The sequence below is a fragment of the Oreochromis aureus genome, linkage group 17, assembly GCF_013358895.1.
Source record: "Oreochromis aureus strain Israel breed Guangdong linkage group 17, ZZ_aureus, whole genome shotgun sequence".
In the NCBI taxonomy this organism is placed as follows: Eukaryota; Metazoa; Chordata; class Actinopteri; order Cichliformes; family Cichlidae; genus Oreochromis; species Oreochromis aureus.
Window position 1 is genome coordinate 26,138,074 of NC_052958.1, and position 143,307 is coordinate 26,281,380.

General features: G+C 40.0%; 7 protein-coding genes and 1 long non-coding RNA gene across 9 annotated transcripts; 5 read left to right on the forward strand and 3 right to left on the reverse strand.

The window, feature by feature from the left end:
• Positions 1 to 5,095: 5,095 nt before the first annotated feature.
• On the reverse strand, positions 5,096 to 7,807 carry LOC120433947. Its single transcript, XR_005608857.1, has 4 exons — positions 7,377 to 7,807; positions 5,829 to 5,882; positions 5,416 to 5,733; positions 5,096 to 5,302 (listed from the first exon to the last, which is right to left on the reverse strand). It is a non-coding gene; the product is annotated as an uncharacterized LOC120433947 (long non-coding RNA).
• A 2,194-nt stretch (positions 7,808 to 10,001) lies between these two features.
• On the reverse strand, positions 10,002 to 12,673 carry LOC116325084 (urokinase plasminogen activator surface receptor-like). Its single transcript, XM_031745894.2, has 5 exons — positions 12,573 to 12,673; positions 12,197 to 12,298; positions 11,945 to 12,112; positions 11,678 to 11,794; positions 10,002 to 10,729 (listed from the first exon to the last, which is right to left on the reverse strand). Exons 1-5 carry the CDS (start codon positions 12,622 to 12,624, stop codon positions 10,527 to 10,529), a joined length of 642 nt encoding a protein of 213 aa, XP_031601754.1. The 5' UTR covers positions 12,625 to 12,673; the 3' UTR covers positions 10,002 to 10,526.
• Positions 12,674 to 33,902: 21,229 nt separating this feature from the next.
• Positions 33,903 to 37,679, forward strand: c17h8orf82 (chromosome 17 C8orf82 homolog). Its single transcript, XM_039601112.1, has 3 exons — positions 33,903 to 34,240; positions 34,333 to 34,381; positions 36,439 to 37,679. The coding sequence occupies exons 1-3, from the start codon at positions 34,076 to 34,078 to the stop codon at positions 36,924 to 36,926; spliced, it is 702 nt and encodes a 233-aa protein (XP_039457046.1). The 5' UTR covers positions 33,903 to 34,075; the 3' UTR covers positions 36,927 to 37,679.
• A 2,884-nt stretch (positions 37,680 to 40,563) lies between these two features.
• naprt (nicotinate phosphoribosyltransferase) lies at positions 40,564 to 49,610 on the forward strand. The gene is made up of 13 exons (XM_031754892.2): positions 40,564 to 41,157; positions 42,273 to 42,400; positions 42,488 to 42,570; positions 42,897 to 43,027; positions 43,445 to 43,560; positions 44,802 to 44,998; positions 46,316 to 46,456; positions 46,594 to 46,678; positions 46,779 to 46,859; positions 46,950 to 47,052; positions 47,410 to 47,567; positions 47,876 to 47,983; positions 48,121 to 49,610. The coding sequence occupies exons 1-13, from the start codon at positions 40,902 to 40,904 to the stop codon at positions 48,205 to 48,207; spliced, it is 1,674 nt and encodes a 557-aa protein (XP_031610752.1). The 5' UTR covers positions 40,564 to 40,901; the 3' UTR covers positions 48,208 to 49,610.
• Positions 49,611 to 51,332: 1,722 nt separating this feature from the next.
• On the forward strand, positions 51,333 to 93,136 carry LOC116332045 (1-phosphatidylinositol 4,5-bisphosphate phosphodiesterase gamma-1-like). The gene is made up of 32 exons (XM_031754902.2): positions 51,333 to 53,564; positions 64,406 to 64,555; positions 65,305 to 65,398; positions 69,918 to 69,965; positions 70,806 to 70,890; positions 71,039 to 71,119; positions 73,292 to 73,326; positions 73,704 to 73,776; positions 73,866 to 73,961; positions 74,247 to 74,365; positions 74,970 to 75,055; positions 75,216 to 75,336; positions 75,453 to 75,621; positions 77,682 to 77,801; positions 77,910 to 78,017; positions 78,112 to 78,296; positions 78,959 to 79,159; positions 79,403 to 79,522; positions 79,653 to 79,836; positions 80,776 to 80,853; positions 81,490 to 81,593; positions 81,674 to 81,770; positions 81,858 to 81,924; positions 83,419 to 83,585; positions 86,312 to 86,408; positions 86,494 to 86,718; positions 87,701 to 87,846; positions 88,383 to 88,497; positions 88,598 to 88,759; positions 88,892 to 88,980; positions 89,490 to 89,674; positions 89,802 to 93,136. The coding sequence occupies exons 1-32, from the start codon at positions 53,294 to 53,296 to the stop codon at positions 89,860 to 89,862; spliced, it is 3,939 nt and encodes a 1,312-aa protein (XP_031610762.1). The 5' UTR covers positions 51,333 to 53,293; the 3' UTR covers positions 89,863 to 93,136.
• A 1,286-nt stretch (positions 93,137 to 94,422) lies between these two features.
• Positions 94,423 to 103,194, forward strand: LOC116331960 (alanine aminotransferase 2-like). The gene is made up of 11 exons (XM_031754800.2): positions 94,423 to 94,475; positions 97,385 to 97,474; positions 97,808 to 97,916; positions 98,032 to 98,162; positions 99,216 to 99,459; positions 99,819 to 99,898; positions 99,988 to 100,124; positions 101,452 to 101,626; positions 101,704 to 101,859; positions 102,143 to 102,252; positions 102,348 to 103,194. Exons 1-11 carry the CDS (start codon positions 94,431 to 94,433, stop codon positions 102,451 to 102,453), a joined length of 1,383 nt encoding a protein of 460 aa, XP_031610660.2. The 5' UTR covers positions 94,423 to 94,430; the 3' UTR covers positions 102,454 to 103,194.
• A 5,470-nt stretch (positions 103,195 to 108,664) lies between these two features.
• Positions 108,665 to 112,433, reverse strand: LOC120433944. Its single transcript, XM_039601107.1, has 5 exons — positions 112,250 to 112,433; positions 110,888 to 111,902; positions 110,473 to 110,625; positions 110,236 to 110,325; positions 108,665 to 109,375 (listed from the first exon to the last, which is right to left on the reverse strand). Exons 2-5 carry the CDS (start codon positions 111,884 to 111,886, stop codon positions 109,067 to 109,069), a joined length of 1,551 nt encoding a protein of 516 aa, XP_039457041.1. The 5' UTR covers positions 111,887 to 111,902; positions 112,250 to 112,433; the 3' UTR covers positions 108,665 to 109,066.
• Positions 112,434 to 112,838: 405 nt separating this feature from the next.
• Positions 112,839 to 120,332, forward strand: LOC116329382 (alanine aminotransferase 2-like). Of its 2 annotated transcripts, XM_039601108.1 has the most exons (11): positions 112,839 to 113,032; positions 113,480 to 113,569; positions 113,653 to 113,761; positions 113,850 to 113,986; positions 114,945 to 115,188; positions 115,421 to 115,500; positions 116,147 to 116,283; positions 116,768 to 116,930; positions 117,513 to 117,668; positions 118,246 to 118,358; positions 119,756 to 120,324. In XM_039601108.1, the coding sequence occupies exons 1-11, from the start codon at positions 112,934 to 112,936 to the stop codon at positions 119,841 to 119,843; spliced, it is 1,416 nt and encodes a 471-aa protein (XP_039457042.1). In that variant the 5' UTR covers positions 112,839 to 112,933; the 3' UTR covers positions 119,844 to 120,324. The 2 variants fall into 2 exon arrangements, with proteins under 2 accessions (XP_039457042.1, XP_031607244.2); XM_031751384.2 differs by lacking the exon at positions 113,480 to 113,569 and having other exon boundaries at positions 119,756 to 120,332.
• Positions 120,333 to 143,307: the final 22,975 nt, after the last annotated feature.

Genomic DNA, 143,307 nt, shown 5'->3' on the forward strand with positions numbered 1-143,307 from the left:
TCTGGGAGCGTCATTATTCGTAAGGAAAGTCACGGTGTCCCCCGCTGTGCGCGTAGGTCACGCATCCGTCTATTTTGTACTTTGAGTCTAAAACCTGCAGATCAAGATGGCGCCAGTGTGTACGGCAGGCCGTCCTCGTCTCTGTTGTCGATCTTTTTTCCTTGATATTTGTTTATTATTTGTTATCTTTCTGGCACTATGCCCCCCAGATGGTTATGCATTAATCACCTATGACCGGGATACTCTGTTAAATCTTCGTTTCCCTCCCTATGCTGGGTTGGATCAAGGTTGGAATTTGGGAGACGCTACCTTTCCACGTATCATCTCTTCCACTGGTTCATACGGTCCCCCTCTCTGCTCCCCGCCTAAGAAGCGCTATAGGAAGCGGGGCAAACGGAGTGGGTTTCGTGTTCGCTTAAAGGCTTACCTTAAAGTATCAGCTGCTGCTAATTCCCTCACCACCGCAGGGATTATACGACTTCCATCCGCTCGGGATCCAACACCCTTCAGGCTGCTCAACCATCGCTGGATCTGTCCGGTCGGTAAACAAGCCTGTCCGGTTTCTCCGGTAATCTCTTTGCCTGTTCGTGTTTGGATTGGGTCCACTAGTGATGGTGTACGGCACAGGCATCTAAGCCAGCTAAGACGTACTTCCGGCAGAGATAAGATGCCGATCTCTCGGATGGCTTTATTAAACGTAAGATCGCTGATGAATAAAACCTTCATCTTAAATGACCTCTTCCTCACCTCTCGACTTGATGCTCTGTTATTGACTGAAACTTGGATTCGTCCTGGTGAGTCCTTTTCCTTTGCAGAGCTACTACCACCGGACTGTGTATTCTTCAGTTCACCGAGGCCCTCGGGAAGAGGTGGAGGCGTGGCCTCCGTTTTTAAAAACAAACTTAAAGTTCGGCAGCTGCCTCTCCTACCTACTCTAGTTTCGAGGTCCAACTATTGGAGCTTGCCGGACCTCCGGCGACTTTATGTGCTGTGATTTATCGACCACCTAAATACAATAGGTCTTTTATTTGTGAATTTGCTGACTTCTTAGGTTCTTTTTTATTGAGTTATGATCAAGCTCTTATCACTGGTGATTTTAACATACATATTTGTTGTGCGGATGACCCCCTAGCCAAGGATTTTCTTGCCCTAATTGACTCTTTTAATCTTACACAGTGGGTCAGGGAACCAACTCATCTTAAAGGCCATACTTTGGATTTGGTCCTCTCATATGCACTGGATATTTCTACTATGGACATTGATAATGCTGGTATTTCTGACCATTTTTGGTCATGTTTGATGTTGAGCTACGTGCAATTGACTTAAATTCTAAAGGCTGTCATCGCCCTGTGCACGTATCATTAATTCTGAGACTATGGCTAACTTCATTACGACCTTCTTAAACTTTGCCCTTTCTGATCCAGACTTCACTGACTTAAACTGTTACACACCTCCATTGGTTGATGATTTTGCCAATGCTATGCTATCCACCAGTTGTGCCATCTTAGATATTGTGGCCCTAAAAGATGAAACGTCCCAGAACTTCTCATCAACCATGGCTAAATGACACTATACGAGCTTTACGTCGTGTCTGCCGTCAATCCGAAAGGAGGTGGAAAAAAGATAGGCTTCAAATATCCTATGACATTCTTTGTAGGAGCCGCTTTCTCTACCAGAACTCCATAAAGGCAGCTAAAGCAGCTTTCCTATCAGACATTATTGAGACTAATAGCCACAACCCCGAATGTTATTCAAAATTTTTAATTCAGTGATAAATCCCTGTCCGGACTCTTTGAGTTCGGCCTCTCAGGCTCTCTGTGAACAATTTCTTAATCATTTTAGTGGGAAAGTTTTATTACTGAAGGCTTCACACTCTCACTCTCTTGTGCTGAATCCCGTTCCGGCTTTAGGATGCATGTCCACCTTTTCTCACTTTGAGCTGCTATCACTCCCCACTCTTAAGGGAATAATTGAAAAACTGAGAAACTCGAATTCTGTGCATGATATCCTTCCATCCCGAATTATCAAGGAAGGTTTTGAGGAAATTGGGCCTTGCATTTTATTCTTAATGAATTTATCATTGTTTGTGGGCTGTGTCCCGACTGCTTTTAAACATGCGGTAGTGCACCCCGTTCTTAAAAAAAGTAATTTTGATCAGAAAGACCCTGCCAATTATAGGCCAATTTCGAAGCTTCCGTTTTTATCAAAAATTTTAGAGAAAGCCGTCTTTCTCCAAATACAGGCTTATTTAGTTGCAAATAATATCACAGACAAATACCAGTCTGGTTTTAAGCCTCACCATAGCACTGAAACGGCCCTGCTAAGAGTCTATAATGATCTTCTTATATTTGCTGACTCTGGTCGCCCTGCCGTTTTAGTTTTACTGGATCTGTCTTCAGCCTTTGACATGGTTGATCATAATATACTCTTGATGAGGCTAGAGCATGTTGTAGGCATCAAGGGTTCTGCCCTTAATTGGTTCAATTCTTACCTCACTGACAGATCCTACTCTGTTGTGATAGGAGGATACTCTTCCTCTGTTGCCCCTCTCTGCTGTGGTGTGCCCCAGGGTCTGTCTTGGGCCCTTTATTATTCTCTTTGTATATGCTACCCTTGGGCTCCATATTTGAAAAATACAATATTTCCTATCACTTTTACGCTGATGACATTCAAATCTACTGTCAACTGACTGATGATTTGTCAGCATCACTGAACTCTCTGTATGATTGCCTGAGTGAGGTTAAAGATTGGCTGTCAGAAAATTCTCTTGTTTTAAATGAGAAAAAAACTGAAGTTATGTTGTTCGACAGCCATATTCCTCGAGACCAGCTTGTTGCCCTGCTGGGGCCCCTAGCTAACTCTCTCTCTGACTCTATGCGTAACCTGGGTGTTTATTTGGATAGCTCCTTTAAGCTCGATAAGCAAGTATCATCTGTAGTTAAATCTGGTTTTTTTTCAACTGCGCCAGATTTCTAAAGCTAAGCATTATATACCACATAGGGACCTGGAAAAACTTATCCACGCTTTTGTGACCTCCAGGTTAGATTATTGTAATTCCCTCTACTGTGGTCTCCCAGCCTTCTCTCTTGAAGGCTGCAACTCGTTCAGAATGCTGCGGCTCGCCTTCTTACTGGAACTAGGAAGTTTGACCCTATTACTCCAGCTCTTGTCGATCTACACTGGTTACCAATCAAATATCGTATTGAGTTTAAAATCTTGTTACTCACGTTTAAAATCCTGAATAACACTGCACCCAGCTACCTCACTGATCTCCTTAATTTGCACACCCCTTGTCGTGCATTAAGATCATCAGATCAATTACTTCTGGCCCAACCTAAGCTTAGACTGAAGACCAGAGGCGATCGTGCCTTTGCTTCAGCTGCACCCAAACTTTGGAATAGCCTCCCTGCTTCTATTCGAGCCTTGGATTCTGTCCAATCCTTTAAATCAAGATTAAAAGCAAATCTGTTTGACTTGGCTTTCCTGACCAGTTAACACCCTTTTAATCTTTTAAATTTTAATCTGTTAAATCTTTTATTAGATTTTATTAAATTTATTATTATTTTTTATTAATTTTACTGCTGTTTTTGTCTTAGCAGATTTTGTATTTACCTAAATCTCCTGGTCTGTTAGTGCCTCTATCCTGTCTGTGCTAGTGCCTGATTTGTACCCTGTTATTGATTTATGTTGACTCTACATGTTACTGTGAAGCACTTTGGTGTGCCTTCGGGTTTTTAAATGTGCTATATAAATAAAATTGTATTGTATTGTATTGTATCCGCTCTCATGCAAGCCAATGCATTGTATCCCATCTCCCGGATTAATGTAAAAACATTTTCAATACCCCAGAATTCGTGGATATCACATCATGAGAATCTGTTTCTGGGTTCACTGCCCCAGTATCTTGTCATAGGCATGGTTAACCATGAGGCTTTTACAGGTCGATATGATTTATGCCCTTTCAATTTCCAGCATAACAATTTAGAGTTTTTGGCTTTGTGTCATGAGAGTAAACAAATACCAGCCAAAGCGTTTCAACCCAATTTTGCTGAGAATCACTCCATCAGAGTTTTACAGCCTGTACACTGCTACCGGGAGGAACCTGAAAGATCTGTCCTTGTGCATTGACAGACAGGAATTTGAACAAGGATATACTCTGTTTGTGTTCAATATGAATCTGTCAGATGACAGCCAGGCCTTGTCACCGATAATAAATGGCAACTTGAGACTTGAAATGCGCTTCAGAGTGCCGCTGCCTCACACAACCACACTGATCGTTTATGCATGTTATGATTCCATTCTCGAGATCAATTCCGAATTGAGTATATCGTCTGGAGGCGGGAAATTCAAAATTTCTCTAATTTCAACGTTATTAAATTTATTTCTAACAATTATAGACGGTTGTGGTGAATTGCTGGCGCAACTCTGCTCTGGATTACCGCCTTGTTGAAAGAAATGATCACGATCATTGTTTGCGGAGCTATGGTTAAGCGGCTCGTTAGCAGACACATTGTTTGGGGAAAAGACTAACGATTGTTGGTGATTAGACTCATTGAAACGGCTTAACGACTGTAGGGGTGGGCTGTGGTTGAGTGGCTCGTTAGTAGATGAATGAACATTGTTTGGGGAAAAGACTAGCGATTGTTGGCTATGAGAATCATTGAAACGATTTTCATTTAACCTGTTTATTTGACTCAATAACTCTAGCGGTATTTGAACCTCATCCTGTATTTCTGCCAAGGCTGCTAAAGCCTAATTAAGCGCTATAAACGGATCGGATGAGGAAATGTTTTGTGTCAGACTCAGTTGAGAATGAACCGCGTCTGACTCTGTTTGGATCTCACTATGCTCCACACCCAAACTTTGAGAGTTATTTTGCAAGACACTTTCACTAGACGCTAATCGGGCTAGAGCTAAATTAAGCATTTCTACAGGGTCATTATTATTGTTGTTGATCACATCAGGTTGCTCACTGCTTTGTGGAGGTGTATTCTGTTAATGAACAGTATTTTGATTTAACCTAGCTAACGCTATTTCTAAAGCAAGAAATGGCTCTGTAATATCATGTTCCTGGTTAACCAGTTTTATTGAGTGACAAGAATATGTAAAAAAAAACACCGTTGTTTGAAAAACAAAGGAAAAAAAAAGCTTTTTTATATGATGAGCGGAATTAATTCAGCGACGAGACATACTGCTCGAAGAGCGATAGAAGCGAGCTGATGCCGTCTGCGCCTTGTCCTTGTGGTCCTTATCCTTGTGGTCCTGCCGGTCGTCCTGTTCCTCCTGAGATGCTTAAGTAGACCTAACAGTTTGAGGGTTGAAACAAACAGTTAGTTATGTTAAATACAAAAGGATAGTTTTTATAAAATGAGAAAAAAAAGAAATAAATAAAAAAGTGAGAACTTAGAGACTGACCGTGTTTCGCTGCGAATTTCGTCTGCCTGAAGCGCTGCTCTGGAGGACCAACCGCGGAGAGCAAATCTTGCCTCTCTCAGGCGGACAGACGAATATTTTTCCCCGAGGGTCACGGGAAAGAAGAAGCGCCGGTGGGTTTGGAGCTGTGGCCGGAAGAAGCGGGACAACCTAGCATTGAGAACAGCTCATGCCTTTCCCAATCGGAAAGACGAATATTCTTCCCTGAGGGTCGCTGGTATGGGGGCGTGATGGGCTGGAGCACTGGTGAAGAAGAACTCGGAGTCCTCGGGAAGAGAGAGTTATCCAAATCCGAGATGTCTAAAAAAAGTTTGATAAAATGAAAAGAGGGTTAATGTTATTTTTTCTTGTACAATTAGCTGTTAAGACGGAGAACAAGAATGAAACAAACCTACCAATTTGATCGAGAGAATCACTGAGAGTAGAGGTGAGCACGCTTATTTCAGAGTCTAAAAAGAAATAACAACAAGTATTAGAAACAGGCAAAACAGTAAAAATGTAAGCATAATATGAACAAGAGTAAGAAAATGGGGTACCTGATGAGGCCATGATTGCTGCTAGAGTATAGTGTACTAAAGTACTTTTAGCTCCGAATGTTAAAGTAGAGCTTATATATATATTTTTTAAAGTGTATTCCAAGTGTTACAAACCCTATTTTGCATGGTTTTTGAAGATGAAAGGTTTGACAGAATGGTTAAAAGGAAAGTGCAAAAAATGTAGTTAGACAGGAAGATTAACACTTACCGATTGATATGCACATAAGGAAAGAGGCGCCGGGGGAAGCGGGGCGAAGTTAGACACGCCTCGGAGGCGGAGTTGGTCTCCAGCGCAAATTTCGAAACGAGGTAAGCAGCATTCGGGAGCTGAGCCGGGGAGTAGGACAATCGCTTTTTCTCTGTGCGCTGGCTCGGTGCGAATAAGAGCGAAGGGAGAACTTAGACTTTGAGCTGAATTTGAGGAAGGGGGATCGTTTGAAGAAAAAAGACTAAGGGTTTTTTCAGGAGTTTTCCCCTGTTTTCGAATATACTAAGGTTTTTGGGTATAGAGGGTTCCCTAAGTTATTCTAGGGATTTTTTTTGTTGTTGTGCGTATTTGGCTAAAATACGGAGGGTTTTTTCAGGAGCTTATTTTTGCCTAAGGGTTGAGTTGGAGCCGCGAGAGTTTTATCGAGTTATTCTAGGGTTTTTGTTGTTGTTGTTGTTGTGCGTTTTTTGGAGAAAGACGGAGGGTTTTTCAGGAGGTTTTTGGTGGGAGCCGCGGTGCGCTTATGTTTGGGGTAGTTTTTCAGGGATCGCGAGCGTTTGTGACTCGGACTTTGATTCTCATTTTCTTTGTTCGGATTAAACAAATGCAAATAAATTGAAATAAAGTTTTCCAACGGGGCATGCAACCTGTATCTCCCGCCATACTGAACGTTCCAAAAGCACAAGTTTAACTAAGCACTTTTACTCTGGTTTAACACATTTTCACACAAATAAGCACGGACCCAGAGACACAAGCACGGGCCCAGACACAGGCGCGGGCCTAGAGACACAAGCACGGGCCCAGACACAGGCGCGCACGAGCGCGCACAGACACACAAGTGCGGGGGCGCGCACGCGCGCACACACGCGCTGACCCACCACCAGATGGCGTTTTTTAACCATAAAAAAGTAAAAACTTTTTAATGGCTTAAAAATAAAAGAATGCTATTTGATATAAAAACTTTATTTTTTAATAATCAAATAATTTATTTTTGGAAACTCAATGAGCAATGAACTACCATATTTTTGGATGAATATCATAATTTTATTAATATCATATTTTTATGAATATCATATTTTTATTACTTCCTTTATTACTTCCTGAGCTCGTGAATAATTTATCGTGGCCACAAATCACTCAGTTTGACATAAGGGGTATAATATCCCTCCTTTGCAGACATCGAGAAAAGCTACACATACCTTGGAATCCCACAGGTAAATGGGGACCCATGAAGAGGCTGCTAGGAAAGCCACAACAATGAAATAACTACAGAGAATAGGGCCTGAGGGGTCAGCTATCCGTGCAGATCCGTCTCCCTTCTCTATTTACTGTGGAGAGCAGAGCAGCGGCTTAAAGGACATCCTCGCCGTACCTGGGTCCATCATGTCCTCCAGAGGCGTGAGCAGTTTGGTGAGTTTCACCATTTGCTCCAGGAGCTGTGCCTGGATGACGGCAGGTTTTAGCGGTACCACCGTCTTTCCCTTGCCCAGTTTGAGGACCTGCTGTCCCGCGTTGGTCCAAGCATCGCCCACCTAGACACCAACTACAGGGGCTCAATCCCACCTGCAGAGCGCCTGTCCATCTGCATGCGGTTAGTAAAAGTGTTTAATACGGTAGTCCTTTATTGATACCTGTGCTAATATATGCTAAACTATCGTTTATACACTGCTAACATGGCTGTGGTATGTTATCAGTGAATGCTGTCAGTGTTTACTGATAGCAAACTGTGGTATGGAGACGACTGTTTATAATATTTGTAATTATACTCGAAAGGTCTCATCAAGTTCTGATTTAATTCGATTTATGCTGTTATCAGTGTTAGCAATGATAGCATGGCTGTGGTGTCTATCAATGTATGCTCTCGGTGTTTGCTGATATCAAACTGTGGTATGAGGACCACTGTTGGTAATCTTTGTAGTGATACTCACTCCTTTTTTTTTTTTTATTTAGACCTGGTTTAATTCTGGTATAGTTGAATATTTGTATGTAATCCCCGCAGCTGTCAGACTCTATGACAGGGGTCACCAGCCTTTCTTAAAACTGAGAGCTAGATAAAATTGTGAACAGTTTGGTTCATCTTTAGTTATATGGTTCTATCTAGCATATTCTATCTTGATAAGCTATGTCTTATCACAGGTTAATTTTTCAAAAATATTAACAATGATTTAAGCAAGGAAAGGCCTACATGTCAACATACAACTCTTTATTTCTATTAATGTCTTTCTTCATTCCTACCTGATTGACATGTCTAGGAATTATGAGTGATTGGCTCACTGTAGGGGTAAAAGTTGCTACCAATCAAATTGTGATATGGTAAAGTTAAAACAAAACACAACTGACTGTTTTATATTATATCTAATATATATCATGTAATTATCCTTATAATTACAAAATGTTTTATGTAAGATTTATGTTTTGTAATTTAAATCTGACATCACAAAAGTATTTTGGAATTTGAATAATGTATTTTGTAACTGCAGTACACATAATACTCATTTTGAACAATTTTGTCCAGGTTCCTTGCCACCGGGGGCTCCTTCAGGACCATCGCGTTCAGTTTCAGAGTCGGTGTGTCCACGGTGTGCCAGATCACCCCCCAGATAGCGACGGCCATCTGGGACTGTCTAGTGGACGACTTCATGGCTGTGCCTTCACCTGGAGACTGGCGGTCCATCACAGAGGGATTCCAGGAACGCTGGAACTTCCCTCTCTGCTGTGGAGCTCTGGATGGGAAGCACGTCCAGACAAAGGCCCCTCGTATATATCACATAGGAGACACACACATTGATATACACTAAATATTTATTTCATTTCTTTTTTTGTGGTGCCCAAATTTATGCACCTGCTTGATTTTGTTTAAACAATTATTGCACACTTTTTGTAAATCCAGTAAACTTCTTTTCACTTCTCAAATATCAATGTGTGAGTATCACTACAAAGATTAACCCACAGTGGTCCTCATACCACATAAGACACCACAGCCATGCTATCATTGCAAACACTGATAACAGCATAAATCGAATTAAATTGGGACTTGATGAGACCTTTCGAGCATCACACCACAGTTTGCTATCAGTAAACAACGACGGCATTCACTGACAGCATAGCACATCCATGTTAGCAGTGTATAAACAGATAGCTTAGCATATATTAGCACAGGTATCAATAAAGGACTACCGTATTAAACACTTTTACTAACCGCAGGCAGATAGACAGGCGCTCTGCAGGTGGGATTGAGCCCCTGTAGTTGGTGTCTTGGCGGGCGATGCTGATACCGACGCGGGACAGCAGGTCCTCAAACTGGGCGAGTGAAAGACGGTGGTACCGCTGAAAGCGGCCGTCGTCCAGGCGCAGCTCCTGGAGCAAATGGTGAAACTCACCAAACTGCTCACGCCTCTGGAGGACCTGATGGACCCAGGTACGGCGAGGACGTCCTTTACGCCGCTGCTCTGCTCTCCACAGTAAATATAGAAGGGAGACTCTCTCTTCAAGTGCTAGATCGACAGCTGCCATCTTGCAAAGATACCGTCTGGCACAACTTCCTCCCACATTCCTCCCACATTTCGGGTTCACGCACATTAAAATTGCATATTTTGACGCGTGATTGATTCGCATTGGACACGCGTTGAGGTGCGAATGTGCACGCGGCAAATTAGGGGTGTCTGGCGCGTTTTTGTTCGCGTCTATCACGTTCAGTGTGAACACACCGTTACTCATAGCTCTTAAAGCTAAGTTTGTGCCATTACTTTAACAGCCAGTTACAGTACGGTTTGGAGGATATGTCAAGGCACACTGTCATTACCAAACACAGACAGGACACCATGTAAATGTTTATTGTTTTTATTTCCTCCTTTTATATTGTATTTTGTTTGGCTTAAGTATGACCACCAGCATGACATGAAAAAAACAAAACAATAAATAAAATTCATATCCATTTCAAACTGATTTTTTTTCTTGTTTTTATTCATTCATTTTTCCTTTTTATGCATTTTATTATTTTATTATTTAGTCTTCATTATTTTCAGAAATTGATACTATTTTTCCTGCTACAAGAATTGCTCCAGTTCCACATTTCACACAAGCCTTTAAAACGCTTAATTCTCTTGATAATTAAAATAAAAAAGAAAATATGAAGAAAGTTTGATATATATTGAGTAAATATTGGTATGTATGCAGATTTTTTTTAATTTGTCTTATATTGATGCCTTTTTATTAAATCTCAGCTTCAGACAGACTCCAGCCTCTTTTATCTAAATTTGGATTTCGTAAGCCCAATCAGGTCTTGAAAAAGGTGTTTTTTCTGAGCCTTTCTGATGCTTCAAAGGTGTTTCATGCCTTTTTATTTTGCTCTAATAGATAATATAGATGAGTCCAAATAGAAGATAGATGAATGTTGTTGTTGTTGTTAGAGCAGTATTACACAAATTGTTATCACAACAGCTGACGTTCCCAAGATTCAAGACAGGGAGACTTGACAGGTTGGACACTGCTGTACAGATGTTTTCAGACATGCAGCCCTTGACTGGAACTGAAGTGCTGATACCTGATGGCACTGTAGATACAAATCATCATTTCAGAATTTAATCTTTATAGAAATTACTTTTTGCCATTTTGCTAAATCAAGAAGAAAGTATTTAAAGATGCTTTAAGCAAAAACCCTCTACAGTAGGTAGGTAATCACAACATTAACCAGCAGGGTGTGTTTTACCAGCTCCCTTATTTCATCAAGAGACTTAGCCTTTTTCCAGGCCAACAAACATTTTTTAATGGGTTGTATTGGCTCAGCACACGATCTTGTGGTACAAATTGGTATTCCATTAAAGTAAAAACACTTGAACAGAACACAGATATTTTTGGACATAAAATCACATGTTGTTTTTACACCCGCTAGTGAAAGCTTTATTTAAATTTCCAAGGTTTTCAACAATTTAAAACATATATTTACAATAAATTCTTTAAAAAAATCTGTTTCAAAATTCTCAAGATGTCCAGATAATGTTTTTCCCTTGTTGCCACTCTTCTAATCCATCTGTTCTATTTGTCATCTCCTGGGAACTTTTTTTTTTTTTACTGATTTTAATTAGAATACAAGTTGACTTTTGCCTGTGTAATACCACTGCTGTGTTTTTATTCTAGTATTAGTGTCAGAAATTGACATTTGTCTTACCTCAGTGAGAGAATAATACCTTACACACCAAAATCTGCTCACTATTTCAAAAAAGTTTCTCACAAAATTCTTGTTCAGTGACAGCAAATTCAGCTGATAAAGCAACTGCTAGATATTTAAGGGATTTTTCAATTTTTTAACAAAAATATTTCAATGAGGCTAATTGTAAAAACATTGCTGAGAGGGAGTATGGTATAGATTATTTTAATTTTCATTAATTATAAAACTTTTTTTTTCGTTGATGTTTCATTTTTCAAATTACAAAAATACAAAATTGTATGAAATATTTCAAGGAAGCAAAACAGGTTTGAAGAGAAGATTTGGTAAACTTACCAAATGCTTGAAAGCAGCGATTCTCTACTCCACTACACTTCACTGTAGAGTTACACTGAGTGGAGCCGGGGTCACATGAAAAACACTTCAGATTGTTCTCGCTCTGATCTGCAGGGACTGAAATAGGAAAGAAAGACAAAATCTTGCTCAAAAACAGAAAACATTACAGTGACTCAGATTTAACAGACCACATCAAGAAGATGGCAGGATTCCATCTGTTATTCAGCTTGTGTTTTCTTTTCATATAGAAACTCTAACTGTACTTGCCAGGCAAAATATTTAAGTTGCAGTCGTTTTTGTTGCAGCATTCAACAGATGCAGCTGCACTCAAAATACCCAGGTTTGCTGAATATGTCTGAGAGCCTAAGACTGGACACGCGAAGTCTGGTGCACAACCCCTGATGATTTGTGGTACCTTAATTCCAGATGATGTCACTGCAGAATCAAAGTGGAGTTTGTTAACATTGATGTAACCTCCCAGTACATGTAAAAAAGTAAAAGATGGAATAAAGAAGAGACCTAGAATAGAAGCTGTCACGCAGGCCTTCTCTATAGTGCACATAACTGGGTTTGTAGTTAAACATGTCACATCTTTGCAGGTTAAACACTGAAGGGCTCCCGCTGTGAAGAAAAAAAGTGAAATTGTGATCACATTTTCATTCACATTCATGAGGATAGCTGGGTTTCACTTTATTGCTTGAAATGCTTTAACGGGTCTTATAATATACAACATACAATAATGGTGAGCAAAAAAAACTCTTTACATAGTGTTTTCAAGCATGATTTGACGTTAGATCCAGTTAATAATTAGTCAGGATAACATTTATATTCCCTTTTAAAAAAATTTACAAACCTTACATGTTTGAAATCTAAATTTAAGAACAAGATGATGTACCTGTTCTGCAGATTGCGCAGAAGAGAGTCAGGGAAAGAATCAGCTTCATCATAATGTGAAGATTTGTTTTCCCAGATAGTGACACTACACATAAATGTATCCATTTATATACTCTACAGAGACTGAAAAACAAAGACAGACATCAGTTTCCCATAAGCTCCTCCTTCAAAAAAGAAAAAAGATTACAGATAAGCCGATGAGGCAGTTTGGCCTACAGTGTTACTGCTACAGTAAGAGATATGACTGGAATTTAATTATTATTATTATCCAGAATGAAGATTAGTTAGTGGTTGTATTGATTAGTGGTTGTAATATTTGTATATTGTTATATGAAAAGTTCTTCAATGTTCTTGCCATTCAATAATTTATATTTAAATATGGATGGTTGTTCTATTTTTACATCTTAGGAAAAAAACAGATGATATTGTGTGATAATAAATGTTTTTCTCCAAAAATGAGTGCTGTAAAACCTCAAAATTGCACTTTCCCTGCTCTCTGAAACATCATTAAAGATAAATCATACATTTATTATTTATTTACTCAGAGAAAATTCATTTAATCAAAGAGGCTGTTTATACATGTTAAACGGATGTGTGATTAAAAATGTATTGTATTGTAGAAAAAGTGTTTCTACAAACATGACACATTAGAAGTCATAGTATGTAAAAGTTAGACACTTGCTTCAGCTGCTGAGACTATTTTTTATTTATCACTAGCACAAACATTTGCTTGCTCTTCTTCAGAAATCCTTCAGATTGTCTTGTTCCAAATGCCACAAATACCTGCTTAGGCTCCAACCACAGCCTCACACCCAGAAAAATACAGCAGGTGTTTTAGAAACAGTTTCTTTGGAACGTCTTTGTTCCGGCATTTTGTCAGTTTTTGTCATTTTGTTAGTTTAAAGCTGGATAAACAACTTACATACATGCAACCTCCACAGTCACTCTTGTTGAGGTTTCACTAATGCTTGAGAGAGTCTTTGCAGTGGAAGAGACAGATTCACTGTGTTCATAAAACCAACTCCAACAATATTTTGAAACAGATTTGCAAAACATCATTTTTTAAGATAGTTATAGTCAAGAAATAATACAAAGACTTTTTCATGTCATGGCTCATGTCCCCCAAAATAGTTTAGATTATGCCACAAATGTGATTTCACAACATGTTATTTGCACATGTATATATATATATGGCCTGTAAATGGTAAATGGCCTGTATTTGTATAGCGCTTTACTAGTCCCTAAGGATCCCAAAGCGCTTTACACATATATATTGCATGTATATAACCCTCTCTGTTGTTTGGCATCAAAATTGCTGCTTTGCCACTCTCTAAACAACGGTAAATACAGCTTTTAATTTTATGTAGCCCCTGACCTGAATGTTTCTGTTAAGTGAAAACTGCAACCACCTTCCACTAATTTTCCAGCTCAGTGGTGGTAATAACAAGTAGCTGTGCATTATATTCCACTGAATTATTGCTTTGCTATTTTTGTTAGTTGGTTGGTTAGGTATTTAAAACTCATGACCACAGCAAAAGTAGAAATTCAGAACCAGGTATTTAGTTCAATTCAATTTTATTAATATAGCACTGAATAACAGCAACAGTTACCTTAAGTTTGGTTATATTGTATGCTAAAGACCCTACAATACACGTTTAAGATCCCACCTCTCCATTCCTTTAGTTATATACTTTTAAATCCCACATCTACCCCGCTATATTTGACTTTTTGTGTGTTCTGTCTTTAATCATAGACTTGAAACACAGGTATCACTATTTAAATGTTTCACTAATGCAGCTGCATTCATAATCCTGAACATAAAACAGGAAATCTTTCGTAGTGTTGCATTTTACTAATCTCATTTAAATAACATATACTGTATGTAGGACAGTTCCTGGTTCAAATGAAACCTGAGACGTGAAAGGCCATACAGGACAAAAGAAAGAAAGGAGTTGTGAGACACAAGCTCTGTTGACTGCTGATATTTTGTTACTGAATCAAAAGTGCAAACAGAAGAAGACCTTGTGGTTCATGAGAAGGCCCTCAGCATGTTAAAATGCCTGCTGTACTGGATTCCAAAAACATATCGCACCCTATAATAACACAATGGATGTTTTGAAGACGATGTCTGGAAACTTGTTTGTTCTAGCATTTCAACACTTTTTATTTAGAGCCAGTTTAACAAGTTTCATACATATAAGTCAAGATCCAGTTACTTTCTGCTGTGGTTCTAATGATTTCAATTGTGCATTCAGGGAGCACTTGCAGTCCAACAACAGATAGGTCTTATATATAAACGATGAAGTAATCATTTCCAAAAGTATTTTATGGAGAATGTTATCCACACTGTAAAATATAACTTGTTGTTTCAACTTAAAAATATCAGGTACAGGGCTGCCTTAAAATTTTAAGTTAAGTCAAGAAATAGAGTTTGTTCTTATAACACAACCAATTGTTATCTTAATGAAAAATCACATGTTGTCTAAACTTTCGTCTTAGTTTAGTTGACTGAGATTTGTTAGTCAGTTCAACTCCTTTAATTGTCATCTTTACTTGGGAAAACCCTTTCAGCTAAATTAAAATAATCTATTGTTTAAACTCTTGTCCTAGTTCAGTTGACTTGGGTTTTTTAGTTAATTCAAATACTTTAGTAGTTCTTTTAACTTAGGAATCTATTTTAGCTTAACTAACATAATTTGATAGCTAAGTTGATTTAAGTTTATTAATTAACTGAGCTCCTTAAGGTAGCTGAGTGAACTTGTAAATCAGTTTCATTTTAATTATCAGAGTTGATTGACTGGATGTAAAGAAAAATGTGTATTAAACATCTTAAGTTTTTTTTTGTTTTTTAAGCTTTCTAACATCCATTTCAGCAAAACTACCTGTTAAGTTTATCTTAGATCTCAGGTTTAAATATCTACATTCCTTTAAATTAATTTTTTGTTGTTTACAGAAAAAAAAATAAAAACCCACAGATTCCATTAAAGTCTATCTGATCATTTCATACAAGTATAGTACATAAGTTTGTTTTAAGAACATGACAAGACAATTACTCATGAGCGCCCAACATTCACCATTTATTGTGCCATCTTAGTCATCTGAGAAACAGAAAAATCAGTGACGTAGCTCATCAGGCTCACAATCCATCAAAACTCAAAGGCTGCTCCCTGTGAAACAATAAATTTGAACTTGGTCTTGAGCCCAGTTTGGGTGAAGATTAAATTCTGACCAATACTCTAGGAGCAGTAGTGATTCTTGTGAAGTAACAACATAAAGTCTGCATTAATGTAATGTATCAACGGGACACTTGCTATTTTAGAAAAGTTATTCTTTACATTTGCAAAATTTTTAAACTTCATTGTGCTCATTCACACCTGTTAGCATAAAACGTGAAATATTAAAATAGTACAAAACCTTTGATAAGTGACAGTAAAGATCAGTTTATAACAACTAAGACATCAAACTCTTGTATTTGTCTTCGTTTACAATTGCAACAAATTCCACAGAACCAATATCTCTGAAAATGAGTGCATGCTTCTGAAACATTTGATAATATGAATATTTCAGAAACATCAGTTTGAGTCTGCTCAATTGCAAAACAAAGGAAAAACTACTGACTTGCATGAGATAAGCATCTGCAGAGTCCACCATTATATTGTTGTTCACATAAGTTTCTTAAACCATGAACAAATGAGTAATTGTCTAATCTGGAATGTAAAGTGTAGTCATTTAGTGACATACAAAAGTGAGAATGAGAACTTGCAAGAATAAAAAAACAAACAGTAAAATAAAAACTGTCCTTAACACTAAGGCAATTGTATGCTGTGAGCATACAATTACAGTTCTGCATGGCTTTCTGCAAGAGTCTGTTTCTTAGACCACGCACTGCCTTCCACCAATGTTCATTAGGATGTTCTGAATGGCTTCAAAGATGTCCTTAAGTTCCTTTGGATAGTGTATGTTGAGGGCAAAAAGAAGGCCCATCAGCATGGAAATGGCACTTGAGACATCCCTCAGATTAGACAGGATTACTGCCGCCTCAAGGACAACCAACACATCGATGATGTCTTCTTCTTTCACCATCGCAATGCCAACTTTCATCCTCTTAGAAAACGTGTCTTCAATACCTGTCGGCTATAAAAGGGTTCAAAGACAAAAAAAAAAAAAAAAAAATTACACAATTACAATTACACAATATCCCTTGTGCTTAACAATTCATGTTTTTCCAAAGAAGAGCCATACTGATGCGTTGGATGATGGTGATTGGCTTTGGGTAACACTTATTAGTTGTTAAAGTTTTTTCAGAATGAGATATGCACCCCCATGTTACAAATCCATTTCTTGCTTTAAACAAAGACCATGTTCATAAATAACTGAGCATGTCTTCAATTGCAGAATTCAAACAAAATTTTCAATTTAAATGGTAAATGGCCTGTATTTGTATAGCGCTTTACTAGTCCCTAAGGACTCCAAAGTGCTTTACACATTCAGTCATTCACACACATGGGTGGATGACTGAATCGTGACTCAAGAGTTGACAGTTCGTCTTATAATCGGAAGGTTGCGGTTCGAGCCCGGCTCCGACAGTTTCAGTCGTTGTGTCCTTGGGCAAGACACTTCACCTGTTGCCTACTGGTGGTGGTCAGAGGGCCTGGTGGTGCCAGTGTCCGCAGCCTCGCCTCTGTCAGTGCGCCCAGGGCGGCTGTGGCTACAATGTAGCTTGCCATCACCAGTGTGTGAATTTAAATCTACTTATGCTAAATATTGGCTGTGCTCTAAACCAAATCTGGCTGAGAATACATGAAATGTGCAAACTGCAGCTACACTACAGGATCAGATTATGGCTCCATAGACAATGCTTCTTTAATCAGTTTATTGATTAAAGTTTATTTTTCCCCCTATATTAACAGCATGAAAAAAGAGCATATAGACATGGCTGAACAGGTTGCATAATTGGCACTGAATATCAACATCCACCTTTACCCAGCTGCCCAATGACTCTCGGCCAGTAACCTTTAATTGCTTACCCAGTCTACACAGTCTCTTTTCCAGGGTCCAGGACATTTCACCAAAGTATTGCCCCCACAGCTGTAGCAGCCACTGCAGGCCCTTAAATATCCTAATATCTCTGCCATTACAATATACAATGTGAGAAATCAAACGTAAAGCTGAAGTGAACAGTACAGGAGCGAAATGTCAAAGACCCTGGTGAAGACATGAATAAACACAAGACACTAATAATATCAATGCTAGCTTGCCAGTTAGTTACTCTGAAACCCAGACCAAATCCAGTGTCAAAGATCTTGTAATAATACATTTGGTGAGGAAAAAGTACACATGTTATCATGTGGCATCTATTGTTTCATAGATGCCACATGTTTCATTAAAATCCACTGTGGTGCTGTCATTATTAAATTTACTAAAAGAAACAATGCTAACCTTCACAGTCTTGAAAGTGTGTGAGGGATCTTCCTTTAGAAAATTAGGTCCTCTGTCCTCTTCCTTTGTGTAGGGCTCTGGTCAAAGAAGTCAAAAACAAAACCAAAACATTTTTTAAACAGTGTTTATAAAGCATGTAGACAGCTCCAAATTCACAGCTTTTTGATGCATAATTCCATCAATATATGATTGTCATTGGAGATTTTGAATCAGGCTTATCAGGACATTCAAGTAGAATATGATATCCAACCTACCACCAATATACATAGATTCTGTAAAAGTTACCACACTAAATGTCCAGTTGTGAAATATGATGACAGACTTTACTTATCAGCTTTCTTTCAATGAGTTCATCAGTTGAACTGGATAACCTAAAACTTAAACAAAGGATTAGATTTCGCAGTTGAACACTTACATCATCACCGAAGCATCTTATGAGCCTAGTTAGCCCTCCTATGCCGCTCTTGATTTTCTACAGCTCCACGAACCTCTCCATAATGGTCAAGCACAGCAAAAGGAACCCTTTCAGGTCAACAGATGTAAGACGGGCAAATTCTGCTTCAACCTGAGCAATAGAAGAAGAGGGGTGGAGAGTACAGGCAGAATAAAAAAGATTCTTTGAGACCCAAATTTAAGCAAACAGTCATCTGAGACCCATTAGAGAAAACACAAACACACAAAAGCAAACAAACAAAAGATGCACTTTACCTGCAGTTCAGCAAACAAGGAAGTTCACAGAACAATAAGCTCTGTCTCGAAATCTTTTAAAGTAGAATGATTGTGAAAATGACTTATGTGATGTAAAACTTTAGTAAACGTGCGATTAAAAAGAACACTGAGTAAAAGGACAAGTAACAATTTCCTTATTCCTCAGACATTTACCTTGTGAGCAATACTGTTTTAGTCCAACTGCCTCATTAAAGTTACACAACAGGCTTTTTACATTAAAGCCAGCAAGTCCATTACATACTCCCTTTTAGATCTGAAATACTGTGCACATTCTGTGTATATGTAGTGGACAGCAATTTACCCAAAAGAGCGCAAAGTTTGCAAGTCCACCTCATTTAAATGACAAAGACAGATGTGATCATCTAGACCTGTGAAAATAAATTAATGACAAACTTGCAGTTATGGATGTTATTACAACCACAAGAACCTAAACAGTCTGCTCCATTGCTTTTGTTAATGAATCATTTGTTGGTAACACGTCTGAATATTTAGTTTATGCCACCTGCATGTGATCATCAATAGTGCCATATTACTTCTTAAGAAGTACCCTGACACTACAATCTTTATATCATTTGTTCTACAGAGCTATTAAGTTACAATATAATCTGTGGTGTTTCCAGTATGACAAAATGCACAAATTGTAACTTACCATTTGACTCCACTGACAAAAATAAATCCCCAGCATCAAGTTTGGCTTCACACACCTAAAATAAGTAAAATAAAAATATATGTTATAATTATATTGTTTTCGCCATTTATTCATGTTTGCTAATTTTCTGACATATAAACAATATTAGTTTTGTTACAATACAGGGAATGCAGTTTAATTAAAAGGTAAATTATGCAAAAAAAAAAAAAAAAAAAAACTTCTGCAGTATACCATGCCAAAACTCAGTGTCTCTGATGCCAATTATTTTATCACTACAGCTCTTTTAGTATGGAAACTCACACAATCTAGTCATACTAGTCACAAGAGTTCAAAAATAAGTTAAAATAGTGAGCTGTTGTTAAGCATAAAGCATTTCAGGGTAACAAATAACTGCACAATAGAATTAAAGCAACAAAAAAACACACTGGAGGACTATCTGATAAAAACTAATATAATGCTGGTTTGTAGACCATATTTTGTCTCAGTCCTCAGTGCACTCTTGCAGCTTAGCATGCAGCAGTTAATAACAACTTAAGTGATTACATAGGGGTAAACAGATGACAACAAGCATCGGAGTCCTGCCAAAAGTTCTTTTGAACCCAGTCAGTTATTGGAAATATTGCCAAAATGAACTTCCACCAAAATACAACAGCCTGTGAACTTGAAAGAAATTTACAAGTACAGAGACAATATGAAATAAGCTTTATTAATTAGCTGAGTTAGCTTGCTAATATCGCAACAGTGGTTGAGTGCAAAACCTTAAAGCTAGCGGCACAATACTTGTGATTTGGTCAGTGCCACATTAAACCCATAAAAAGGCCATGTGTCAGTTTATTAGGTCAAGTTTGGTCATGACACACAAGCTGGACCTTGTCGGCTAAAGTTACATTAGCTAAAGCAAACATTTCGGTAAAAGAGAAAACCCACGTCATGCCATAAATTCAAAACATGTTCCAACTTTTGTAGCTCTCTTTCCTTATAGTTATAACCAATGTTACTCACCTTGAAAGCATATTCCAAAGAAGACGATTAGAAAACGTCCAAGTAAAGTGAGCATGTCGTTAACTGCCAATTCCCCATGATGCACCTCGGTAGCAGTCACGTGAGGCAGTTTTGAATCCTGCTGTGCTCAACTTACCCACATTGTCAAGTTCACATAAGTTTCTGATTTAGCTGGACATGAGTTTTCAAGTTAGGTTTTTTTGGTGTAATTGGGACGTTTTTAACTTGTAATTCTATGTTATAACAACAACTTCAGTCATCTATCGTCAAACTGATATAGAATAATATGTTGAAATAACAAACATCTAGAATTACATTTTACAGTGCAGGAGCTGTAACAGATGTACAGATAGAATAGAAATAATAGACGGATGCTTCATGTTTCATGTTGGATTGTGGCTCTGACATTCATTAATCCTCCACCTCCCTATTTCCATTGCTTGAAGAGAGATGATGTGTTTTAAGGAGCCAAGGTACTTGTAACTGTTGAATCTCCTGATCAGCCTTCTAGGAACTCCACCCCGTCAGTCCAGATCGCCTTCCCTCTCTTTTCACTCTTTGCCCATATGGAAAAGAAATAGAAAAAACTTATAAAAGACTTGCATCAGATGTGGCCTACTTCATGTAGTGAATCATATAAGGCTTATATGATTTACTCATGAAAGTGGCCACTTTCTCATTACTTTCATATATTGTTTTAGTAAATATCCAAAACATACAAGTTTCATTTACATAATTTTTCAAGGGACCTTATATCTGTTTTCACTCTTGTTTGCTTTTCATACAAGTTTCACACAAGACAGATACAAACTTTATAAGATTTATATATATCTTTTCCATATGGTAGGCGTTTTTGTGTCTCTGTCATTACAGGAAAAAGAGCAGATATGAGATCGGACGTGAACGGAGAGAAGACTCGAAGGGAGACAGCAGGACAGCCACATTGCTTCCAGAAGAAGATAGTAATAATAAAATGCGTTATTGTTGGGGTATAAAACTGTATGGCCTGATCCAGGGTCATCCTCTTTGTGAAGACATCTGTTTTCACATAGAGGTCCAGCAACTTGTCATTTCAACAGCTGAAGCAAATTAAATCTTTTTAAAAGACAGATATTTCAGATAAAAAAAGTTGACTTGACTTTTGGAAAAACCGGACAGGACATTTCAAAGCCCACAGTTACTCCCTTTCATTGTTGTCCTTTTGCAGATGTTCTAAAATATTAGAGAGGAAACAGGTGTTTTAAAATTATAATCTAAAATTAAAATGTCTAGCAAAAACAGCTGCAAGAAACAAAAAACGGACTTCATGTAGAAAAACTTTTTTTTTGTATGTAGGTCAGTTTTTGTTTCAAATCAGACATGACACATTAGAAGTCATAATACACAAAGGTAAGGGAGGAGTTGCAAAGAAAAATAGATAAGGTGTGTCAACTGCTGATATTTGTTTTTACAAACAGCTAGCTCTTCATGAGAAGTCTCTCAGTTTACCTTGTTCCAAATACCTGTTGCTTTGGGTTCCAACCACAAATCCCACACCCAAAAGAAATGGCAGGTGTCTTAGAAACAGTATCTTTGGAAGTTGTTTGTTCTGGCACTTTATCAGTTTTTGTTCAAAGCTGAATAAACAACTTAGATACATAAGTGAATGTACAGCCAACCTCCTGCTGTGATTTAAATGGATGGCATTTGGGGACTGTTTGACTTCACGATTGCTGCTTTGCCATTCTGTAAAGCAAGGGTGTCAAACTCCAGGCCTTGAGGGCCGGTGTCCTGTAGGTTTTAGATGTCAACCTGGGTCAGCACACCTGAATCACATGATTAATTCATTACCAGGCCGCTGGAGAACTTCAAGACATGTTGAGGAGGTAATTTAGCAATTTGAATCATCTGTGTTGGATCAAGGCCTGGAGTTGCCTAGTCCTGGCTTAGACCCTTTGCAGATGTAATTGAATTGTTAGAGGTTGAGGTGTCTCTCCTAAAATGATAGTGTTTGAAGAATGCAGCTAAAAGACTAAGAATTAGTAACTCCTCAAAAGCAAATGTTTGTACTATGATGAATTCAGAACTACCAGGATTCCCACATAACTGATAAATTCTTGATCTTTGAGTCATTTGGGTTTAAAGTACCATCAGATGTTTTTTTCTCAAACTCTGCATCATCACAAAACAACTTGGTGCATGATCGGAAACTACAGTGCTATCATTGTTTACTCTCTTACATAGAGTTCCAAAGCTATAGAAATACCAAATTAAAAATGGTGTTCTGACGTGTTTTAATGTTGTATTTGCATGATCCTCAACATAAACCAGGAATATATGGACAACATTTGACTATCTTATGTATATATATATATATATATATATATATATATATATATATATATATAAAACACCCAGCACGCCCCTGCGGGCGGTTTATCCTTCAAGCTCGGGTCCTCTACCAGAGGCCTGGGAGCTTGAGGGTCCCTCTTGCAGTATCTTAGCTGTTCCCAGGACTGCGCTCTTCTGGACAGAGATCTCCGATGTTGTTCCCGGGATCTGCTGGAGCCACTCGCCTAGCTTGGGAGTCACCGCACCTAGTGCTCCGATTACCACGGGGACCACCGTTACCTTCACCCTCCACATCCTCTCGAGCTCTTCTCTGAGCCCTTGGTATTTCTCCAGCTTCTCGTGTTCCTTCTTCCTGATATTGCTGTCATTCGGAACCGCTACATCGATCACTACAGCCGTCTTCTTCTGTTTGTCTACCACCACTATGTCCGGTTGGTTAGCCACCACCATTTTGTCCGTCTGCATCTGGAAGTCCCACAGGATCTTAGCTCGGTCATTCTCCATCACCCTTGGGGGCATCTCCCATTTTGACCTCGGGACTTCCAGGTTATACTCGGCACAGATGTTCCTGTACACTATGCCGGCCACTTGGTTATGGCGCTCCATGTATGCCTTGCCTGCTAGCATCTTGCACCCTGCTGTTATGTGCTGGATTGTCTCAGGGGCATCTTTACACAGCCTGCACCTGGGGTCTTGCCTGGTGTGATAGACCCCAGCCTCTATGGATCTTGTACTCAGAGCTTGTTCTTGTGCTGCCATGATTAGTGCCTCTGTGCTGTCTTTCAGTCCAGCTTTGTCCAGCCACTGGTAGGATTTCTGTATATCAGCCACCTCCTCTATCTGCCGGTGGTACATACCGTGCAGGGGCCTGTCCTTCCATGATGGTTCCTCGCCTTCCTCCTCTTTCTTGGGTTTCTGCTGCCTGAGGTATTCACTGAGCACACTGTCAGTTGGGGCCATCTTCGTGATGTATTCGTGGATGTTTCTTGTCTCATCCTGGACTGTGGTGCTGACACTCACCAGTCCCCGCCCCCCTTCCTTCCGCTTAGCGTACAACCTCAGTGTGCTAGACTTGGGGTGAAACCCTCCATGCATGGTAAGGAGCTTTCTTGTCTTGATGTCAGTGGCTTCTATCTCCTCCTTTGGCCAGCCTATTACCCCAGCAGGGTACCTGATCACGGGCAGGGCGAGGTGTTGATGGCCCGGATCTTGTTCTTACCGTTCAGCTGACTCCTCAGGACTTGCCTGACCCTCTGCAGGTACTTGGTGGTTGCAGCTTTCCTAGCGACCTCTTCATGGTTCCCATTCGCCTGTGGGATCCCCAGGTACTTGTAACTGTCCTCTATGTCTGCAATGTTGCCTTCTGGTAGTTCAATCCCCTCAGTTCTGACTACCTTCCCTCTCTTTGTATGTATATATATATATATATATATATATATATATATATATGTATATATATATGTATATATATATATGTAAAAAAAACACCCAGCACGCCCCTGCGGGCGGTTTATCCTTCAAGCTCGGGTCCTCTACCAGAGGCCCGGGAGCTTGAGGGTCCCTGCGCAGTATCTTAGCTGTTCCCAGGACTGCGCTCTTCTGGACAGAGATCTCCGATGTTGTTCCCGGGATCTGCTGGAGCCACTCGCCTAGCTTGGGAGTCACCGCACCTAGTGCTCCGATTACCACGGGACCACCGTCACCTTCACCCTCCACATCCTCTCGAGCTCTTCTCTGAGCCCTTGGTATTTCTCCAGCTTCTCGTGTTCCTTCTTCCTGATATTGCTGTCATTCGAACCGCTACATCGATCACTACAGCCGTCTTCTTCTGTTTGTCTACCACCACTATGTCCGGTTGGTTAGCCACCACCATTTTGTCCGTCTGCATCTGGAAGTCCCACAGGATCTTAGCTCGGTCATTCTCCATCACCCTTGGGGCATCTCCCATTTTGACCTCGGGACTTCCAGGTTATACTCGGCACAGATGTTCCTGTACACTATGCCGGCCACTTGGTTATGGCGCTCCATGTATGCCTTGCCTGCTAGCATCTTGCACCCTGCTGTTATGTGCTGGATTGTCTCTGGGGCATCTTTACACAGCCTGCACCTGGGGTCTTGCCTGGTGTGATAGACCCCAGCCTCTATGGATCTTGTACTCAGAGCTTGTTCTTGTGCTGCCATGATTAGTGCCTCTGTGCTGTCTTTCAGTCCAGCTTTGTCCAGCCACTGGTAGGATTTCTGTATATCAGCCACCTCCTCTATCTGCCGGTGGTACATACCGTGCAGGGGCCTGTCCTTCCATGATGGTTCCTCGCCTTCCTCCTCTTTCTTGGGTTTCTGCTGCCTGAGGTATTCACTGAGCACACTGTCAGTTGGGGCCATCTTCGTGATGTATTCGTGGATGTTTCTTGTCTCATCCTGGACTGTGGTGCTGACACTCACCAGTCCCGGCCCCCTTCCTTCCGCTTAGCATACAGCCTCAGGGTGCTGGACTTGGGGTGAAACCCTCCATGCATGGTAAGGAGCTTTCTTGTCTTTATGTCAGTGGCTTCTATCTCCTCCTTTGGCCAGCCTATTACCCCAGCAGGGTACCTGATCACGGGCAGGGCGAGGTGTTGATGGCCCGGATCTTGTTCTTACCGTTCAGCTGACTCCTCAGGACTTGCCTGACCCTCTGCAGGTACTTGGTGGTTGCAGCTTTCCTAGCGCCCTCTTCATGGTTCCCATTCGCTTGCGGGATCCCCAGGTACTTGTAACTGTCCTCTATGTCTGCAATGTTGCCTTCTGGTAGTTCAATCCCCTCAGTTCTGACTACCTTCCCTCTTTTTGTTACCATCCGACTACACTTCTCCAGTCCGAACGACATTCCAATGTCATTGCTGTATAGCCTGGTAGTGTGTATCAATGAATCGATGTCTCGTTCACTCTTGGCATACAGCTTGATGTCATCCATGTACAGGAGGTGGCTGACAACCGCTCCGTTTCGTAGTCGGTATCCGTAGCCAGTCTTGTTAATGATCTCACTGAGGGGGTTCAGGCCTATGCAGAACAGCAGTGGGGACAGAGCATCTCCTTGGTAAATCCCGCACTTGATGGTGACTTGTGCTATGGGCTTGGAGTTGGCCTCTAGTGTTGTACGCCACATCCCCATTGAGTTCCTGATGAAGGCTCTTAGGGTCCTGTTGATCTTGTACAATTCTAGGCATTCCAGTATCCAGCTGTGGGGCATTGAGTCATAGGCCTTCTTGTAATCAATCCAGGCAGTGCACAGGTTGGTCAGTCTGGTCTTGCAGTCTCGTATATATATATATATATATATATATATATATATATATATATATATATATATAAAAAATATATAAAACAAAGTCATTGTAGGTAACTTACACTAAACTAAAAATTTAAATTAGATCTGAAAAAATATTTTAGTTAACTACAATAAAAATATAAAACTAAACTAACCAAAGTGATTTTGTGAACTTGCAGAATTTACTAAAATAAAGTAGAAAAATAGAGGAAATATTAGTTTTAGTTCCTGTTAGTTTGGTCAAAATGTTATTACAACTTGCCTGATTTATCATTTAATGAGACTCTGGATGTCTAAAAGACTGTAAATTAACTGCTTTCAAAAGCTTTTGCGTTTCTATAGCAACATTTGTGCTGGTTTTTCAAAACTGTGCCCCTGACACATGCCAGCCATATAATAATAATGAAAAAGTCTAAAACCAACAATGAAACTAAATAAATAAAGTAAAACTAAACATTAACATTGTTAGTAAAACTAACAACTCTGGTATGTAGGACGGTTTTTCATCCAAGTCAAACAACACATAATAGGATGTAATTACAAAGTTAACCACTGCAAACAGAAAAAAGCTTTATGAGAAGTTCAGTCTAAATGCTGGAAATGCCAACTACAATAAGATAAGATAAGATAAGATGGCCTTTATTAGTCCCACAGGTGGGAAATTTGTTTTGTTACAGCAAAAGTGCAAAGTTATGTAGCAGAAATTAGAAAACACTGGAATGCAATAAAATAAAATAAAATAAAATAAAATACTATGTACAATAGAATAAAATAGAATAGAATAATATATACAATAGAATAAAATAGAAATACAAATACTATATACAACTGAGTAGGAAAATACAAAAACACAACTTCGGCAGAAGAAGAATTGCACATATAGCAGTCTTATTGCACATGTGTGGGTTTGTGTGTTTGATCAGCTGCAAAAGTCTTTATTGTAGAGTCTGACAGCAGTGGGGAGGAAAGACCTGCGAAATCTCTCCGTCCCACACCGTGGGTGCCGCAGTCTCCCACTGAAGGAGCTGCTCAGTGCCTTCACAGTCTCATGCATGGGGTGGGAGATATTGTCCATCAGGGATGACAGCTTAGCCACCATTCTCCTGTCACTCACCACCTCCACTGGGTCCAGAGGGCCTCCCAGAACAGAGCTGGCCCTTCGGATCAGCCTGTTCAGTCTCTTCCTGTCCCCAGCAGAGATGCTGCCGCCCCATAAAAGGTGCATTCAGGGAGAAAAAGAAAGCAGACATCTATTCTCTAAATAGGAAACAAGAAGCACTCCAAGAGCGCCAACCTCCACCATGCAATTCACTCTCAGTGCATTATTTACTTTTAAATGGAATATTGTATTTTGTGTGTAGTTTTTTTTAGTCTTTTTAAATAAAATTTAAGAAATTTATAGTGCAGTAAAAACAAGTGCAAAGTGCCAGCTGTTGTTATTTGCTATGTTGAAACCCATTTCAAAATACTTAAATACAAAAAAGTACTCACCAAATGAAGTATATTATGTGGCTATACTTTGTGTGTAGCATTCATTTCATTGTCTGGTAAAATTCATTGAAATGTTTACTGAAAAACATCAAATGAAAAAAGCTAATAATCACAAGTGTATGATAATAAAGATGTCTCCATTTAATTTATATTGTTGTTAGGTTATGCTTCATCTATCTGTCTATTCCTCCTCTCTGCTCTGCTGATGTACAGTAACAATGTTAATTTTCCAAATCTGTTGCTAATAAGGGTTATCTTATCTTATTATCACTTTGACATTCATATCAATCTTCTGAACTTAAAGAATAGGCCAAAGGTCAAATGTGACATGATGTTTAAAATCATTATACAATCATTTCTATATGTTGACAAACTTGTAAGAATCATTGTTTCCACATTGTGGGGCTTTTCCGATCAATAATTCATTAAGTTTACCTTGAAGACTTTGTTAGATGTGAGCCCAATTTTACTGGATATTTAATTTGACCCCACTCTACAATGCAACACACCTTTTTTCAGAAAACCTTTTGAGCAATCGTTTTTATAGACAGAATGACATGCACGTATGCAAAATCTCAAATAAAAACCCTTTTTCTTTTAAAATTTCACCAGGAGTTATTATTATGACTGGGAAGCCTTGTTTAATACAGGAGCATATAATTACTTTAAGACCTATCCTAACAACTGGCGGGGCATCACGTTGCTGTCGGTACCCGGGAAAGTGTTTTGCCTCGCTCTTTTGAATCGGCTACAACACACAGTGAACGAACGATTGCGAGAAGAGCAGGCTGGGTTTCGGAGTGGCCGGTCATGCGTCGAGCAAATCTTCACCCTCCGCATGATCATTGAACAAACATTGGAATACCAAAGGAAGATTTCTATTAATTTCATTGACTTCGAGAAGGCTTTTGACAGCGTCCACCGGCCGACTCTATGGGCTATCCTACACCACTATGGAGTCCCTCACTCAGCAGTTTGTAGATGCCTTTCGTTGTCTCTACTCCAACTCCCGTTGCTGCGTGCAGACGGATGACGGCTGCACAGATTTCTTCAAGATCAATACTGGCGTCCGACAAGGATGCGTGCTATCCCCTTTCCTCTTCCTGTTGGTAATTGACTTCATCATGCGACGATCAGTTGACCAAGCTGGCATCGGTGTGCCCTGGCACGAAGCACGTAATCTCACTGACTTGGACTTCGCAGATGACATCGCCCTGCTGGGCTCGACTCAGGAAGACCTCCAAAAGTTGACCGCGGCCCTACAGAGGGAGGCGACGAAAGTTGGATTAAGAATCAGCGCTAAAAAAAACAAGGTACTCCGAGTTGGCTATGCACGTGCCCGCATTCCTGTCATGATCAACCAACAACGTGCTGAAGAGGTGGAGAATTTTACATATCTTGGCAGCATCATCTCGAATGACGGGGTCTCTGATCGGGATGTCGACGCCAGAGTAGGGAAGGCAGTTGGTGTCCTGCGACGTCTCTAACCTATTTGGAACTCGACCTCCCTGAATGTTAGGGTCAAGATCAGACTACTGAACTCTATCGTCTTCCCTACTGCACTTTACGCTAGTGAAACCTGGTGCTCAACAAGTGCAATTATTCAACACCTGAACGTGCTTCAACAACGTGGCCTGCGGCGAATCCTGAGAATTTCCTACCGGGACCGAATAACAAATGAGGAAGTCCTACGAAGAGCAGGCACCCGCCCATTAGCCGATGTTGTTGCAGAAAGGCGCTTCCGCTTTGCGGGCCATATTTTACGCCTACCCCCTCATCGCCCAGCTAAGATTGCCATGACATGGCGTCCACGCACTGGCAAGCAAAAGCAAGGCCGACCAAAGAGCACATGGTGTTGAACATTCATGGACGATCTGAGAACTGTCGACATTGCCTGGGACGAAGCTGAAGCAGTCGCTGCTGACCGACATCGATGGAAATCACTAGCTGCCCGATGCGCCGCCCGTAAAAAAGATTTTATGACCCGCCGGGCAGCGTCCGGGAAACCAAAAAAAAGACCTATCCTATAATGGTTTTATATATGATTTTCTGAATGATAAACAGATCCTAGAAATATTTCAGTGTGGATTTCGGGTGAACCACAGCACAGAGACCGCTCTCCTAAAGGTTTTAAATGATCTTAGATGTAACTGGGACTCCCAAAAGCTCTCAGTCCTGGTGCTACTGGATCTAAGCGCAGCCTTTGATACAGTAGACCACGCTATACTTTTAAACAGACTGAAACACATGGTGGGCCTCTCTGGTGCTGTACACAACTGGTTCACTTCCTATCTCTCAGACAGAACTTTTATGGTGTGTATGGATACATGCTCCTCTAAGATCCATAAAATGACATGTGGTGTGCCTCAAGGGTCGGTTTTAGGCCCTGTACTTTTTAATTTGTATATGCTCCCTCTTGGCGGCGTCATCAGGAGGCATGGAGTGAACTTCCACAGTTACGCTGATGATACTCAGCTGTATATCTCCGTGTCTCCTGACGACACCAGACCAATGGATGCCCTTTTTAACTGTATTCTAGATATAAAATCTTGGATGGCAGAAAACTTGTTACAGCTTAACCAGGACAAGACTGAAGTTTTAATCATCGGTCCTGAGGCTCAGAGAGAGAAACTCTTGTCTAAATTACAGGCATTTTCACTATGCCCTTCACTACAAGTGAAAAACCTGGGTGTTATTCTTGACTCTGAGCTTGGTTTTATCCCACATATTAAACACGTAACCAAAATTGGATTTTATCATCTAAAAAATATAGCCAGAGTCCGCCCTATTCTCTCTCGGGCCAACACGGAGATGCTGATGCATGCTTTTATTACCAGCCGCATTGATTACTGTAATGCCCTGCTCTCTGGTCTCCCCAAAAAGAATATTTCACCTTTGCAACTTTTGCAAAACTCTGCAGCTCGTGTGCTGACGAACACCAGAGGGCGGGCCCACATTACACTGGTTTTACAATCGCTGCATTGGCTCCCCGTGTGTTTCAGGATCGATTTTAAAGTTCTTTTATTGGTTTTTAAATGTCTTAATGGTCTTGGGCCTTCTTATCTTTCAGATCTGCTTTTACCATATGAACCCTCGCGGACCCTGAGGTCCTCTGGTACTGGCCTTTTGATTGTCCCTAAAGTCAGGACACATACTCACGGAGAGACAGCTTTTCAGTGGTTCGGTCCTCGACTGTGGAACAGCCTGCCGGAGGAGCTCAGGGCCGCAGAGAACGTTCATGTTTTTAAAAACAGGCTCAAGACCCACCTTTTTAATTTAGCTTTTAACTAACGTTTATTTATTTTATGCTTATTTATTCTATCCTGTTATTCTATTTATATTAATTTAGTTTTATCTAATATTTATTGGTTGTATTCTTATTCATTTTTTATCTTCTTACTCTGTTTATACTTATATTTATATTGTATCCCACTCTTATTTATTTTATCTTTTTATCCTGTTTATATTCTTATTAGGTCATATCTCCAGTGTTTCCTCGGAGGGGGCTCTTTGCCTCCCTCCTGCTGCGTGCCCAGCCTGGAGGCTGCGGTCTGTGACCGGCTCCCGGTGCAGACAGCTCCCTGTGATAGTGTTTCCTCACTTGGCTAGTGCGTACCCAGCCCAATTTTACTCTTTAAGTGTGTGTGTGTGTGTGTGTGTGTGTGTGTGTGTGTGTGTGTGTGTGTGTGTGGGAGGAGGGGGGTGGGATGTGTATCCATGACCTTTCTGTTGAGAGTGTGGGGAATGAGTGGGAGGGTGGGGTAGGGTGGGGTGGGCTGGGCTGGGCTGTTTTTAACCATGTAAAGCACTTTGTGCTACAGTTTGTTTTTTTTGTATGAAAAGTGCTTTATAAATAAAGATTGATTGATTGATTGATTGAATGGTACCGGCAGCCACAGCAAACATGCCATTTCAGAGCCTGTTATGTCACCAACTCTGTTTGATTTTTGGGGGGTTTCTATCCTAATGATATATTTAGATTTCGAACCCCTGTCCATCACTTTGGTCTTTGTGCACATTTTGACTTAGCACCTCGAGGCAGCTGTTGTTGTGATTTCATGCTATATGAATTGAATTGAATTGAGTTTGCATGTTCTCCCTGTGTTTGCATGGGTTCTATCCAGGTACTCAAACTTCCTCCAACAGTCCAAAGACGTGCAGTTAGTGGGGTTAGGTTAACAGGTTACCAGCGACCTTTCCCTGGTGTGGCTGGGATAAGCTGCAGCTCCCCAGTGACCCGGGATAAGAGAACTGATGGATAAATCAAACTGAACTTGTAGACTTAAAGTGCAGGTGTCCGTAATAAAATTAAAACGTTTTATGCAGCTGCTCTCACTAATGATCCTGAACATTGAGCAGGAAGAACTTTATATGTATTTTATTTTATTACAAGGTGCTCTATGTGGGGCAGTTTTGGGTTCAAATCAAACACAATTCTTACCTTTAATATGCAAACGTAAGAAAGGAAGAGGAATGGAGGAGGGTTGCAAGGGGAAAAAAGGAAGCTTGTACTTCATGAGAAATCCTTCATCTCGTAGTCCAGATGCCCAAAATACCTGTTTCTTGCTACACTGGGTTCCAACTACAAACTTAAAAACAAGTTCTTGAGGACTTGTTTGTTTTGACATTTTATCTGTTTTTTGTTGTTGTTGTTTTTGAAGATGGTTTAAAAAGTTTGGTACATAATTAAAGATAAAGGCAGTATTCAGTGATTCTTTGTCATCCAACAAACAAATGCAAGAATGCTATCATTAGCAACCAAAACTACACCCTGGAAGAACTCTTGAGTTGTTGATGTGTATCTGGGATCTAATCCAGACAGATCAGAGCTCCTCTTCTACCAGTCTTCTGCTGCTGCAGGCTGAGTTCCTCTTCTGTCTCCAAAGTGCAACAGCTAAAAATAAATACATGAACAGTACAATGAGACTGATGCACTGCAAATGTACTGGCTTTATCTAAATCCAACTTCCTAGAGGATGCATTTAAATAAACCTGATCAGTCTTTCTTAAACAGTTAATATACTATGAGCTAACACTGTAACAGAAACAATGCATACTCTGTCGTTATGAAGTTAGTACCAGCTAATGCAACCAGTCACTGTCAGACATGTAACATCCATATACATTTGTGGTACAGTCGGTATTTTGTTCTTTCCTGTGCTTGTTCTATGCTGTACACCTGGCTTCTTGTAATTGCTATGGTTATATCTTCTCAAACATCTTCACATTTAGCTGATGTGAGAGATTTTACATGATGTTCAATATGAACCAGCAGAATCAGACATTGCAGAACCGGGTGCTGTACATTTAGCACTGAAAGAAGTCTGGCAATGTGGAATGGCGTGAGTTTCAAAGTAAAACTCAAATTTCAACTCAAACATTTTTTTTTATCTAGTTTTTTTTTTTTTTTTTTTTTTTGTTAAGAGTTGTGCAGCTGTCGAGTAGGGGAACAAATACAAAATTTTGTTTGAATGGTTTTGAATTTCCTTTTTAACCAAAATAAAAAGCCTTCAAAACTTAGTTTATCTTGCAAAGCTTTTGAAATTACATTTCAAAATTTTCACAGATAGTAACACAGACACTTTCCCCTGTCTCAGATGCTCAGCTGTTGCTCTTAGACAAGTGGACATTTCTCTCATTGTTTCCAAGAAAAAAATTGTTTTAATTTAATCTGCAATTGATTAAAGCGATACTGTGTATATCCACCTTAAAAAATCCAACTGACTTAAAAAACAATAAAGTCTGACTGACTGATAATAAAGACCAAATAGTATTAGATAAAACTGAAAGAATAAGAACAAAAGAATAATAATTGCAAAAAACAAAACAAACAAACAAACAAACAAACTGAAGAATAATGAAAATGATGAACTTGTAGTAATCATAACTAATTTTTTAAATATATCTTCCATTCACTTCACTTCATTCCTGATCCGTACGCAACACATGGATTTTCTCAGTTTGGATATGTCTGTGTTTATGCCTACTGACTTATTGTTGGGGGGCGGTCCTTTACTGCAGGTGTAAACTTTGCATGTGACAAATAAAGGCTTCATCCACCTATCATGTCCTTGGAGCATGGGGTTGGACTTCACAACTGCAACAGAAAAATTGCAAACCGACAAGTCAAAGACATCTGATTTCTTTCTTTTTTTTTTTTTTTAAGATGACCTGATTCTTATCAAAAAAAGTCTTATTTCTGTTTAATTACATTTTTAGATACGGTCCAGGAAAATAACAACACAGGTATTTAATATGCAAAGATTACACTTCGAATTCTATTATTCTTTTCTAATTTCTCTCATGAAATGTACGCGTGTTAAATCTGCACTGCAAACGCGTGCATGATATCATCCACTAGGTGGCAGCAGAAGAAAATGACCACATTGCACCACTTAAACACTTCCGGGTAACGTTTGTTCGATTGTAAACACTTGGGGGTTTAATCTGAGTTGTGTAAGGTGTACAAATAGCAGAAACACATAGGCTGTCGTTTGTGAAACACCACATTTTCGGTTCCCGTGTTTAATACGGAGCATATTTACCCTGCTCGGTTATGTTGTTCCTCCGGACCGCGGCTTTCAGCGCCAGAGGTCTGGCCTCTCTGCGCCGCGGGGCAGCCGGCTTAACCGCCTCCAGAGCGACCGCTACGTACGTCCAGGGCCAAAGCCCCACACCACGCATCCGAGAATACTTCTACTATATCGACCATCAAGGACAGGTAAGAAAGTGAACTAGCACTTCAAGAAGCAAACATCCAGAGTCTCCCTTTAGCATTAAACAGCATGTTAACTTTCATTCCTCTACTTGCAGCTTTTCCTCGATGATACCAAAGTGAAAAACTTTGTCACCTGCTTTAAAGGTAAACAAGAAACATTCAGCACAGACTTATTATTTGTGTTGACATTAAGAAATGACAGCGTTACAGTACACAGCAAAACTCTTGAGTGGGCCCTCATTTCTTTATAATTGAAAATGGGCAATGTATGCAACGATTTATTAAAACATCCAAACATACATGGAAATACAGTTTAAGGCATAAACAGTTTGTATAATTCCAACGAGCTTGGAACCTCTCTTGGATTTTGGCAGCCTTTTGTTCTCTTCCCGCACTGCTTCAGTAATTCTGAGGTCCAGGCTCAGGGAAGATAGTGTTCTGTTCTTCCGTCCCATTTGGTACATAGTGCCGACAATTTGAGCCCAAAATGTAAAGTTTGGGTTCATCACTCCATACGACCAGTTGCCACTGATTTTTCAGTCTAGTTCTTGTGTAATAGTCACATCCCTTTTTCCCGTCCTTAAGAATGGCTTCTTGACATCCACCCTTCTATTAAGACAGTTTCTGATGAGGCTTCAGTGAACAATAGATGGATCAGGTGCCAGGCCAGGTCCCTCTCTCTGGTCCTGTGCCTGGTGCTGTTTTTTTTCTCCCCCTGTTACTTAAAGGTACAGCGTGTAAAATGTCACCACTATATGTTGGTAGATTGCATTTGACTGAATTCTGTTTTCTTACCCCTCCCAAATCACTTGTATTATCGTAGCTATAGTGACTTCTGTAGAACAAACAACTCTGGCCAGCGTTAATCTGTAGTAAGAGCAGGCAGTCAGTCCACTGTTTAGCTCAATCATCAGCATTCTGAGTGTCCACATCTGTTTATTCTGGAGGATGCTGCAAAACTTTAGGAATGGAGTCTGATACAAATCAATGAATCGCTTAAGCTCACGCCTGTCCAATGACATGATGAGTTTATGAGGATGTCCTGAATTTTTCTGTTGGTTAGCGGTGCTGTTTTACCAGTGTTAGCTGCTGTCAGCCAGCATTAATGAAACTTTCTTTGAAGTGGATCAAACCTTGCGGTGAACCCCAGGAGAACTGACGGCTCTGACGGCATCCCATGAGATGTTGTTAAACAACTGGCAGGGATCCTCACCATGCTGTTCAACCTCTCCCTGACTCATGCCACCATTCCCACCTGTCTGCCTTAGCCATCATTCCCATCCTCCAAAAGACTGGAATAGACAGCCTCAATGACTACAGACCCATAGCCCTTACATCTGTAGCCATGAAGTGTTTCAAGCAGAAGGCCCAACAGCAGCTGCTGGTCTACCACTCCTCAGTGGAGATCGAGACCTTCTACTGCCTGGGTGTTTGGTACGCAGGGGCCACTACTGATCACAGGAAGTCCCACACCTCCAGACTCATGAACAGCTTCTTCCCTGGGACATTTAGACTGTTCTCATTGTTCTCTATCCTATAATGGATAATGGATTGTTCTCCCACACCCCACCCCTGGCCACCAACCTCACTAATCTGAGCCATGGTCTGAGTAAACCTCACCAGTCATGCCACTCACAAGAATGATGCACGTGATAATGTACTGCTTCCAAGCATGTTCTCCAGTGTGTGCCTATATTTACTTTTTGATTGTATATATTTCTCCTGTTTGTTATTTATTCCTTCTGTCTTACTGTTATACATGTACAAATGTTAAATGGTTATATGGAAATACTTCAGAAAATAAGTGCTTGAGACCACTTATACCAGGTATTTCAGTTAATTATAAAAATGTCTGGATTCTTGGATGCAAGGAGCCAGGCTAAAGAAATGAGAGGTAACTTGTGACATTTCACAGTACCGTACATTGATTCTTAAATTGCGCCCAGCTTGACTATATTGTAGTGTTGTACGTTAAACTGTACATTTAAATTGTGTTACACTGAGATGATAAATTGTGACATTTAATTATGGATTTAATATCACATTCTTATGTTATAATAAAAAATATTGTATACAAACTGTAGTGCAGTGTTCATATACAGCTGAATTATTTTATTTTCAAGTAAACTGCATTAATACCACTTGTGAGACCATTACTGATGCCCTCATTTTTTATTTATTTATGTTTTTTTTGTTACCAGATAAGGAATTCCTAGTCTTCTTCTTCACTCGTCTGCGCATGAATCATAGTGGTCGTTACGAGGATGACTTCCCCTTCCTGTCCCTGTGCGGCAGGGAGAGGAATTTCCTGCGCTGCGATGACCGACCTGTGGTCTTCACCCACCTGCTGCAGAGCCCCACTGGACCGCAGGGCGAGCAGGAGCTGCTATCATACTGTGGCGGTGCAGAGAAACTCTCCGTCCCGTTCCGCCCTGAGGCGCTGTACATGCATCCTGTCAGCGGGCGAGTTTACCACCCCTGCTCAGAGGTCTCAGGTGGGGTCGGTCTGGTCAGGTCGGCTCTGGCAATTGAACTCAGCCCCTTCTTTGTGTATACACAGGAGCGAGATCAGTCAGGACAGCCTACATACTTTGTGTGGGCAGGACAGAAGCACGCACTGACCAATGAGCTTGCAGGATACTTCCCTGTAGCTGAGCAGGGCAATGGACACCAGGGAGAAGTGGGATAATTTGGTAATGATTCCAGACTGAATTTAAAATCTTCTTAGTGATGGGATGTGTAAATGAGAATCACTAATGACTAATAGTTCCACCATTTTTTTGGCTTGCAAACAAAGAAATGGCTTCTTTTGTCTCCTTGTTTGAGGCTGTGGCCCACTAAAGGTGTCACATTTGAATTCTGTTTATGGGTCTGAAATGATGAAATTATCCAGAAGGTCAAAAGAGTACAGCGGTGTAATGTTTAGCACTGTTGCATGGCAGCAAGAAGGTACCTAGTTCAAATCCAGGCTGGGGCTTTTCTGTGGGCTGTTTGCTCTGTTGTGGTCTTCCTGTGCCTGCGTGGGTTTCCTCCAGGCTTTCCTCCTCTTGCTTTCTCCCACAGTCCTAAGATATGCAGATTTTAGGAAGGATATTATTTATACTTCTGTTCAGAAATCTATTAATTAAGTTGTTCTCCAGAGGAAGCTTGAAAAGAAATCCGAGTTGTTGTATCACAAAAGAATGTGGTGTAAAACTGAGGTTGTTTTAACAGTTGTATATATCATATTATAGTTACAGTTTTTGCAAATTTAGGTGCAATTCCTTTTAAAGAAAGATTCAGATGTAGTCTCACTTTTAAAAGTTGAAACTTGATACAAATTCATTCACCATGTTGAATGCAAAGTCTAAGAGTATTCATTTGAACACTGTAAAATCACAAGCAGTGTGAACTGAAGTGTGCTTTGGAAATATTTTGGAATTAAACTAATAACATATTCCAAGGTTTAGTTTTCAGTTTATTTTTGTCACATTTCTAAAATTTTAAAATGCTTCTTACACACAAACCTATTTATGATTTGGTAGTTATGGAGAGGGCATTGTTTAACGCAGGGGTCCCCAATCCCAGTCCACGAGGGCCGGTGTCCCTGCAGGTTTTAAATCTCACCCTGGGTCAACACACCTGAATCACATGATTACTTCATTACCAGGCCTCTGGAGAACTTCAAGACATGTTGAAAAGGTGATTTATCCATTTAAATCAGCTGTGATGGATCAAGGACACATCTGAAACCTGCAGGGACACCGGCCCTCGTGGACTGGGATTGGGGACCCCTGGTTTAACGTATAGTTTACCTCAGTAATATGGTGGTTTTTACAAAGATGTCACTGTTTCATTAGTCATACTCCTCCATGCTGCCACATAGATAACTGTTTGGAAAATCTGAGGATCATAATGAAGGAAATTCTTCTTTTCTCATTTGAATCATGCAGGCAGCACGGTGATGTGGTGGTTAGCACAGCTGCCTCACAGTAATCCTCACAAATCTGTCATCATGTTCTCTCAGGATACTGTGGCTTCCTCCCAATGTCCAAAGACATGCAGTTACTGGGGTTAGGTTAACTAATGATTCTACATTGCCCATGCATGTGAATATGAGTTTGAATAGTCTGTCCCTCTGTGTTAGCTTTCTGACAGGTGACATGTTCAGGGTGTACCCTGCCTCTTCCCCTGTGGCAGCTGGGATAGGCTCCTGCTGCAAGCTGCTGAGGTCCTGTGGCTGCTCAAGCCCAAATCATTAACCCTCCACCACTGTGCTGTGTATTACAACTAAACTTCTCCACTTTGCCCTTATCTAAGACATTGTTCCAAAAGTCTTGTGATTTGTTCAGGTGCAGCTCTGCAAATCTAAGCCATACTATCCTGTTCTTTTTAGAGAGAAGAGACTTTCTCCTGGCAACCTTCCAAACAAGAAATGCTTGTTCTATCTTTTTAATTTAAATTCTGTTGTCATAATGGTTAACATTTAAAATCCACATGCCTGTGGCTTTATGGTTTTTTTTTTTTCCGTTTTCTCTAAGCATTGAGCAGTCTGACCTTAGAGTAAATTTGTGTGATGTTCACTTCTGGGAAGACTGTGGGAGTTTGTTAAAACAGCCCCTGCTGTGACTGGCCCTCTCAATTACCTATGGAAGCACTAAGGATGTGTAAGTTTTCCATAGGACTGCATGGAGTCCCGAGAAGACTTTTTCACATGACTCTAGATCAGGGGTCGGCAACCCGCGGCTCTTTAGTCCTTATTTTGCAGCTCCGGGTGGTTTGGGAAAATAGAAGAAGTATTTCGCTGAAGTGCATTTTATTTGTGTTTAGTTCTTTTTTTTTAACTTGTAGTTCTAAATTGGAAGATTATTGTGACTTTGAAATATAAAAATAAAATTATATCTTATTATTTTTTTCATCGCTCAAAATAAGCGTCACACTCGCGGAAGCCGGTGTACCCGCCGAAACGCCGTGCATTTATCGAGACTTTCAACCCCAGATAGGCCAATTATGGATCTTCGGATCCACGTTATGTCGGCAGCTGTTCTCAATCGTGAACTATGTTAAAAACAAACACCGCTCACGCCTCACAGATGACAGCTTACAGTCCTGCGTAAAGATGAAAGCCTCGATTTGCAGATGCTGTGCGCCGAGGTTTGGGACCAGAAGTCTCATTGTAAACATATCACGGCAGATCCGACGATGTTTCCATGGACATGCTTTTCAGCATCTCTTTATTGACCACTTTTCACACACGGTTGTTGTACGCATACAGCCGCCTGTAGCTTTTCAGCTCACAGCCCGACAACACAACAGCAGAGAGAGCACAGACTTTAAGGGGGCGAGGCGCGATTGCGGGTGCCGCTCAGGTGCGTCCGACTCCCATTCAGCTGCACTGCAGACCACGCCCCGCCACACACATTAACAAGGTAAAATAGATATTTAGGCAGAATTTTGCAAATATCTTTTTTTTTTTTTTTTTTAGCAGCATAGTGCTTTTTTTCCAATTACTTTTTAAAAGTCAGGTCAAGGCTCCAAAAGTCTTGACCTGAAAAGGGTGGCGGCTCACAACAGTTTTTGTTTGCTACATGGATCATTTTAGTTCAGCTGGGTGTCTTTCATTTTGTTATATTTCTTTAAGAGTTCAAAATGTGTTAATTACATAAATAAAATGTAATTTTCTCTGTAGCACTTCATGGATTACATAAGCAACACACCTTAGTTGCTCTGTGGATTCTTTTAAAAAGCAGTTAAACCTTTCTGTTCAAACAAGCCTTTTGTTGATCGTATTTTATATTCTTTACATTATTTACATTTGATCTTTTACATTGTGTATAATGTCTATCGATTGTATTGTTTATTTTAATATTTGTGTACAGCGCTTTGTGACTGCCTGTCTGTGAAAAGCGCTTAATAAATAAACTTTACTTACTTACTTTAGATGTTTGCACAAAGCACAAAGGTAAAAAAACACTATATACAGTGTTATCTTCATTTTAGATTTCAAAAAGTATTTGCGGCTCCCAGTGTTTTCTTTTGCGTGGAAACCGGGTCCAAGTGGCTCTTTGGGTGTTAAAGGTTGCAGACCCCTGCTCTAGATCATTGCGAGATTTAATTTCAGCTTGACATAATGGCCTGCAGAGAAAAAACTAAGACCAGTCATTACTAGATTGTTCATAACTATGCATCTGACAAATAAAGAATCTTGAATAAGGTTAAAACCGGAGGCTGTTTGCTGACATTTTGGAATAAATTTAGTCACAAATGAGAAATCAATACGTAAGATATTCCTACATTTTCGGGGCTCATTATCTATAAATAAAGACTGATTTTGTGGTTGCAATACATACATAGATGGTGAGTTTTTACATTGCGTGCTGAAGGATCTCGCTCCTTCACAGCAGGTGGCCACATGGAAGCGATTCTTTGAAAGTGAATCCAGTTTTCATGATCCAAAATTGCGTTAGGTTAAGCGCATGACTCGTGACACGGGCTGACACTAATAGGAATCAGTAGACCATAAATGTGTTCGCCAACAAAGAGACTAACTGAAAAGTCTGAGGTGCAACAACGTGAGCCGTGGCTGTATTTCCCAGCTGCCCCGCTCTGTCTCTGCCTCAGGGGGTAAAGGAGTCGGTGGGAGAACTGCAAGTCCCAGAGGTCTCGGCATCAGGGCTGGGAGAACATGGCAGCGCCGTCCGCCAGCAGCAGCACGTGCAGCGGGGTTATGGAGCGGTCTATTCGGGAGCGGGTTCCCCCGCTGCTCACCGACTTGTACCAGTTCACCATGGCGTACGCGTACTGGCGGGCCGGTCGCCACGAGGAGCACGCCGTGTTCGAGCTTTTCTTCAGGGACAATCCGTTCGGCGGAGGCTTCTCGCTGTTCGCCGGGGTGCACGACTGCCTGCTGTTCCTGCGCAGCTTTCGCTTCGCAGACGAAGGTGAGGAAATCAATTAACTACATGTTAGTGTCACTGACTACAAACTGGACATAAACGCTAAATTAAATAATAAAAGTCACGTTATTAATCCGCTGACGGTGACTTTTCTCTCCCGCGGAGCTCTGGTAGGCTTACAGAACTGGTTGCGCAATACTACTTATTTCTTAAGAACTTGAAAAGAGAAAGTAGCTGGACTTGTGTAAACTTCAAAAACTTAAAGAAGCCCAAGAAGCAACTGGACTTCTTTAAGTTCGTAAAGTCCAGTTTCCCCAAAGCCGTTAAGAATGCCACCATTTGTAACGTAGTAATCGTGTTACTATTTGTTCCACCAGTAGCAGCTTTGCTACTCCAGGACCGATTTAACTGCAAAAGGCACACAGGGGCGCTGCAACCTTGCTTTTATGTAGGAATATAAGCAAATCATCTGTAGCCCACTGCACATCTGCCTCAGACTGACGGCGAGGTGTTAGCGCTCTATCTGTATGAGAGTGTCAGCGGTCAGTCCGAGTGGGACCACTGTTGATTTGGGATACACAGATATGCCAGTCCAGCATCAGTATCAGATAGCATGACAGCATTAGATGTTGCTCCCTATGCCAGTAACTAATGTTAATGTGCTGCCCTCGCTTTGATTTGGGACTGTTTTAATGTTTGAAGATGAGGTTTGCACAGTAGTACACAGCAGAGGAGCTCTGTTTCACACTGCCTTCCAAGGGGTGGACCTATGATGTTTCTTCTATTCATGTGTTGGAACGTGTACTTCAGTAAAAACAGGAAATGTATTTTCTCTACCACAAAAGCATGGTCTAAAGTAGCACAAAATCCTCAGTTAAGTACAACCACCGATTTCTGTGCAATACTTGAATTAATGCACTTTTTTAAACTTTAGCAGCTGCACAGGACCGCTGTGCCACGCTTGTGTGGCTTGCCTCCACAGCTACGCAACAAACATGTTTAGTCTAACCTTCATTACAGTCGCACCACTGATTTACAGGAAACTATGGGATTTTGTTCTGTTCCTGTGAGTGTGGGTGTGTGAGACAGGAGGACAAATAGAGAAGTGAGTCAGGAGAGTGTTACAGGGTTGTGTTAACATTTTGTGTTCATGGATCCAGATGTGGAGTTCCTGCGCTCTGTCATGCCTCCGGACACTGACCCTGCCTTCTTCCAGTTTCTGCGATGCCTCGACTGTTCGGGTGTAACGCTCCATTCCGTCCCCGAAGGCACTGTGGTCTTTGCCAGGGTGAGCTATGAGTCTTTAAGGTTAAACTGAGGTTCAAAGGTCACAGTCTGAGGGACTAACTAGTGCTGCATGTCATCACATCTGCAGGTGCCTCTCATGGAAGTGGCTGGTCCACTGCCTGTGGTACAACTACTGGAGACAAGTCTATTGTGTCTTGTCAACTATGCCAGGTAATACATAGAGTCATATTTCTGTTTTTCCTGGAAAAGTAACGTCCCGATTATTTTCTCATGTTGTGCCATCTTTAAAGCTACCCCGTTCACCCCGAGAACCTTTGGAAATATATTACTGAAGGATTCTATTTTATATTCAAAAGATTCAAGAGAAACTAAAGAAGTCTATCAGACTTTTGGGGAAATATAAATAAGCTTATTTGCAATATTTTGTTTGTTGCCTTCATGCAATATAAATGTCATATACTGTAGCTTCATTGAAGCAAAGCTAAATGTATACAATGGACCTCTGCTTCAATGTCCTGTCTCTTCTCTGTTGTCAGTCTGGTCTGCACTAATGCTGCCCGTTTCCGTCTGGCGGCAGGCCCCAAGAGGAAGCTGCTGGAGATGGGCCTCAGGAGGGCTCAGGGTCCAGACGGAGGACTCACCGCCTCCCGATACACACACATCGGAGGTGAATGCTGTGTGATTACTTTGTTTTGATCCTTGGCACTTTTGTGGATTTGTCACTTAAAGGCTTCTTTCCTATATTTCTTTAAAAATGCCAATATCAAAAATCAGAAATGTGATTTTTGATGTTGGCATCCCATCCAACAAAACTCATGAAGAGGACGCCTGTCTAATGAGAGGATACAAGCATCTATCTGTAACCTTTGAAGGAATGTAGCGATCTGGACTTCATTTCCGTGCTGTCTTACACAGCGTGTCTGCAGGATTTACTGAAATTCCCAAAGAACATTACTACATGACATCAAATGAACAAAAACCAGCATGTTTTGTGTTGAAAGAATGAAATGGAATTGAAATGTGGAAATGATTTTCTTCTGTTCTGCATTCACACAGAGACTTTAAGCTTTATTCCATCTTTCAGGGTTTGATCTTACCAGTAATGTTCAGGCTGGTTTCCTGTTTGGAATCCCAGTTGCAGGGACCATGGCACACTCATACGTAACTTCCTTTACCTCCCTGGAGGAAGTGTGGCCGCAAGTGAGTATGCACGCTCTGTCGTTATGTCATCTGAATGGAACCATACCATTCAGATAATTGCGCTACACATCTTATGTGTTTATACTGGCAAACCAGAACATGACTTCCATTTTACACTCAGCATCTTTGTAAAGATCAGCTGTGACATGTTCCACGACTCATTAATGCAAATATCTTATGAGCCAATCACATGGCAGCAATGCATTTAGTCAAAATGATGTGCCATAGTTCAAAGTGAGCATCAGAACAGGAAGGAAAGTCGATTTAAGTGAATTAAAAGATGACTGTTCTGAAGGCAAAAAGACGACTCAACCCAGAACTAGCAAAGTCTACCAAAAAAAGTGGTCTGGGAGTTTATGTAAGGTAAAGGTGATGTAATAGTAGAGAGAGTACAAGAATCAGACCTCTCGGTGACAGTGGGGAGGAAGCACTTCCTCTTAACTTGATGAGATCATAGAACAAACGTTAACAAAAGACACAAGAGGCCCCCCAGGTGTGGGGGCCTACCTCCCCTTACCACACTCCCTGCCGGTGCCTGATGCCCTCGTGCGTTGGTGGTTCCCGGTGTCTGGGCGCTCAGGTATGTACTGGCTCACTTCCGGTGGCTGCTTGACAAGGCCTGGCGCCTATGACTCGGTGGGGCCCCTTCTAGGGGGCGGGGCACCCTCAGACCTCAGGCCTCTGGGCCCGGGGTTCAGTCCGCTCTGGCGCGGCTGGCTGCTGGCAGAGCCTGCAGGCACGTCACTGCAGCCCCCTGTGGCTTCAGCACTCCTCAGCTCTCCTCAGTTCTTTCCAGGAGGGTGGAAAATAAATTAAATGAGTAATAATAAAGATCAATAAAGTGGACTGATATGGCAAAACCATAATGACCCACTTGGAAAAATAAATCTGTTGAGCATCTTTCTTGGCCCTCAGACAATAATTCTGATTGCTGATGTACCAAACGGGACAGGCGAAAAAACCCCAAAAAACAGAAACTACCGGAGAGAGCTGACAAAAATGAACGACGTGCACCAGTGGCGTATAAACACCACAGTCCCCAGCCACCTGAGTTAATACCACATTCAAAAGATTCAGCTCCCATTTGAACCCTAATTACAAAAGTAGAGAGGGTATCAGTCTCCTGAGGGCTGGTTTGACAGGAGAGGCACACGTTAGGCTCTCCTTCTGTTGTAATTTGGTAACTGAAATGCTCTATTGCATTTAACAAACTCTTAAATATCTTGTTTGTGTCTTTACAGACGCTTTCGGCGGTGAACGGGGACCACAATCTAGTCGATATCATTTCTTTAACAAAAGGCTGGCTGAGTCGTGTGTGTGAACTTCTGGGAGCAGAGCCTGGGAAGATCCATGAGGGAGAGCTGGCTGCTTTCTTGTCTTATGCCATCGCCTATCCTCAGAACTTCCTCCCAGTGATTGACAGCTACAGTGTTGGCTGGTACCTCCTGCCTTACATTGAATTTTTAAAGTTTCCACTGCATATATGAGATAAGGCTGACGAATTGGCAGTTTGGCTAATGAAAGCCAGAAAACTAAGAAGCTATAAAAACTAAAGGAACACTTTTTAATCAGAATAAAGCATCTAGTCACTGAAATTTCTGGGATTAGAGTTAAAATAATGACACAAGCCCCAAAACAAAGGTGGAGGCCACTGATATTTTCCCCTCATCTTTTCTGACTGATTTATTCATTGGTTTTGCATTTGGCCACGGTCAGCGTCACTACTTTTAGCATGAGGTGATACCTGGACTCTACTGATGTTGCAGAGGTAATCTAACTCCACGTCAGCCTACCACAAGGTAGGCTGGGTCTTCCAGCGAAGTTTCAAGTGCATGGAGGAGATTCCAGGAGACAGGCGGTTGCTCTAGGAGAGGTGGACTGGGCAGTAAAAGGTCTTTAACCCATCAGCAGGACCTGTATCTGCTCTTTTGTGCAATAAGGAACAGGAGGAGTGATGCCAGAGTCCTATGAAATGACCTTCAACAAAGTGGTATGAATGTCTCTGAGCTAACAATCACAAACAGACTTCACAAGAGTGGCCCTAGTGCCTGATGACCTTGGAGCCCAATTAGCATTTTCCATAGAATATTAGAACTGGCAGGTCCACCACTGGTGCCCTGTGATTTTCACATTTGAGAGCAGGTTCAGCCTGAGCGCATGTGACTGATGTGTCTGGAGAAGCTGTGGAGAATGTTATGTAAAATCATTAAACATGACTGGTTTGGTAGTGGGTCATTGATGGTCAGGGGAGGCATATCCATGGAAGGACACAGACTTGTACAGGCTAGGCAATGGCACCCTGACTTACATTAGGTTTCAGGAAGAAATCCTTGGACCATTGTCAGTCCCTTTGCTGGTACAGTGGATCCTGGGTTCCTCCTGGTGCAAGACAATGCCCAGTTTCATGTGATGAGAGTATGCAGTCAGCTCCTGGAGGATGAAGGAATTGATACCACTGATTGGCCCTCCGTACTCATCTGATCCAAATCAAACAGAACACCTTTGGGACATCACATTTAGGTCCATGCAGGACCAGGATGATTTTTAGCTGTTGAATCATTTTATTCAGTATCAATTCATTTGATCTTGAGCAGTAAAAGTGTTATTTGTAATTATGGGGAAAATTTGCCATAAAAGCTTCTAGCTCATAAAAGCCTTCTCTTTTCTCCATTCCCTAGGTTTGTTTCCATTAAACAAAGCTAAACACAAAGCAGTTCAATGATCTCATCTATTCTGTGTGTAAATATAATTTCAGTAGCGGCCTGTTGAACTTCTGTGCTGTGGCACTGGTACTGTGTGAGCTGGGCTACAGGCCTGTGGGGGTTCGTCTTGACAGCGGGGACCTTTGCAAGCAGTCCCTTGATGTGCGCCGTGTCTTCAGGCTCTGCAGCGAGCAGTGAGTAAGGTGTCCTCCCGTCTGTCTTTAAACTTACAGTGAGATGTGTTCTGACTCCTCCAGACATCTGTGGCTCATGTGTGATTTTGTGTTGTTGCTTTTTGATTCTTCTCTCATTGTTCATTTCATCTCTGCAGCTTCTCCATTCCTGCTTTTGATTCCCTGATCATTGTTGGGACTAATAACATCTCAGAAGAGAGCTTGGCTGAACTCAACAGTAAGGTAAATTGAGTGGCCATGCAGAGTAAGTCACATTTTGTGACTTGTAAAAGCGACTCCCTGCAAGACTTTTTCATGTCATCTTGATGTGTCATTGTCTTAGGAGAACGAGATCAGTGTAGTTGGTGTTGGAACACATCTGGTGACTTGCACAAAACAACCCTCCCTAGGCTGTGTTTATAAGGTAATTTAATGAGAAGTCACACTTACTAGCCTCTCTCCTCTCCTGCCATGTTAATACCTGTATGGTTTTGTTTGTTCCTCTGTTCATTAGCTGGTGGAGGTGAGAGGAAGACCCAGAATGAAGGTCAGTGAGGACCCAGAAAAGAGCACTGTTCCTGGGAGGAAAGCTGTCTACCGGCTAATAGATGCTGAAGGTGAGAATTATTGAGTACTACCTGCTGCAGCGGAGCTTCTTTCTCTGTGTGGCACAACAACAGGAACGCCACAAAATACTTGTTATAAATGATCACAGAGACAGGTCCGTGAATGGCAATATGATCCTCCCTTCAGGCAGAAGAGCTGTCACACAGTCATAGTGTATAAGCTGCAGTGGAATAACAGTCTGATCCTACTCCTTTCTGTGTTTTTTGTCAAGGTGACGTGTGCCATGTTCTGTTTTGTTGTTCTTAACAAAGTTTTTTTTATTTTAAACTGTCTGATCTGTTTATTTAAGTGTGTATGAATATGTTCCTGTAAATCTATAATTGGTTTCTGTCCTTTGTCCTCTGCAGGTCATCCATTTCTAGATGTGGTATGTCTGGCGGTGGAGTCTCCTCCAGAGGCGGGACTCCCACTGAGCTGTTACCCCCTGGGATGTAACCACACCGCCCTCTCAGTCACTCCTGCTCGGGTCACCTGTCTGCGTCAGGAAGTGTTTAGTAAAGGACAGGTGAGGATGGGCCGCTCTCTCAAACATTAGCAGACAGCTTATGAAGAATTGTGGGATAATTACACTGAAGACATACTTTTTTTAACCTTTGTATCTTAAAGATTTTCTATTTAGATTTTTAATCAGTGACTAAGAAGTTTACAAAGAACACCAAACGTATGTAATATAACAGCAAAAAAGTACTTTCTTTAAAAACTATTTAAAAAAAAAAAAAAAAAAAAATCACACTTCATGTACTAAACAGTACCAAACAAGCCACTATAGTGTGTGGGAGCTTTGCCTTTATGAGTGTCTCCAACATTTTCTAGGTCACACAGCCTTTGTGCAGCGCTGCAGAAACTAGAGCAAAGGTCCAGAGCTCCCTCCAGACTCTGCACCCTCGGCACAAGAGACTGCAGAAGCCGGATTCCTACACAGTAAGTCTCAGTACAAGCTGTACTGAATGCAACAGTACAGACCAACTTAGTCCTTCACTAAGATGCAGAAATTAACTCTCAGATTGCCTTAAAGTGAAAATGTCTTTACCTATGCCTGTGGCTTTCTCTTCCACTAGGTGGCACTCTCCCAGAAACTCCACAACATGGTCAAAGAGATCCAAAAAGGAAGCAGCAACAACACCAACTTTCTTTTAGCCAACTAAAGAGAATCAGGTGTTTCCTAAATTGCCTCACAGAAGTTCTTTTATTTATAGAGCATGGTCTGAATGAACCCTTACAGTGGGGACACTCTCCAAATACTGGAAATAACAGCCGTTGTGTCGCCTGGGTTAGTCAGATGTAACGAATGTTTTAAAAGAAGGATTAAAATAAAGGTGTTTAGTGCAAAGACAGACCATCAGGGTTAGACAGACTTTTAGACATATCCTTACAGTTATGTTTTCTACATTTGGAAATTTTCAACAATAAACGTCCAACAAATCTAAAAACAGGAGCCGCACTGTTAAATGAAGACATGAAAGTGCAGAAATAATCATATTCTCTGAACCAGACTTTGCTGCCTTGTTGCAGGTGAATAACATTAAGTTCATGTTAAGGTCGTCTGCTGAAGAAAGACGTGGTTGGAAACTAGAAAAAAATAGAAAGCTGCCCGTGCATTAAATTTTTTTTTCTTCATATGAATATTATTCTAAACTTGGGACTAAGACTCAGGTTAGTGGATTTTTAAAATAAATCTGTACCTCAGACCCTTTGATCATGCTTTTGAAAAAGTGGCAGTAATTACAGGTTGATATTTTAGTTCATGTCAAAGATTATGATTTTGTTTGACAGTTTATAAGCTAAGGAAGTTTGAAGTATTTGTGGTTTCTTATCCATAACACTTATCACAGTAATCAACATTTTTATGTAGGTGAGACTAGACAGGATGGAGACACGGTTTTAAGGCACTGAGGAATATTGACATTTCAGGTTTAGGTTCATGACACTGTCGTCTTTTCACTTTAGTCTAGAGAAAATCTCCAGATTATAGATCAAGTTTTCTTTGTCTACATGATATTAATGTAAAATGATTCATATGTAATATGTAAAACACACACTTTTCATATTTAATTGTAAAATTCCAGAATTCTTGCAATGCAAAAAGTAAGTTATCTTCATATGGGTGGTGGGGGTCTTTAAAATTCTTACTGATAACTTGTATTTAACAATAAAATGTCATCTTCAATAACAAAGGCTGTTTTCTGTGAGCGAGAAATCCCCACTTCAGTTGTATTTACATCCTTGAACTTTCATGTTATATTACTGCATATTATAACACTTTTTTTTCTTTTTTAAACCAACAAGTGTATTGATTGTCATTGAGTGCTTGATTTATGGAACAGTTGTACCTAATGTGTTTTTTTCTGGGCTCCTAATATGAAAATAAAATGACACAACAATTAGGTTTTTATCAAATATTTGCATTTATGTTTTGAAAAGGTATGCTCAAGATAAACATAAAAATGTAACAAAAAAGTTGTAAATAAAAAATAATATTCTTTGTTAGTAATAAACAAGCCCAGTTTCGTGGTGATATGTTAGTAATAAAAACCTATTCACAACTAAAGTCTCTCCTTATCATCCAATGGAATGACTCAGTAAAAGATAAATGGCTGCTTGTGTGAAATTCACAGAGAAAAAAAACAGTTCTAAAGCTGTGTATAAGTCCTTGGACTCACCTGTAACTTATTTCTTTCAGCTGTTCTGACAGTATCTGTGTTTCTGTCCAGTGATGGTAAAGAAACGGGTAATCAAAGACTGCAGCTGTTTCCAAGTGTTCTTCTCATTTACCTACAATCCAAACGTATGCCACTAAAACAGTATTAAATGTGCCATGATAACAATAAATTCATTTCAACATATTTTTTTTTTTTTGCAGTTTATTGTTTCTTTGCAGGATTCATTTTAAGTTTGAAAAGAAGCAGCAGAGTAAAGATGGAGACAGTGTAATGGTGCTGCTCTTAGTGTAGATGTAAGATTTAACCTTTAGGTGATTAACTGAATGCTCACCATTCCTCTTTACTCTGCTTCAATCTGAAACCTGTTGGCTGCAATTCTCTACATCCCACCCCCCAAGCCTCTTTTTCTTACTGCTGCAGGACATGTGAGAAGAGTTCTCTTGAATTCTGATTGGCTGCCTGCTGACCAGTGGTAGTGGAACTGGAGATACACCCAGTGGACATATGGAGCTGATTAAACACAGAGAGGCAGTGATATCATCCATGACTGTCTCAGCGGTGGATCAGTCCACACTCTTTTACAGCCTCAGGGAGTCCCGCTAATGCACATTACTGAACTTTAGTCTATTTCACTACATAAATAATGGTCAGTAGTGTCAGTAGAGTTATTCCTTTAGTTACGGGGATCAGAAGGCACAAATCCTCTATCCAAAATTCCATGACACTACTTTTGAGCCATCCCTAATTTCTTTATATTTTGCTGGGAAAATAGAAAATAGGTGATTTGTTGAAATGTACAAACATGGAAATGCAGTATATAAGGCAAAAACAGAGTTTGTTCTGTTCTATAGTTTAAAAGTCTGTACGGCATGACCACCTTTACTCTTCGGCAAGCTCTCTTGCTCTCTATAAGTAGTTTTCAGGAATAGTTCTCCAGGCTTCTTGCAAGACATTCAAGCTCTTCTTTGGATGTTGGCTGCCTTTTGTTCTGTTCTCTGCCAAGATGATCCCACACTGCTTCAATAATGTTGAGGTCTGGTCTCTGCTGAGGCCAGTCCATGACTGATAGCGTCATAGATAAAACACTGCTTTTGGATCATTGTCATGATGAAAAACTTTCTATTTTTGTGTTCATGATGCCATCAATTTTGATGTTCCCCAACACCACTGGCTGAAGTGCAATTCAAACCCACCTTGTTTGTGCAAAGATACGACTTAATGCCTGTCAAACAGTCTTTTCTTTAGCAATTTGTCAATTTGTTTTTGTAAAGAAATGGAAACAAAGTACCGGTATGTGTTTTTGCCTCTGGCTGCTGGTAACAAAGTGTCTAAAGGTAAAATTTTAAATTGTTTCTTTGCTAAGTTTTCTGTTTCCTGTAGACAACACACTGGTACACTGCTTTTTATGATTGGCTGATAGGTCAGTGGTAAGTGACTTAAAAAACAAAAGTGGCGATGTGCATGGACGGGACTGAAAACGAGTGAAAAAAAAAAGTTTGAAAGACCTTCAGAAACCCTGGTGAGCTATGGCTCAGGACCACTTTAAAAGTTAGAAGAATGTATATTTTATTTTAAGAAAAATAAATGACAGGTGGCTCAAGACTTCTGCAAAGTACTATACATAATAAAAGTGCAAAAGTTACTAAAGTTTTGCATTGCGCAGTAAGATGAGAGTCAATTTATTATCCTGTTAGGTCCACATATATTTGGACCTCTTCTTCTCTATTTTCCCTATCCTTCTGTTAATTCTCTCCCAACCTCTCTTTCCTTCTTCTTTCTCTTTCTCATCCCCCAGTCCTGTCCGTTCTGGCTGTAATTACTTAAAATAAAATAATAATATTCAAATAAAAAAAATAATAAAAAATCCTGATAAAATTCTAATAAACTATGACAATCAAGTGGACCAGTATAGCAAAAGGTCCACTTGGCAAAATCAATCTAACCAGTATTCTTTTCATTTTAAGGACATAAATTACTATATTTGGAAAGAAGGGGGCATATTAAATAGCACACGTAATTTGCAAAGCGCATCCATAAAATAAGAGCAAGATGCAGACATACATATTGGCTAATTAGTGCTAGGTAATGGCACTACAATTTCGCCCGCCAGAATTAAAGCCCAAACTTAATGAATGGTCTGTTGTACACTGCAAACATATTGGTCAGATAACCCAGCAAAATGCTCCCAAACATGCACCCCTTATTAACAGTATTAGTTTAAAACGAATATATTTATAATGTCCAAGAAATCTAAATTTCAGCTACGACAGAAAAACAAACCAAATCAAACAAAAAGAACAACCTCTAGCGACCTCACCAGTCGCGTAAAACCTTTGATTTACTGCTACTGGCTGACACGTCAGTGACCTTTGTAATTTGAACCGCACTTAACCTCCTGACATGCCCAGATCCCCGCTGAGTCCACTGTGCATTCGCTGCAGAAAACGCTTTCACCTGCAGATCTCGTGGAGGCCGGCAGAGGTCGCTCTGTTCTCTGGCTTCTCTCCCTCTCTGGCTGTCCCTGCGACTCTCCCTCTACTCCCCTCATCTTCCCTCAGATACTGTACAGCAGGCAAAAAAAAAAAAAAAAGTCGGATCAAGCTTTTCCGGTCTGCTAGCACTAATTTCCTCTCAAGACCTCTGGCGTTGAAGCTGAGGATACGCACAGATCCAGAGACAGAGAGCGACATCCTGGGGAAGGAGCAGCAAGGAGGACCTAGTGAAATTAACGGCACAGCCTCGCAGCCGTCTCGAAGGGTTTTCTACCACGGGTGAGTGGATCCTGCGCGCTGGGAGAGGAGGAACAGAGAAGGAGAGGGGAGCAGAATGCTTCGGCAGATGGGAGCGCTCCCGAGTCTCGTCGCGCCCGCTCCGTGCTCTCCCATCCGCGCGTCTCTCCGTCTCCGTGAAGCCGCCACATAGCGGCCGCCGCTGCCCGTCCTCCTCTCCGCCGCCCCTCCGGGTATTTGCCCGGCTCGTTATTACATAACCCAGCGTCTCTGTCGCCACCCCTGACTTGATTCTCTCAAAGCCGGCGGTGAGGGGATCCACGTCTTGTTTACCGGCCCAGCGAGAGCAGCGAGCGCCTGCAGCAGCAGCAGCAGCAGGCGACGAGGCGTCCAAGCAGGATTTAAAGCCGGATCATCACGCTGTCTTGGACTGAAGGACTAGCAGGGTGGAAACCTGAGTCTGGCGGTGATGAGAACTCACCCCGAGTGGATTTCTCTGGTGTGCTGCCAGAAGCATCTGGAAAGGATAACACAGGAATACACTCCCCCCTCCAGAGTACCAGAGGATAGTTCACATCTCAGACGGTTCGGTGTTTGAGCTCTGCAGCTGCTGACTGATGTGTTTTAGATTGTGCTTTATTGGGGAATAGTTTTATCCACTCTGGCTGCCCCAACTGACACAGTTCATAACCAGATTTCCTCCTGACCCCAGTGGGCTTGAACATGTTGAATACCCCTAGTCCTTGATGCTTGCAGATGGTGACTGAGGGATAAGCATCCTATTCGAGAAATCACAACAGATTAGCAATCCAGCAAGGTTTACTTTTAGCGATGCAGTGAAGATGTGTGCAGCCAGATTCAGTGGCTGCCTCAATGGCTGTGCTGAGGAGGCCCCCAGTAGTGTTGCAGGGGCTGCTGGTTCAGTCATGGTCTCCAGGATGCTGGACTGGTCTGAGGCAGGTGCCCGCATCCTCCACAGCCTGGAAATGGGCACAGTGATGACCATCTTCTATCAGAAAAAGTCTCAGCGCCCTGAGAGGAGAACGTTCCAGATAAGGCAGGACACGAGGCAGATAGTGTGGAGCAGAAACCCAGACAAAATAGAAGGAGAGAGTAAGTATAAAATTGGGGATGGATTTCTGGGCTTCCCCGGCCTGTGAAATGTTTAAAGTCAGTAATTCATGTTGGAAAGTCAAACAGTTCTTCTAAACTAGCAGCAGTGAAGCAGTTGTGCTTTTAAGGCTTTCAATGCTAATCCAGTGTTTGTGTCTGCCGAGTTTAAACCAGCCCGCAAAACATACATGTTTAAACCATGTAAACATCCGTCTCACATGTATAACATGCAGAAGTTTGGTTGAGTCAAACAAAGAGTCAACCTGGTTGAGCCTTTCCATCTTGGAGCTGTTCTGAAACAAGACCACAGATTCAGACAGCAGCGCTCCATATAAAACAACCTGAAGAACCAATCCCATAAACATATAGGTTTGGTCAACATCACAGGTGTCGAACTCCAGTCCTCGAAGGCGGCTGTCCTGAAACTTTTCCATGTGTCCGTGCTGCAACACACGTGGATAAAATTAGTAGATCATTATCAGAACTCTATGGAACTTGACTGCATGCCACTGTGAGGTGGCAATTCAGCCATTTGATTCATGTTACAGCAGCTCAGGAATGAATGAATATGGTGCAATAAAAGTACTTTTAGAAGTTAAAACTTAAATTTATTTAAACTTACTTGCACAAGGTTAGGGGTTGCCACCTTGGCCTGCAGTCAAGTCTTACCAATGACCTAATTTTATTCAGATTTGTGCAGCAGGGACACATTTCAAAGTTTCAGGACACCGACCCTCGAGGACTGGAGTTGGACACATGGTCAGAGCTGCTGATCAAAGCGCATGTAACACATTATTAGACATCTGAGTATGATGTTATTTATGCAGACTCTTTCAGCTCATTGTGAAACTCTCTACTGCTGTTTTGGTACCATTGTGCTTGATTCTCTCCTCTGCTCGCTGTTTTCTGTGTGGTTTAGGTTGATACCTGGCTTTTTTTGTGAGGCAGTAAATGAGAATTTTGTTTTTAAAATCACCATCACTTCATCAAAAAGTGATTTTTATTAAAAAAAAAATCCAATATTCTGATGTTCCTGTTCAGTCTTTACCTGAAAAATCTTCAAAATAGATTTTATGCTCTGTATAAAAATGGTTAGAAACAGTCTCTGATAGATGCAGTGCCAACACTAGACAGCAGATTTTCCTTCGTCAGTTACATTAAAGGCTGAAATGAAAGGTAGTGAACAATACAGTTTTCTCCAGGCGTTAATCTGCTGAACATGGCTAACTAGCATAAGCAACATGAGCACTTGGCTAATTAGCCTATCAATATATAATTCACATTATCAGACTTATTTCCTGACCCCTGTTTCGTTTCTTTATTTACAATCATTCCATTACAAACTGTAGTCTTAATAAAAATGTTAAACAGTTAAACTTTCCAAATCTGTATAAAGCGTGCTCACATGCTCCTAGTATGTGTATGTTCATACGCTCCCTAACCTGCTGCACTTATACAAGATTTCTGTATCCTGTTATTAAATAATGAGAGCTCAACAGCAGGGGCAGTGGATCATGTGTTTGATGACCTGAAGCTGAGGCAGCAGCACAGGAAGGCCTTCTGTCTTGAACCGTCACACCCATGTTCACAGACCTACAACTACAACGATACATCTGCGGATGTGACAAAGTAGCTCCCTTGACAAAGTTACGATTCACACAAATGAATGTTAATGGCTTTGTTTACGCTATATTTATGAGTTAAATGAAGGAGAATAATAGATCCCATAGAATTTCTTACACTTTTTTACCACCTCACACAGTACAGCCTCTGTCTGAGTGCTCACTGCTGATCCGTACAGAGAGAATACCTTATTCTGAGAGCAAGGTATAATTGCATGATGTGCTACTGTGTGTATTTTTTGGGGGGTGGGGGCTATAAAAGTGGGTAAATCTAGAGAAAATAGTTGATATAGAGATATGTAGTTGGAAACACTGCTGTAAATAAGGGCTGCCAGGCATACAGAGAATTCTCTTTATTGAAAAAAAGAGAATCTATGTCTATTATTAAAAAAGAATATATACAAAAAACAAATATGCAAATACATATGCAAAATAACTACAGCTAGTAAAATAACAAAAATTGGGTGTCTGGCTTTATAGCAGAGATTTGATTGATTTGAAATATTTGTGCTTAGAACTCTTTTAGCTATTGAGAATAACACATTCATGCAGTATATGACAGCACTGTTTTCCACGAATCACATGCACAGATTCTGTATCAGAAGATGTTGAAGTATCAGCCAACGATTAGGTGTCAGAGAGAAACGTGCTGACAAGCAGAGAAACAGAACACCACAGTCTGCTTCCTCGGCTCTGTGTTCACGCTTTTAAGAAGCGATTACCAACTATAGACTGTATGTAAAAGATGGATATGGACACCTTCATGTTGGTCACTGGGCTGCAAAGTTTTTTAAAGCCTCAAGCTGAGCATTTTTGCAGGGGCCATTGTCAATAGAGACCTGTCCTAAACCACTCTCTGCTTTAATGTCCTAAACAGTGTGAAATCCACTCCTTGAAAACACCACCTTTAAAGGGTTACATCTTTTAAATCCATCCATCCTTCCATTTTTTAAAATACAGTATACCAGCTGTGACCCTTTAAGTTACAGTTTATTGGCATATTTGTAATTTTTATCTGTTATGGCAGCAGGATAAAGGATAACAGTACAGTCAAGTGCCTAGTGAGGGCCTTATACTGAGACAGTGCAAATTTACAAAAATTACACGTTTTGTTGCTTTTATGTTAGCCAGTCTCAGTTTCTTTGTCCATAAGTACACTATGGATAAAGAAAGTGAGGTTTTACAAACCAAATGGCACAAATATTTACCCACAGCGTGTGTTTGTGTGTACAGCACTTTCTTTATCCACAGTGCGCTTGTGGGCAAAGAAACTTTGACTGCCTAAAATAAAACCAACTTCAAAGTAAATGTAGGAAAAACTGGCTTTGAAGGTTTAGACAATCTGTTTAATCAAATTTCTTCTGATTCAAAACTAAATTTGTCCAGTTTTACACTCTAATTCAGATTCCTTATAAAGGCTTTGTATTTAACTATTTTAAGAGTGTTTTAGAGCTTTAAAGTTTGATTTCTCATGTAACTCATGGCTCAGTAGCTGACCTTTTTTGGGGGTTTTGAGCTATGAGATTCCCTCTGTAGTCACTGGATGAAAACCAGACCTTCTGATGTGGTTGAAAGCTCAGGAAAAAGGCATTGTTTTGCTGGTGATGCAAAAAGCTCTGAAAGCTGGATGCTGCTTAAGCTTGGAGGAAAAACAATATATAGTTAACTGATCCTTTGAAAAACCATGTTTCAGGGGATTTCGTTCTAAGTGTTGCTGTAAAGTGACATTTTGCTGTGGCAGGCTGTTCCCCACAGTGTCGGAATGTCTCCCATCCCGTCACTGTGACAGGGCCCTCAGAGGACAGACAGATCACGACCCTGTGACCTCTGTTTCCTCCAAGTCAGCCTGCCTGTCACTCTCAGCACACATGCTGCTGCATCTTTGGCCAGCTTTAGCTTTTCTGCCGGCTGCCCAACCTCCTGACTGACTGACTGGCGAGTTGTGGGCTTAGATGACTGAGGCAGCCTATTGGAGTGGAGTCAAGTGGCAGTGGTAAACTTAAAGCAGGCGGCTGTCGTTGGGCTGTTGATTCGTCCTGTCTGGGGTGTGGACGCTATTGTCTGCGTCCTGGATTTTGTAGCCCGGGGGTGGATTTGTTACAGATTCTGTTAGCACTGAGAAAACTTATGGTATTCACAACTGGCATGATAGAGTTTCCTTCTGTCTGCCATGTGTTATTTTAACTCCAGCAACTCTTCAGAGGCAATGCAGCACCCTGACAACCAAGAAAACTGAGGTTTAAAATAGGTGTCAGGTGTTGTATTTTGATCCAAGCCATGATTTTTTTAAACCAAACCAAGTAGATCATATATACAAATATATATACAGTATTCTGTACGTCTTGGACAAACGAATTTCTGTGAAAAATTGGAAATTGATGCAGCGATTTATTGAAAGCTATCCAAACATAAATGGATATATAATCTACAAGGGAACAAGAGAATGGTTCAGGACAGCCTGATCTCTCTATGGCAAGCTTTCTTGTAATTTCTATAAGTGTTCTTCATGAGTAGCTCTGCAGGCTTCTTAAGCTCTTCTTTGGATGGTGGCTGCCGTTTCTGCTGTTCTTTGTCAAGATGATCCCACAGCACTTCAATAAAGTTCAGGTCTGGACTCTGGGGAGGCCAGTCCATGACCAATAATGTTCCATTGTGTTTTTGTATATAGGTATGCTTTTACTGCATGTGTTTGGGATCATTGTCATGCTGGAAAATGGGGCTGCTGCCAATCAGACATTTTCCATGAAAAGCAGCCCTAAAGCATGACATACATTTGAAATTAGGATTCACTACAGGATCTGTTGCCACTGATGTTTATTAAAGTTATTGTGTAATTTGGCTTAAGAATGGCTAAATAATAAGATATATTCTGTTATTTGCTTCGTGAGGGTTTCGATCATTGTCTGTTGTGTGACCAGCAGAATGAAATTATTGTAACCACAGACTGTAAGTAAAAGATGGTTCCTGGACTTCTCTGCATTTCATTTTTCACAATCAGATGCTGCCACTTGCTCTGCAGATGATGTCCAGTAGGTGAAGAATGAAGACTTTATTAATACTGTTTAGTTATCTGCAGTCGCTCCTCCACTCTCCTCCCCCAATCTTTCTCTGAATGCTCAGAGGCTGATTTAACCTTAATTGTAAACCTTGCAAAAAACAGCACCTTGGCTAATGAAGGGAAAAACATTCAAGTGTGAGCATGTACAAAATCACAGAGAACGCCTACACTGTCCAATCACACTAAGTCTACACATTCCCACAACAATGAAAACACCACTTTTACACAAAAACACAAAAAACCTCCCACTGGACAAACCAGTAGATTCTAGGAATTCAGCAGGTCTCTTTGACCTTAGCTCCCACGGCTCTTACTCTCAGCTATCCATGTTTATCCCTCCTCCTCTCGCCTCTCCATTTTCTTCCCCCAGCTGTCCGTTCTCATTTTCCTGCCCCCACACATTCACCTAAACACCCTTCTCATTTCCAGATTTTCTCTGACCTCCCACATTATTTTCTCGCTCTGCTTTCTTTCACTTTCTTTTTGCAGTTACAAGCTCATTTATCTCACGCTTAGACCATCATGCTTACGGAACTGACATCTTTTCTTTCGTCTCCTCTCACCTTCCCCTTCTCTCCTGCTTTTCTTTCCTTTGTTTTCGTTGCTTTTTTCCTACTGTTTGCTCAGCTATGTACACACGTGCATGCTTGGATTCAATGTTTTTTGTCTGAGATGAGCACTTTGGCAAACAGTGGAGGTATTAAATCTTGAGGCATAGGAAGTGTGGGGTTATCAAGGAGTGTCTCACTTCCTGCCTCAGATTGAAGGGCCGAAAACAAAAGGCCTGGCGTCATCTACAGGAAGCAGAGACATGGTCCACAAATGAGGAGTTGGATGTTTGAGATACTCAGGGTGATTTGAATCAACAAGGAACCGTATTGTTCTTGATTAAGGTTAGCCAGAGCTCAGTTTATCTGAAATGTGCATATGTAAGATCACTATGCTGAAAAATATAAGATTGCTCTCAGAGGTGTCGATTGTCCTCCCATCTTTAAATTTTTTCTTTAGCTCCATTAAGCTGGGACCATACAGAGTACAGAAAAGTAGCTTCAGAATCTGAAAAATGAAGTCTGCATTCTTTATAATGGCCAGCAGGGGGCAACTCCTCTGGTCACTAAAAGAAGGTTGTAAATAAGTATGTGGAAAAATGTCCCCTTTCTTATTTGATCTGTGATCTCAGTAAATGTTTTCCTTCTAAATTATTGTCTCCATTAGAGTGAAAAACGAGGATAGAGCCAGGCATTATTCAGTTCTTAGCAGTTAATCGAATTTTAATTTTAGGTATGATTTTGGCTTTTAGTATTTATGAAAAAAAAAGTAGTACTATCAGCATTAATCCAGCTAAAATGACGTTAACGCCATAACCGCATTAACGCGACAAATCTCCGTTAGCAAGTTAGCACAGATCGCTGCATGGCGCTAACGCGTTTACAAGCTAACCACGCTAATGCATTGACATCGTGCAGTCCCACCCATGGGACAATCCGCACTAACTCGCTAACGGAGATTTGCAGCGTTAATGCGGTTATGGCGTTAATGTCATTTTAACGAGATTAATGCTGACAGCACTAAAAAAAGGATAAATTGCATTTTTGTATTCATTTTTACTATCAAGCTCTCATTTTCTCTCCTCTAGCATGCACATTTTCCCTTACAGCAATCCACTTTCTCCCCTCCTTCAAAGCCAACTCAAAATTTAGTTCAGCTACATTATTTGGTTGACAAGATCGGTCTAAACGAAGTAAAAGGTGTAAAAGGTTTTGACAAGTGAACCTGCCCATGGTAGGTGCTTTTGTGTACAGATCACCAAAGGTGTTTCACCTCACCAGTCCTGGAGCACAGTGTTGGTTGGTTTCAGACTCTCCATCGCTCCCTGCATGGCTACCACGCATGGCTACCCGCATGGCTACCACGCATGTCTCTTTCTGAGGATGCTACATAATTACCAGTAGATCCCTACCTCTTTATACATGGGCCTAAATTATTGTCTATTGTACGCAGTTTGCCAGTCTTTCAGTATCTACATTTATATCTAAATGAAAACTAAAAAGTAAAGAAGAGAGAAGAGAAATATCCTTTAGTTGTGTTGCATAGTTTGTCCATCAGAGGGCACTATATCAGTCAGGCTGTGATGACCAGTTATATGAATTTGAAGTGCCTGAATCCAGTTCTGCAGCTGTGTTGGTCTGGGAGTTGGGAACACTGGACACTTAAAGACTGCTGAGTTTAACTGGCTGATTATTAGATTCTGCCATGATTTGGGTTGTGACTTTCTCTTTTGGTGAGATTGGTTTATGGCCAAGCAAGAGGGCATCTAATATCTGTCTTTCACATTTCTTAAAACAATTTTCACTCACTGCCCAAGGTTCATTAGACTCCTTTTTGAAGAGAATTGTTGGCACAGCATACAACTTTAGCGATTAATTGTAGAGAACACTGCTATAACTTTTAGAAGTTGTCTTCATCCACAGCCTTTCCCACTCATTTCTCCTCCTCTTATTAACAGTAAACATCTGTGAATTACAGTAAAAAATGGAGATCAGAGCCAAAAGTGGGGCAGCGTGGCCTTTTTGATGCTTTGTATAACTACAGCAAGTGCAAGAGATCACATCATCGACCCAGAGTGCATTGCTCATGCACTGTAATGACAGCTTCCATAAGTCATAATATGTATTAAAGTGGGATTTTCAATTATTTTTTAAATATTTAAATTCCAAATTTGTAATCTCCATTAAATTTAACTTCATTTTGCCTTGTCTAGCTGGGCTGTACATCTTTGTTTGGATGCCAGCTGAGTTCATCGATAATGAAAGCTTAGAAGTTTTGTGCAACAGTAATACTATTAGTCCATGTTACGGTTATGTCATATCAAGCTTTCAATGAGGAGTCCTTCTAACTGTTCATTTAGTGCTTGTCTAACCTGAACACCTTCCTCCCTTCAGTTCAAATTCTTTGACTTGCTGTAAACTATTTGTTCCAACTGGCAGGAAATGATGTCACTAGCTGTACCAGGAGAAATTTGTTTCACTGGAAGTCCACCGCAGCTATCAGTGGTGTGTGGTTTTAGACAGCTATGCACGAAGTGGCTTTTAGGAGAGTTTGTTCAGCCAGCGCTCGTCTAGCACTGAGTACTGACAGCAAACCAGAAAACTTTTTAAGCTGCTCTCATGATAAAACAAGTGATTATATCTCTTCTTATAATGAAGGTTTACCTTGTATTTTCTTTCTGTGAGGCTTTGACATTACCTCACACTCCTACATACTAAATGTGCAATTGGCCCTTTGGATACTTCCCCTCATGTCTCCCTACTTATTCTTTAAACTTTACATTGGATTGCAGAGCTTGTGTGTCTTTATCACAGCTATGTTTACAGCTCAGGCCCGGATTAAAGACTGTAATATGTGTGATATCTATCAGTCTCTGCATACTGCGGAGTGGGAAAGGCTGGGTGTGTGCCACCATAGTCATGGTGAGCGAAGTGTGACGTTTGGTGAGCTGAGCGCCTGTTTGCCTTATTGTCCGGCATCCAAACTAAATGGCAGGAAATAATAACGAGAGCGAGCAGAGGAAAACAAATAGGAGGTTTTTGAGGTATTTCTAAAATTAGTTTGGGAAGAAAGTGACTCAGCTTAGACTGTGAAGCACTTTGTATAGCTTCATGACTGATGCATATAGTGAGGCATTTTTGTTTTTTACATGTCTAGTTTGAGGGATATAAAAAAGGCCATGGTCTAAAAAGGCAAAGTTTTATGATGCATGAGACAAACAAAAATAAAATTAGACTTAAAAAAAGTAAAAGGTTTTGGCGTTGGGCTCTGACTGGGTCTTTTCTTTTTCAGCCAATCTGTTGCAGACTTGCTGCTGTGTTTGGGATCACTTGATAGTTGGTATGCGGTGTTTGTGCTTGTATGCTTTGTGCATTATGTGCATTATGCATTATGGCCAAACATTTCCACATTTGTCTCTTTTCTTGTCAGAAGTCTTGTGGTTCATTCAGGTGTACCTTTGAAACCTTAAGCTCTGCTTCTATGTGCTTTTTAGAGGTTTTTCTTGGTCCTCATTTGTGTGAAGGCTTTCTTTTTCACATGACTGTACATGATCATGAAGACCACTATTAAGAGTTACCAAGCAAACATTAGCTGTGTTTGCTCTTGGTTTAGTTTAAGTGCAGCACCAGGTTAGTATTTCCAAGTTCAAACAATCTGGATCTTGTTTTTAAGTTTCACCATGATTTTCACTTTGAGACAGTCAAAAGGATGTATGAATCATTTATGTTTATAATGGTGTTTTTTTACATCAAAGTTATTATTTCCATGTACTGAAACCAAGCAGGTCTTCTCTGGTTAAGAAATTGCTGCTTCCAGTGCTGGACCCCATCTCAATGAAGTACGGCCACATTTCCATCTGAGGAAAGTGGCTTTCTCTTAATCTCATGCCAAACGTGCTCCGTGTCATCTCCACATGCAGGAGGCTCAGATAGGAACCAGATTTCTGTTTGATTCCAGATTATTTACAACCTGCTGAGGATGGCCTTGGCTTGATAAAGACCCGGAACACTGTTCTTTCCCCTGCTGTGTGTTCCCTGTTGTGTATCCCATGCAGTGGACATTTTGGACAGATAACTTTTTCCTGGTGGGATTTCTTTTGATGCCAAATGGGAAAAAAGCTGTTGGGCTTCTGCTTGATTCCTGTTTTTATTCGGAAGAAGCTCCTCTGTGGTGGAAAAATCACATCCAGGCTTATAAAAGTCACATTCAGTTCAAGTGTGTGTGTGCTACAGTGGGTCTCTCTGTGGTCTGTGAATGGCAGAGCATTTTTGAGACTATGTTTATGTGTGTTTGCACAAGACATCTGCTATGTCAGTAAGCTGGGGTTTTCTTTGTGGGTGTGTCAACTGCTGCCAGTGTCAAAGCAGAGGCCGGAGTTTACATCATATTCGGCGGTCTGTCACCCGACTCCATAAGCCTACCAGTGGAGCTTTCACTGACTGAGCCACAAGTGCGTATTACATCTATGAAAGCCTTTATATGATACAGGAAATAAGCCAACGGTTAGATTGAATGTAAATCTTCATCATATACACAAAACTGCTTGACATGTGCTATAATTGGAGAAATAAAAAGGACTTATTTATACTAACTTTATGTTATGAAAGAAGACTGCAGTGCCTACAATATGCCCTACTGGTGTAATAGTTACAGAATAGGACTGTGTGCTTACCCTGACGTTGAATTGGCATGTTTGCTTCAGAATCCCAGAAGAAGTTCCAACCATCAGAATGAAAGTAAAGTTTTCTCATGTTTGGTTTTGTAATTCTAACCAAAGTTTATCTCTATTTATGTTGTTTTCGTGGTCACCATCTGGCTACTTGCACAGAGACTACAGGTACAAATTGGTTTTATAGCAGGCAGAATCTTTTTTGTCCAGATGCTTAAGACTGAGACCTATCCCAGCTGTCATAGGGCGAGAAACAGAGTACACCCTGGATTCTTGAAATATCGTTGAGCATCCTCAGTACATTTTAATTTAGTTAATAAAATAAATTAAGTAAATTTAGTGGCTTAAAGCCATGATTATAAAAATGGGCCTATTTTATTTTTCTGTTTCAATGAGTTCAGAATATTTCTAAGTAATCCCCGTGATCCAAACATTTAGCTCTAAACTCGCATTTTGAGACATTTTTCTTTCTTCTCTTTGCTCTGTGATGTCATTGAGAACAGATAGACCTAATATGGTCATCTCAGGCACACAGCTCTGGCTCTGAGTACAGAAGCCCCACCCACCTGTTATTCAAAACTTCTGTTTCAAAGGAGAAGCCAATCAGAAGAGAGACTGAAAGTATAATCTCACACTGTTAATAATGCAGAACTACTAAAGTAGAGTCTAAAAATAAAAATACATTAGAGAATCTTTTCCCCTAATAAGGTGGAAGGAAAGCGTAAACATCGGTGTGTTTGCAGACATTCTGCAGACAGCAGAAATGTTAGTGTGTGTTTTTGGGCTCTCACACACAAACACTGAGCATTTGTTCAGCTCTTCAGCAGCAGATTTCTGTGTGTTTGGCAGGGAAATGAACAACGTGCCACAGTGTGATTTATGGTTGTTCATATTTGCATTCATGCAACACAATCCTTCCTTCCTCTCTCTCTCCCGCCTACAGTCGACATACGGGAGATCCGGGAGCTGCGGTTGGGGAAGGGCTCCCGTGATTTTGAGCGCTACCCAGAGGAGGCTCGTAAGCTGGACTCCACCCACTGCTTTATAGTGCTGTACGGCCTGGAGTTTCGCCTCCGGACCCTCAGTGTAGCTGGTCAGTGTGTGTGTGTATATAAGCTACTGTCTGTGTATGTGTACTGATGATTCCCAAAGTGTTTTCACAGCTACTGTTTGTTTTTTCTCACAGTCATGTCTGCTGCTCAACTAGAATTCACATCACATCACATAACATATTTTCTGTTACTCATTTTCTCAACTTTAATTATCTTAAACAATCCGTTTAGCACTGCTGCTTATTTAATTACTGTCAAAATGCCACATTTTGACACAATCTAACAATGTGCTTGGTTTCTCTATCATGATGTTAAGGCTCTAGTGCAAACATATGTTGGTGGGCCCCTGGTGTTCACTGTCATAGCCTACAGTATCATTGTTTACCCAGAAACCATATAAGCAAAGCTTAGTTACGTAATCAACTTAAAATCACATCTTAAAATTTGATTTTCAGATCAACAAAAATAGAACAACCATGTTTTATATTGTACTGTAACTTTACAATGAATCATATAGACCTCAGTTATAATAAGTAAACCTGGAACCTACGTGGGTTTAAAACTACTGGTTTCCAGATGAAGATGTAAATCTTTAAAAGAACAATTTTGGGCGAAAATGATCTCATATTTGTGTGTATGTGTGAGTGTTTTTAATAGTTTTTGATACACAGATTATATTTGTTAAGAGGATCCTTTTTACTGTTGGGTATGGTCTTTTATTTCTGGGGGGAATTCAAGACAACAATAAAACGACTACTTTTTTGCTTGCTCTGTGACTTTGTGTTTGTAGCCTTCAGTGAGGAGGAAGTCAACATGTGGATCACTGGACTCAACTGGCTAATGATGGACACGCAGAGGGCACCGGCACCACAACAGATTGACAGGTTTGTGTGTTTGTGTTTGAGAGAGCTGTAAACCTGAGGGTTCATATACACAAATGGATACGCTCCTATATCAACACCCAAATCATTCCTGTCCATCATCTTAAAGGACAGTTTGTGCTGGGAATGTTGAGGAACAACAAAGAGCCTCTCAGATTTATTACAGTTGGTCGTCTGATCACATCAGTGTAGCTTTGTACCAGAATGACAAGTATCACAAGAAACCTGTGGCTAACATCAGAAGAAACTCTGGATGAAAATCTGCATTATGAGTAATAATAAGAGCAGATCCCCGGAAGGGACCGGTCCGGTCTGGGGGATCTTGAGGATCAGGACTGTCCGGCCTTTGGTTAGCCATTCCGGGTGTCTCTCGTCGACTAGCAGCTGGTTCATTTGTACTGCCAGAAACTTGTGGAGTGCAGTCAGCTTCTTCAGCCAGTAGGTGTGAACCATGTCGGGGACTGGTGCTGTCCAATTCTTCATACTGAAGACCCTTTCTTGGATATCTGCCACTGTGATGGTTACTGGACCCTGTTTAGGGAGGTTGCTGTGGTCTGCCCTCAGATCCACTAGCCCCTGAGCATTGCCATTATGGGTTGCGTCATTCTCCCATAAGCTCTTTCAGTATTGCTCCGTCTCAAGCCTTGGGGGTGTTGTTCTCATAAATTCACATTAACTACTTACATCCAGGGTTTAGCTATAACCTCATAGATTTGAAACTGAAAGTTAGAAATTCCTCCGCAAATAGTGATCTAGTTGCTGCAGGATGGTGATATAGACACTCTGCAGCTTTGCTTTACATAGAAATATGTCGAGTGTCCTGATTATATTTAATAATAATAATGGATTGCATTTATATAGCGCTTTTCAAGGCACCCAAAGTGCTTTACAATTCCACTATTCATTCACTCACTGGTGGAGGCAAGCTACAGTTGTAGCCACAGCTGCCCTGGGGCAGACTGACGGAAGCAAGGCTGCCATATCGCACCATCGGCCCCTCTGGCCATCACCAGTAGGCGGTAGGTGAAGTGTCTTGCCCAAGGACACAACGACCGACAGTGTCCGAGCCAGGGCTCGAACCGGCAACCGTCTGATTACAAGATGAACTCCCAACTCTTTGAGCCACGATCGCCCTGAATATTTGATGTAAAAAAAGTTTATAAGAATCATTTTATATATTTTTCCATAGTATTACATTTGAATTTAACAGTTCAATCTTTCAAATAACGGACAAATATTTATGAAATTATGATACATTTGTGAATGTATTTTAACAATCTAAATATGCATATGTACAGACAGATACATTTAAAAAACAAGAAAATTATGTTTTATTACATTTACAGTGATTTTATGTTATTTTACATTTGAAATGTGAAATCACAGTCTATTTATGTAAATTTAATGATATTCTAGAAAAACAGTACAAAACTGTAAAATACACAGTACAATACTTTTATATTACAATTTTTTTTTACAGTGTAGTGTTTTGTGACAAACCAGTAATATAGGTATATTCTAACCTGCTCATTTTTTATTGTGTTAATATAAGATTATATGTGTAGGAAACTTAACTTGTAGTCTCTTGTGTTAGTAGTATTTATATGACAACCTATTAAAAAATTTTTTGGCTTTCTGATTTCACTCCAGTTGATGTCAGTTCGACGTAATGGATGTGTACGAAGTCAATAAAGGAGCAAGTATGCTCTCTTTCCTTCCCTGGAAAAGGAGTTTGGCTGGTTGATTATCTATAACTCATTTAATCAGATTGATTAGTTAAAAAGAAGTTAACCCCACTCAGAGTTATTATGAAGAGGGAAGTTTTCTAAAGAAGGCTGTAAACATGCTTTTAAATGCAGTAAAGTAGATTGGCCAGCTGGGTTCAGCAGATGCTACAGGTTAACAAGTAGCTTTTCTTTAGTCAAAACCTAAACATGAACTCTTAAACTTTTTCTCTAATGCCCCATTTCAACAGCCCAATGGGCCAAGCCCCATACCCCACATCTTGTATCGATTATTAAAAATGAAAAAAAGATCTATGTTGAATTTCACTTAAATAGGGGTGAAGATAATCAGTGCAGTAACAACAGGAAATTCTAATTTTCTTTGGGAAAAAAACAGGAAACTGTTAAACAAAAACTAAACAAAATGAACAGGAAAATCATACACCCCCCTCCCGCTCTCTTCCCCAAAATTAAAACTAAAAAAAAAAAAAAAAAAGCTTTTCAGTGCCTCACCTGCAATGTCTCTGCATCTCACGTTACCTATACATTCACATCATGTGGTAATCATTTCTTTAATTCTTGTTGTAGTGGACAGCAAGAAAGAGGTGCAAATGCACAGCAGCCACTCTCCATTATGGATGAGAAGCAATGCATAACTTAGGGCTTTTTGGCAATACAGTGTGTAGAAGGCAAAACAAGACACACATATGTGTGTATGTGATTTTGGTCGACACAAAGAGTCTTCAGATCCTGAGGCTTCTGTTTTTCTGTGAACTTGCAATTGGATTCAGGTCAGGTGATTGGCTGTGTCATTCTAGCTGCTTTATTTTCTTTCTCTGAAATAAATTGAGAGTTTTCTTCTTGGCTGTGAGTTTGGGATCATTGTCCTGCTGAAACTTCCATCCCTGTTTTATCTTCATCATCCTGATAGATGGACCCTGGTTTTTCACAAGAATGTCTCAGTAAATTTTCCATTCAGTCTTCTAGCTCTGCACAAGTGGTCCTTGGCTCTGGGGAAACTCTTCTGATAATTCTTTTCAGTTCTCTGTCTGAAATCTTGTGGGAAGCATCTGGTCGTGGTTTGCTTACGGTGAAATGATTATGGATCCAACACTGCTCACTGGAACCTTGAGTAGTTCAGAAATTTTTCTATAACTAATACTAACAGTATATTTTGCAACAATAACTTTGCAAAGGTCTTGAGAGAACTCATTGGTTTTACCCATCATGAGATGTTTCTTTTGTGACACCTTGGTAATGAGACACCTTTTTATGGGTCATCAGTTGGGCCTGAAAAAGCTGATTTTAATTTGCACTAAGTGGCAGATGCTAGATTTCAGCTGGTGTCCCATGCCTTTTTGCACCTCCCTTTCTTTAATACTTATTTTCCTCGCTGTGTATACATGCGGAAATTGGGTGGTTTTTAATATGAAACATTAAATTGGACAATGCTCCCCACAACCACCAAAACAGGAGGCCATTTGGTGCCAAAAGTACAAAATTGAAGTAATGGAAACCATTAAAACTGTCTATATTTGTGATAAAGTGACATCTGGGTATATCAAAGGAGTGGTGACCTGGACAGAAACGGAATTGTGAGTCAGCGGCGAGGAGAAATATTTGTTTTGGGATGAAAATATTTGCTCCAGACAAATGTGCGGAGGCAGTTTTTTGGCTTATGTGGTGAAAGCAGAGGAACAGAGAGGTGTTGTATGGCAGAAAGACAGTTTTGTTGTCTACATAGAGAGCACAGTTTATGTTTGGAAATGGTCGTAGGGAATGAAATGGATAATTTTATCTATTTATGAAGTTGTGTAAACTGTTTAAGGAGAAGAACCATTGGCTGAATACTTAAAATACACGCAGGCATTATGACAAAAGTCAACTTCAATGTCTTTGAAAGTTTAATAGTTAAGCAAAAAGGGAAACTTTGTATAACATTGGTAATGTGTGTCTTCATGTGTTTTAACACTGGAACACTAATTAGATTGGCTTTGTAATGTTACAGTATGTTGTAAGTAGCACTAATATTGAAGGCATTAAAAGTGAAACTTTTTCATTCCAAATATAAATGATGATCTTTTTAAAAGAAAGAAAAAGAAGGATACTCTTAATAAAAGACAATAAAAATATCCTACTGGAATGACTGGGCACTATGACTGGCAATGTTTTTCATGGAAATTGTGCAAATTTTCACTGTATGTTGTTATTTATTTCTATTTCTATTCCATTTTATTTATCTAGCACCAAATCACAACAGCAGCTGCCTCAAGGCACTTTATAATGTGAGGTAAAGACCCTATAATAATATAGAGAAAACATCAACAATCAGGCGCAAGCACTTGGCGATAGTGGGAAGGAAAAACTCCCTTTTAACAGAAAGAAAGCTCCACCAGAACCAGGCTCAGGGAGGGGCGGCCATCGGCAGCAATCCCAAGTTGTTAGGAAATGAGCATACAATGGATAATGTTCCTTCCTCACACTAAGAATAACCAAAATCTACAACATGGACTTAGTGTTTTAGTTAGTATGACCAAAAATGATGCACTGGGCACATTATCATCAGGAAAGTGTTTATTAGTTTTACCTAAAATAGCATGACTTCTTTTCAGAGCACAGTCCGTCAGAATACTTGTTCTGCTTCTATGTTAAAAGTTAAAACAAAGTCTGAAAATATTCAGTGCTTTCCTTTAACTTCAGTGTTTTAGCACAGTATCCAGAAGTTGTGTATGTTAGATTTTAATGCTTTTAAAAGTTCCTTTCTCTCTCATATTAATTTACCCTCTCTCCCTCTGTAGGTGGCTGAGGAAACAGTTTGAAGTCATGGACAGGAGCCACGAGGGCAGGTGAGTGACTTAGAGGCCTTCAGCACCCAGTCTAACTTTCAGAGCAGCCTATGACGGATGCTCATTAGTGGGTGCCGCAGCAGGTGGAATGACGGTGAAACCATATTCAGATCTCATCAAAGAGACTCTGCCAGGGACCTGCCCATACACCTCCATGCTCCGAGGCATATATCACGCAGACTCCTTTAAATCCAGGCTTCTGTTTGGGTGGAAGCTGCTCCAGGACAAACAGCCTGCCACCCCCTGATAAGGAGGAGGAAGTGATGTGATGCGATGCCGGGAGAGGGCAACTTCCTGTCTCCTATGAAAATAGTAACAGTAGCTAGACAGAAAGAGGTGGGCGGTGGCAGGTCTGAGACCAGTAGTGATAGCGGTCATTGAACCCAAAAGATCCCAAGAGCACTGACCTAGATTTTTTTCACTCTACCTGCTTTTCTAGCTTCCTTCTGCAATCTCTTATTGATTTCTGAGGTTGCATATGTTTTTTTCTTAATCTCTAAGTGATTATCCATGTGCGATTTGTCTATGAAAAAAAAATCAACGTGAAAGACATCAGCGGCTCCACAAAAGCTCACGGAGTCTGCTAATACACTGTTTTATCAAATCATGTATTTCTATTTTTGACCATCAGTTTAAAAACTGTTAAGGCATTGTTAAGTTTAGTTAACATTGAGGATAAATGTTTTCACATTGGAAAGCGCCCAACTTTTCATGTAACTGTATGATATTTGCCACCAGGTGACTCACTCTGAACAAACTAGATGATTTTTTCATGTGCTGAGTTTAGATTCACTGCACTTGAATAAGGTTTTTCTTTCTTTTCTTTTGTTCCCTTCCCAGCATTACAGTGAAGGATGTGAAAGCTCTGCTGCCTCAGGTCAACTACCGAGTGCCCAACATGCGCTTTCTCAAAGACAAGCTACAGGTTAGAGTGAAACATAAGTCTGAGGATCATTTTAATGTTTGACTGCCTGCAGCTTCTTTGCCTTTTTGAATTTGCTCTCCTGCATGTTCTGACTTGACCACAGCACTGTTTGGTGCCACTGTAACTCACACCAAACCCATTTACACAGGAGGTGGAGGCCAGGAGCGACCTGTCATACCCCAACTTTGCACAGCTCTACAGAACACTGATGTTTGATGCACAGAGGAGTGTGAGTGTCAGATATAAAGCTACATACATTTGCAGAGCACTGGAGGAAGTATTAAAATCTTATACTTAATAAGTATTATCATCAGGATGGAAAAGACAGTAAAGAAGTTTTTTCTTAAGTCACTATTATAAACCATATACTAAATTTTATGCAAGGAAAGTTTTACTGTTCGAGTGGTTTCAGGGGGTGGGGGGAGTGGGGGGTACACTTTGCCACACCAGAATGTGAAATAAGCCAGCGAGCTTGAGCTTGAGCTCAGCCTTAACTAAAGATATGCTGAGTGTATATGGAACTCATTATTGGAGTTTGGATTTCATTAAATGTATATGATGAGATATAGTAGGTTGTTCACCAGCTAAAATGTCTCATGTCCTCTGGAGGATTCATTTTGACGTTAGGAACTGTAGTTCAATATCAGCAACTAGCGCTATAAACTAAGCATGCTACGTCCTGTGACGTTGTTACCAACAATTTTCACTTTGATTAGAAATAAGCTTACTGAGACTCAGTTGCCTTTTTTAGGATGTCATTACATGTTGTTAGTGCTTCATAGCTACGGGGTGTTGTACAGCATGACCCAAAGTGGCAACTGATGAAAAACTTTCAAGAACCTTTTTTTTTGTTGTTGACTTAGCAAGCATAGACAGTATAAAGGAAATGGAGCTGCCATGATGTCAACCATCAGTTTATGAAGTAACTTTTGAATCCTCAAGATGAACGTTTTCGCTGGCTTCATCTTGGTTGCAATAAACTTGACATGAAAGGCAGGTCTGACTGAATCTGAAACCCACACTCATTGGCAAATGATGCCACTAACAACTCTTTAGGCAGTTAGCTTGCTGTTTCCCACGGGTCCTCCATTTTGAAACATAGCATGACCATGATGTACAAAATAGGCTTCTTTTTTTATTTAGTATATCCCAAAATGAGTAACTGAGCTCACAATTTACTATGGTCAACACATAAAGTTGTTTTTTCCCAGACTTCTATGTTATGTTAAGGAGCTAGCAAAGTGTCTGTGTTAGCATGCAACGAGCACACATTGGTTTTGATACCTAAAACCAAACAGAGGAATCCTGTTCAGGCCATTTTATTCAGGAAAGCGTTTCTTTAGACCCATGTTAGGCAACTTATTTATTACCATATCATGCAGCACGATTTTAGTTGTTTTACATTCTTCAGTTCTCTAAAGCTCTGGCTAATACAACAACAATGTAACATAATTGTTTTCAAAACATTTGTAGACAAAATTAAAGAGGTAAGGATGAGAGTGTTAGGTAGGGTTGCCAACTGTCCCGTTTTAGCCTGGACATGCCATATAATAAGCAAAATGAGTTTGTTCCTTATTAATGTCCCCGGATGCTTGTGTCCAGTCACAACCCACATTGATTACCTATCAGGCACACCACATGTGAGGAGTAACACGTGATTCGTAAAAATAAGGTGCCGTAGCATAATAAACTGGGTAATTGAAGCCTGTATTTACAGTATTTTATTTGAATATTTTTTTTCTTTTTTGCTTATTTTTCAAAGAAAATGACCATGTGACTTCTGTTATGATTTACTTTATTTTTCTTTATTGTTTTATAAAAGGCATTGAAACGGATTACCAACATTTTACTGCATTTTTATTATAAGAATATGGACATAAAGTACATATTAGACTTTGCCCAGCTGACTGTGCATTGTGCTTCTGGCGCACCAGTGTCCCTATTTGATAGTTAAAAAGTTGGCAACCCTATGATTGGGACATGGGCAGAGAAGCGATGGGGATATATTGGTCAAAAGATGTTAACCATTGAGCTTCCAGGCAGGAAGGCAAGAAGAAGAGAAGATTCATGAATGTAGTGAAGGAGGACATGCAGAGGATTTGTGTGACAGAAGAGTTTGCAAAGTATAGGGTGAGCTGATCCACTGTGGCAACCCCTGAGGGTGTAGCTCAAGGAAGAAACAACAGCAATATTTTATATGTTTATACAGTATTATATTTATCTGTTGATTATTGCACTTAAATATCACTTAGCAAAAAGTTTCAGTAGCTCAGAATTCTGCTGAGTAAACACACCAGTACTGATACTTCCTCTTCTGCTCTCATGCACGCTTTGCTCACTTTGTCCTTTACTGCTCCCTCCCACCTGTCCATCACCTGGTTCCTTCCCTTTTGTTCTTCAGATTATTGAGCAGCTGGAGCTCTCCTTCCCTCTGCGGTGAGTCCCTCCACCTCTTCATCCTCAGTGTCTAGTCCTTCATCCTCACATCCCCTGCTATCCTACTCCTCCTCCAGTTTTCTCAGTTTATCAGGAAAGTCTTGCATTTCAAATAGCTTTTTTATATGATTTGTCACATTAATGGAATTTAATAATTGTTTTGGATGTCCAAAAAAGTGAAATGTTTTCTTAAAGTTATGTATGTGATGGGGCGGTGGTTTAACTAGATTTGGCAAACGTAAAAAAAAAAAAAAAAGAAATGTATCACAATGAAATTATCTGTCACTGAAATTCTTGGTGTATCATGCCTGCTTTCTCATTCAATAGTACTTTCATACGTCTGCCATCTAATATCTTGTAAATCACTGTCTTTTCAGAAATGTTGACAGACCAGAGCTTTGTCAAATCTCCCTCTATGACTTTCAAAAGTTTTTACAGATGGACCAGAAGGTACAGTAAAAATTTAATGCCCATCAGCACACAGAAAAAGCTTCCCAAAACTGCTTTGCACTTACTTTTCTTTATCCGGCTCGTCTCAGGAGTCCTGGGCGTCAGATCTGGGTCGTGTCAGGGAGTTTCTTATGGGCTACATGAGGGGGGCACCACAGCCTGAGCCGATGCTACAACTGGATGAGGTGACACACTAAAAAAGCACAAAAAGTTAACCTCTCAACAATCCACCAGGTCATTGACAACCTTGTTGTACGGCTGCTTTTGTTATAGAATCATACGTGAAAAGTCAATGCTGGTGTTCCAAATGACCAAAGGAAAATGCTACATTACTGAAGTGAAACCCTAACCTGAGATGAAATGCCATTGGCCTGATGGATGTTCTCAATAAACTTGAGCATACAGTCAAATCACATTGTTTTCCTGACAATTAGATCTTTTTGCTGTTTTTTGTTTTTGTTTTTTTTTAGTTCCTGACCTTCCTGTACTCTAAAGAGAATTCTGTGTGTGACCCTCGTCTTTCACCCGTAGTTCCTGATGACATGAAAAGGCCATTGTCTCAGTACTGGATCTCATCTTCGCACAACACGTAGGTCTCACGGGAAATCTTTCAAGTGCACAAATATTCATAATTCAAAGTTTTTTCAGGGAAATCACAAATAAGAACGTGTTTTAATCTAAACACAGATGACACTTTAAAAAGTTCAGTGATAAACTACCAACTTTATTATTATAGAGGGCACGTCATTAGAGACTGAGTTTGCAGATAGTAATTTTATTCTGCTTGCTAATATTTTTAGGATTTTTATACATTTTTTGAATGTTCCAATGCAGAAGTGAAAGGGATATTGCTGTTCTTTGACATCTAATAATCAAAAATGTTGAGGTAAAGAAATTGAAAATCATCAAACAAAATCCTACAGGACGTACAGAGATATTTAAAATCCTCACATTTGCTGGTAACTGCTGAAAACAACTCGATTCGATATTTCTGTGGAGATTTAAAAACTGGAATCTGTTTTGTTTGGGGTTTTTTTTGGCTTCCTAGTTGCATTGAGGGGTAGTGCTGGAGGTTGCTAGTATTTTTTTCTTTTTAAATATCATTACAGTATATTTTTACTTGCTACAGTATTGGTTATTCTATAACCACCGCTGCTGTAACAAGGTTGTTTTCCACATTCATGCTTTTTCAGGTACCTGACAGGTGACCAGTTTTCCAGTGAATCATCTCTAGAAGCCTACGCTCGCTGTCTGAGGATGGGCTGCCGCTGCATTGAACGTAAGCGAGATGTTTTTTAAACTCACTGGTGAACTACTCCTTCCTGCAGTTTATTACATACATAGTGCTGTTCCACAAGCTTTGGGTTACCCATTACAGGCTTCATTTCAGGGTCTAAAATCTTAACTATATGTTTGATTTTTTTTATTTCTAATCTAAGTGGACTGCTGGGATGGACCTGATGACCTGCCAATCATCTACCACGGCCACACCTTAACTTCCAAGATCAAATTCCTGGATGTGCTGCATACCATCAAAGAACATGCCTTTGTTACATCTGAGTGAGTACATGATTGTGTTCATTTACTGAGCAATACTGCTAAAATAGCAGTTTAAAGTAGCGACTGAATCACCATTCAGCGTTAGAGCTCTTCTACCTACTGTTGTGTCTTGGCAGGTATCCTGTGATCTTATCCATCGAGGACCACTGCAGTGTGGTCCAGCAGAGGAACATGGCCACACACTTCAAGAAAGTTTTTGGAGATCTGCTGCTCACCAAACCGGTTGACAATAATGCAGAGGAGCTTCCTTCGCCCTACCAGCTCCGCAGGAAGATCCTCATCAAAGTATATACTCAACACCTCAACACCGAACAGATTTTTCATTTTAAATTGAAGTAAATATCACACAGTGATGTTTGTCAGGTGGTAACAATGTGTGCAGAGATGTGAGTTAATTCAGAACAATGGAGGAGGTGTAGATAATGGAAGAATAAAACTATTTTAAAAGCAGCCTTAAAAATAGGTTAAAAGCTGTATTGCCATCAACTCTGTATATATCTGGTCAAAAGTTTCATCATATCCTGAAAATTTACACCACATGTTCACCAGAATACTTGACTATTCCACAGAGTGGTAGATAGAGTAGCTGACAGTAATTACGATGCTGCCCTCAGTTCTCTGTCATCAGCCCCAAAGCACAGCGTCCCACCCTGTCTATGACCAGCCAATCCTTCCTGATTATAGGCTAGAAATGCACGCAAGCACAATTAGTCTGCCTATAGTTAAGACAAAGAGTTACTTTTGGCCATTTGATAAACAAAAATCTCTTTGAAGTTTAAGTTAATGAAATGCCACCTACAAAAAAAACGTGTTAAATCAAAATTATTTTCCTTTGGTGAAATGTCAAAAAATAGTTTTATATTTATACAGTGGTGTGAAAAGGTGTTATTGCACCCTTTCTTTTTTCCTATTTTGTTGTATGTTTGTCACACTTAAATGTTTCAGATCATCAAACAAAATGTAAATATTAGACAAAGATAACACAAGTAAACACAGCATGCAGTTTCTAAGGTTTTTATTGTTAAGGGGCAAACCTTAATAATCGCCCTGTGTGAAAAAGTGATTGCTGTGAAAGCTGTGGGACTCCAGTGAACCATAGTGAGAGCCATTATCCACAGATGGTGAAAACATGGAATAGAGGTGAACTTTCCGAGGAGTGGCCGACCGACCAAAATTAGCCTAAGGGCGTAGCGACGACTCGTCCAAGAGCTCACAAAAGACCCCAGAAAACAACATCCAAAGAGCTGCAGGACTCACTTGCCTCAGTTAAGGTCAGTGTTCACCATAAGAAAGAGACTGGGCAAAAAGCAACATAAAGGCTCTGTGGACTGATGAGACAAAAGTTAAACTTTTTGGAAGGTGTGTGCCTCATTACATCTGGTGTAAAAGTAACAGGAACATCATAATAACAGTGTGATGGTCTGGGGCAGGTCAGGACCTGGAAGACTTGCTGTCTGCCAAAACATCCTGAAGGAGAAAGTCCAGCCATCTGTTTGTGACCTCAAGCTGAAGCACACTTCAGGTCTGCAGCAGGACAATGATCCAAAATACACCAGCAAGTCCAATTCTGAATAACTTAAGAAAAGCAAAATGAAGACTAATCCGACTGAGATGCTGTGGCATGACCTTAAAAAGGTGGTTCATGCTGGATAACCCTCCAATGTGGCAGAATTACCACATTACCCCCCCCCCCAACAATAAACCTCTTCATTTAGAAACTACATTTTGTGTTTACTTGTGTTATCTTTGTCTAATATTTAAATTTGTTTTATCTGAAACATTTAAGTGTGACAAACAAACAAAAAAAGGAAATCAGGAAGGGGACAAACACTTTTTCAAAAAAATTGTATTATTTCTTGTCTTTGTTCTTCCAACATCCCTAGTACCAAGTATCACATATCAACCATCACTGGCATACACCCCACCTAGGCAAGATATATTTTTTTCCACACAACTTGCCATAATTTAAAAAGAGAAAGAGGTTTCTGATTATGACAAGAAACTCAAGAAAAACTGCTTTGGGCATGAGTGCGGCAATATAGTACACTGTTTTGATTCGTATGTGTAGATTTTTCTTCCCCTTGATTTTACTGAAAAATGGCTTGTATGTCATGGCATGGTGGCCAGTTCTTTGACATAATTTCGGGCCGTGTTGAAATCGCAAAAATGCAAACATTGACAGTTGCAGTCCCTAAATGGCGATGACTGGCAGTGAGATCACTGTTTACCTTGAGCTGTCAATTAACATTTCAGATTCCACATTAATGGAAAATACATCTGGTTGAGATTTTCCTGTGACAGTAAACCTGTGGGGCTCAGCATCTTTCTTTCTTCCTCTGTCCCAGCACAAGAAGCTGGTGGAAGGAACCCTGTATGAAGAGGTGACGTCAGCCAGCTACTCTGAAAACGACATCAGTAACTCCCTAAAGAACGGCATCCTTTACCTCGAAGACCCCATTGACCATGTGAGTTTGTGTAAGCTTGGCTAAGTGATTATGAAGAAAATATACTTTTACCTCTAACTCTAGCTATACTGATTATTGTGTATCTAAAATGTGTGTATCCATTTGCAGACATGGACGCCACATTATTTTGTCCTGACCAGTAATAAGATTTACTACTCTGAGGAGACATCTCATTATCAGACAGCTGATGAAGAGGAGGATGATGAAGGAAAGGAGGTAGAAAAGTGGCACATAGCAACATATGACAAAACTTGGTGATTTCGCAACCAACTTTGGTATTACACCCTCATATGTCTGTGTAATTGGTCAGGAGTGCAACAACAATGAGCAGCACTGTGCAGAGCGCTGGTTTCATGGGAAGCTGGGTGGAGGACGCGATGGCCGTCAGGTGGCTGAGAAACTCCTGCAGGAGTACTGCGAGGGCGGGGCCAAAGACGGCACCTTCCTGGTCCGGGAGAGTGAGACGTTTGTTGGAGACTACACCCTCTCCTTCTGGTCCGTGTGTTTTCTGTCATAAAATAGCTGATAAATTAGCAACACAATCTGATGCAGAGAAAGAAAAAAAACAACATTTGTAAAATAGTTTGCCATTTCATGATCAGACATCTCAAATTTAAATGATCTCCAAAACCCCCTCTCCAGGAATTTCAGAAAAGGTTTCTAATTATCTTGAAAGTTGGTATAAGAGCTTCCTTTACCACACCAAATCCATTGAAGCTGAGCAGTAAGCAGCATCCTTTAAAACACGGAGGTGATTCTATTTTCCAATAAAATGAATCTCGGGCTTGTAGCGATCATACCTTTCCTTGGAGCTTGTCTTGGGTTGGACAGTAATGATTTTCTCCCATCCAACCCTGGGAGAGACAGTGCCAAATATTTGGTTTAGTCATAGAATAATGGAGCCTGTGCAAGACATTAAATTGAATCAATCTGTACGTGGAATTAACAGAACAGCTTTGAAAACTAGACAGACTTTAAAAAAAAACGTTAGCAAATAAGGAATCTAAATGTTTAGAAGTTGGCTACAAGAAGAATAAATCATAGACAGTTCAGGGACCCACATACGATAAAACTCTGACCGGAGAAGATGGGACTTGATTTGAAGTTGAGAGAAGGAACCAAATCACAGTACTAATGCAATCTTATTCGCCCTTCAGGCGCTCTGGTCGGGTCCAGCACTGCAGGATCCATTCACGTCAGGAGTCTGGCTCCACCCGCTTCTACCTGACTGATAACCTGGTGTTTGACAGCCTCTACCGGCTCATCTGCCACTATAGAGACACGCCGCTCCGCTGCAACGAGTTTGAGATGAGGCTGGGAAACCCTGTACCTCAGCCGAATGCACACGAAAGCAGAGAGTGAGTAACTGACATCTTAATATAATAAAGTAGAGGATAAATGTATTGATACTTTAGTGTAAAAATACATTACAAGTTAAAGTCGTGCATTAAAAATGTCCTGTAATGTAAGCAAAATGATGCTAGAATAGAGGAAAAAATATGAATCTTTATTATTGATGCCTTTAATATTTATTGTATTTTATAGACTGCAGGTACATAATTTGTTACATAATTTGTACATAATAGTTTGTTGTTGTTCAGGTGGTACCACTCCAACCTGTCCCGTGTTCAGGCTGAACACATGCTGATGCGTGTGCCCAGAGACGGAGCTTTCCTGGTTCGAAAACGTAGCGAACACAACTCCTACGCCATCTCCTTCAGGTAGAACTCGACACACAGTAAAGGACAAAAACACGAGTTCTGGTCTCTGCTCAGTTCATTCTAAAAGCCAGCATAAAAATGTCATTTATTTTTGTCTAGAACTCTTTTTTTCTTCTTTGCATGTGTGTAGGGCAGAGGGTAAGATCAAACACTGCCGTATCCAGCAAGAAGGCCGTCTCTTCATGTTGGGTAGCTCGGCAGAGTTTGAGAGTCTGGTGGATCTGGTGAGCTACTATGAGAAACATCCTCTGTATCGTAAAATGAGGCTCCGCTACCCCATCAATGAAGATACTCTAGACCGGATGGGCACCACGGTTGGTCAAGACACAGCTCACTTCAATGCATAACCTTGTTGTAGAGTATTGTGTAAAAGTCTTAAGCACCCCCTCATTTGTTTTTATTTTCCCTCCAGGGAGACAGAATTTAATGAAATTTTCCAGTTTGGGCAATGGCTGCTTTTTCACTCGTTTTCAGTCCAGTCCTTGTACTGGACCATTTTCAGAGGAGTGTTTTGATTGTTTGTTGAGCCATTCAACACTGACCTGTGAATTATTCAAACATAAAAATGCATCTAACTCAAGGCATGAACCTGTGTTGTTACACATAACAGACAACTTGGCAAAGAACGAATTTTACATTTTATCGTTTGGCACTTTGTTACTAGCAGCTGGTTGCAAAGACACATCATTTGTTCACATTTCACTGGTTGAATCACGAAAAATGCACAGTGAAAAATCACACATATGCCAAATTACAGAAGAGCTGGACTGAAAATCAGTGGCAACAATTTTTATACACTATTGAATTTCAGCCAGTGGGGATGGGGATCTTAATAGAATTGATGGAATTATGTAGAAAAGTACCATCAGATTTTGATCAGTCATGCAATAGCATCTGGAAAGCACCTGAATGGCAGCAGGTGCTCATACTAAATATTCATTTTTATGCTTGTTAAAATTGTACAAACTCGGTTTTTGCATGATACTACTACTACTCATCAGGAAATGCTACACAACTAAGTGAATTTCCATTTGTTGTTTAGTCTATGTCTGAAAATAGCAAAGAAAAAGGCAGAGCTTCTTGTCTGTATTTCCTGTTAAACATGCACACTGTTCCAATGGTGGATGCTTCTATTAAACATGGCCAAAGTCAAATACTGATGTTAGTGCATGTTGAATGAATTTAAAATCAGTCAGGAGTAAGAAAACAAAAACAAAAATGGTGGCTGAAAACTTGATTATTTATTTTTCCAGGAGCTTGACTATGGCGCACTGTATGAGGTTCGCACTCCTCATTTCTATGTGGAGGCTAATAAGATGCCCACAGCACGGGTGAGTGTGACTGGAAACACATGGCCTATGGCCCTAAAGTTTAACGGGTTTATTTATGGATTATCACATATTATCATATTCTTTAGTAAATGATTAGTAGTTTTAATTGCCTTGTTTTGTATGGAAACATTGTCTAATAGCCATTGGCAGTAAAAGGCAGCTCTCTGCAGTAGCAGCTCAAGTACAAAGTACAGGAAATGTTTGTTTTCAGTCAGGTATTAGGAGTCCAATGTCCTTCTTGAGGGGCTAACAGTAAAACTACTGGCAACAAAGAAGAGAGTGAGGTTTGTGCTTTTGAAGGCTTGAACCAAAAAGAGAGACTGTTTATTTAAAAAGAGAAAAGCTGTGACTGAAAGAAACAAACGAAGAAAGGACAGAAGGAAAGAACCAGCGGTGTTTTTAAGAGTGGATCAGTTTTAAAAACTGTAATTAACTTTGGCGCCATCAAGCGGCTGCATCTAAAACACAATGTGGCATAAATGCTGCAATGAACTCAGTGAAAGAAACACATTTGATGCTTCTTATCGTTTTAATTTACGTTTCAAACCTCCGTGGCATTAGTTATGTCTCAAAGTGCGTTCTCATTTCTCTAAAACTGTGTTTTCTTAATCGCATGTTTCTCCCGACATGTTTTAGTGTACGGTCAAAGCTCTGTATGACTATCGAGCTCAGAGAGAAGACGAGCTATGTTTCCCCAAACAAGCACTCATCCTGAATGTGGATAAGCAGGAGGGCGGCTGGTGAGTGACCCTCAGGTGTACATGTACCTTCTTCTGTGTTTTGTATACCTTCCTGCCGTTGATATGCGACCTGCCTTTAGGTGGAGAGGTGACTATGGAGGAAAGAAGCAGCTGTGGTTCCCTGCAAACTATGTAGAGGAGGTCCCTAGTTCCCCCACCAGAGAAATGGATGAAGCAGTGAGCTCTGATTCACTCACTACTTTCAAATGAGCTTCCAGCTTTCACTGTGCATTATTCTAACAAATGTTTATTCTTTTGTGTCAGTCCACAGAGAACAGTCCTCTGGGAACTTTCCTCAAAGGCTTCATAGATGTACCAACCTGCCACGTGGGTTAGTAGATAAACGTTCTTATACATTATAGTTTTATCAGGTATATTAAATAATTACTGCAGGAAGGGACTAGTTCCTGCTCAAAATGATGCTGAAATTTAACCTTGATGCACAAGATCAGTCCACAACTAGGATCACCGACTGTTTACCAGAAAAATTCATTGGTTTTACATGTCATATTAAAAAAATATTATTTTAAAGAAAACAATTTCTTAAATGCAAAAGAAAAGAAATAATAAGTAAAGTAGTGTCAAATAAAAAATTCTTGGAATGCTTTCCAACATTAGTAGGAGGCAAAAAAAGGACTCTGACAGTATTGTATCTCCTGAGTGAGGTAATTGTGTTTTTTGTGTGAAATACATACATCTTGTAAACCCCAAGCCCTGATTTAAAGCTGGATAGCTGCTGTCAACCTTTAGCTACCAAATTGAAAGATGGTTTCAGACTAAGTTAACAGTTGATCTGATTCAGTGTTTTTGTTGAAAAATTGGGCGTTACTTTTTATTCATACCCATGCCTTGATACATTTCTACTGCAGGTGTATTTTTAGTCACAAATGTGGGTGAAGCGGTCACACTTACACGGTGACAACTGAGCGCTACAGAGTTATATTAGTATTGAAGTATTAAAGTAAAAACATTAGCATCACAGATTTTTTTAATGCTCGTTTTAGATTGCTCTGTGGAAGTCCTGTTCTCACTCCTTGCAGTTTTCCATTGGCAGGTTTGCCCCTGATGTTACTTCCACATGTCTCAACTTTCATGTGGAAATCCTTAATGGTGAGAGCTGGATGCAAAGAGCAGTGTTCAAAGAGCCCAGTGTCCATTCAAAGCCTGAAAGTGGCCTATCGGCTCGGGGAAGAGGCTTGTTGTCTCCGTCAGGCAGTCTTTTTACCCTGGATGGCCTTTCTTAAACAACCCCACAACACATAACTCTTTGAATAAAGATTTTTCACTCACTGCCTGCCCCGCTCGTCACATTTGTATCCTTGAGACTTCATCATCTTCACCAACATGAATTTTAAGTTCAAGATCTCTGTGTGTTTATCGTGCGTCACAGAAGCAAGAAAACAGAGCAATGTAAAAAAAAAAAAAAAAACGCATCATGGGTAGCGTAGATGCAAAAGATGATGAACTTGAAGGTGAGATTGGCCGAAATTAAATTAGTTAGGGTTTTAGATTTGTATAGATTCATTAATGGAAAGTAAAGCTCTGGGCTCTTACCTAGGGATAATACTGCTTTCCACATGTAGATGATACTCGGGTCAAAATTCAAAACCAGGAAGTCCGGCCAGTTGTTTTAGGGCTGAAGAAGCCGCTTGGATGAGCGGTAAAATGTTTTCATAAACCTAAAGAAGTCCAGTTGCCTTCTTTTCCAGCTCTCAAGACTATCATGACCTGGATGAATGAGAAACTACACAGGCATATTTATCCAATTCTAACTTTTTCCCTCACTTTTTTCTCGTTCCACTTGTACCTCCTTTAATCTCTGCAGTGGTGCATAAAGACGGAAAGAATTCCCGGGCCTTTGTGTTCACTATCCACTCCCAACACCTCTCTTCTCATCCGGTCCAGACTCTGGACGTAGCAGCTGACAGTCTGGAAGATCTCACCGGCTGGGTCAGCAAGATTAGAGAGGCTGCACAGAATGCTGATGCACGAGTGAGTGCAACTCCGCACACATACACGGATGAGTGAAAGCACATCTGTTAGAGTTTTTGCTACTTGAATAATTAGACCACAGATCGTCAGGACTTCACTTAATGACTTCCCTTGCTTACTTGAAAGCGTGACAGAACCTCGACTACGCTTCAACTCACAACTAAATTTTGTAAATAGCACTATTTATGACTATATATATGATATATGTGGCTTTTCTAGAACAATTAAGTATGAATGTTTTTCAGATGTTTGTGTAAAATGATTTGTTTTATCTTTATGCTTGATTTAACTGGATGTTTGCAGTGTTTGTCAAACTGACTTATGGTTACTTTCTTGATCATAAAGCAGGAAACTACATATAAAAAGTTTTAGATATTAGGAAATGTTCACATCTCTAAGGGGAGTCTGCATTTATGGGTCCGAGCCCGTGGTGAACTTAGCAGTTTTGTCTAGCTGACTATCTAATTTTGTGGGTGACAAACTGAAAGATTAATGGGTTGGGGAGTTATGTTGAGCTTAAATTCACAGATTTCTGTGCTATGAAGGGGGCTCTCTCTTTACCTGGTAAAAGCACTTTAGTCACTTGCTGAGGACATCATCGGCTTCTGAGAATGTTATAGTCAGATTTCACTTTAAAATTGTCTGCAAGCACCACATTTTCATGTCTTCTTTAATACGTTACAGCAGGGGTAGGGAACTTCAGGCCTCAGGGGCCGGTGTCCTGCAGGTTTTAGATCTCACCCTGGGTCAACACACCTGAATCAAATGATTAGTTCATTACCAGGCCTCTGGAGAACTACAAGACATGTTGAAGAGGTAATTTATCCATTTAAATCGGCTGTGTTGGATCAGGGACACATCTAAAACCTGCAGGACACCGGCTCTCGAGGCCTGGAATTCCCTACCCGTGCGCTATGGTGTAGTGTCAAACTTGGACACGCCCTCAGTCTGCTGCCCCAGCAAATCACAGCATAGATGGGTGATGTTAAAGGTATTTAGTCGTCTCTGAAGATAGACAGTTTCTTCTTGTAGAAGTCCACTTTAGGAGAAGGAACATTGAGGTTCTGTAATCCTTGGTTGTCTCCATACAGAGCCTGGGAACGGAAATAGGGATCACTGGTGTTGTTGTCCTCATGCCCACAACCAGTTCCTAGGTCTTTACCTCATTAAGCTGCAGATGGTTGTGCTTTGCTGCATTTTTCTTCACCAGCCTAAAGTCTTTGGGGTGAAGAGAAAGGGAGATAGGACAGGAGATGTGTCTCCTGTGTTTTGTGATCAGCAACACATAAGTCTGTGAGAAACACATAAACTGTGGGAATCACTTTGTTGACTCTCACATGCCAACTCTCCAATTCTTCGACTCCACTGCTGCTGGCTGGCCTTAAACCAGTGATGGTCTTCAGACCTCCATCATGTTGTTTTGCTGAGGTTTCCACTCCAGCTTCCTCCTGTATTTGTCCTTGGCCTCCCTGTCTTATGCCTTCAGTTCATTTTGAACTTCTCTCACTGCCTCCCTGTTGGCAGACCTCAAAGCTCTCTTTTTCCTGTTGAGCAGTGCTTTGATGTCCTTTGTTACCCATGGCTTGTTGTTTGGATAACACTTCACAGTCTCTGTTGCAATTATGGAGTCAGTGTACAAATTTATGTAGTCTGTGGTTAATTCTGTGAGCCCATCGATATCCTCCTACAGATTGCTTGGCAATTAGTCACCTCAAAACAGCCCTGGAGAGCCACAAAAGCATCCGCTGATTATTTCCCCACCGTCCTTGTGGTCATAGGCTATCTCTTGACTAGAGGGGCATTGCACAGGGTGATGTGAACCAGACTAAGTGTGTGGAGGGGGAGAGGATCAGGTTTGGAGCAGATCTATTGTCCTGTCATCTTTCACCTGGGTGAAGGTGGTTAATGCGGTGTCAAAGGTGTTGTCGTTAAATTCTCAAGCGATAGCAATAAATGCACTTGGATGTTTTGTCTGTAACTGGGCTACGGCAGAGTGGATGGTGTTAGATGCAGAAGTGGGGCTGGTACACAGAGGAAGGTATTCACAGCATTAATAATGCTGTAGTTTTTTTTATAGATCTCTTGCAGCTATGCTTCTGATAATTTGTCTCCTTGGAGTAGGTGATAGTAGGTGAAGGCACACGAAACCTGAAGCAGAAAACCTGACTTAACAGTTGATAAGCTGATAAGCACCGTCACAATATTTCTAACTGGGGATTTAGGTTCAACATGGCAGTAGAGAAAGCACTGCCATGTTGAACATGCTTCATATCCCCTCAAGATGCTTGAATCTGTTTCCCAGTCCACTGTTTACATCGCAGAATGATACATGGGGAACTTAGCTGGAAGTTGCTGTCAGTTTAAGTTGATATGAGAGTTGTAGGTGGGTTCATTCCAAATGGGATTCCTAGAAGCTGCTGAAGCATGTTTTCGTAATCAAACTGCTACACCACCAGCAATAATCTCAGCTACAGTGTGAATGTACAAAGTTTTCTACGGGACATCCTTGTCAAATAGTGAAACTCCAAACTTGACAGTTTCCTTATACTCTGTCAGATAGATGCTGTTATAATGTTGGTTGTTTATAGAAAATATGGCTAATGTTCTCACAAGATGATACCATGTTGTTGTTTTCATGTTGTGAAAACCATTTGCAGAAGAAAATGTGACAGATATGTTTAAGAAATGTTCATATTTGTATGGTTGTCTCATCTCCATGGTAACAGATGCAGGAGGAGAAACAGATGGAGAGGAGGAAGAAGATTGCAGTGGAGCTGTCTGACCTCGTGGTCTACTGCAGACCTGTCCCCTTCAATGAGGACAGTAAGGACCATACCATTTCATTTCTTTTACCATTGTAAACTGTTGCTCTATCCATCTCATGTCTCACTTTCTGTTTAATTTACAGAGATTGGGACGGAGCGAGCATGTTACCGGGATATGTCCTCCTTCCCGGAGACGAAGGCAGAGAAGTTTGCGACCCGTGGCCGAGGGAAACGCTTTCTGCAGTACAACCGTCGTCAGCTTTCCAGGATTTATCCCAGAGGACAGAGGCTGGACTCCTCCAACTATGACCCTCTACCTATGTGGCTCTGCGGCTCCCAGCTGGTTGCACTCAATTTCCAGACCCCAGGTCAGTGTGTGGATGCATTACTGTAGAGAGCCTTTCTGTCCACACAGTGAGTCCAAGACAGCATGGGTTGATGGCAAGTTGTCAGATTTTCCTCATCTCAGACACTAATTCATGTCTGTTCTCAGAGAAAGCCTCCTCCCAGTGGAGGAGGCCCCGGGGCAGACCCACCTCACCTGGGAGGTGCTCAGGAGGCATCCTCGTCAGATGCCTGAACCACCTCAACTGGCTCCTTTCATTGTGGAGGAGCAGAGGCTCTACTCTGAGCCCCTCCTGGAGGGCTGTACTTCTCACCCTATCTCTAAGAGAGAGGCCAGCCACTCTTCGGAGGAAGCTCTTTTCCGCCACTTGTATCCACAGTCTTGTTCTTTTGGTCACTACCCACAGCTCGTAACCATAGGTGAGGGTGGAGATGTAGATTGACTGGTAAATCGAGAGCTTTGCTTTTATACTCAGATCTCTCTTCACCACGACAGACCGTTACAGCATCCGCATCACTGCAGCCGCAGCACCAATCTGTCTGTGGATCTCCCGCTCACTTCTACCATTACTGGTGACCTGTCACCCTGGATACTTAAACTCCTCCACTCGGGGCAGGAACTCGTGCCTGATCTGGAGTGGACACTCCACCTTTTCCAGCTGAGTACCATGGCCTCAGATTTGGAGGTGCTGACTCTTATTCCCACTGCTTTGCACTCGGCTGACGCTTGCCCTCGGGCACGCTCCCGGGCCTGGCTCCTGGCTCCAGAGCAAGTTATCCCTAACAAATTCCTAACAAATTTGACTCTAATATAGAGCAGTGGCCACCAGGGGGAGGCATTGAAACAGTGTAACATCTGGCTTACTTTAACAGAAAAGCTCATATTTGCCTCTAAGAACAACAGGCTGCAGTCTGTCCACATACTCAACCTGTGATGGTTCAGTAATCAATTAGTGATGCTAAATACGATTTTACACTCATTCTTTAAAACCTGTCTGTTTGTAGATAAACCCATGCAGCTGAACCAAGCTTTGTTCATGCTCGGAGGTGGCAGCGGCTATGTTCCCCAGCCTGACATCATGAGGGATGACACGTTTGACCCTTTCGACAAGGACACATTGCACGTGGAGCCAATCACCATCCAATTACAGGTCAGATTAACTAAGCAGGATAGAGGGAGTTTGATTGTACAGCTAACAATAAGTCAGTCTTGAGAGAAAGCAAAGGAGCAGTTCACATTGTCCAGGCATGCTCCTTTCTAGGTGAGAACAAGCTTAAAACTACACTTTTATTGTTCTTTGACCCATAATGAAAGTTAATGGAAGAAACTGACAATGGCTAGAGTTAGAAAGGCCACAAAGTCATACTCAGCCACAGTTTTGGTAGATCAGGTTATACAGAAGGTGGTATTTTTGCTCTCCCTTTTTTCGATGGGGAGTGAAAAAATATCATATGAAGTCAATTATCTAACAATATGATCATTTTGAGCTATCTGATCTGCAAGTTTGCTGGGAAATATTAAACAAAACCTAATTTTTGTAATCTTATGAAATAGTGTATTGATGGGATTTCAGACTGCTCAGGAGCCAATTTCAGCTGATTTCTAAACAATACAGACCGATTTTACTTTGTCTATAAGTGTCCGATTTTCCCACTTTCTTGCTTATTCTTGCTCTGTGTTTCCCAGGTGCTGGGTGCTCGCCATCTGCCTAAGAATGGCCGGAGCATTGTCTGTCCCTTTGTAGAGTTGGAAATCTGTGGAGCCGACTATGACAGCTACAAGTGCAAGACAGATGTTGTAGGTAAGACAGCTGCTGCATAGCAGCAATGAAAATGCAACATTTCAGCAGTTTATGTGGACTCACTGCAGTGTTAACCCTCTGCTTTTCTCTACCCTCCCAGCTGATAATGGTCTGAACCCTGTGTGGGTGCAGAAGCAGTTTGTGTTCGATATCCACAACCCCACCTTCGCCTTTCTGCGCTTCACTGTCTACGAGGAGGACATGTTCAGCGATCCCAACTTCCTGGCACAGGCAACCTACCCAGTCCGTCTGCTCAAAACAGGTGAGTGCGCAAATGTCTCCAGAATACAAACTTATACGTTATTTATTTTTGTATTTTTTAGTTTGCAATGTTTCTGGAAATATTTCTTAATCTTAATTTACATTGAATTGGTTTAATTTTCTGTTTTACCAGGCTACAGGAGTGTACCTCTAAAGAACAGCTACAGTGAGGAGCTCGAGCTAGCGTCCCTTCTGGTTCACATAGAAATCGTCAATGCAAAGGTTTGGACTACTTTATCTCTGCAACAAACAGGACATCTGAATAAGAGTACTCTGCAGGCATGAGGGAAGATTTTTGGTTTCCATTTGTAGTTCAAAGTTTTGTTGATGTGGAATCTACAGACTTAACGCCTGACTTTCACCGCTGTGAGATACATAGCCACAAATAACATCGTGTTAGCAAATAGCGTTCACTATGCACAGTCATATTTGATCATTTCTGGATCTGCAGTTAGCAGCACTGCTGTTAGTTGAAGCTGAACACTGCCATCTGAACGTGAAAATTCCAGCGTGAAATAACCTTTTTGTACACATCTTCATCATTATTTCCACAAAACAAATATCACACAGCCTCTTTTTTCAACTAGGCACGAAAAGTCACAAATTCACGAATCATTAAAAATTTTCAAAAATTTTGATTCATTGCAAATCCACATTTATCAAATCCCACTGTTAAGTATTAAGTTGTGAAATACAGCTGTTGCATTCTCTATCCACCTTGTGGTTACAAGGAGGAAGACGATGAGAACTTGTACACGTCCATCCAGCGGTTGCGAGATCGAACCAGCGAGCTGTCCAACCAGGTTTCTCTCCTGGAGAGGTCGGGCTCAGCAGACCTGAGCTATCAGCAAAGTCTGGAGGAGCTCCGAGCCGCTCAGGACCAGCTGAGTGAGCTGGTGGAGGCTCGCAACCGCAGGTTAGTCCCTCAGCTGTGGCTCCTGCAAGCTTTAATTTAACGTCTCCAAATTGCACCTGTATCTGCTACATCTGCTGTCTGTCTGTCTTCCACTAATCTGTCACTGTTTTTCTTGCTGCTCTTTCAGGCTGATGGAGAAGAAGAGAAGGGAGAAGCTGAGACAACAGGTGATAGCAAAGCGCAGCTAATCCTCCAGAGAGCGCTAAACTCCAACACAAACTGTGCCTGATAGGTTGTGCTGTGACAGCCTGAATAGAACGGGCCCTGCTCCAGGAAGCATACTCAATAAACTGTTAGTCTGATAAACTCTTAGTTTATTAACTCTGATATCAGAAGCTCAAAGTTTTCAGTTTCAGAACAGCTCATAACTGTTTCCTTTCTCTACTCATACGCATGAGTAGAGAAAGGAAACACTCATCCCTGTAGATCAGATACCACAATGCAACAAGTGAATGTGAACATGTGCCAGTGCTGACTATGACATTTATCAGGAGGGGGGAAAAAAGAGTCATTTTAATTTGCTTGGACCACTCTGTTATCATTACAGACCTTATAAAACTTTTATATGAAATCTTAATTTTTCTATCCTGTTCATAGTCCTTTACATGAGATGTGGATCCAAAATGGAACCAAAAGGCATAAGCTGGGAAATTACCAAAGCTGAATTCATCCAGGCCCGAGCCAGTCTGAATCTGTGATTCTTGTCCATTTTTAATCTTTCCTGTTGTGCAAGTGGACTCCAACCTGGACATAGTTTTTGATCCATTATGGAGCCTATCATAGGCTACCTGTGTGCAAATTTGGGTCTGAATTGATCCAGTGAGAAAGATTCAGGTGATGTTTAGTCGAAAACATCAGATTCAAACTCTGATTTTCAGACTCTCTACCATTCAGCCTGATGTTTGACTTTAATTTAATGACTTAATGACTGAATATCAATCTGTGAACAAATTTCAACATGAAATCTACAGAACAGAATGCATTTTGCCTAAAAAGCCACTTTAAAATACATTTTTAGACTCTTCACTCAAATATTCTCTTCATCTCCAACATCTGTGACTGACAGTATGACTGATTGAAGTTTATTGACCAGTGTGTTGTCTGTCTAACGCTTTATACAGATCAATTTAACATAAACTGTGATTGCTACAGAGTAAGTGTTTCCAGTGCACTCAAACTGTCCGACAGGCTGACAGTTACACAACTGTCCACAGGGTCACAGAGTTAGAACGATGGAGAAGAGATGGATCTGAGTGAGGGTAAAAGCGCTCAAATCTAAAAACAGCTAACTAAGGTCTAACTGGGATTTGTGTTTTCCTAAAAATGTAAACTTCCTTAAATTAATTACCTCTGCTATGCACTTTCATAGTGAATGAGGAGCTGAATCAGAGTGTCAGTCAGCTGATTCAGCAGCAGCAGGACATTGAGCAGGTTTAGTTCTGTTTCCCCGGTGACTGAGTTTAAGTTAACTCGCTTCCTGGAACAGAAAACCTGGACTTTCCCTCACCTCAGGGTTAACAAAGAGTTGTTAGATAAACCTGCTTCCTGGAGTAGACTCGAGCAGCTTTCTACAGCAGCTACATGCAATCCATTTAGAAGTGAAGAAAACATGTTCTTTGACAAGAAAATGTCAGATAGTATAGCAACTTTCTGTGCTGAGGGCAGAATGAAAAAAGTAAACACAAACATAAGTATCTCATGGACTGAAAAGACATAAAACTAAGCTATAAAAACAATCATGTTCTAAAGGCTGAAACATATTAATTGCAAACTGGTGTTTCTGTGACAGATTTCATGAAAAGTAGATCGCTTAACAAAAATGCAACGCGTTTCTAATACTTCTCGCAATAGTGTCCGGTTTTGAAATAGAATCTGGGGAAGTTTAAACCATTGGTAAGGAAAAGAAAGTGTTTGAAAATGAAATATTTATGAAAACAGACATTTTTCATTATTTTGATGGACCAAAAGTTATTTTAAAAGGAAAAACAATCAGTACAATAACAAATAATGAAATTATTCTTAAATTATTATTTGCCATTATTATAAAGAGTCATTGTGGGAATCAGCAGTAAATACAGCTAGCACTTTTTCAAATGCAAACACAATATAAATTTCCATTTGACAGTTTCAGATGAATGCTGTACAGTTTAAACAATAATTTACCAACAAACTTCCCCCTGAAATTTGCACTTACTGTGTTTCAGGCTTTACCAAGAAAAACAGGATAAAATGGGAGAAGAAAACTCAGGTTACACAAATGTGGGGAATGAAAAATTAAACTGTTTGTAATGGATGGAAAAGGGATTAGAGGGCACTTGTAGCAAAAAGGAAGTATCCTGTATGTGCCTTTGTTCTTGAGTGTAATTACTCTTGTATTTAAGAAAGAACAGGAGCTCTCTTTACAACTGGAATAATTTCCCTTTTAGGGAAAACTATCAACAGTCTAGAGGAACATGCTCATTTGGTTTGGACCACTACTCATGAAATGAGGTTTAAAGGGATCTAAAGACGCAAGTCTGTTCCTCCTAATCAAGACCAAGTCCTTGGGCGATCACTTGAACTCTGCCTCCAGTTGGTGGGGGCTTCTGTCATAGACTTTCTTGTTCTGCCGGGGAGAGCACAAATTCTCACCAAACCATGTAGAGAAGTTTTTTTTTAATACTTCTTCAAAGGGCTCTAAATTTATCTACACTACCTTCAGAGAAGTGTGAGAACAGTGAGTGCGGGAGGGGGGAGGAGACGAGAGTGCTCCCCTGGATGTCTGCATAGGGGCTCAGATGTGTTCACCTCTACAGGGACACACCTACAAATAAAGGGCTATCACTAAAAAAACAAACAAACAAGCAAAGAAGAAAACCAACAGAAAAAACCTAGTAAGGCACTCTTTTTACCTGCCGGCTCTGATTTCATGCCTCGTTTCTAAACCATCGATCAAGATCAGTTTCCATCATCTGACTTTAATCAACAGATGTGGCCCAACTGGTCCTGAATTTGCCAAAAGCAGCTTTGATTGGACCCTCTGCATGACTTCATATTTAACCACCCACCCCTGTAGCTACTTCATCTCCTCCCCTGTCTGATTTCTCATTGTATATAACTTCTTTTATTTATCAGACAGATGTAGATCCTGTTTTAATAGATTAAAGAACGTGCTACAAGGATGCTAGCGGACTTCAGATTGAAGATACTATAACTTTATGTAGAAATTATTATTGTGTACCTGGAGCTCCCTTTAACTGTCCCCGTAGACACAAACCTCTCTCTTTCTCCCTACACTGCAGTTGCACTGGGTAGGGACTTCTATGCAAAGGTCATCGTTTTGGCCTATAGCCATTGTGTATTAGGCGGTTGACTCAAGTTGTGTTTTTCTCTCTGCACCTATGCTAACTGTCCAGTATTACAGTAGTACTCTGCATTGCAAATCATGTGCAAGTTTCCATTTAATAAAGCTCTTTCATGTAATTACCAGTGTGTCTTTTCATTTTAAAACAGAAATCCAGAAAAAGGATCACAGTTTTTTGTTCATGTATAAATTTTTTAATAATTTGAAAAAATGCATTTAAACAAATTTCATTTCGGACTAAGGCACGGCAACCAGCCGCTCTCCACCTAGCTCCACCTAGCTCCCTCTTCAGGTATGGCTCCAGGGTGGGGCCCTGGTTAACCCTCTCTGGTAACTTCACCCCGTGGCAGGAAAGAGACAGTCTAGCCCAAGTCTGCTCTGTTGTATAAAAGCTAAACTTAAACATTATATATGTGTCAAGTAATCGATAAGCAACAATTTTCATTGAGTCATTATGTGAACCAAACCAAGAACTGTTTAAATGCTGCTATGCTGACAGCTACCAGTTAAAGAAAATGCAAAGTCATGGGATAGCACAGTCCATTTCATTCCAAACTTTCCAAAATATTCTATTTTTGTACTTCGTCATAGTTGTCTGTAAAAATATTTCCCACTTTATTTTCATGTTGTTTTTTAGTTATAATTTTTCCTCTGCACGGTGTTTATCCTTATTCCTGTGTTGCATTTCTAAAGAATAGTTGTTGCCAAGCTTTTTATCCTTGATCAGCAAATGAAGCAGATTTCTATTCAATTCAAGTATTTATTGTCATTGTCAAGAACAATGAAATTGTGTTTGGAGCTTCTACAACAAATAATAATAAATACTAAATTCCCCTTAGACCCCTATTCTGATTTTGTCAAAGCATTACATTACCAGCATTACAAAGAGCTTGTTCAACAGGGAGTCAAATGATAAAAATATTTATTTACCCTTATTTATTTATTTGGAACATGCTGATATGTGACTGGAGCCCCAAAGTGTAAAATAAATAAGAGTCTTATAAAATGTTTGGTGTCATTAATAACTGCAAAAACAGTTACGTATTAAAACCAGAAATTTCTAAACTATTGTGATCTATTTAAAAATACAAGTTAATATATTAAATATTCTTGCTTGGGTTTTACATGACATTTTCTTTTAGACCAGTACATAGGTCTCTTTCTGGTGAAAGGATTACGTATTAAGCCTGCGGTCACATTTCGTTCTTTGAAGTGGTCCACCAGTTAGCTATTCTCTAATTTGTTCTGATAGAAAGGAGTTTGGAAGAAGCAGTGCCTCTCTGGCAAAGCTCCTCAGACTGCAGTAGTTTTAAGTGGACAGCTCCAACATTTGAATTCAACTCTTTCATGAAGATGACTTCTCTTCAACATGTGAACCCCACAGTGAGAGGGATGAGAGACTCTCCACAAACTATGCTTCAGAATCTGGCTGAACGCATCAGAAAAGACATTTCACTGGTAAGTCCTGGCAATCAGCTCAAACTTATATATCCAAAATATCTTTCTTTTAAGTAAAAGTGTCTGTGGAATAAAGTAAATGAAAGCTCTGTAGCAAACACCGGGAAAGACTAGCCTCTCTTCAAGTGGTAACGCAATGTATGATTTTTTATTTATTCATTTTTATAATGTGTAGCCAAATGTGTAAATGAGAATGCATACATTTCCCTACAGCAGCTGTAAATATAGATAAGTTGACAGTTGCCAAACTCCTTGATTTACACATAAAAGGTATTTACAGATCTGTCACAGCAAACAATCACAAAAATCACTTGTGACAAGACTTGCTTACAGGATTTACAGAGTTATCTACACACTCTTAGATCTGCTGAAGAGTGCTAAATTAGAATAAAAGTAACATAAAGCAACTCAGTAAGGTGACAACATGCAACTACACTACACGGCTGTGCCTTAGGTAGTGAAGCAGGTCGTCTACGAATCAGAAGGTCTTACAAATTGAGAGTTACAGATTCCTGTGGAGAAGGAATTAAATACATTTTTCTTTGATTTTTTGTTAAATTGTTTATTTTTTTATTGGTTGGCACATGGTTGTGAACAAATATCTACATCTTCTCCACATACGCAGTAGTAGTGTTACACCACCTTTAAAGGTGAAGTCTTTAATTTTTTTTACATTTTTTAATAGTGTACTCATAAATATATAGGAGGTTAGTGTGTAATTACATCTTCCAACAAACTTGTTGTTTAGTGTCAGGGTCCCACAGCTTTACATCCCCTTCAAAGACAGTTTCGCTAACAGCAGCAACAACAGCAGTGTTACCGACAGAAAAGTTCAGCATATCGTCAACAGCTCACCTGTGATTGGTCAGAAGATCCGTCTCTGACTCGTACTGGACGCCATTCACAAAGTTTTACAGCTTCTCACCTGGTGTTGACAGCAGAGGTAAACTGAGGACTGACACAGAGGGTTGGAAAAACTCTGCACTGAAGCCGGATTCAATCCACACAGTAGCAGAATCACACAAGCCAGTGGCAGCCATTATGGAGGTCTGAATTTAATGTTTCTGATCTCTGTTGGCTGAGTAAAGCATGTTTGTCCTACAGCAACCACTGTAGCTAGGATTATACTCTTGAATTGGGAGGGGTAAAAAAAAAGAACTTAGTTAACTGCAATCAACAATCTAGTGACCTCTAGTGACTACATTTTACAGACAGTATCCCAAAAGGTTGATTCTGTTCATCTGGATGTAGAGTTTTCAGTGGGAGAAACGTTTCGTCACTCATCCAAGTGACTTCTTCAGCCTCAGCTGACTGCAGGTTTCCCCAACCTTATATCTAGTGCATTTGCACAATAAGCCAGCCCACTGAATGAACAATGGGCTGTGAGGTCAGTTCCTTATTCATTAATATGCAGATATGGAACAATTGAGACGCATTTTTTCTAAACACGGCGTCTCCGTGGCTTTTAAACCCCAAAATACGCTGCATCAAAAATTGGTCCACCTCAAGGATCGGGTCCCCCGACACAGACTAATATAGCGTACGCTGTTAAGTTCCAGGAGGACTGACAGGATTTATACAACCTCTGGCAAAGTGGATGGCACAACACAGAAGAGCTACCTCGTCAGGCCAGGACTCCGCTGTCTATTCACACCTACAGGCCAGTGGACACTCTTTCAATGATGTACACATCCTGGACAGGGAGGAACGCTGGTTTGAGCGCGGAGTCAAGGAGGCCATTTACGTGAAAAGGGAAAGACTGTCTGTCACCATCTTACAATGCTGTGATTGCAGCCATTCCCCAACTCTCTGTGAATGGTACTCATGGTCATTGATCAGTGTTCTTTAATCGATGGGCTTTGATCAGTGGTTGTTAATCAATGGTCATGAGAATTTGCATATTAATGAACAAGGAACTGCAGCCCATTGTTCAATCAGTGGGCTGGTTTCAGTTATTGTGAAAATGTACTGTTTATAAGGTTGGGGAAACCTGCAGTCAGCTGAGACTGAAGAAGTCACTTGGATGAGTGACGAAACGTTTCTCTCACTGAAAACGCTACGTCCAGATGAACAGAATCAACTTTGGGGGATTTACTTACCTGGATGATTGAGCATGCATCAAGACATTTACAGACTGTAACTTGAAGCTATTTTCTGCTGCTTTCTCTACATCTAAATTCTTTTTTTTTTTTTATGCATGGTAAACTTAACTTATCAAACTCTTGTGCTATACCCACTCTGTCTGTAAGTTATTGAATGTGAAGTCACCTAACTTAGCAGGTTAAGTAGCACCCCTGAATGGATGGCTGTGGCTCAGAGGGTAGTGGGTCATCTACTAAGCCGTAGGGCAGTGGATCAGTCCCTGATTCTTCAAGTCTGATTAACTGAGTGTCTTTGGGCAAGATATTAAACCCACAGTTGCCCCTGATGTATGTAAGCATATTCGCAGAGCACACACACAACAGGTTTGCAGCAATTTTAAACATAGCAGAGCTGCTTGGATAAAATCTTTGAGGAATGGAGAGGCAGCAAAGCTGAAGTCTCAGTGAAAGAGTTAAAGCAAAAGCTTTAAATATGACAGAAATGGCTCATTTCAGAAAAGAACTTCAAGGGTTACTTATGGATCAAAGAGTTAAGGAAATTTGAAGATGAGGAACACACTTCTGTAGTCCACTGACATTTTGATTAACCAGCCTGGTTAAAATATTTAACCAGGCTGGTTTTCATTAAATCAAAGAAACCTTCAGCTGTAATGAACATTCAAACTGCTTCTTGATTTAATTGTCTTAACTGAGTTGTTTCTCTACAACTGTTAGCGATCTTGGGAGCCGAGAACCTCAGAAATGTTGCGAGAAATGAGAAAATGTGATTCGCAGAGAATTGAGTCCTAAACATGTGTTGTCCTGCAGGGGGCACAGAAACCCTTCAAGAAGGTGATTGATGTTAGCTCTGGTGATCCCCACAGAGCTGATTTACGACATGTTTCATTTCTTCGACAGGTTAGTCTTCATTAACTGTGTTGCGTAACTTTTTGTGTTGTATAAGCCTTCCTGTCAAACTTGTGTATCTGTCATATGAGTTATGATTTTTTAAGTGTAATCTTATTTATCCATTTTATTTTCATGCGCTTTATTTATGTCCAGTACTTTTTGCAGTTGATGTAATGTATAGTGATTATTGTTAATTCCCGAGTTTTATATTACTCTTGCATTCTTGCACCATACATGTCATATATTTGTAACCATGTCGTCTTCTTGATGTGTTAAAAACACTTTCTTTGTTCAAAAAAGCTTGTCTACAAAGTCCTCTCTAAATCTGGCCTACTTCCTCAGGTCTTGGCAGTGTGTGTACACCCTCAGCTGCTGGAAGACAAATGTTTTCCTCTGGATGTCAAGATAAGAGCTCAGAAACTCCTGGAGGCCTGTGATGGAGCAAGTGTGGGTGAGGGTTGAAAAATGGAAAGATTTTTATGTACAAACTGAATTTTAAACTTGAGAGTCTGGGATTTTAACACACATGTATATTGAAATATACTTAAATAATTATAATTTGATAGGTTCATACACTGCATCCTCTGGTCTTCGTCATGTGAGGCAAAGCATCGCTGAGTTCATTAAGAGAAGAGATGGAGTTCCTTCATATGCCCAAAACATCTTTATTTCTGCTGGCTCTCAAAGGGCTATAATGGTATGACTATGAACAATATTCGTACTATTTCTAGTTTCACAAATGCCACTTAATCAAACATGTCAAACATCAAGGGAGGCCACACAATAAAACACATTTTAAACAAGATGCAACGTCCAACTAGTATCCAAGCCAAGACTGTCGATCATAAAAGATGGACAGAAACACCACTGTTAGCCATTAGCTAATAGCAAGCTTGGTTAGTAAGCTGGAAAGTGCAGATATCTGAGTGAACACACCTATCACTCAGACCACACACCCACAAATCTTTAGGGTTTACCATCACTCAAAAAACTGAAATTGGATGGTTATTACATTTACAAGAGTCTAACTTGTAATTTGAACAAAATAATTTGATGTTTCTATAGTGAACATAGTTGAAACATATACGATCTGCATGAAATTCAACAGCATAACACTTGCTAAATTTATTCTTGTTGAGATGACGTAATACAAGCTAGCAAGAGTGGTTAGTTGCCTGGACTTGCAATATCACAAAATCATTACAAACCACAGGAAAATCACTCACAAGAGGCAGAAAAGCATACACACACCGCGTGTATGCTATTGCTATTTATTGTTCATCAATGACTTTCTATTAGCATTAAGTGCTTTTGCTAGACTAACGTCATTTGCATGGCTTGGATCAACTCAATTAAATTAAGCTGGACTCAACTGCAGTAAATAAGTTGATTCATCATTAATTAATTAACCAGCTCAAGTACATTAAGTTGGAATAACAGAACTGCATAATGCTGAAATAAAGCAATTTAATGGCATGGAAATCCTTTCCATTACTTTTTTATGTATCTTCTGCTATAGCACACTGTAGTAGAGGTTTAGCTTGCACATTTTATATTTGCACTTAACTGAAAAATAATATGATTTGTATTAATAATAACGTCCACGTAACAGTTTTACTTTGTTTTCTGCTCAAACAGTCTTTTTTTTTTCATTTATTTCTTATTTTTTTTAATAACCTGTAGCAAAAAGTGACAGAAAAGATTGCTCTCCCTAAAGGAAAAATTTAGCTTTTTGGATTATTGTTAAAAGATTGCCGTGAAGCTGTTGGCCAGTGGTGAGGGGAATACTCGGACAGGCGTGCTGATACCTGCACCCTGCCCACACATGCTGTACAATGTGCTAGAGGAGGCTGGGCTGGTCTTGGTACCGTACCAGCTGACAGAGGAGAAAGGGTGGGCTGTAGACCTGGACAAGTTGCATCAAGCTTTAAAGGCTGCTCGGGGGAACTGTGAGCCCAGAGCTATTTACATCAGCAACCCGGGAAATCCCACAGGTAAGCAAAACACAGTAGCTAAGTGAAATGAGAATCAGAATCAGCACACCTTATTAATCCCTAAGGAAATGATGTGGTTACAGTTGCTGGACAGCAATAATACAATGTATTAAAATGTTACAAAATATTAGAAATAGCTCTAATATATACAAATAGCTCAATTATAAATATCCGGAATATTAAAGAGATTAAATATATATGACTGACATTTTACTTTAGATTGTAAAATGTAAAACTTTGATATCTGTTATTTTCTCTGTAGAGGATGTGCAAAAGGGTGTAACTATTGCACAGTACTGTGCATTAGATGGAGATACAGTCTTCTTTCATCACTGTTTATATTACCTTTGTCTTTCTAGGTCATGTGCAGGACAGGAAGTCAATAGAGGAAGTGATTCAGTTCGCAGCAGCTGAGAGACTCCTACTGTTAGCTGACGAGGTGACCATGAGCTGTCTTTTCAGATTGGCCTTTTATTATGTATTTGCCAGGTTTTCTTTATCCACCAGTTTCTTTCTTCTGCACTCCAGGTGTACCAGGACAGCGTGTATGGGAAGGACAGAGAGTTTATTTCTTATAAGAAAGTCCTGTTTGAAATGGATAGAGAGCTTGCAGAAACAGTGCAGCTGATCTCCTTCCACTCCATATCCAGTACCTGCATCGGGGAGTGAGTTCTGTCTCTTTTGTTTGTCAACAACAGTTTCCAACAGGATCCAAGACCAAAGTTCTAGCTGATGGCTGAATGGACAGCGGTGGCGACGGATCTGATCTGAAAGCCGCAAAAATGTTTTTTTGTTGTTGTTTTATAAAAGATATTTGTATTAATGTGATTTTAGGCCCGAGTCATTTATAAATATCTTTATAACTGAGAAATTGCCAGTCCACTGTGGACCAGTGGAGGTAATGGGACGCCTCAGGCAGTTTTGCAGGTGACCAGCCACGGCGTGGCTTGGCAGGACCAGCAGGTGTGGAAACCTCTGGCTTGGGAGGAGGCCTCCAGATTTGTACAGAAAAACGCCCCTTCCGGTTCTCTATCTATATATGACACACTCAGCTCTACAAGCTTTTCAGAAGTACATGGAGATCTGCCCAGCCTGGGAGCCACCACCACTCCCCTCTGAGGTCCTCCCCAAACTGCAGCCTCAATTCATGTTAAAGCCATTTGCCTTTTATCTATTAATAATGTAGCTGTGCTCTTCTTGTATTTCAGTTTTGCTTGCAGCCGCTCTACATGTACTAGATGCTCCTGCTCCGTGTCATTTCTAAATATGTATATCTGTGACTTTGTGTCCTCTTTGAGAGTTTGTGTTATATTATGTTCAAATGTTTAAAAAAAAGTATCTCTCAAAGAAGAAAGCTTTAAAGAAGAAAGCTTTGTCACTATTCTATTAGTGAAGAGTGTGTTGTCTCCACAACACTGCTTTCCTCCTGAGGGACCCAGAGCTGTTTCAAGGAATGACTTACTCAAAGTTTCTGGAAGTATAAAAATATGCACCTTAACTTGTGTCAAAACGTTCACCCAACTCAAATATGCACAAAATGTTTTTCTTCATCCTATGGTTGAACTTAGTGCAGCTGTAGGCTTCGTTTTTATTGGTTGCATTACAGCGCACAGCGGCTAAAGTTAAACTGGTTTGAACTTTGACCACAGCATGTGTGAGTACCTCTCGCTTGCACGGTTGCGCTGCGCTTTGCTTGACGCAGGAGTAAACCATTATTGTGCACCACAAGGAATAGAAATGAATGTGTTTCTGTCCTTTGTGAAAAGGGCTTTAGGATTCTATAGCATAGCTTGTTTATGCAACCATGGAGTCGCCCCGTGCTGATCATTAGAATTAATGTAGGCTAAATACACTTTGATATATACTTTCAAGCTTCACTTTTCCTACCTGCTTATACCATGCATGCATTTAAATTAATAGTTTAGACATTTCTCAAATTTTAAATGCATTATATTGATAAATAAATTAAAATAATCTGTGTCTGGATCTTAGGTGTGGTCTGAGGGCTGGATACATGGAGGTAGTTAATATGGATCCAGAGGTGATATATTATTTTGATAACACCTTGTGTGGTGATATCAGTACTCCAGTCACAGGACAGCTTGCTTTGGATCTTATGGTCAATCCTCCACAACCTGGAGACTCATCGTATGACACATACATACAGGTGAGGAAACAGCAAAAGCCAGCATTTGTCCTTTGATTCACTCTTACTTTCCATTACCTGTTGTTCTGTTCACAAAGGAGACCTTCTTCACCTTGGCTACTATGTCCCGTAATGCTCAATTGGTTCACGAGCTCCTTAATAAACTGCCGGGGGTAAGGTGTCAGCCAGCGCTTGGAGGAATCTACGTTTTTCCTCGCCTGCACTTACCATGTGGGATTAAGGCGCAGGCCAAGGTGGGAAATGTTCCAAAAATCTTCCATCCATCTTCCCCCATCAGTCTATTATCAATGTTAATGGAATACCAAGTCTCTTACCATTAAGTTTAGCCATTACAAATGACTGCCAAACCATCATTCTTACTTGAACCTGATTCCACCTTTATTTCCTACAAGGCTTAACCCTGAAAACAGACCATTGAGGGATTGTGAAAAAAATGAGAACATTTTTTTTTAAAGTATCATTCTAATGGTACAAAAGTTGAAAGCCATACTGTCCTATATGCACTTCTGTTTTCAGTTACTGGGGCTGAAAGCTGATGTTCTGTACTGTCAGAAATTACTGGAGGAGGAGGGTGTATTAGCTGGCGCAGGTGAACATGGGGAAATGACTGACAGCTTCCATTTGAGGTCAAGTATAAGAAATCATAAAGCCCTTTGAGCTGTGTACTGCATGTTGTATTGCTTCAAAAAAGCTGACTCTTGTTTGTGGTGCTCTCCCACAGATTATGCATCCTAGTTCCTCATGACACCCTGGTAGAGGTCCTAGCTCGCCTCGCCTCCTTTCACTGCCGTCTCATGGATGGCACTGTGACCCCAACAGCAGTGTAAAGAAAGAGAAGCAAGAAAATATTTCAATGCAACTTAAAGTGCCCTGTGGAGGAGGATGGCCTAAACTAAGTGTAAACTTGAGATTGGTCAGATTCATGTGAGGTATCTCAAGAGGATAACTCAAATAACTGTGTATATAACTAAAATAATAATAATAATATTTTTTTTTAGAAAGATTTCAGTGTCATTCTGCAGTAGTAACATCTGCTTTGCAACAGTTCCAACAGTAAAGAATTTAGCCAGAAACAACATAAGCTATATTGAAGTTTTGACATGATGCTCATGATTCTCAGTAGTGAGCTTCTTCTTCTTCTTCTTTCGGCTGCTCCCTTATTGTGTGTACTACAGTAAATCATTGGTGTCCATCTCATTCTGTCCTGGTCTCCTTCACATGCAATACACACAGAAAACCCTTCTTCTCTCTTTATCTGGGCTTGGCACTAGGAGTAAATTGGCTTGTGGCCCCCTGTGACTGGGTTGTGCATGCTTCTATTGAAAGAAATCCCCTAAAGTTAATGTTTTTAATGCAATGTTTTTAGACTGAAAAAATATGTCTTAGAATTCGTATAAAAAATTTGATTAAAGCATAGGTGGATGATATCAAACAACAAATAAAACTGATTTTTTGGTTTTCCAGTTAATGTGAACAAAGCTAAAAGTGACGCTTTTAGATGAATTATAAATGTCTAGGTCTTCATTGATTCATATGTGTTGTGGAAATCTGAAATAAACTGAGGTGCACAGAAACATGTTGTCTCTATGTGCTTTATTTACCTTTGCCAAGGGGTAAAAAACAGTCAAGCATTAACAGGATTTTGCATGCTTTTTGACTGAAAAGGAATGTAATTGTTGAATTTTTATAACACATACATGAACATGTGGTATATCTGAAAGATTACATGGACAGAATGAAGCATAATTAACCTTGTGTTGCAGATGGATCTCAAATGTTCTCTTGACTGAAGTCTGGTCCATTTTCAGTGTCTGCTTTACTGTATGATTGCATTTGTCTCTGCACATCAGGGATTCTCACATGAACTTTTACTGAGGGGAAAAAAGTTTATTTTCTCATCCTTCCAACACTCATCCTCCATCTTTGATCAGCTAATGTGTCTACGTTATCTTAACCATAGCTCGGTAGGTATCCAACAATTAGCACACAAGTACTGTCATGTTTTGTATGTGGCAAGCAGGAGATTGGATCCAAATACAGGACTTGCAGGACACAGAGGGATGAACTAAAGCTTTTATTTTGCTGTAAATAACTTACTACAAATACAAAAATAAAACTTGAAACTATAAAACTCAAACTGAAACACTACAAAATAAACCAGGAACTGACAACTAGGAATTAACTGGGAACGCGGAAGGAAGAAACACAGTATAGTGAAGGTACAACACAACAGCTAACAGGAAGAAACACAGGACTTAAATACAGAAGCAGGACAATGAGAGGATGGGAAACAGGATGTAAGATAGCTGGGATGAATCAGACCTAACGAGACAAGGGGAAGCAAAAGCAGACACACTGAGCACAGGACAGGGACTATCAAAATAAAACAGGAAACACGCGACAGGCACAGAGGCATGGATTTGACACTGAACAGAGGGAACACGGAGCACAGGGACAGGAGTAACAAACTGTGACATGAGCAGTGTTGGGTAAGTTACTTTAAATTAGTAACTTAGTTACATTACTAGTTACTTCCATCAAAAGTAACTCAGTTACTTCAAGTTACTCGTTACTTTCAAAGTAACTAGTTACTAGGGAAAGTAACTTTGGTTTTACTCAGACTTCTCTTGTTAATGTGTTGCTTCCGTAACTGGATACCCAGCAAGAGTACCAGTCTTCTAGCTTGCTTACTTGCCACAAGTGCACTGTGCCACCTACCAATAGAAAGGAAAAGATAATGTGCATACTTCCACGAGAGAAATCCCACGCCTGGACCGTTGTTGACCGCCGCCATGATTCTAGCCTGCTTTTTACATCCAACACAAAAACTGCAGTCGTGGTGCTTTTGATTGTACTCAGAACTCAGAAATTCTGCCTTCTGAATAGGAAGATGTAGGTAACACCAGACTGCAGATGAGCTGCATACAGAGCTGGACTGGGACAAAAAGTCGGCCCGGGCATTTTGACTAGAGACCGACAGCCATTATAGGAAAAATCATAAAGCCTTTGAATAAAAACAAACACTGTTGTGACAGTGATGTACACTGTCTTGATGGTATATATGTATCAATCTATCAATCGTTTGTTGTAAGACTCAGATAATTATTTATTAAAAGCGAGACATTTTAAATGAGAATAAGAAAGTATTTCTTTGTGCCCCCCTTTCCCTGTTAATGCCCTACCTGGCCCCCTGGCAACACTTTGCTAGACCCGCCCCTGCACAGTTACCAGCTGTCAGCTACTTAGAAAAGGATGCTGGTGTTATTTGTCTCTCAGAAACAGTTCATAACTTCCCTTCAACTCATCCATGTCACCTAAAAAGTTAACCTGTTTCTCCATCAGCTGTTCAGCTCTGATGATTCAGTAAGGACATCTCCTGGTTTCATCTGCATGTTTCCCTGTCACCAGATAACCAAACCGATATCATGACCAGCAGCTTTACAGCTGTGGCTCCAGCAAACATCAGCTGATACTAGAAATTAATATTAAATAAATTCTAACAACAGCTGATCAAGCTTAAACGTGCTGCTGTTGTTTAACGCGACATCCGCTGGTTTCCTCTTTCTGGCGTAAAGTGGGCGATAAACAAACAAGGGAGAAAAGCCGATCAGCTGATCATTGATCAGTTTCATGATTGAAGTAGAAACAGGAGAGGGAGGGGAAAGAATGAGAGAAGAAGAGGCAGCTGTGCAGCTTCAGCTTTGTGTCTTTTTCATTGTATCTGAAGTCCGGGACAAACTGTGTTCCTTTTCACCTTATTACGAAACGCATAATATTTTCTCTGAATACCAGACAATTCCGTTTTTTTACAGGACGGTTGGCAACTCTAATAATTAACCGTATGAATAAAATAAAGTTCAACATCAGTAACATAGCACCCACACAGCTGTATAGAAACTCCGTCATGCTAGCTAGCACGCAGTATGAAAAAGTCAGCATAACGAAAATAAACTCCACCTAAACTTGGTTTATATCTGACCCAGATAGACTGCAGGTCATAACTTCTTACCTGAAGTTCAGTTCACCTGACACTCGGACGGGCGGCCGCTTCGGGTCTCTCCTCTTACCTCCCCTTTCTCTCATCCACCTGTTGGCCTCCACCACTTGCTAATGTTACTGAATCTGTGGAAGCTCCGCGATAGCCACCACACGAAGTAACGAATAACGAGCCTATCTAAATCCCAGTAACGAGTAACGCGTTCCTGATTTTGGCATAATAACTAGTTACTGTGCTCGTTACCACAATAATAACGTAGTTACTGTAACGCGTTACTTAATAACGCATTAGTCCCAACACTGGACATGAGACACGACTGACTGAGGAACAAGAAAATAAACATGAAGACAGAACTAAACCTACAGTAAACACAAAACATAGAACAACTAGAGCTAGAACTACAGAACCATAAACCAAAAGACTAGCAATGATAAACCATGATGAAATCAAAGATTAATAACACTCGGTCACTGACCCAGGACCGTGACAGTTACATGCCAGCTAGCCCATCTGACCCAGGACCATCCTCTGTACCCTACAAACACTGATGCGGTTGAGTTTTCTGTCTTCCTTTAGATATGAAGTGATAGCAAAACTTTAATTTTTTTTCTTTCTTTTAAATCGCAATCCTTCAGTCAGAACATGGTATATCATCTGTAGATGATTACATGAAGGATGAATAAAAGATTTAGTGTTGCTGTATCTGATTATACTTTTGAACTTAAGGCCCATTATGTCACTCAGTAACAAGCAGTCAGTTTTATATTTAACCCCCAGACTGAGCTGCTTGTCACAAGGTTAAAATATTTCTTTTGTTCGTAAAATAGGAAAAGTCTTAAATGAACAAGTTCAAGTTCAAAGAATAGTAGACTTCTCTGGTGAACATTTATAAGCGAAAAACATTAACAGACTGCAGAAAAACTACAAAGGATTCAGATTTAAACATGTGCTGATATCCAAATATGTAAAATTCATTTTAAGATTTATGTATACAAACGCGTCACTTACCACAGTTCAAAAAGTCATATAGACATTTACAGATATTAAAAGCAGTTTAACCATTGAGGCACAAAAACGTCAGATATAATGAGATAACACTATAGCGTTACCACTGGCAGACTGTGATTAGTCTGGAGTGTACCAGTCAGCAGCAACTTTGAAGGAAAGGAGTGTAGCTGAACCTCAGATTCAGGAGGAACAACATGGTTTCTGTCCTGGCCATAGATCTTGATCACCTTGATTCAATAATGGACATTTGTTGCACACAGATGTTTTGCTTCGGCAGCAACTTAAAAAATTTAGATAAATCAACACAAGTTATCCATATTCAATCAACCTGTGCACTATGTGTTGCTACAATGTTAATGAAACATGTTTGGATGAAGTAATTTCAGCCCTTGGAATATTTGATCCTTCATAATTTTCTCACCTCAATCCAACACCATTCAGTAACTTTCAACCCAACACTACTTGGCCACGTAAATACTACATGTTATCTTCGTACACTCACAAAAATAATACATTGGATGAACGTAATTTTATCTTGCCACTTATATTCCATCTAAACAAATCATGTTATATTAATCCATCCTGATTGTGTTGTTTCAACACGATATATGTTAGTAAGTGTAACATAATATTAACATGAACATCCAATTAATGTGAATTTTAATTCAACCAACATTTTTGTACCAAGTTAGTCCAATTAAATTAATCTACATTCATGTTATATTGTTTAAACACTTTGGCACATCAAAAGCCAGTCTTGTTACATTAACTAGCAAAATAGTTGTTTGTTACACCAATGGTAATCTTGTTGAATCAACAAATGTAACTAATGTCTGTAGTACATGTTGTCTTCATATTACATAATGTCCCCCCCAAAATCCAACAGATGTACAACAGCTTCCAATCCATCAATCCCCTTATTATCATTTGGGCTGCTGAGGGGGGTGGGGGGGGGGGTGGCATAACCCAGAGGTGATGGGGGCAGGGTACATCCTAGACAGCTCACCAGTCTATCACATAGAGACAAGCAACTATTTGCACTGCATGACTTTTAACTGTAGAGGAAACCCATTGCACACTTCGCCAGATTGTGGATTTGAACCCAGGACCTTCTTACTCTGAGACAACAGCGCTAACCACCATGCCACTAATCTGTCAATCAAAGCAATGCTTGATGCAGAATTGTCTTTAGGTTTTCGTCCTTGACAGGTTAAAGCACAGTATATAGCAACAGCATACACATGGTGTGTTTATGGTCGTCTGCCTCTTATAAATCCAGTGATTTTGTGGTGTGGAATCTCGTGTGATCCTGTGAATGTCATGAGTGCAGGCAACTAACCACTCTTCCTAGATTGTATCATGTCATCTGAACGAGAACAAACAAAGTTGTTGAATTTCATGCAGATCCAACATGATTTAATTGCGTTCACCCAAGAAACATTACATTATTTTGTTCAATGACAAGCTAGACTTTTGTAAATGTAACAACCACCCAAATTCCCTTTTGTTGGGTGTATAACCAGTTGATATTATGTTCTAGTATCAAATACACATTTCTTTAATGGAAGCTGTTTAACAAATTGTATTGCTCCTTCCACGATGGTTGCCAGTATCCACTAGTAACCTTTCAAAGCAAAATGTCTAAGTTCACTGCAGTGACAGAAGGTAAATTTGTAAACTGACATTACATCTTCACTGAAATATAAATCAGCAGTTAAGGATTGTCAGTTTTTCAGTGTTTTGTCAACTCAATGACAGCATAGGAATGAGACCTTATAGCTTTCTTTCCACACAGGTTACCATCTTGAAAGAGAACAATACAAAACATCCTGCTTAAGATGTCAAGATTACATTTATAATTGTTAATGTCAAATTAACAATTATAAATGTAAATTATTTAACATAATGTTAGTAACCATCAACACTAAAATAAATTACTGGATTGGCAAACACCTTCCTATTAACATTATCATTAACATGATGCATTTTAGCACAATTACTAACAAAAGAAAATAAAAATATCACTTGCATGTCACAACCTTTATTGAAGAGCTACAGAAATAACAGTGATACAGTGAATGTCAAAAAGTCCAGCACTGATCATACTGCGACATCTTGGTTCAACACATGAAACCATCAAAGCAATCTTACACCAACTGAATTAAACCTAAAATGCTGTTTCACACAGCCATGATGGGACTACTTAGGCTGAACAACTACATTTCTTCACTTTTGAAAACAAATAAACCAAAATGTAAAAATGTGAAAACTTGTACAGAGAGCAAAAAGTAAAAGAAAAAAACAAAACAGGCCCTGTTCACATGGCAGTTACAAAGTACACAACAAAGATTTGTCTTGGAAATTGAACGTCCAAAATGTAGGAGAACCAGTGAGAGAGCTAAACACCTTGAGTGCACAGCAACAGTGAACACTGTTTACATGAGCAGTTTTGTCTTAAAGTTTTGTGCTTTTCTTGAGAGTTCAGTTGCATCCAATCCCATTACCACCTTCTGAATCACCTCAAAGGTGTAGCGGAGCTGTGATGGGTAACTCATGTTGACAGAGTAAAGCAGTCCGAAAAGCATGGCTACTGCAATGGCCACATTATCCAGGTCCTTAAGAACCACCACACCCTCGATGATGATGCCAACATCAAAAGAGTAATTGCCTGGTGTGTCTCTGGAGACATAGATGCCCACTGTTGTTTTCTCTATGGCACTCAGTGCAGTGGCCTCAGTCATGTCCTGGTTAAAGATAAAACATTTCTTTAAGCACAACTTGTATTTCACATGAAGGGCATTCAAGCTCTGCATTAGTTTTTTGTTAGACAGACACTGGCCCACCAGCAAGCCAGGTTAGGTCACTCAGAAGATTTTAGATGTTCTTTCAGCCTCACAGCTGGGCAAATTTTGTTCCTCAGACAAAAGCTGATGTAAAGATTGCTTTCTCCCCTTCATTTTTCTGGAAGTTGTTTGTATATTCCTGGATGATTTTCATGATAAACCTGGACTTGTTACACTCAAGGGCTGCATCCCAGTCCACATTCTGGCCTTTTCAGACAGCACAAATGAATGAATTCAAATTTTATTTGTAACATACACTGTACAATATATAGTGAACTGCTTGTGTCCAAGCTGCGTACAGGCTGCAGACGTGGCCATGCCATTCCACGGCTTGGTTTCAGCATGGGGGGGTCTAGCCACAACTCTTACTGGATACCGGTGGGAATCAAACTTGTAGCACCCGCTCAAGGGTGTGTACCCTTCCCACCAGAATCTTCCTTCTTTCACTAGAATCACAGGTTTGAGGTGTATCACACTAATGTGACCCCAATTGTAAGAGGAACAATACTTTTTTCACTTTGCGGGAGAGGTGTCATATGGATGTTTCTCAACTTTCATAATAGGGGGCTAAGGAGAACAAGTGGAATGTTTGGACCCCATATGTGACAAGTTTAACATTTTGTTTTAATCTCAGTATTGGAATCCCTCTGCCAAATTATTAAAGAGGACTACTGGGCCTGCCTAGTCCAAGGATAAATTTATGGTTAACTGAATACATTTTGAAATGTTGCAAAGCCACAATGTACTCATACAACACTCACCGTGTACTCCTGCATGAAGATGTCGGGATTTTCATTCAGATAGACGCATAGTCCTTTGATTAGGGACTCCCTACAAGCAACAATGTCATCCTTAAGAATCACAACAAAGAAAATAGAGATATGTGAACTCAAACTTTTCAGTAGCACAGAGGAAATGATGATGATCAAATGATGATCAAAGACAAAAACTCTTGAGTTTTCTTTTATCAGTCATCAAAAGCCATTAAAAATTCTTACTGTCATCATGGCAGCTATATCCTTTAGCTTTTTGCCCTGCTGCCCTGATCTCTTTGCAAACACTTTTAGCAGACTTTCAGAGAGATAGTCAAGCTGGGACAGAAACCTTGACTGCAAAGGCATGGTTGTGATGCGCTTGAACTCTGCATTTATCTGAAACGACATTAAATTATTGTCAATTCAATTCAGTTCACTTTTATTTATGTAGCGCCAAATCACAACAGCAGTTGCCTCAAGGCACTTTATATTCTACAGTAGATCGTACAATAATGGCAGGTACTGGGCATGATAAGTCATCTGGGCTATGCTGTGCACACATCCTAATGAATTCATTACCTTTACACATCAACACATATATGACACAACTAGTTAAGGGATTTTTCTATTGTTATTCTCCTTTCAGCACTTAGATTACCTCTGCTGGATGAAAAAGACCCGGCCATCTCTCTTGTAAATTGCAGATCATGGGAGCATCAAAAATGACTTCTTGTCTTCTCAGTGCAAATGTTCTGTTCATTTTACTCATAACTGTCTCTCTGTTGTTGCGCTTCTTCACATCTGAAAGGAGTTCGACCCTCATCTTCTCAAGGGACTGTTTACTTTCTCCAAATGGAAGAGAGGGGCAGTAATCCACTTCACCCCTCTTTGGTCGCTTAACATCAAAGGCAGGGGAACATTTCTCTGGTGGCTTATTTTTCAAGGAATTCACACATACTTCAGGACATCCTGCTTTCCAGAGATGTGTGCGGTAGTTTGCTAACTTGTATTTGAGGCTCATCTTCCATCCCGCATAGCCACTGGGTGAACCTTTTTCTTTCAAACATGGATGCTTCAGGATAAGGGCCTCTGCAACTTGGTCAAACTTACTGTCTGTGGGGTAGACTGTGTGCTTGACTACCTCCTGGATTAGACCCTGCAAAATGTCGGACTTAAGCTTTGGATCAGGGATCAGCAGCATACCATTTTCTTTAAATGCTACATGGGCCTTTGCAAGCTTAATTTCCACATCATATGTGAAACAGGGAATGCAAAACAAATCTGGCCATGAAGACCGTGATGATGTAGACTCTGGAGATGAAAGACTCACAGTGCTGTCATCACAAGTAGATGTGTCATCAGGAGCACTCGTTGATGGAAAAGAAAACCTGTCTTCACCTTGGTCTTGAGGTTGGCAGGATGTGTATACAATTTTGATTGTTGCTTTGTTTTGTATTTCTGCCATTGAAGTTAAGTTCACAAACTCATTGCCAAAAAGTGTGTCCATGAACTGTAGTCGGAAGGGTTCCATTATTTTGCACTGAGTCTTTATTTCAGCCTCCAGTTCAGTGACAGTTGAAGGCAGACCAGGAGAAACCATCACCCTCTGACTACTGTCTGGTCCAAGGATAACTCTCAGAATAGCTTGAGCTGTCATGGTCCTACTTCACTCTCTGTTGCGAAAGAATAGGAAAATGTCATTAGGATCACTTTTACAACAAACCTTATCTTTTACCGTTACAACCCTTAATACATTTAAGACAATGATAAGAAAATCTCACCACGGTGCAGTTAACACTGTTGAATAATGTAACTGAACAGTCAGTTTGCAAACTAATTAAAACATAGGACCAAAATATGTTTGCAGTGCCTCAGAGATAATTGTGACCAATTCTTTATTTAATGCAAAAATTACATCGTGACACACTAGACATTAAACTACATTTGGCTGTGATATGGGAAATATTCGTTCAGAAAATCAAACTACACCGACAAAAAGTAGTGGCAGGCAGCAACTTACCGAAATAAGTAGAGCTGGGCAGCTCAACTTGACTGGAATCTTCTTCTAGGGTTTATTGGCGGTTGGCAAACAGCAAAATGGTGCATTACCGCCACTAACTGGTGTGGAGTGAGGACCGAAATAACAAAAATAAAATAAAATAAAATTAAATTAAATATTCAAATTTTCCCAAACAAATGGGTCTGCCATACAAACCAAAGTACAGCCTGATAACTTTCACTTATAGAGCTCATGCGAAATAAATCAAACAACTCCAACTTCACTTTCATAATTTGACTGAAATGGCAACATTCCTCACCCCCGATCAAAACAACGCTAGATGAAATCTCGTGCGATATCGTGAGATTTGGCACTGCTTCATTATTGACTTACTTCAATTGAACGTGATATGAACAACTTAATGTACCCTCCCTGCAGATCATGTAGTTTCTACACTATTTAGTTACACCTGACTTTAAAACATGAGGCAGTTGAGTTAAATACACCCAAGATGATTACATAAATCCAAGAGCTGGCCACTCCCTTTTTTTCAGTGTATAAGGCGCTGAATAATCCGGCACCATCTTATCTTAAAGACCAGACTCATCAGGGGGCGGGTATTCTAAATAAAAAGTACCCGCCTCCTGAGTGTATTTCCAGGCCTCTCACTGGACCTTGATCAGTTAGACAGTCGAAGCAGGAGAGATGAGCACTGTGCAGGAAGTGAATTCCAGGGTGCGTGGGATCCGAGCCCCAGTGAACCTGCAGGGTCTAGCTGCATGCATCTCAGAGCAGATTGCACAGGTGAGTCAGCTGTAAAGTCGAGAAACACTATAAATTATGAGTGATTGTGTAGCAGTTTAGCACGGAGAAAGAGTACAGCAATATGGCCATACCTACTAACTGTCCAAATAAATTATTTATTATGTGTGGAATATAGACATATATATATATATATATATGTTCAACTTATTCAAAGAACAGTTACTTGAAATCACTGAAAGGCCAGCAATTCCTTGACCTCCACATCAAGGTGGGGTGTAAATTTTTAACCACAAGTATAAGTTATGGCTGTGTCATGTATGGTTAATATTGAATTCAGTCTCTTGGCTATAGTTTCACTTAGCCAAGGGAAAACCGAATGTCAAAGGGTTAAAAAGATAAGTACATGACTGGCAGATAGAATTTAGCTGTCACTAAATTTATTAAAAAAAACTGTCAGTATTGATAAACAGTGATGTATTTTTCCAGGGTGTAAAAAAACCCTTCAAGAGTGTGATTGATGTCAGCTCAGGTGATCCACACAAGGCAGGAATGCCGCCTATCTCATTTATTCGCCAGGTTGGTGTTTTATGTTTCATCTGTGCATTTTACCTGCACTTAGCTGTCAACCTGAGCCCATCACTTTCTGTTTGCTTTCTTAGGTTATGGCAGTGTGTCTGTACCCTGAGCTCCTAAAAGAAAAAAGCCTTCCTCTGGACGTCAGGCAGAGGGCACAGAAGCTTCTGGACATGTGTTCTGGAGGGAGTGTGGGTGAGAAAAACCAATTAAATCTGCAAGCAATGCACAAAGTATGTATAAATGCTTCTGCTGGCCAGTCTAATCACTTTGCCTGTGACAGGTTCATACTCCACAACCTCAATAGGTTTACCAGAAGTCCAGAAAAGCATTTCTGAATTTATCACAAGGCGAGACGGTGGGGTGCTTTCTCATCCAGAAGACATCATCTTAACTATTGGCTCACAGAAGGGTTTGTCGGTGTGTCACTTTATTTTGAACATTTTAATGAAGGTTTCTTTTTGTTTGCTTTTTAAAATAAAGCTACATATTTCTGCTTTGTACAGTATATTAGTTACGTAAGAAATGCTTAAAAATTGGCCAATTCTTGGAAAGGTGTTCCAACAGATGCAATCTGTGAGTGATGTGGTGTGTTTCTTAGCAAATCATTCTATATTCTCTGGACCCTGACAGTCCTGGGATTTGAGATGCAGGCCAACCATATTCCTTTAACTTTAACTAGTAATGACTTTATGATAGAAATGTAACCATTTGACAAAGCCAAGAAAAAGGAAAAGTAAAATGCAGTAAAAGTTAATGTACTTCTGCAACTTCTTCACTTAAGATGTTGCAGAAGCGAACAAATACAGGCTCTGAAATGTACTCAAAGTAAGTAAAAAGTAGCTACTTGAATGACAATTCTACCATCTATTTTTATGAATAGGTAACTGAACCAGCTGATATCTTAATATAAAAATATTATTAATATCAGCAGATGAGAATACAAATGTACTTAGCTTGGATCTGTTATCTAGGATACAAGCAGTGAATGAAAATTTTTAAAAAAAGCTATTTTGACTGATTTCTATTTCCTACACCAACAGTGTCTTTATCATAGTATATAATTGGTATAAAGGAGGACTTGAGTGAATGAGTCTAAGCTGTAATCAACTGTCTTCAGCTTAAATTAAAATTAATCTCTGCTATGCTTGATGTAACCCAACACTGACCATGAGCACCGCCGCCACTGTGTATCAGTCCCACACCGTTCCTTACGGTGAATTCACCACTTTGCTGCAACCACATCTGTTTATCATGCACAAAACTATCCACTATTTTCATCTGTTATTATTATTATTATTATTATTATTATTATTATTATTATTATTATTATTAATATCATTATTATAACAAAAACAACATCTGTTTTGCACTATAGGTGTTTTTGAACCTGCTTACCAGCGGAGAGGGCAAAACTCAGACAGGTGTGCTGACCCCCATGCCCTGTCCACATACTCTGCCCATGCTGCTGGACATGACTGGGCTGGCACTGGTTCCGTATCGTCTTTTTGAGGAACAAGGCTGGGCTGTAAACCTGGATGAGCTGCATAGAGCTTTAGAGGCAGGAAGAGTCCACTGTGAGCCCAAAGCCATATACATCAGCAACCCAGGAAATCCTACAGGTGAGCAGCCCATTGTTGGTACATCCTGCACAGCTTTTGATTTATTCTATATTCATGTAAACATTAAGAGGATCATCATCGTCCTTTTAAAACTATATTATGCTAAGAAGTCAATTGTCTTAAAGCCTAAGAGTTAAATAAAAACTCTATGTTTGCAAACTATGTTTGCACTGCACCTGTAGATTTGTGGTTAACAGAAGCTCATTCAATAATGTGGCTTTCCCCCCGCTAGGTTACGTGCAAGACAGAGAGACTATTGAGAAAGTGATTCGCTTTGCTGCTACCAACTGCCTCATCATACTGGCTGAAGAGGTGACCACAAGCAAAACTTTTATTCTCCCCTCAAAGAGAAAGATCAGTCTGGCTGTTTTTGTCTGCCTGTTTGTTAGCAGTCTAACCTCCACAGTTTTCAAAATATCATGTACAAAGTTTGTGTGATGGTAGCTACCAGTAACCGCTCGAGCTGACTTAATGTTTGTGAAAATCAAGTGAAAACCAAATATAAAAATCAGTAAAAAACTTTATATTACCCACAGTTTTTTATAGATTGTCTTTTATAGATTCACTTTCATTGCTAGCATCCAAGGTTGACTTCAAGAAACCATGTTAAGTAATATGTTAAGTTATATAAAAGGGCATGGAGAGAGCTATACAACACTTTTTACTTTCACAATGATGCTATAATGTTTCAGAAAATCACACATAAGCAAATTCTACTCCAACCATATGGGTAAAGATAATAAAATACACCATTTTAGTATGTAATCCTTCAAGATCATAGTTCCAAGGTCAGACAGCAGTGGGCTGTTATAAAAGCAGGCTGATGTCAGCTCGTTGTAATAAAAATATCATAAAACCTCATTGTTTTGGTATAGCCCTTGCCCTTTCCAGGAGTTGTGCAGGTTTTCAGTCTCAAACAAGTTCACTTTTTCTTTTGATGTTCACTTGTACTGTCTAGGTGCACCAGGGCAGTGTGTATGGCCAGGACAAAGAATTTATTTCCTACAAGAAAGTGCTGTCTGAGATGGGTAAAACTTATGCTGAGACAATGGAGCTGGTGTCTTTCCATTCAATATCCACAGCCTACATAGGAGAGTGAGTGTCATGCTATGCCCAATGTCTAACCTCAACATGTGTTAGTCACTGTCCCTGTTATCCCAATGTCCTTATTAGTTAGCTCTAGTTTGCAGATATCTATGTACTTGTACAGTTTATGGATGCAACTTTCTAACCAAGCCTGCTACTGTTATCTGATAAATGAACACTCATGTCTAAATATGATCACTTTTGCCTTCAAATATAATAACTCTAAAATGGACTTTTTCTTAAAGCTTCAGAGCATAAAAGTGGGTGGCATCTCAGTAGGGTCCATTTTTAATATACAGATCAACTGAAAGTTTATTCTGTCACTCATCCTAGTCAGTCACTGGAATGAGTTCTAGAAGCATTTTCTCTCCCTCTGAAAATGCAACGTCCAGATCAATACAATCAACCTATTGGAATTTCCTTTCCTGAATGATTGAGCATTCATCAGTGTTAATCAACGCTATGCATTAAACTCTGCATTTGCTTTGTTTAGGTGTGGTCTGAGAGGAGGGTATATGGAGGTAGTCAACATTGACCCAGCAGTGAAAAAGTGTTTAAATTTCACTCCCAGTGCTCCAGTGTTACCACAGCTGGCACTGGAACTTAGTCTTAATCCACCTAGACCTGAAGATTCTTCCTATAACTCATACACACAGGTAAGGGGACTATCCTATGGTAATGTCTCTATTTAATCAAAAAGGATCTCTGGCAAATTCATTGTTTTAAAGTGTAACCATGGAGACAAAACTATTATTATGTGGGAAAAATGAAATAAGGAGCTTAAAAAGAATTAACACATTCACAGAACTAAAGGGAAATGCAGAGAAATTAGATTTGCTGTTGGTTTATCATCATAAGCCACAGTATTCACATTACATGCTGTCACGGTATGTTTAGCAAATGCTTTATAAGGTACACCGACTCAGCTGTTTATTAATGCAAATATCTAATCAGCCAAACACATAACTCAGCTCAATGCCTGTAGGCATGCAAACATCCTAATAACACTTGAGCTGTTAAACCTGCAGGGTGGTTGTTCCTTTCCCTGATATACTCTGTCAGGTGAATCCAAAGTCTTGTGAATGTTTACAGCATTGGTGCAGTGTTAGCATGACTCAGTGAGCCATAGCATCCACGAGGATATGAAATACAATATGTTGAATAAAACTGCAATTGAGTAATTGAGTGTTTTCTAAGGTACTCCCCAGCTTACAGTAACGTTTGTTTTATTCTTAAAGGAGATTCATCATATTGAGGATACTCTTTCCCAGAATGCTAAACGAGCACTTGAGTTTCTGAATAGAGTGGAAGGGATGAGCTGTCAGCCATCAATGGCAGGACCCTTTCTTTATCCCCGGGTACACTTGCCACCTCACATGGTAGAGGAGGCCAAGGTGAGATTTCAAAGATAAAAATATGGATGTTATTCTCATTGTGTGACTGCTTTTTTTAAATGCGATTTCAGGGGACTTTACATTCCTACTCTTTTAAATTTCAGGGGTAAATTTTCATCCGATATGTTTTTACAGCTTTGCTTTTCAGATTAAAATAATGTAAAACTAAAAACCCACTGTAGTTTGTATTAGCTTATAAACTACCCCACATCACATCAAATTACATTTCCAAGTTTGGGAGCATTAATGCACGCTGAAGAAAAAAAGATCTTTTTTCACTTGGATCTCACCCAAGTCACTTCTTCTGTCACTTGGGTGAATGAAAGAATCAATTTAGTGGGAGAAGCATTTTTGCATCTCCCACAACTTGGATGAGCTACATTTATAATCTACCAAAAGTCAGGATTTCAGTCAGGAAAAGTTAGGATTTTTCAAGTGTTCCCTTCATTTTTTGAGCAGTACATACAAGTAAAAAATTGAATAGTTAACATTAAAAATCCAGTATTTAATTGCTCGCATTTGTATGTAACAGCAAAAATCATAAATTGATACAATGCTTTACTGTCTTTAATTTCAGAGGTTGGGAGTGAAGGCGGACGTGCTTTACTGTCAGAGGTTGCTGGAAGAAGAGGGTATTTGTGTGGGAGCAGGTTGTGAGAATGGACAGGAAGATAAAAACTATCACATCAGGTAAGATTTTATTTTATGTTTCTAGTCAGATCTTTGATTAGTCCGTAGTCCCCTAAACCTGTGATTTTGTGAAATTGTGAAAACATGTAGAGAATGATTTGTAGACAAAATAAACAGTTTGCTGATGCTATTGTGCTAACCATTATCTCACTAACATTTTTACTTGGGTCTTTTTTGATCGCCAATTGCTTAATTTTATTGGAATTGCATTCTCATTCCTACCACATTATTTAAAGAGCTTTTTCAAAGACAAACTGTATGTAAAAGATGGAGTTAACCCACGAACTGTCACTCTTCGGTTTCTGAAGCCTCAATGTTAACATTCAAGTCCCTAACTGTGTTGTTTTTTTAAGCCAGAAGTGGCCATATTACAGTTGGAAGGTGGAGAGTTGTTAACTAATGCTAGCCCGGTTGGTTAGCAAGGTGCATTAATGAACTGCACAGTGAACAGAGATTCATCTGAAACGTGTTTGATGTGTTGATAATTTTTTTTTTTCCTTTCGATGCCTTGTACATGTCATTAAACCTAATAAAATAAATGCTTCATTTGAACAAAAAAAAAAAAAAAAAAAAAAAAAATGAACTGCACAGGAACAACACAAAGACATAGATATCTACTAATAGATAATAAAATAAATCAGTTTCACAGATCTTTCTGTGAAGCCATGCTTACTGGCTAACACTTTAGTACAGATTAAAGTGTTATATGAATGTGTGTGAATGGGGAAACACGTCTTGTAGTAAAAAAGTGCTTTGAGTGCTCAGTTAGAGCAAGTGCAAGAAATGCTATTTAAGTACTAGTCTATTCCACTAATCAGATACTAATAATTAGGTTCTAATAACAATAACAATCTGGATCCTTTATTTGTATCTTTATGTAATGTAGGGCTCTATTTAGTTTTGCTGTATATCTTTAAATTGGTAAAATCGAGCAAATGTGCAATATTCCAAAGGTCAAATGCTTGGTGGTCTAAACCAGCGGTCCCCAACCTTTTTTGCGCCACGGACCGGTTTATGCCCGACAATATTTTCACGGACCGGCAATGAGGTGTCGCGGATGAATACAACAAAATAAAACTAGTGCCGGTACCGAAAAAAAGAAGATTTATTCATAACACACTTGAAAAGACCCAGGAAAACCGAGTTAACGATAAAAACGATAACAAAATAACGTTGAAAACCGATAAAAACCCTGAAAACCATACATTTCACACCTGAGCCTCAACTCTCGCAGCCCGGTACCAAACGACACACGGACCGGTCCGAGGCCCGGGGGTTGGGGACCGCTGGTCTAAACACAGTGTAAGTAGTTTTCATGTGACTGTTCTTTTTCAAGGTAGTATATGTTAATGTTGTGTTCGGTATGTTTGGTGTGTTTCTTTTTCCTTCTCTCTCAGGCTGTGTATTATGACTCCTCCTTCCACTCTGGAGGAGATCTTGGCACGACTTCGTTCTTTCCACCATCACCTGCTGGAAAAACTGTAGTAACATAAAATCAACTGTGAATGCTACTGCATAAATATAGATTTCTTTAAGCCTTAATCTATCATTTCAACCAGATTATGCACTGATACTGTGCACCAGCAGTTTAGCCACTCTCCCTTTCACACCGTTCCCTAGCAAGCAAAAGCCCCCTGACGCAGTCCCAGGAGGAACCACAGATCTCTTGAGGGTTATGTCAGTGGGGCATTTGGGATAAAAATAAATGTTAAAAAATTTTTCCAAATCAAATATATGGCAAATCCTTGTGATTAAGGGAGTCGTTGAAAGCAGCCCCACCACTCTGCAGTAGCTGATTTGGGTTAATTACATTGAAGTTAAAACTGTTGGGAATTAAAACACCAAGTTTCTAATAGTCTGAACAAACCATGTAAATTAATTTCATGAACATCATGAAAACCATTGTAATGCAAAGAGGGACTATTAAAAGCTAAATGTATTCCAACTAACACTGTGCATGTCAGTAATTTAAGTTTTCATGTTCAATTTTCTGGTTTCAGGGTTCACTTTTTAAAAAATATATAATTACTTGTCAATATGAAAATGACACTTAATTGGCTGTTTTTCAGCTTTAAAGAAGTGATTAGTTTACAGCAAAAGGAGAATTTTAGTGATCACTGAAGTTTGTGTAAAAGTAAAGATTCCCAAAATGTTTTGAAATAGAATATTATGTTTATAAATAGCTGCTAGTCTGGTGTGGAGATGCCATGGAAGCAGGACAGATCTGGACATAAGCGAAAGCATGAGTGATAAGTTAAGTAAGTGTTGGCAGTGAACTGGTTGGTGCTGTCTTCCAGGATGGGCTAAAGTTTAGTTTAGTTTAACCTTAACTAAACTAAACTACACTACACTGTAGTTTAGTTTAAAACGCATAATAGCATAATGCAATAGCAATAGAGAAACATGACTTGAAGTAAAAAAAGTGCCACACCATGAATTTTGCTCTATACCAGAAAATCCTGAAGAACTGTGTGGCCAAAAGTTCGTGCTCTGAAGTTCAAGCACACGGCTTAGGAAGCAGGTTAATGATCTGAACCACAACAGCAAACTTCCCACTGAATGGCTAAAACAACAAAACAAAGGTCTTGGAGTGGTCTACTCACAATCTGGACTTGAATCTGATTGAGAGGATTTGGCATGACCTTAAACAGGCCATTCATGCTCGAAAACGCTCCATTGTGGTTAAATTAAAACAATTCTTCAATGAGTGGGCCAAAATTCCTCCACAGCCATGTGAAAGACTCATTACTGGTTATCACACTTAATTGCAGTTCTTTGTGCCAAGGATGGCACTGGCAATTACTTTTTCACACATGGCCAGTTAGGTTTGGATAGCTTTTTTCCCTGAATAAATTAAATCATCATCAACCATCAACATAAAAAACTACATTTTGTACTTACTCGTGTCATTTTTGTGACAAAATTGCAAAAAATGAAGAAAAGAAGGGGACAAGTACTTTTTCACAACAAGTCACTACTCGATCTTTGTGTCCCACCTTAAACTAAACTTCAATTATTAATATTTTTTTAAACTCAAATCACCACTGTTACAAAAAACAGATTAACAAACAACACACATGTCCCGGTGTAAACTTCGGAGGTAACTAGATGGATTTATATTGGATTACCCTCTGCTCACTGGAAGCCTCAAACTCCCAAACTTTCCTTTGTGTCATTTAGATCGAGGAAGTTTGTAGTTTCATCGCGGTAGGACAGGACTCCTCTGTGTCTGAGATGGCAATGGGGAGGAGTCTGAAAGGAAGAATGATGGAGAGCACCAATTTAAACCATGCAAAGCAGAGGCTAATTGGCTCAAAGAAGGCAAGCGAGAAGATGATTGGACGAGAGTAATGACATCAGTATTTAGATTGACAGTGTGAGAAAGCAGTAGTCATGTAAGGTTTGTAACTAAATCATCCAAGCTTAGTCCTGATTTTTTTTTCTTTTTCCATTTTTCCATTTGAGCCTTCAATGTTGTGTGACAGCTTTCTTTTTAAGACCAGTCTTCCTGTCCACTGTCAGCACAAAGTTTGATCAACATGATGCAAGCTGTACCTAACAAACAGGGTTTAAATGCACAGCAAATGTAGAAGTTCATTAAAGCTGAAACATTTCAGTGAAGTGAAACATTATTTCTCTATTCACAATTACATGTTGTACTTGTAGTATAACAGGCAAAGGTTTTGATTTCTTGCATACTATCAAATGCACACCTATGTGTCACAGGTTACAGCTACTTCAGGAATTCTTCAAACGTATTCACTTCACTGTACCATTTGATTGTGTTGGAGATTTCATTTTGAAATGATAACATCTTAAACTTTATCATTATTTTTCAGTCACTTACCCAAGTGTTTATTTGTTAATTTATACTTTTTAATGTTTTTTTTCTACATGTGTGTTTTCATAAAAGTCTTTTTGGGAAAATTGCTCCAAACAATGTGATGATTCCTGTTTTGTTAAAGATAACTATAAAAACCAAATATATTTGATAAATTCAATCTAAAGGACATCATTAGAAGAAAAACTGAAAAAATGACTCCTGGTCACCACCAGGAGTCATTGTCAGCTTTTGCTTTAAATATGCTACTTTGCCTGTAGGTGGTTGGAGGAGGGTGGTTGGTCTGTGCTTTCAGCTCTGTTTTATCTGTCTGTGTATTGTCAGTGTCCTCTCTTCATATCAGTTATAAATGTATTTTCCTCCACATGTGAAAAGTGTAGGTTGAAATCATGTTAATATCCATTTAAAGGCTGAAAGAGAAAGGGAAATATCAGAAATCTTAAAATGTATTTCCAAGTTGCAAATGAACTAAATTTGGGTAAGACATGAAGACAATGATAACACGCACTGACTCACAGGCTGGAACACACTGCTACAATTCCTAAGCTATCTGTTTTCATCCTACATGGTCTTTGGCTCTATTATCATAACAGCTGGAGGACACATCGTGCAAGCAAGCTTCTGAACAGCCTGTGCATTTCTGTTACTTGTTTGTTAGTAGGCGTATGTTTACACTGCAATCACATTTTGTGATCATTCTTAATTTGTAAGATTACCAAATTTGAACCTCTCTCACTACATGACACTGAACCACCGTTTTGGAGCTGTGACCAAAGATACTATAATTCTTCAATATGTTTTCATCCTGTTTTGTCAGATTGTTCATACAGTACATCCATGATGCTCCAGCTCCCTAGATGCAGTAATGCAATGATCCCATGGATCTACAAAGTCAGTGTTTGAAATTTGCAGGGAGTCTAATTTATTCCCTTGAATACAACTTTGGTTGTTAGGCAGGCCAAAATCCCACAGTGTACCAGGCTTTCCACCTAAGGACTGAATTTTATTTTCAGTGATTGTTTTCAGAGTTTCAGTCTACAAATATTTCTTAAAGCCATGACAGAAAAATGTAGTTTACTGAGCAATTTCTGATCTCTGTTATCATATTAACAATCTCTTGGTGGTGGCAGAGAGAAAGAACTCCAGCCACACACAGCTACCATTACATTTTGGCCATTCACATTCACTTCATTTGCTCTGCACTACCCGACTCACTGGACCCTCTACAATTTGCATACCACCAAAAACAGGTCCACTGATGACGCCATAGCCCTGACACTACATACTGTCCTCTCACACCTGGAGAAGAGAGACACGTATGTGAGAATGCTGTTTGTCGATTACAGCTCAGCATTCAATACCATCGTTCCCTCGAAGGTGGACAGGAAACTGCAGGATCTAGGATTGAGCAGCTCTCTCTGTAGCTGAATCCTTAACTTCCTGTCTGACAGATTCCAAGTGGTCAGACTGGGCAGCATCACCTCATACCCCATCATAATAAACACTGGTACCCCACAGGGGTGTGTACTGAGCCCTCTCCTACACTTACTCTACACCTACGACTGCACGGCCACAAGCAACTCCAACATCATTGTGAAGTATGCAGACGACACTACAGTGGTGGGTCTTATCACCAAAGGTGATGAGATGGCTTACAGGGAGGAGGTCAGCACCCTGACATACTGGTGTCGAGACAACCATCTTACCCTCAATGTCACAAAGACAATAGAGTTGATAGTGGACTTCTGGAGGTGCACACCCCCATCACCATCAACGGCGCTGCTGTGGAGAGAGTGAGCAGCTTCCGTTTCCTAGGTGTACATCTGGCGGAGGATCTCACATGGTCAGTACACATAAACAATACAGACCTTCTACTGCTATGCCATTGAGAGCATCCTCACTGGATGCATCACCACCTAGTATGGCAACAGCACCGCTTACAACCGCAAAGCTCTCCAGAGAGTGGTGTGGTGTGCTGAAAGGATAATTGGAAGTCAGCTTCCGTCCCTCCAGGACATCTACAGGAAGTGGTGCCTGAGGAAAGGCACGGTGAAATTCCCAGGAACAGCATCCGAGATCTCTGTATATACATATATATATATATGTACACACAAGTAAATAAAGGAACAAGGTAAGACGAGTTAACCCCCTCACACACACACAAAAAGGCATGACATTCTCATAATAAATCAGATAAAATACTGCAAATAATTCTTTCTGCATTTGTGCGATTGAAATGAATGGAAATGTGTATGCAGTGACACCGTTTGAAAGATTTGGCTGAAAGAATTTTGGAGTGAATGAGCCTAAATATGATGACCTAACTACTGACACACACACACACACACACACACACACACACACACACACACACACACACACACACATTTAGGTGAGTATATGAGAAACACTGATGTCACATGCATTTTACAGACACACGTAATGAATTACACTTGACTGCAAAAGAATAAAGTGAAAAATAGCAATGGGAGCTGGCTTTGTTTCCATCCGGAGGGACTCCTCCAGCTTTTTTCTGCCTGGAGTTCAGCCCAGTGAGTGAATAACTGAGCTTCAGATCACAGGCCATTGGCTGGCTGCTCATTACTGAACGATGCATTAAATTCTCAGTTGTAAATAATGTGATGACTGCTGTGCAGGTCTCCACAGTTACCCAAATGAACTGGCAGCCATCTTTCTTTATTTTCTCTGCTTCATGTCTCTCTTTACCACCCAGTCTATTCTTTCACAAGGACCATTTATTGTCCCAGTTCAGTTTTGCACATGCTATGTAATTATTCCACTCCAGTTGCTCAGGGGAGAGAAGAGAGAGGGCTCATTCCTCAAAAGTAAAGCCCCACAACCCTCCTCAAATCCTGCACCCTCCATCTAGCCTCCATCACCCAGGGAAACCACAGAATGGCTTCACAGAAATTCAGAGTCTTCAGCTTTACTGGAAAGAAAAAACAAGGTGAGAAATTAAACATTCATCATGTTTAGTTCTATTCACACATAGATCTCACAATTAAAAACCAAAAGAAGGATATCAGTGTACATTTGTTTTCTATTTTATAATGGTATTACACTGAATACACTGGAAGCCATTTTTACCCAAAACTGAATGATTACCCAGTAGTTTCTCACCTTAGTGTGGTGCTTTGTAGAGTAATGGCAACTATGGACATGTAAAAAGATCTAGGGAATTAAGCTAATTGTCTTTCTTGCTCAGAGTTGAAGAATATCAAGACCAATACAACTCACATGTACAGTTCACACAGAAATACACCTCTTGCCTTATGCATGCAAACTGAAACATAAAGAATACAATTTGCGAACTGTTCCTCTAATATGGCTGAAAATATAACAGTAAAAGTCTCCACGTACTAAGATCCTGACTTACAGACATGTAATTACATACAAGTGTTTAGAACTGTTTTAGATGCAAAAAACTAAAGCCAACTGAAGATAAACAATTAACTGTATATATATGGAAACTGTAATAATTCTAAAATATCTATTTTTTATAGAGAAGTATGTATTTTTTCGGCACTTTCACAACAGGAAAGAACATATATCTGTAGCACCACAGAATCAATAACTGAATTGATTACCTAATGAATGCTTTTTAATTAATACACGTCTGCGTTTAACTGAATTTTTTATAAAGAGATCAATATTGTTGTCCTGAAGGGCCACTTCAGACCCTTTGGTTTATGAGATTTTCCAGAGATTTTATTGACAGACGATTACTAAAAATAGGTTATTTTTTTTCTTTTTTGTTTAAGCCCTAATTACTGTGACAACCACCAAAGAGCTTTTGTTGTTAACTTCAGACTTCTTGTGTTTGTGCCAAGGTTGCTATGAAACCCAGGCATCATTTGGATGCCACTTTTAATTTTTCCTTATGTGTTTTCTCTGGTTTCTCAAATGCAATTAGATCCTTGTATTAATCCAATCTCCACCACCAATTGTCTGTTTGTCTGGCCATCTGCCGCCTGTTCAGCCTGTCTGCCTGCATTTCCATTGCAGACATGATAGCAGTAACACACATACAGTGCAGCACATCTGATGCACCTGACTGTAAACGCAATATACAAACAGAAGGTGACAAGAGTAAGCATGCAGGCCCAAACTAAATCTGCTCGAAGTGGAGGCGTGTTCATTCCACAAGGAGTTACAGCAGGAGCTCACAAGCTGTTGTGATGATTGCAAAACAGATCTGATGAGATGAACTGCTTGCTTTCATTCTCCTCATTTCTCTAGTCTCACATGTATTTTTTTTCTTTTCTTTGAACTCTGTTTGTCATCATGGATTACTATTATTATGATAATAACTAATGATAGCTAATTAAAAACGTAATGATGAAGATCGATAGATATACCCCCAATCTTTTAAATTTTAATTAAGTACATGTAAAGAAGTGTTTGTCCTTAAAATGAAGACTGCCTTCTAAATCTGTATATGGGATGTAAAAAGCCCTTTAGTAGCCCTTTTGTGACATCGATTAATGCTTTGGTCAGGATGGACGGATGGATGAAATAGATCTCAAAATTTACCAGGGGACTATTATTAATTTACTACGAATAAAGAGTGGTAACTTTTAACCAAGAATCCTTCCCTAACATTAACACATAGCAAACATAAAAAACAAATGTCTTTACTGGTAAAAATGAGTGAGGTGATCTGACATCAGGAGCTTTATGATGCACATGCATTTGTTGAGTCTTCCAGGTATTGATTATATGAACAATCACCAGCTATGGTACAAAACTACATAGGAGGTAGAGCAGGTCATCTACTAATTGGAAGGTTTGTAAACCCTGGCTACTCCAATCTGCATGCAAAATATCCTTGGGCAAGATACTAACCCCAAGTTGCTCTCATTTGTCACAGTAAAGGGTGCTTGTGTGAATAAGGCCAGTTGTATAAAAGACTTTGAATGCTCAGGTAGAGCAGAAAGTGCTATATAAGAAACAATTAGTATTTAACAAAACACTCTTAAAACAAACATCACATCTGTAGTGCTCTTTCTCTGCACTGAGCTGTTCTGCTGCTCGCTGATCACCTCTCTTCTTAAGAAAGCTTCAACAACTCCTTCCCATAGCTTCATGTTATGGCTCATCAGCTTTATCCCTTTGTAGTTACTTCAGCTCTGCACATCATCGATGTTCTTGAATATTGATACCAGTAAACATCTTCTTCATTCCTCAGGCATCCTCTCACTCTCCAAGATTGTGGTTAAAAAGTCCACTGCCCTCTCTCCTTGATAGCTCCATACCTACTGTACACAGGTATGTCATCTGGACCAACAGCCTTTGCTCTCTTCATCCTCTTCATATCTGCCCTTACTTCCTTACAGATCCTCTGCACTTTCTGATTTAATAACTATCCTCTGTCTATTATCCTTGCTCTATCATTTTCTTCATTCCTCAGCTCTTCAAAGTACTCCTTCCACTTTCTCAACACACTCAATTATTTTTATATTTTGCAGAATAAGTTACACATGGCTTATTGGAGAGAAAAGTCCAATGTGGGTAATGATAACAAGTCTACAGTCTTCAGAGACTCATGATCACTAGTGCCTTTATCATCCATCATTAGAGAGGCGGATGTGAACGCTGGCGCCACAGAGCAGACACATTTCACACACATGCACTGAAAACACACAAAAGTGACCTCTTGAAAGCCCTCCTTTGTTTATTTTCCTGAACGTGTGAACATGCAATGAGTGGGCCGAGGATGTGAAACACCAAACATAATGTAATGCATGTGTTTGGTTTGCACGGTGGTCTTATTATGTGTGTGTGTGAACACAGTCACAGGCATGTTGATTGGCAACATTCATAAGATATAAGGTAAATATTCTTTTTTAAAACCAATTACATACTTATACTTATTTTAACATCTTCTTACAAAAATGTCCACTTAACATTGATAGTCAACAGTGTATATTCTCTATATATTTATCAATAAAATATATCTTTACTGGTTAAGATAATGTGTTTATTTTTATTTTCACAGCCTGTGTTGAAATAGATTTTATTAGCAGTACTGATGCTTTGTGACTCACTTTTTATTGGCCTTTTTGGATGTAATTTATTTCTATGATCCTATAACTCAGCTCTTGCAGTAAGATTGTTGGAAAGATGTTACAATCCATGCAAAATCATTTCATGACCATTCTGCAGTAGCTGCTGCACTGATTAACTCTGTCATTGTGTAACACTGTACAATACCACCAGGTTTAATATCAAGAAGATAATTACCAGGAAACATCAGCAGGAATATCAGGCTGCACTAATGTTAGGGAAAAAAAATCTGTTAATGATTTTTTATTTAGTAATGTATTTAAATTGTATGCTGTGGCGGACCGCCAGGCGGCTCCACTCACACCCAAGTGGAAGGGAAGTGCTGGGGTGGAGATTTTGGCGCTTACTGTATGTGAGGTTCAGGAAGAGTCGGTTAATAAAAGTTGGAGTGAGACACTGAGACCTCTCCTGTCGTTATTACATACCTCCACAATGCATATGTTTCTGTTGTGGTTTCTGTGGGCGCTTCACTGGGTCATGAAATGTAGTTTCCCCCTTAAACATCATTTTAGATAACACAGTGATATTTCAATTCAGTTTTTTTATATAGCGCCAAATCACAACAACAGTTGCCTCAAGGCATTTTATATTATAAGGCATTTTATATTGTAAAGACCATAGAAAAATAGAGAGGAAACCCTAACAATCAAACAACAACCTTTCAGCAAAAGGAAAAACTCCCTTTTTAACCCCTGTGTGTGAAGAGGACTCTCAATTTATGTGAACAAATTGGAGTCTTTTACATAGATATGATTCAAACCACTGCAGCGCTGTACCTTACTTACCTACCGCATGCTCCATTCTCTGTAATTAAAATATGGTCAGCAGTACTCAATGCTGCACTGAGGTCTAGTAGGAGAAGCACAGACAAGAGTCCACTATCTGAGGACATAAGAAGAGCATTTGTAATCTTCACTAAATCTGTTTCTGTATGTGATGAGCTAATTGCACCTGTTTAAGACAGTAAGATGTTTGAAAGTGTTTGAGCTCATGTTGAGATTGTGGATGTTCACAGCTCACAGCTTCTGAGAAGTGATCCTTGACACAGTGTTGCCATGGATGCCTTCTTTGAGGGCTCTGCTCTATGTCTTTGCATACATTATTTATTACACATAATGCTTTTATTTAGGGTACATGTTTTATTACTGTACAAATGTCTATTTGTATGTATATTTGTCTGTCATCAAAAAATGTAATGTGCAAAATAGAGAATCTACATTTCCTGGCTCTTCTTCTTTTAATGTTTTAGCCGTAGCTGTTGAATACCAGCAGGCGATGTAAGGTATTTACTGGAAGAGTAAGAGATACCAGCTGGTGAGACTCCAGGGGGATTTGGCAGGTACAAGATATACAGGGATGAGTGACATTGAATAAGCAGGTCGGGGTCAGGGGTTAGACAGTTAGCATGTTGTTCACATTTCCTGCAGGTATACTTAATCCTGTCAGAACAAAGAAAGGGAATACATGTGGAGATGGCGCAATGCTGAGAACTAAAATTCTTTCTGAGGTGCTGGAATTTTTCTGGTTGGTCAATCTCTCCACACCAGAACTCAAATGACCTGATACTTAGATAGTTAATACAATTTTTTGACTATAGCTACAATGTATGCTAAGAGAATGGGCTTATTTAGGGAATCTGCAGATGATGGTGAGGACAGTGATGCAGAGGCAGACACACTGAAGAGGAGTGTTTTTAAAAATCTTTCATAACTTTGGTGTTTTAATGCTTCAGGAGTTGTGCTGATGGTTCAGTTGGTAATTCAGATTATAAAAAGATAATGACCTCTAATATGAATGTCATCATTGACCTTAAATGACACTAAAATTTTCTTTTTTTAGTGACTTTTAAGATCAAAATTCAAAATTGTAATTTTAAAACTTATGCTGTAAATACAGTGAAACAAGAACAGATCAGTTAAATTTCTAATTGTAGTATGATCTTCTTTGAAACCTCCTTATGTTATATATGCTATTTTATCATTTTTCCTTGATGTGGACTGCAAGGTTCCTTTCTTTCATTTACATTTATTACCAGTGTACTTTCTCCCCTGTTAACACCTTTAATAAAGGTACATAATAATTCGAAGCTACCTGAAGTCATTGATCTAATGCTTTGACTTGCACAATTAGCAAAGAGCCTCAGAGGTCTGCAGCACCCAGCTTTCTATTACTATAAGTAGCCACTCTGCGTTTGTCATCAGCTTGTGTGGCATTTCTTCTAAGTGAAGTAGTGTCTCTTTCACACAATGTCTCCCTGGAGATGTTTTAGGCTTGATCCATTTCCATTCCTTTACTTTGCCAGCCTGGAGCCTGGAGACTGGAGACAGGCTATTGTTGCTGCTGCTGTGATGCATGTGTCTGTGTGTGTGTGAATAAAAGACTGGGGGTGGCTGGGTGAGACTGTGGCTGTTGTGGTTGAAAAATTATCCTCCTCAGGGCTCAGTTTTTGTTGTGTTTAGTGCGTCATAGTGACATTGTGTGATACTGGAAATGATCTGTAGAATATACACAGCTTAGAAAGTGGTTATTACAAATGCGTAAAACAGAAACCAGGACTTCATTCAGTCCGATTAAGCAGACTGATGTGATTCTGGTTGTCTGCCTACCTGCCTAAGGTCGAAATTAACGGAAGTAAACACTGTGTACGCCCACACCATCTCTCTCCCATGCTCTGGACAGTGGCTGAATCATCAAGTCATCATCATTCACAGGGTACCAGCCACTGGGAGGACATACAACCATCATTCCTCCTTGTATTAAATTAGTTATATACACTGAGGGCAATAAAGCTGAGCAATTTGCAGCACTGTTGCTTTTTGTTATCTAATACTGAATAAAAGAATACAGTCTAAAAACCTTTATTTTTCAGACATGAATAATGTCAGATAACATTACTGACAGCTACTGTATTACTGGAAGCAACATTTGTCTTTATGAACACAAAATGTCAAGCTGTTGAATCAACTTGTGATCAAGGTTGTTTTCAGGTAAATTAGCAAATCAAATCAGTACTCAGTCTATCTTACGGTGGCCCTGAGAGGCCAAACGGACTGCAACTTAAGAAAACACCAGCAATAAGAAAAACGCTGCAAAAGCACACAAAACACAACGGAAATAGGAAAACGAAAACGGAAATCGGAAAAATAAAAACAGAAATAGAAAAAAACGAAAACAGAAATAGGAAAAATGAAAACAGAAATAGAAAAAACGAAAACAGAAATAGGAAAAAACAAATTTCTAAAAGCACAAGGGAAGTGTTTCTGGGGAGACAATAACCCGACAGACCAGTTGCAGGAACCAAAATGTGCTAAGAATTGCGCTGGGAGACATGTCGGTTTTGTGAGGAAAGAAAAGATGAGAGGTAAGTGTGTTAGCCTAACTATTAGCCTAAAAATCCGTCATCAGTATTATATGAATCATGAGATTAAAACACACTTACCTACCATGTTTTGTCTTGATGCATTCTCAATCATCCAGGAAAGTAAATCTCCAAAAGTTGATTCTGTTCATCTGGACGTAGCGTTTTGTGGGAGAAAGTTTCGTCACTCATCCAAGTGACTTCTTCAGTCTCAGCTGACTGCAGGTTTCCCCAATCTTATAAACAGTACATTTGCATAATGACTGAAACCAGCCCACTGAAGGAACAATGGGCTGTGAGGTCAGTTCCTTAATCATAATTATGCAAATTCTCATGACCATTGATCAACAATCACTGACCAAAACCCACTGATCAAAGAACGCTGATCAATGGCCATGAGTACCATTCACAGAGAGTTGGGGAATGGCTGCAATCACAGCATTGTAAGATGGTGAAAGATGTACCCTTAGGCCCCCTCCTCGATTCAGAGATGGTCTTTCCCTTTTCACGTAAATGGCCTCCTTGACTCCGCGCTCAAACCAGCGTTCTTCCCTGTCCAGGATGTGTACATCCTCATCGTTGAAAGAGTGTCCACTGACCCGTAGGTGTAAATAGACTGCAGAGTCCTGGCCTGATGAGGTTGCTCTTCTGTGTTGCGCCATCCGCTTCACTAGAGGTTGTTTGGTTTCCCCGATGTATAAATCCTGGCAATCCTCCTGGCACTTAACATTGTACACTATGTTACTCTGTTTGTGTCGGGGGACCCGATCCTTGGGGTGGACCAGTTTTTGGCGCAGCGTATTTTGGGGTTTAAAAGCCACAGAGACCCGGTGTTTAGAAAAAATGCGTCTCAACTGTTCCGATACTCCTGACACATATGGGATCACTACAGGTTTTCGCTTGGGCAGCGGTTGTCCTTCTCTCCTGGATCGGCTGGAGCTTTCTTTAGGTGTCTTTCCAGCTTTGACAAAAGTCTGGGATAACCACATTTACTCAGGGCCTTCTTGATGTGCTGTTCTTCTGCCTCCCTGGCCGCTGTGTCAGTGGGGATGGTGTTCGCTCTGTGTTGTAGCGTCCTGATGACACCCAGTTTCTGCTCCAGTGGATGATGAGAGTCAAACCTTAGATACTGATCCGTATGTGTAGGTTTAAGGTACACGTCAGCTTTTAGATGTCCCCCATTACTGATGGAAATCTCACAGTCTAAGAAGGCTAACCTGCCACTTTTCATATCCTTCGCCATCTTACAATGCTGTGATTGCAGCCATTCTCCAACTCTCTGTGAATGGTACTCATGGCCATTGATCAGTGTTCTTTGATCAGTGGGTTTTGGTCAGTGATTGTTGATCAATGGTCATGAGAATTTGCATAATTATGATTAAGGAACTGACCACCCAGCCCATTGTTCCTTCAGTGGGCTGCTTTCAGTCATTATGCAAATGTACTGTTTATAAGATTGGGGAAACCTGCAGTCAGCTGAGACTGAAGAAGTCACTTGGATGAATGACGAAACGTTTCTCCCACAAAACGCTACGTCCAGATGAACAGATTCAACTTTTGGAGACTAGCATGTTTTGGTTCCTGCAACTGGTCCGTCAGGTTATTGTCTCCCCAGAAACACTTCCCTTGTGCTTTTGGAAATCTGTTTTTTCCTATTTCCGTTGTGTTTTGTGTGCTTTTGCAGCATTTTTCTTATTGCTGGTGTTTTCTTAAGTTGCAGTCCATTTGGCCTCTCAGGGCCACTGTACTATCTCCTTGAGAAAATAAACATAAAGAAGAATCAATACATACATCTGCATGCAGACTGGAGCAGCCAGGGATCGAGCAAGCAACCTTCCAATTGGATACTAGATGACCTTCTCTACCACCTGAGCTGCAGCACATTGGCGTTCTCCCCATAATGTGAGCAGGTTAGGAACATGGCTACCTGGAAGACATCACATTTCTGTTGTAGGCCATTGAGAACAAGGATACTCGTGCTGAGAAGCAGCTGAAGCTGTCTGTGGCACCTTCGCTCAGGCCCTGTATGAGAAGGCTGACATCACTGCCTGGTGGAAAAGGCCTTGTTGCCGTGAGGCAAACATGTTATCTACTGGACTACTGTGCTATCTGAAGGACAGGCACTGATTCCCTGATCCTGCACTTTTAAAAAAAAAAGCGAGTTATGGTTGAGTTTAGGCAGTGAAAGTGATTGTAAAGAAGAATTAGTTAGGAAATAAAGGGGGAAATAAGGTTCGAATGAGGCAGTCTTTCCCATGTGGGTTTTGAAGTTCTCTAAAATGGGAATGTTCTCTCTTGGTGGTTAATTTTGCACTCAGGGTGCCTAAGCAAACAACACCTTGTCCATAACATGACAAAATGGTCTTATATTACTATCTGAGATGAGAAAACGTTGGAACTTTAAATCTTATGTTAAGAGATGCCTTTGTGGTAAAAACAGTTTAAGAGTCAGAATTTTATTTAACACAGCTGAAAATATCTGTGAATTTATTTATGCCATTTGATGGGTCCCTTTAAGTGTCACTGTCCATCACCAGACCCAGACTCAAATATTTTTCCTCTTGAATAGGTGGAGACCAAACCAGAGCAGCAAAAGAGCTACCAGCAAAATTGTAGCATTAACAGTCAGTTAATGTTACAGTTTTACACATCATTTATTGTCCTCCTTTAGTCTTTGACAGGAATCAATGAACAATGATTAGGCCGATGTTTGAGTGCAGACGGCAGCCGTTTTTAATCTCCTCCATTGGCTCATTCATTAATTGTTTTGAACAGGCTCAGTGGTGAGCACCAGTTTACTGCTTATTTATACATGCTATCAAAAGCAACTTTGCACGTCATAAAGCGTCCTGCTTGTTGCCATTAATTACCTCCGTAAGTAGTTACACCTTGCTGGATAGCAGACAGAGCAGATCACAGCAAGACAAATACCAGAATATGTGATCAACTGCTATGTATGGCACTACATGGGGGCACAAAGTGATGCTGTAGCATGATTGTTATTCTTAAATGAGGTGAAGCTGAGAAGGAAATGAGGCTCTGTTTGGTTGCCATGGTGATTAGTTATCCGTAGGTGCTACAGAGGACACTGTGTTCAGAGTGTCTGTCCAAGAAAGTAACAAACATTATATTTTTACTCTGTAGTTTTAATCTAGTTTTGTATATAAAGTTGAACATAGAGCATCTAAGTGATTGTTTATTAAAACATTTGTCCTCAGTTTTAAGCTAAAAAAATTCCCATGACAGCTCTACTAAACAATAGCAATGCAATCCTGTTGTCAAAATGTGTTTTCTCCACTTGTCATGAAAGCTAAGACTGTGTTCAGCTCATGGGTGAGGCAATAGCTTTCTGCAGGTATTCCTACACCAGGTATTGACCAGATACTAGATATTGTCTGTCTTGAGTGCAGAAGTTAAAAATGATCTGTCAGATTTAACAGTACTGTCTGTGCTGTCCATTCAGAGAGCCTTTTTTTCATGTCAGCCTTATGTAACAATCTGGCACCTTTCTGTGGAGTTTGGATGTTCCTCCCATTTCTACATGGGTTCTCTCCAAATACTCTAGCTTCCTACCACAACACTAACAAATAGAGTTAGTGGGGTTAACTTTATTGGTGATGCTAAATAGCAGTTAGTGGCAGTCTGCCTCTGTTAGCCCAGTGACAGACTGGTGACCTGTATATGGCCTACCCCACCTCTTGCTCTGGCAGCAGGGATAGGCTCCAGTCTCCCGCAAACTTGAACTGGATGAGCAGGTGAAAATGAATATATGTGTGTAAATACCTATAGCAGTAGGTTTGTCTAGGCGCTTACTATCTACATTTTAGTAATGACTAATCTGCCACATGGTAACAATTTATACTGGCCCTCAGGACCCAATCCCGTATAATGATAGTTAAAAAATAAATGAATAAAGATATTGTACACAACAGTTACAGTTTTAATCAATGAATCTTGATATACAAAGCAATGTCTTCAGCTTTTGTTTTGATCCAGAGCTGAATTCTAGCCTAGAGAATAACTTTAGGCTCATTCAGTCATTTCTTCCTGATTGAGCCATGATCTTTTAGAAGTGACACTTTAAAATCTGACCTTAGGGATGCAATGGGTTAGCCAACAGCCATGGTGGACCTGACTCTGTAACGGTATATTAAGTGCATTAACTGTCATAACTATTACAAATGAATTCTGTATCTATTACAAATTAAAAGCCCATGAACATTTCAGTGGACATAAACTATTGATTTTTTTTAAATTGAGTTTTTAACAAGGCATTTCTTGTAAAAACATCTCCTGGAAAATCTTTCGGAAAACTCATATTTTGTATGTAATCATATATAATTTTGCCATCATGTGCTATTGACATAGAACAGGACAGTAGAACAATGTTCAGAGGTTGACCTGATTAAATTGGTACTGGTGTTATTCAATGGATTCCTGTGTTTGGAAAATTATACAGCTTTTTCAAAGTATACATTCATAAATCATAAAATAAAAAATAAAAATAAAAACTGCCCAATATGCAAGCATGATTCCAACAGGGTATCTTTATAGTGGTGGTCTGCCGGTGCCAAACCTTTCACTTGTTCTTATACTTGTTTTGTATTAGTGTAACATGTTCACATGTGGCTGTATTAACACCCAGTGTGCTTTTTTACATAGAGAGATGGGGATGGTGAGTTGCTCTAGGTGTAATTTTTGAAAAATGATCCATTTATTGAATATGTTGTGTCTACACATAACAGACAACCAAGCAAACAACAACAACAAAAAAACAGAAAAACCCCAAATAAACAAAAAATACTTATAAACTGAATATTTAGGCATATTGTTACTAGCAGCCTAAAAAACAAACTCATTCTTCCCAATTCATTGGTTGAATTTACAAAAAATGCCAAAAAAACAAAACAGTTTGACAAGAATAAAGCAATATTTTTTCCCAACCATGATACCAAAGCAGCTGTTAACCCCAGATGTGGTATAATTTGTTATGGCGTGGAGTGTGTCCTTAAAAAAGTTGAGGAAACTGGACAAGCAGAGGTCAAAATAGAACTGCCAAGCCTCAAGAACCATCTACAGCAGCTGAACACTATATTTGGCATTGAGCTGAATTGACGTTGGAGATTTTGATTAAATTATGAATGTAGTAAAATAACATCATATTTTGAATGCGGTACCATCTGGTAAGTGGCAAAGGCTCCATTTTTACCTCCAATGCAGTGAAAAAAATCTCTGAATTTGATATTCAGCACTGATCTGTATCTGCAGCTCTCTGCACTTGATAGTTGACACTTTTTAGATAGTATACATGGAACAATTCACCCTAGAATTAATGTCAAAGTACTGATGGAAAACTGAGAGCCAGACATGTAAGACAAATATTACCCTCTCAGCTTGTAATTATCAAATCTCCCACTTTTAAAAAAAAATATTCTCCAACCAAAACTGATAGCACAAACGATTTCCCTTTCTTCTATTCTGCTTCTTTTCCCCTAAACTTGTTAGTGCTCTTGCCCCATCTGTCTCCATCCTCTGTTTACATAGCAAATCGTTTTTCTTCTGGGCCCCTGCAACGATGCATGACCCAAACACACGCACAAAGTCAAATATTTCAGGACAGTAAACAACAAACAAACAACAAAAGGAGCTAAAAGTGTTTCGATGCCTCACCCCCTCATTTCCTGATCAATGGAGGGCATTGAGCCAGGTTCAGAGAAACGACCCCTGTTCATTGACCTCCTCTGACCCAGAATAAACACGCTCATTCTGACAGCAGCAGGGAGGACTGGTTGAAACAAAGAAGTTGGACAGTGGGCAAAACAATGATCCCAACTAGGCAACAGGATTTTTTGTCACGGCACTGGTGACCCAGTGTTTGTGTTTTGGGGGTTCAGCTATACTCTTTGAATTATGGTTTTCTGTTTTGTATACAGTTCCTGGTTTCTAGCTTTCTGTTCTGTTTCTGCTCTCTGTGTGTTATATGCTTAGTCTTAGTTTTATATCTTCCCTGTGTCCCACGTCTTGTTACTTTTGTCTCTGTGCTTCATGTTCCAACTGTTCCAAAGTCTGTCATGTTTCTATGTCTCAGTGTCAAGTCCACGTCTCTGAGTTATGCTTCCTCTTTTACTTTGACAGTCTGTGTCCTTTGTCAATGTATTCTGCTATGCTTCCTTTGTCTTGTTATGTCTGATTTGTCCCAGCTGTGTTCCCACCTGTTCCCATTGTCTCATTGTCTTGCTTGTGCATTTAAGCCCTGTGTTTCCTTTTGCCCTTTGTCGCGTCATACCCTCTCCGTGCTGTGTTTTCCCCCTTCGTGTTCCTGATGAAATTCTAGTTTTCAGTCCCTGGTTTGTTTTCCTTGTTTGTGTTTCTTATTTTCTAGTTTCCAGTTTAGTCTCTAGTTTTCATGTTGTAGGCTTTGGTCTGTGTTTTGTGAGTTTTTTTTCTATGGAAAGTCTTCTCAGCAATAAAGGCTGCTGCTTTAAGTTCTCATTCCGTGTACGAGTCCTGCGTTTGGGTCCTTCATGCTGCCTGCCACAGCACACACCTTGAAAAAATTTCTTTCTCTTTAGCTTTTCTTCACAGTTCATTTAGCAATAATGTGTTACCTTTTCATCTCACGTAATATTTGGAATCATCTAGATGAGGAGGAAGGAAGGAAAAGGGCAAATATAGCACAATACGAAAGGTCTGCACAATAAAAAGCACAATATAACAACAGAAATATATACATTTTACTATGCCTTGAATGCAAAACTAAAATCAAAACAAAAATACAAGAAACTCGTTGAATTTTGTGAGGATATCCATTACGAGCAGTTTAACTCAAAGCTTTTTGGATAGTCAGAGGAAGTCGTGGTTAATAACCATTTATTGAATGAATAAATCTAAAACTGCACTGCAATGCTGATGAATATGGGAACATTTCCACCCTTAAATATTTGAGCTGGCAGAAAAGCACAGGCACTAGGTCTGTAATCTGCTGTGCTATGTTGTGATGAATAACTCTCTCTCTGTGCATATGTGTGTTGGGTTTGTGTTTGTAATTCACTGATCCATCTGTTTTAGTGTGCAAACAAGTGAGAGTAGCAGTTACAGAATCATGTGGCTCTTCATCTGGCTTGCTGTCAGCCTCTCTTTCTCTCACCTGGCTCTATCTGTATGCACCCACCTTCATTCTGTGTACACATTTGTCACCATACCACATTATACAAACGCGACACAGATAAGTGAGGTGGTGTAGTGCTGTTTCAGGGATACTACAAAGTAAAGAGAGTCTTTACAAAGACAGACAACTGTCCCAATAAAACTGAGACAAAGCAGGATCCAGCAGTAGAAGTTACTTGAGGGCAAAGCTGCTGGCACCAGAAAAGCACTTATTGGCCTACTTATTTCTTAAAATAGCTTATTTCTGTGATTGTGTGTTTTTGAGATTATTTTTGTCTATTGGGGTGTATAATATGTGCATGGCTGCCTGGTCCCTGTTACAGCCACATTATTGGAATTAGGCAGATTAATGAAGCTATTACACCTGATTTGTACTGTGCCCGAGTCCACCTAAATTAGTCTCAGGTCCACTTCTGTACTGTGCACCAGCACTGTGTACCAAGCATCTCAGGAAACACTGTGATACTGTTCAGTGAAAGCCCAGTGTCAACATGTAGTCTTGGCTGAAAATTAGTTTTAAATCAAAGTTATAGAATTTGACGATTACTATTGTTTGATCATCACTCTGTGAGCCACTCTACGAGAGCACCATTAACGCTATAGTCACACTGGGAAAAACAGTTTTTAGAGAGCATAGCACACCAAAAGTGTTGCAACTGTTTGCAGTGACCTTGTTGCCTTTTGAAGTGGTTGCTTTGAGGTTAGGGACCAGGGCCCGTATCCCTAAAGAATCTTTGTGCAAAAAGTGGCTCCTAGCGGCCAAATTCTAAGAAAATTCTCAGAGTCATGACGTTTTCTTAGAATTTCCCCTAAAAGTGACACGATAATCCCAGTTAATATAAAAGCTATTCCTCAAGATTCCTAGCGCTTAAAAGGGCTCCTAAGGCGAGATCTGCTAAGAGCAGGGAAGAGGACTTTTAGTGGCTTAGGAGTTCCCCTAAGCAGCTGCACAAAATGGCCAACAGAAGAGGCAGGAGAGATACCTTTATGTTCGTTCACCAACTGGGCCAGCAACAAACCTTGCTCCTCAGTCCAGTTCGGCTTATGAGTCCTTTTTTTCTCCATTTTCTGTGTTTGTAGGATATTTGTTAACAAGCCTTTACAAATAGACCAGCCAGCAATGACAGACATTGATAAAAGCTGAGCCGTGTTACCCTCGTTAAGACCACACTGGACTTGTAACGTTGTGATTTCTTCTTCATTACGGACAGCCCCTTGAGATAGGCCATCTTGTTTTCAATGGGGTCCATATGTGAGTGAAAGTACAAAATATGCCAGCTAGGATATTGATATGAGCAAATAAGACACGAATCATTATTTGAACAGGGTGTAATGAGTTTAAGTTTTCATATATTTTAGATTCTAATGTTAGGCTATAACCCCTACAGCTTACTATTCATTTTCCAGATATTTTCTTGAATGTGAAATATTTACAATTACAGTCAGCATAAGATTAGAGTGTATAATTATGTTTATTGATTTGAGGGTACATCCTTTGCTCATTCTCACCAAAAGCTCATTTCCATCAAACTTGTAGGATCAACCAATCACGGCTTTTGAAATGATGACTCATACCTAGCAACGGGGTCAACCACACCTCCTCACTAAGATAGGATTTTCCATCCATTCCTTGCTCAGAGTTCACTGAAAATGTTCTGGAATCACTTCTAAGCTAAAACTCCTGGCAAGGAATTTTTAGGTTAAGTTAGGAGCTCTCTGAGAGGATTCTCAGAATCTTTAGGGATACGGGCCCAGGTCTGCAACCATTTGCAGTCACATGTCATTCTCAAAGTGACTTTAGTTCATCAAGATCTGTTCCCATCTACATACACAGAAATTCACATTAAACAGAAAATGCAATTAACTACTCCAGTATCCACCCAGAACCTTACAGATTTGAAACTGAAATTCACAAACTGACAACATTAAACACTGCTGACACAGTTGCTGCAGGACAGTTTTGTGATGATGAAGGATCAAAGAAGAGAGAGTTATGAGCACTAAATTGTTCGTGTCAGGTATTGCTGACAGGAAGTCCTGACATGTGTTATTAAAACGGTAGCAAAACAGATTCAGTTGAATGTGACTCTAATATTAACAATAATACAGATTTTGCTTTATGTAAAAGTCAACAATATAAAACAACAAGAACATAAACTCACATAGGAAAAAACAACAACAACAAAAAACCACAATAAGAAAAAAAAGAATTTCAGTCAAAGTTTAATATCAATATAGTTCGTGTTGAAAATCCTTCACGCCTAACATGTTCATTAAGCCCAGGAATGTTGACCGTGTAATGACCTATATCTGATAACATTAAGACCACTTTTTGGCATTCAAATTTGTGTTGAATCTTAAGCACTTTAATCAATTAAAGAATTCAGGATAGGCTGTTGTCAAGATACATGTTGCTAAAATGGTTGAGCAGTAAACCCTGTTTCCTCTCGACTCTGCTATCTGATAAAAATGTCTTAAAAAAATAAAGTGTAACACAGCGTCAGCAAAATGGACAACTAAGTTTTCTAAACATGATGAGACAGGAACATGATTTACTATATAAAGTCCAATGCATTTTAACATGTTAATACAAATAAACAAACAATTTCATAACATAATTATCTATCAAATCAAAGCTGTTGTGTCATAAACATGTCTCATTGGCTTACTTTACTGGAATGATATGAACAGTATTTGTTCCTATGTGAGAGACTGTCTGTAGGGAAACAACATCAGCATTGGCTTATCTGCGTTGTAGATTTTACCACACCACAGACAGACTGACCACACAAAACTGTTCTGGTGAACCACAGCCTACTTTTATCTGGTGAGATAACATTGATGAGCCAACATTATCTGCTATCCTGCTGATCTGAACTTAAGCTGACCCAGGTCAACTGTCTGGGTTTTTTTTTGTTGTAAATATTGTATGGCTTTAGGTATAGCTGTGCAATAATGATGTCACTATGAGGTTTTGTTTGTTTGTTTTTTCCTCATATTTACAAATAAGCAATATCTAAGTTCATTCACTGATAATATATGATTATATACTATAGACTTTATGTGATGTATGTGATGGATTTTTCTTTCGATGACAGCTCCTCAGTCCTGTGACTTTGCTGAAAGTCATCTAATTACATGCAAGTGATTTAAATGTATATCGCTTTTCCTCTGTCATTTAGACTCACAGTCTACCCTTACCCATTCTTGCCCCCCACGCCCCACCCCCCCAGTGAGCAACATGGTTTGCAGGCGTGTGTGTGATCTGAATTTCAACATCAGTGTCTGTCTCCGAACAAGACTCCTGAGATTTTGCTGCCGAGATTTCTTGTTTTCTCTCCCCTTGACTCCTCCTCTGTAATCGAACAATGCGATAACATCAGTCAAAAGATTGCTAATCACAACAATGTATTGCGCAAGATATACTTGCTGTAAAAACAGAGTTAATTCTGTCCTTGCAACTGCGGCATACAGACGCTCCCTTAAGATTATGTAATGCACTGTGTGGCACACATAGTACATATCAAACTCATCAGTAGATTTTCACTGCAGACCGAGTCCTCCTCCTGCTGCTGCTGTCATGGGAACAAAAGCTTAGTCTGAATTGTTTTTGGTTTCCAGACTTATGAAACCTTGAATGCTTGCTGTTAATTTATCTCTGCTCTTACCTGGTATTATCACAGTCATTTCACTTTAAGAGGTATTTAAAGCAAATGTGCCAATATGTTATTATTGCTCCTGGGTAGTATGTAACACAATATGGCTTAAAAATAGGATAGAAGAGAAGCTCATTTCAATTCCTTTGACATAAATAACCACAGACTAGTTCACAATTTAGTAAATTTAATCCTCAGTTTTTCCTGACAGATGCAATTTAGAAATGGAAAAAGAAAACCTTTCAAATGCTGTGCTACATGTATTGTACAAATATTTTCAATGATTCCTGCCTGAATAGGTTGGCAGTTTGTGAACTGATTGCAGTGAAATTCGTAATACAGTTTTTCTTTGCTGGCAATCCGTAACATGGAGAGCATACATGGTGATGACGTGTAGCAAGAGACTACAATTGTGGTTAAGTTCATGTAAGGTCATTTTGAGGTTTAAAATATATGATTATTTTGAAAATTACACTGGTGTATTTACAGATACAAAACAACTGTTTAAAATTAGAACACATAGTTGATCAAGGGGTTCCATGTAGGGGAGACCGGGGATAGTTGTAACGTGGGTCAGTTGTAACACTTCCAATTTCTCCAATCAGGGCTAAGTTTCAAATGATGTGATTCATCCTGTGCATGCCCAATTCAATTCTGCTATCACATGTGAAAAATCAGCACATTTTGTCAAACACAGACAATTTAACACGAAAAAAAGTAATTTGTATGCCAAAAAGTAAGTTTTTCTACTTTATTTCAATTTCTAATAGCATTATCTGCTTTGCAGTTAAACTCATCAAACTTAAATTATGTTATTTGTATGTCTATGGGGATATATTC

What these genes read in the sequence shown, in the direction of transcription:
- c17h8orf82 (XM_039601112.1), top strand. Translation starts at nt 34,076, where the DNA reads ATGTTGTTCCTCCGGACCGCGGCTTTCAGCGCCAGAGGTCTGGCCTCT. An exon ending in ATATCGACCATCAAGGACAG is followed by an intron (nt 34,241 to 34,332) that starts GTAAGAAAGTGA and finishes CTCTACTTGCAG; the next exon opens with CTTTTCCTCGATGATACCAA. An exon ending in CTTTGTCACCTGCTTTAAAG is followed by an intron (nt 34,382 to 36,438) that starts GTAAACAAGAAA and finishes TTTTGTTACCAG; the next exon opens with ATAAGGAATTCCTAGTCTTC.
- LOC116331960 (XM_031754800.2), top strand. Translation starts at nt 94,431, where the DNA reads ATGCTTCAGAATCTGGCTGAACGCATCAGAAAAGACATTTCACTG. An exon ending in ATGTTTCATTTCTTCGACAG is followed by an intron (nt 97,475 to 97,807) that starts GTTAGTCTTCAT and finishes CTACTTCCTCAG; the next exon opens with GTCTTGGCAGTGTGTGTACA. An exon ending in ACTGACAGCTTCCATTTGAG is followed by an intron (nt 102,253 to 102,347) that starts GTCAAGTATAAG and finishes GCTCTCCCACAG; the next exon opens with ATTATGCATCCTAGTTCCTC.
- LOC116329382 (XM_039601108.1), top strand. Translation starts at nt 112,934, where the DNA reads ATGAGCACTGTGCAGGAAGTGAATTCCAGGGTGCGTGGGATCCGAGCC. An exon ending in TCTCAGAGCAGATTGCACAG is followed by an intron (nt 113,033 to 113,479) that starts GTGAGTCAGCTG and finishes GTATTTTTCCAG; the next exon opens with GGTGTAAAAAAACCCTTCAA. An exon ending in TCATCATACTGGCTGAAGAG is followed by an intron (nt 115,501 to 116,146) that starts GTGACCACAAGC and finishes TGTACTGTCTAG; the next exon opens with GTGCACCAGGGCAGTGTGTA.
- LOC116332045 (XM_031754902.2), top strand. Translation starts at nt 53,294, where the DNA reads ATGTGTGCAGCCAGATTCAGTGGCTGCCTCAATGGCTGTGCTGAGGAG. An exon ending in TTCTCAAAGACAAGCTACAG is followed by an intron (nt 70,891 to 71,038) that starts GTTAGAGTGAAA and finishes CCATTTACACAG; the next exon opens with GAGGTGGAGGCCAGGAGCGA. An exon ending in CCAGAGAAATGGATGAAGCA is followed by an intron (nt 81,771 to 81,857) that starts GTGAGCTCTGAT and finishes CTTTTGTGTCAG; the next exon opens with TCCACAGAGAACAGTCCTCT.
- LOC116325084 (XM_031745894.2), bottom strand. Translation starts at nt 12,624, where the DNA reads ATGATGAAGCTGATTCTTTCCCTGACTCTCTTCTGCGCAATCTGCAGA. An exon ending in CTGCGCAATCTGCAGAACAG is followed by an intron (nt 12,299 to 12,572) that starts GTACATCATCTT and finishes TTTTCTTCACAG; the next exon opens with CGGGAGCCCTTCAGTGTTTA. An exon ending in CAACTTAAATATTTTGCCTG is followed by an intron (nt 11,795 to 11,944) that starts GCAAGTACAGTT and finishes TTCCTATTTCAG; the next exon opens with TCCCTGCAGATCAGAGCGAG.
- naprt (XM_031754892.2), top strand. Translation starts at nt 40,902, where the DNA reads ATGGCAGCGCCGTCCGCCAGCAGCAGCACGTGCAGCGGGGTTATGGAG. An exon ending in TGGAGGAAGTGTGGCCGCAA is followed by an intron (nt 43,561 to 44,801) that starts GTGAGTATGCAC and finishes GTGTCTTTACAG; the next exon opens with ACGCTTTCGGCGGTGAACGG. An exon ending in CCCTAGGCTGTGTTTATAAG is followed by an intron (nt 46,860 to 46,949) that starts GTAATTTAATGA and finishes TCTGTTCATTAG; the next exon opens with CTGGTGGAGGTGAGAGGAAG.
- LOC120433944 (XM_039601107.1), bottom strand. Translation starts at nt 111,886, where the DNA reads ATGACAGCTCAAGCTATTCTGAGAGTTATCCTTGGACCAGACAGTAGT. An exon ending in GTCTTTTTCATCCAGCAGAG is followed by an intron (nt 110,626 to 110,887) that starts GTAATCTAAGTG and finishes ATGTCGTTTCAG; the next exon opens with ATAAATGCAGAGTTCAAGCG. An exon ending in ATATAGCTGCCATGATGACA is followed by an intron (nt 110,326 to 110,472) that starts GTAAGAATTTTT and finishes GTGATTCTTAAG; the next exon opens with GATGACATTGTTGCTTGTAG.